General features: G+C 47.2%; 1 protein-coding gene across 1 annotated transcript; it reads right to left on the bottom strand.

The window, feature by feature from the left end:
• Nucleotides 1–33,602: 33,602 nt before the first annotated feature.
• On the bottom strand, nucleotides 33,603–112,635 carry RBM28 (RNA binding motif protein 28). The gene is made up of 19 exons (XM_029616013.1): nucleotides 112,391–112,635; nucleotides 110,140–110,289; nucleotides 100,824–100,918; nucleotides 99,973–100,048; nucleotides 98,863–98,955; nucleotides 97,812–97,883; nucleotides 88,784–88,904; nucleotides 85,238–85,365; nucleotides 84,874–84,949; nucleotides 75,762–75,871; nucleotides 63,166–63,239; nucleotides 62,673–62,808; nucleotides 62,215–62,279; nucleotides 61,583–61,741; nucleotides 59,597–59,749; nucleotides 58,927–59,001; nucleotides 42,323–42,567; nucleotides 41,137–41,245; nucleotides 33,603–35,075 (listed from the first exon to the last, which is right to left on the bottom strand). Exons 1-19 carry the CDS (start codon nucleotides 112,512–112,514, stop codon nucleotides 34,953–34,955), a joined length of 2,184 nt encoding a protein of 727 aa, XP_029471873.1. The 5' UTR covers nucleotides 112,515–112,635; the 3' UTR covers nucleotides 33,603–34,952.
• Between the last annotated feature and the right edge of the window lie 31,544 nt (nucleotides 112,636–144,179).

The following is a 144,179-nucleotide window of genomic DNA, read 5'->3' on the forward strand; positions in this document are numbered from 1 at the left end:
ATAAACACAACCAAGTAAGAATACAAAATCAACATTTCTTACTGTACAACACCTATATCTTTTACCTTCTCCTTCTCTAACTGTTTGGCTTCATTCTTTCCTACCCCAGAAAAAGTCCAGGGTCCATTAGACAATTCCACACAATTAAACCTAACAACATTACACAAAGAAGAGATTACATGCATCGTTTTGAGACAACCTTAATTGTTTTACATGTTTAATATTACACTACGAGCTCTATGGGGGAAGCAAGAATATGTAATGGCAATGATTTCCCTTTCCATTAAATCATGAAGGCGAATCCTGCACTGTATCAGAGTAGGCCCAGTAGCTGACATCCAGCATGGCAATATTTTTTCACAATTAGAAAAACTTCCCTCAGTAATTTTTGTGCCCATCAAGCAGACAAAAACCTCAAAGAGAACAATTCTGCCAAGATTACCAATGGATTTCGCTTTTCCAAAATCTCTGTATGGCAGGACAAGACCAGAAACTATAGGAAAGAGATCCACTTCTCACACGCATGCCCCAACGCCACTAGTTTTGCTTTAAAAGGCCATCTCCAGTGGACATAAATAGAAAATGTTTGTAAAGAATACAGGCAGTTGGACAGCAGGGTAGCCAGCATTGCCCCCTTTGGCGGCCATTCCACTATGAACCTGACAAGGTTACAAACTGGCTGAGTGGGAGGCGATAACATTAGCAGTTAAATGAAGCTCACTTCAAAGAGAAGGGCATTACTAGTGATGTGCGACAGGAATCGGTCCATTTCTATATTTTTGTAAGGGATATTGCAGAACAACAATTGTGAAAGGTTTGTCTTTTTATGGATGATACCAAAATGGGCAAGAGAGTAGACAGCCAGGAAGGTCTAGAACCCTCGTATTCACTCCCAGCCCCCGGGGGCCACCAAGATATCCAGTTTTCAGGATATCCCTGATGAATACGCAGGAGAAAGATTTGAAAACCTGACCTGTTGGCGGCACTCGAGGGTTGGGGGTGAATACCATTGGTCGAGAGTCTGGTAGCTTAAGATATAATGCTGAAAAATGCAGTCATTTGGGCTGCAATAAAACACAGGGGAACCTTACAACACAGGCTGAAATATGCACAGTACAAGAGTGGGATCTAAAGGTGATCACATTTAGGAGCGAAAAAGGTGACTAGGAGGACAGAAAAAAACCAGAAAAATGTTTAGGTGCATAGGGAGAGGAAAGGTCAGAAGAAAAACAGTAGGCATTAGGCAATATTACCCCAGTATAAGGCCTTGATGAGATTTCATTTGGAAAAATGCGTACAATTCTGGAGACCGTACCTTCAAAAGAATATAAATTAGATGGAGTCCATCCAGAGGGAGGCTACTAAAATGATCTGTGATCTTCATTCTAAAGCATATGGGGACGGACATATATCCTAGAGAAAAGATGACATAGGGGAGATATGATAGAGAAATTTAAATACACCCAAAGTATCAGTTGTCACATCCCAGGTCCTCCATGCTCACAGCATGGCAGTTACTACTACCCTTAACAGAAGGCTCGTGGGTCACCTGCACGGAGCAGCAGTTCAGTTACTACCCTAAAAAAAACCTTGCTGGGCAGACTAGATAGACCATTAAGGTTGTCATTTAGTAGGTTACATCTGTATCTGTAATAATATCAACATATATTATCTCTCACATACAAAGCGTATCAACCGATCAAAAGAGAGAACCCCGATACAATCTTATATATCTGTGTGATTTTTATAATAATTTATTATATAAAGCTTACAAAAATATTACAACTCGCATAAATACATGAAAAACCTGACAATCAAATGTATTCATCTCTCTTATACAAACTTCATTCTAAACACAATTGGTGCTGACCTGAAAATAATAAAAACCCTAAAATCCCATAACACTCATAATCATTCATACTATAATCACACAAACCATCCTTAAAACACCTTATCCCTAAAGGCTGATATTTCCCTATAAATACACAATATACCTTCAAGTGGCTGTTTTTTATCGTAAAAGTTTTTTACATATACATTTTATTACTCATCAGCTTCACGTAAGCTGTTGTCCTTCCTATCGGATGTATTTCTTAGAATCCCAACAAAGAATTCTTCGTTTCGCCTGTAATGTAACAGGCTTCCTCAGGGGCAATTATCTTCATGTATCTACCACCTATAAACACTATGGGGCAGATTTTAAAATCTGTGCGCGGGCGCAGATTTGTTCCCACAACCCGGTGCAAACAAATCTACGCCCATTTTTATAACATGCGCACGCTGCCTCTGTTCCCTTCGAGGCCGCTCCGATTTCGGAGCGGCCTCGGAGGGAACTTTTCTACCACTCCCCCCACCTTCCCCTCCCTTCCCCTATCTAACCCACCCCCCAGCCTGAACTAGATTCCCCCCCTACCTTTGTTTCAGAAGTTATGCCTGCCCCGGCGCGCCATCCCCTGGCACAGGCCGCTGTGCCGGAGGACTCTGGACTGCCACCATGCTCCCGGACCCGCCCCCGCCCCCGGACCACCACCAAGCCCCTGGACCTGCCCCCTTCCCGCCCCTTTTTCGAAGCCCTGGGACATACGCATGTCCCGAGGCATGCGCACGCCGCCGAGCCTATGCAAAATAGGCTCGGCGCGTGCAGGGGCAGATTTTCTCGGGTTACAGTATATCTGTATAAACAGTATATCTGTATAAACACCTAACTTATAACCCAAATATAATGGAATACTTACTTCCCACATATCTTTAATAAAGAACATCTCAACAGCTTCAAAATCTTGCAAATCTTTATTCGGTGTACAAATTCATATCCTCCTCAACATCAATCCTTCTCCAAATCAGCATTCAGTGCCTTATAATACTATAATGAAAACCACAAAAACCTAAATGTATAAATTCTTATTAAATATATCAACAGCCATTATCCCTATGGACTGCACCCAACTTATACAGACTACCCATGCCTTACCTGTTCACTTCTCCATAAACGCCTACAAATTCACCTTACGTCAACGGTCGTACATGATCTCACGTACCTCTGTCATCAGACCTTATTTAAATATCATCCACTAGGCCGAATAATTGAATCACTAAATATCATAATACGTCACTAATACCTCCCACCATTCACAAAAAAAGCTGCCCATTCAGTTTGATTATTTAACCCCTAAGGGCCGACGGTCTGCCGTGAAAAAATAAATCGTAGTTCTAATTTAGTAAGATGTTGCGAGATATCTCCTCCATATTTTAAAGTGACCTGAGTAACAAACCCCCTAGGCCCACACTGACAGCTGGAGTGTGTGTACTCTGGAACGGGACTGGTTGAGAGCTTCACTTTACTAACCCCTTCCCCACAGGCTGAGCCCTTGGGTGCTGGGGCCGGCTGGTCTTAGGTGAGCCTCTGTATAGCTGGTCCCGGAGGAAGCAGGGAGTGTCAGAGATATCAGTTTCAGTCCCGGGTCGAGGTACCCTCGAGGAGGGAGAGAGAGAGAGAGAGAGGCAGCCTCAAGGGAGGAGATGCTGTAGCAGTTCCGGAGACAGTAGGGGCAGGACCACGTGGGGCAGGCCCTGTGGGAAGGAAGTGCAGGAGCAGAGGCTTGAGTAGTGGCATGTGGAAACGGGCCCTGAGCGGGTAAATCCGCAGTGACAGGTTCTAGTGGATGTTGCGACCGTCGCTGCTCGACGTCCTCACTCCGCCCTCTTTACCTCTGTGGCGACTCCCTCCGGATCTGACGGACGGCTGGCTGCCGCGGCGTCTCCATGCCGTCTCCCTCCGGCGTCCCCGGACCGGCTCGACTTTGCAGATCCGCCATGTTGCCTGAAGACCTAGGGCGCGCGGGCGCGCTCTGATTGAAGTACCAGCAAGGGCGCGAACCTCAGGGGCGTCCCCCTGAGATGACGTCATCCGCTTCCAATATTTAAAGGTCTCTATTTTCACTATCTAACTGAGTTAGCAAGGGGATTGCTTCAGCTACACCTCCCAAGCTACTCTGCCTCCTCGGACTTACCAGAGGTACCCGCTCCTCGGGGGCCTCGCTCTTTTTCTTTATTTTCAGATTACAGATAGGAACCGGTACTCGCTCCACGAGGGCCTATGTTCCTAAAACCCTCCAAAGACTCTCTTCTATTCCAGAAGCCATCTCATACACAGATATTGTGAGTTCTTATTCCAGACTGCATATAGGAATCAGTACTTGTCTACGGCTCCTGTTCCTGAATATACTGAAGACTCTCTGTTGCATAGAAGCCATTACTAATATCTACAATTGTGAATGTATCATCTACTACTGGTTATGTATCCAGCATACCCTGTCTCTATCTACAGCTCAGCAATCCAGAGACTGCAATTCCAGTATCTGAGGGACTTCAGCCCTGCTGTGCACATCAGCTCACTACTGCCACCTCTGGTGGTTCTATTTCCTGTCTAAATAAAGAACTATCTGTGTTTGTCTGCATACTCCAGCCTAGCCGGTGGTCCCTCTCAGGATATCGTCCTGGGGGCACTGTCATCTGCCATCGGCCCAAGGATTCACCAATTTACATTAAGTGTTCGTTCCTTACACTATTAGAGCAGTATCATAACAGATTGCCACTCTGTGGGGAGCCAACCCACAACAGATTACTAACTCTATCTACAGGGTAGAGTTACATCCGACTGCTGACTACTCTCCTCGGGGGAGCAGATTCCATTACAAACTGCTACTCTTCCTCTCTGGAGGACCAGATCTACATCAGGTTGCTAACTCCTCCCCTCTGGGGAAGCAGATCCATAACAGAAGCTAATCGATATCAGATTGCTAGCTCCAGATCTACATCAGGTTGCTAACTCCTCCCCTCTACATCAGGTTGCTAACTCCTCCCCTCTGGGGAAGCAGATCCATAACAGAAGCTAATCGATATCAGATTGCTAGCTCCACCCCTCTGGGGGAGCAGATCCACAACAGTTTGCTAAGTCCTTAGCAGAGATATACAACAGATTGCTAACCCCGTACGGAGATTTATAACACTAGGATGCAGGAACAAGGCAGGAACAAGACTGGAACAGAAGGATCCTGGAACGAGACTTGGAACAAGACTGGAACAAGGTTCAGACGCAGTGACAATCTAGCAAGACACTAACCCGATTGGCAAGGAAGTACAGGCAGGGACTTCCTTATATCAGGGAATCAATCAAGGTGCGCCGCGGAGCTAGGACCCGCCCCTGGCCCTACAAGAGGTCGGGCGGTCCTTGCGCGCGTATGGGCGTCGTCAGTGCCACCGAGGACGCCGAGCTCCGGCGTGAGGCCTGGTGCGCAGTGGAAGGTCCAGCGACCGCCGCCGCGGGATGCCGAGGCCTGGAAGAGCTTGCAGCTGCCGCTAGGGAGGCCGACCCGGGACCTGCTGTGGAACCAGAGAGGTGAGCAGGCCCGTGCGCGGGCCGGGCGCGGACGGGGTGCGTAACCTCTAGAATCGTATTTTATAACAATGTCCACGCCTGTTGCATACTTTTCACCTTTGTAGCTGCACCTTTCGGTTTTTTTCTATTTTTCTCATTTTGCCAACGTTTCCCTTTTGATAGTTTATTTGGAAAATTAGTTAGGGAAGGAACTATTTACAGTTCTGATATCATAGACGCAAGGATATTTCCTGTCAAAAAATTATAGTGACAGTGGAGAGAGCTGCGCTGGATTTTGTTCTGAGAGGGAGAGTTACATTCAGATTGTCTCTGAGGCCTTCAAATAGTCACAAAAAACATTTAGAGGTGGGAAGAACACATGAGTGTAAATGTAAGAGAGAAAAATATTTTATATAACAAAATATCTAGAAAAAGTAAGAATTAAGGATAGTTAAACTATAAGCAAAACTGATCCGTAATACTATTTATCAGCCATATTAGTTCAGCTGGTATGAGAGAAACAGAGTAAGAAGAAAATTAATTTTAAAGTAAAGATTCAAACACTAAAATTAATGTTGAAATTAGAAATCTTGTGCCCCTCTGACTAGGACAGTCTCATAAAAGGAAAGTATTTGAAAAGAGCCTTTGAGCTCTCCTAAGAAGGGTGTGCCTTTATAAACAGGGCTGATTTGGAACTTCTGGCTGTTAATGTTAAAAGGATTAGCCAGGGTGAGGAATGGATACCGGCAGAGTACTCCTGACTAATTTAAAATTAATTGGAGTTGTAAAATGCAATCTTACCAAAGATTGAATTAAAGAATTTGAGAATAGGATTTTTTCAGTTTTACATAAAAGGTTGAGAAAAGGGGAGATAAAAAAAAAAGTTACTAGTAAAGCAGAAATTTGTCACTGTTTATTATTAGCTTGCAAGAAATTATTATAAAATCAGTTATTCTCTAATAGCTAAAATGTATGAAAAGGTAAAGGAGTTAAACCAATTAATTATCTGGAAGTATATCAGGACTGGACAAGTCTGATAGCACAGAGCTGATTTCTCTATAGCAGAGCTTTCCAAACTTTTCATGTTGGTGACACACTTTTTAGACAAACATAATTTCGTGACACAGTAATTCAGTCTACCAGCAAACCAGAAGTTAAAGGTTAAATGAACAAAATGTATTTCAACAATTTATGTATGTTTCCTTAAATATATACATAAATAAAATGTTTCACAACACAACCTATCTCATAATAAATATTTGCAGGCTTCCACTTCCTCCATGCTGATCTCGTACATTGTGAGATCGGCATAGAGAAAGTGCTACTCTTGCACATTCCCAAAGATTACATGTGCCAATCAGTAAAAAGTAATTTATTTCTTTTTACCTTTGCTGTCTGATCTTAGTTTTCTAATCGGTTGGTCACAGGCTTTTTTTTCCACCTTTCCTTTCTTGTTTTTTTGCCAATTCCTTTTACAGGGTCTTTTTTTCTATTTCTTTTCTCTCCATCTGTCTTCCCTCAAACACACAATCAGGTTCTCATTCTCACACGCTATCTCACACATTCTCACACACACAGGCTCTCACTCACATGCAATCTCACACATCCACAGCTCTCACTCTCACATGCCTCTCTCTCATACATACATACATACTGTCTCTCTCGTGCACATGCTGTCTCACTCTCACACACACAGGCTCTCTCACTCCTACATGCTCTCTTGCTCAAGCACAGGCTCTCACTGGCACATGCTGTCCCTCTGCACGGGTTGCCGAAGGATGGGCTCTTCAGAGGCCCTGATCTTCCCTGGCCGTGACATGGGATCTGCAGCGGCCCTGCTATCGGGTTTCCTCCTCTTCTCGGGCTGCCGCGACGTGGGATCCGCAGCGGCCCTGCTATCGGGTTTCCTCCTCTTCTCGGGCTGCCGCGACGTGGGATCCGCAGCGGCCCTGCTATCGGGTTTCCTCCTCTTCTCGGGCCGTTGCGACGTGGGATCCGCAACGGCCCATTAATGCTGCTCTTCTTCTGTACGCAGCAGATGCTCCTCCTCCTTCCTGCCCACGCGGCTCCGGCAACATTTTTCTTCCAGGGCTGCACAGGCAGGAAGGAGGAGGAGTGAACGTGACCCTTTTCTTCGGGCCGTGGTGATGTAAGCTCCACCACTGCCTGCCGATCTTCCTGCTATAGTTCCCTGCTTCCGCCGGCCCTGTGGACCGGGCGACACACCTCCACACTACAGACGACACACTAATGTGTCCCGACACACACTTTGGAAAGCTCTGCTCTATAGTGTAGCCCATCTCATCGCTTACAATGTTTCACCTCGGTGTTCTTATTCTCATATCTTCACTCAACAGGAACTCAGTGTCAGAATAAAGTAACACATTTTCCTTTTGTTTACTTAGCTGGTTGTTACGGTTCAACAGAACATTGTTGACTTTACACTGAAGGTATACAGTAGGCTGTAGAGAAGGCAATCAATCTCTTTTTGATTTTTTAAGGATAGATAGTAAGTAATTTTTATCAAGATCATGACGGTCGGATCAAGAGCTCTAGTCCATGAATGCAAGCCCCAAAACTTCCCATCTCACTGGAGGGTGCTGTCCACAAATGCAAACCATGGATACAAGCCACGCCCTCTAGCAACCCTTAATTATTGAGGACTGAGCTAAATATATTCTCATCTTCATCCATAAGTTTCTCAGACATACATAAACAAAACAAATGTAATATATAGAGGAAGAAAAGACAGAGAGAGACAGAAGATAGAAAGGAACAGAAAATACGCTTAGAGTAGTACAGAAAGAGGTAGAGACAGGTTTGCTATTACTTACCTTTCACAGGGATTCTTTCACTTTGATGTTTAAAAGTTCCTGAAAGACATGAAAAAATAAACCACAAAGAATCAGTTTTTAAGTTTAAACATCAGAATAGCAGATAAAAAAAAATATAGAACATTTAATAGATAACTTACATAATAAAGACTTTGGGATTTGCTAAGGAAACAGGCATCATGTTGACAGAAACTAGAATACAAAGAGAAAAATTGGTTTAAAATAAAATTTGCAGGTGTCTTGCTTAAAAGTTGTGTTATATTAAAAAAAACAAAACAAAACTTGTGAGAGTTTAATGTTTATGATACTAACTTAAACTCCATTCAAATTTAATGAGTTCATTAAGGATATTAAAATATAAAGAATCTAATTAAAAGTAATACCTTTTTCTGCCAGCTTACTTCTTTTTAAATACAAATTAAATTATTGGCAAATATAAGTTATTTATTACTTTGTAAATTTACCATCTATTGAACTTCATTTACCTTTATTGGAAACCCTGAAGTCTTAATCCTCAGCCATCATTGTGACAGCAAGAAGTTCATAGCTGGGGTGGTTTACATTAACAAAAAGTAGGAACAGTGAACAAAAAATGTTTAATCTGCAAACAGGAACAGGTAAAATAAGAATAAAGCAGCAAAAACATTTTCCACTATACTTGTCTAGTGCCTAGGGAGATGATGAAAAAGGCTGTCCATGAGCTGAACAGGGCCTCGGCACAGAGATCTGCTTTCTTTGTATTCCCAGCTGAGATGAAATAATTCTAACACTTTCGGGGATTGTTCTTTGTTTGAAGGGTGTATCAGTGCACAAAATACTAACAGCAGCTCTCTAACCAATGGTTTTCTGACTAGTAATAATTTTCTGGCAATGGCACTTCAGGATTTTTCAGTCTTAAAACTTCCTCAGAGATGCTGGGATATATATTTTGTTCAAGTCTCATTTAGAGTCAAGTCAGCAACCCAAGCCTCCTTTTGAATTACAGTGCACAGATCAAACACCACCTGCAGGCCAGCCAGAGGAAATGAGCTTCTTCTGGGGAGAAAACAAAAGGCCAAAGGCAAAGCAAGAAATTATAGTGGACATAAAAACCCCTGTTTCACCACATGCTAGAATTCTCTAGTTTCGGCTGGGAATAGAGAGAGCAGACCTCTTTGCTGAGGCTTGTTATGCTCAGGCTTGTGAACCCTTGGCTGACGGGAGGATGGTATACCTTGCGGAAGATCCGTAGGTTCTCTCGTCGGGTGGCGAGGCAGAGCAGAAGACGAGACCAGCTGACCCTCGGCACTGGAGACTGAGGCGACTGCGGAGGCAGATGAAGAGACGAGAAGAGGAGCTGTGTCTTCGCCACTGGAAGTCTGCGATCCCCCCAGGAGGAGCCCGTAGGGACCCAGACCGCTGGGACTTAGGTGGACCTTTGAGAGGTCAAGGTATCGGTGCAAGGGCTGACTGGAGCTTCGCCCTGGAAGCCCGCGGTCCCCCCGGGAGGAGCCTGTAGGGAACCCAGACCGCTGGGACTTAGGCGGGCCCTTGGAGACAGTAGTCCAGAAGAAGTCCAAGGTCAAGTGCCAGAGGGTCGTCGCTCACCAGTCCGAAGTCACACACCGAGGGATCACCACTTGCCAGTCCGAAGTCACACACCAGAGAATCACTGTAAGCCAATCCGAGGTCAGGAACCGGGAACACCAAGACGTAACAGGAACAAGGATCCAAAGCACAAGGAACTCACCGAAGCAAGCAGACGAGACGGTGCTGGAGAACGGTGCCAAGTCAGGGAATAAGCAGAGGAAGCCTCCCTTTATACTTCCCCTGCTCAGGCTGACCAGGATCAGGTGAAGCTGGTTAAAGGGATCAGGTCCCTTTAAATCTGTGAAGGAGGCGCATCCTCACACCTAAGGATGGCGGCGGCCATCTTTGATTTCCCCCGTGGAGGAGAAACGCTGCTGGACGCCGCGAGGGGGGGGGAGCAGGGTCGGCTCCCCCTGCAGCGAGTAGCACCGAGGCCCGTGCCATAGAGACGGGCCTGAAGTCAATGCCCTCCCCCTGGGCTCCCGCGGCAGTGAACCGCCGCGGCCAAGGTAGGGGACCACGGTCGTGGCCTGCCACGGCCACGGAACACGACAAGGCTCTGTTCAGTTCATGTGGACAGCCTTTTTCCTGATCTTCCCAGGCACTAGTTAAGTACTGTGCAAAATGTTTAGATAGGTTTTTGTTGTTTAATCCTTGTTTTACCTGTTCCTGTTTTCAGATTGTTTTTCCATTCACTGTTCCTGCTTTTTGTTAAGAAACTTATTAGTTTGTTAGCTCTGCCCGCTTTGGATTAACAATCCCAGTATTGGGTATATTGGTCCGTGGATGCATTTCTAGGATCTGTGTGATCCTTGGGTTGTCTGCAGTCCCAGTGTCCCCAGAAACCACAAGAAGATAGCTTGTGTGAGGGGTATTTGCCCAGAAGCAAGCAGGAACCCATTTAGCAGATGGGAGGTTGCCAAAATAGGAGCACATGCACAGGTGGGCTTGGGCAGTGCTTGGCAAGACCTTCCAAGGGGCCATAGGGTTAACTATAAGTAGGTGTTAGAAGCAGCACTGAGATGTTACATGTCAGTCATCTTTTGCTCATTCGAATTCTGATCTGTGTCAATAAACCCATCAAGTTAATCCAATAAAAAGGTATTACCTAATATAAATTTTGTTTTTATTTCTTAACCTTTATTTCTATGTATTGTATTACCATGCAATATTCTTTAGGAATCAAATTGCTCAAGTGTATTCAAAATCAAGAACTTTATTGACACCTAATTGTGGGTATGACACACAACTGGGATGGCGTAACAAATTAATCTAGGCCTTAAAGAAATAGTAGGTCAATTAAATGACACCAAATATTTAGCGATGTGCTGAAAAATCCCAGAGCTCTATCATAAAGTTGCATTTAACCTGATTTAAACCCCTAGGCAGGGTGGTGGGATAGGGGAATCTTCCTATTACATTTAACATTCTAACACTGCTTTAACAGATGCAACATCTTTTCCTTTCTACAAAAGCACTGCTAGACTCCCCACTGAGATTTTGATAATTAAGCCCTCCTCCCCCCTAAAAAAATCAGGTAAAACACAAACAAACACAGAACAGAGTGTAACTGAACTCCTGCTGGCCTTGTAATGTTTGTGCACCAACAACACTGCAAGGATGCACCAGTCTGGTTGACTCTGTCAGTAATATGTTGCTAATTTCAAGTCAAGGAGTTCACGCCATGCGTGCAATGCATTTTTATTCTCTTTCACAAAATAACGCCCCACCATTTCTCTCTCTCCAGATTAGAAAATAAATGGCACATAGACCATAAATAATTTAATACTGAAAATTACATTCTGAAAACCTGTACTGGATCAGCTTAGGAATTACCTAAAAATATTGTACAAAAGATTTTGAAAATTACCTAGGTCCTTCCTTCATGCGTCAGATCAGAAACATTCACATCTGAAAACGGGACCTATATTGTCTCAATAGCTCAGGTACCAATATTTTTAGATAATATTTACAAATATCCAATAAAAGTTATCACAGCCTGCCAAGAATACAATTTACCCCACGAGACAAATCTGCCATCAAAACACTCCCAGGACTCAAACAGCAACAACCCTATCCAGGGAAAGGCGGCGCTGCAATTAAACCAGGCCCTAGAAGGCCAACACACCTCCTATTGGAAAAGGACAAGTCAGACGCCTATAAAAGACTTCTACACACTAGCAGAATCCCTAACTTTGATCATCCGTGCAGAACACAGACAAACCCTCACCAAATGCAAAATAAGAAGCCACAAATTAGAAATAGAAGCAAGCACACAAAAACTAAACTGGAAAGCCCAAGAAGCCAGACTCTGCAGTGCAACAGTAGAAAATTAAACATCACCACTCCCAAACATTGCTGTCCCCTGCCCCTGCTCCTGATTCTGCATATCCTAGGCCTGGATTAAGATCAAAAGATGCCATCTCCTCTCACCCCAGAAAACCCCCCCTCCCCAGGCCTCCCCGCCACTATCCGCAACCCCATCTTACCCTACCCTCTCCCCACCATCCCTGATCCCACTCTCTCCACCCAACCTCTTCCAATGCCATCCACCTGAGCCCACCTCTCCCCATCCCCTGACTTCCCCACTCTCCAACCCCACACAGCCTCCATCCGCCTGTCATTCTCTCTCCCCCTGCACAGCAGCATCAGGAACCTCTCTAACCGAGTCCAAGACAACAATGTCTTCCAACTCCTTACCAGCGGCAGCTCTCTCCTTCAGACTGGCAGGCCTGCTGGGGGACCACGATGCCTGCTGGAGCCAGGAGAGCAAGGGGGCAGTGTTCAGCCTTCCCACCCAAGTGCAGCAAATGGAGGCAGAGGCAGTAAGGGCGGTGGTGGCAGACGAACCAGGAGGCAGACATCGCTAATTTCTTTTCTTCCCAGACGTCTTCCCTGTAAGTAGCTCTGATTCGTCCCGCCTCCTGCACAGACTCAGGAACAAAAACACGGAAAAAGCAGTGCACATCCAGAATATAAAATATCCAGAATACTGCATGTACCTCTCCCTCTCGTTCTTCTTCAGATTCTGCGCGGGAGCTGCTGGCAAATTGGAGGCAGCAGCAGGACCTGCTGCGCTGCCTGCACGGAAGATGTCAGAGAAGAAAAGAAATTAGTGGTGGTTTTTGCTGAGATTCAGGGCAAGGGCCCTGTGTGCTGGTGTTAATGATGACCCTGCAGCCTTAACTGAAACATGGGGTAATCTGCAGAGAGCGGCAGTTACTACTAGGGATGTGCGTTCATTTTCAATGAAGTAGACAATGGCAACAAAATAGTCTATTTCGTCTTGTTTCGGGAGCCCCACAAAATGAAAAAAAATGAAATTTTGGAAAAGTTAGTATTTCATGTCAGCGCACACTAACGGGACTAACTGAGTCTCGTTCGTGTGCACAAACTATAGTTTTCCTTTTTACGGTCTTAGTGTGCACTAACAGAACTTAGTGCGCGCTAACTAGTTTTCCTATTTACAGACTTAGTGCGCACTAACTGGGGGTTAATAGTGCACGCTAACTAGAAATGTTACCAATAAGATAAATAATGTCAATTTGGGAGCAGTTCATTAGCTAGAGGTATGGTTCTGCATTCCCATTGGCTGTCTCCTTAGTTACTTGTTTGTGTTGCCAAGGTTGCAAGGTGGTATTTGTGGGGGGATGGCCAGTGCCTGGTAACAAATGTAAACAAACAAGTGATAATAATACCATCAAGTTCTAATCAGAATAAGCAAAAGCATGTAATGCTTGGGGTGGTGATTGGTGAGAGAGAGGCAGCCTGTTGTGTGTGGGGTGGGACTAATCATAAGAATATAACATAAGAACATAAGAAATGCCATACTGGATCAGATCAAGAGTCCATCAAGCCCAATATTCTGTTTCCAACAGTGGCCAATCCAAGTCACATGTACCTGGCAAGTACCCAAACATTAGATAGATCACAAGCTACTATTGCTTATTAATTACCGTCATAGCCGTTTATGGATTTAATCTCTAGGAACTTATCCAAACCTATTTTAAATCCAGTAACACTGACTGCTGAAACCACATCCCCTAGCAATGAATTCCAGAGTTTAACTATGCAATGAGTGAAAAAGAATTTTCTTTGATTTGTTTTAAATGAGCTACTTGCTAACTTCATGGAGTGCCCCCTGGTCCTTCTATTATTTGAGAGAGTAAATTATCAATTTACATTAGCTTGTTCAAGTCCTTTCATGATTTTGTAGACTTCTATCATATCCTCTCCTCAGTCATCTCTTCTCCAAGCTGAACAGCCCTAAATTCTTTAGCCTTTCCTCGTAGGGCAGCTGTTCCATATCCCCTTTATCATTTTGGTCGTCCTTCTCTGCACTTTCTCCAGTGCAGCTATATCCTTTTTGAGATGCGGTGACCAAAATTGCACACAGTATTCAAGGTGCGGTCTCACCATTGTTGCGACCGACGCTGCTCGTCTCCACTCCGCCCTCCTCACCTCCTTGGCGACTTCCTCTTGCTCAAGTGGAAGGTTGGCTGCCGCGGCATCATTCTGCCGTCTTCCTCCAGCGTCTCCGGAGCAGCTCGATGCTGCAATCTGCCATGTTTCACAAGGGCCTAAGGGCGCGTGCGCGGCGCGGCCCCGACTGATGTACCAGCAATGGCGCGAACCTCAGGAGCATCCCCCTGAGATGACGTCAGCAGTACCGGATATAAAAGGTCTTAGAAATCGCTAACTATCGAGTTAGCAAAGGTTATGTTACAAGGATTCATTCTAGCTGTTCTGCCTCCTCGGACTTACCAGGGCTACCCGCTCCTCGGGGGCCTCGCTCTCTCTTTGTTTTTCAGGTCACAGTCAGGAACCGGCACTCACTCCTCGAGGGCCCATGTTCCCGGACTGGTTGCTGAATACTTATTCTGCCTGGAAGTCATCGCTGCTTACTACACCAGTGAGTTACTCTCTTTCTCTCAGCGCTTTCCCTGGAACCAGGTACTCGCTCCTCGAGGGCCTAACTCATTCCAACTCCTGGACTACTTCTAGAGACTATTGTGTGAGTGTTACCATCAAGGTTCAGTTCCTGAACTCTGCATACTCTGCCTACTCACTATCAGCCCGATCCAGTAAAGTCCGTGGGAGAGCGGACTAACGCCCGCTCTCCCGGCGCGCGCACCGGCCCCTCGCCAGTGCGAGCGATCCAGTATTTAAATTAGGCGACACGGTGCAAACGAGGAAAAGGAGGCGCTAGGGACACTAGCGCGTCCCTAGCGCCTCCTTTTGGCCTGGAGCGGCGGCTGTCAGCGGGTTTGACAGCCGACGCTCAATTTTGCCGGCGTCAGTTCTTGAGCCCGCTGACAGCCACGGGCTCGGAAACCGGACGCCGGCAAAATTGAGCGTCCGGTTTTCGGCCCGACAGCCGCGGGCCGAATTCAAAATTTTATTTTTTTTTTTTTTTACTTTTTTTTACTTTTGGGGACCTCCGACTTAATATCGCTATGATATTAAGTCGGAGGGTGCACAGAAAAGCAGTTTTTATTGCTTTTCTGTGCACTTCCCTGGCGCCGGAAGAAATTAGCGCCGACCTTTGGGCGGCGCTAATTTCTTAGAGTAAAATGTGCGGCTTGGCTGCACATTTTACTTACTGGATCGCTCGGGAATACCTAATAGGGCCATCAACATGCATTTGCATGTTGAGGGCGCTATTAGGTGCCGCGGGTGGGCCGCGTGTTTTCCTCCCCTTACTGAATAAGGGGTAAGGGAAAACACGCGTCCAGAGCAGGGTGACAGTGCGCTCCGACGGAGCACACTTTACTGGATCGACCTATATATTCAGTTTCTCTATAGCTCAGTTATCCAGGATGAGGTACTACAGCCCTACCGGACACTTCCAGCTCACTACTGCCACCTCTGGTGGTTCAATATACTGTTTAATAAAAGAACTAGTATGTGTCTGTCTCCATACTCTGAGCCTGACCGGTGGTGCCTCTTGGGATCTTCCCCCGGGGGCGTGGTCATCTGCCACCGGCCCAAGGATCCACCCACAACTATCTCAAATACCAACACCATAGAGTGATATAGAGGCATTATGCCATCCTCCGTTTTATTTTCCATTCCCTTCCTAATAATTTCTAACATTTTGTTTGCTTTTTTGATCACCACCGCACACTGGGCCTATGATTTCAATGTATTTTCCACTATGACACCTAGATCTCTTTCCTGGTTGGTAAATCCTAAGATAGAACCTAACATTGTGTAACTACAACAAGGTTATTTTTCATTATATGCATCACTTTGCCCTTGTCTGCATTAAACTTCATCTGACTTTTGGAAGCCCAATCTTCCAGTCTCACAAGGTCCTTCTGCAATTCATCACAATCTGCTTGAGATTTAACTACTCTGCATAATTGTGTGTCGTCCGCAAATTTGATCACCTCACTCATCGCACCCCTTTCAAGAGCATTTATAAATATATTAAAAAGCACCGGTCTAAGTACAGATCCCTGAGGCACTCCACTGTTTACCCTTTTCCACTGAGAAAATTGACCATTTAATCCTGCTCTCTGTTTCCTGTCTTTTAACCAATTTGCAATCCACAAAAGGACATTGTATCCTATCCCATGAGTTTTTAGTTTTCTTAGAAGCCTCTCATGCAGGACTTTGTTGAATGCCTTCTGGAAATCCAAATATACCACATCTACCGGTTCACCTTTGTCCACATGTTTATTCACCCCTTCAAAAAAATGTAGGAGATTTGTGAGGCAAGACTTCCCTTGGGTAAATCCATGCTGGCTGTATCCCATCAAACCATGTCAATCTAAATGTTTTGTGATTTTATTCTTTATAAGAGTTTACATAATTTTTCCTGGCACTGAAGTCAGGCTCACCAGTCTATAGTTTCCCGGATCACCCCTGGATCCCTTTTTAAATATAGGAGTTACATTGGTCATCTTCCAACCTTCAGGTACATTGGATGATTTTAATGATAGGTTACAAATGTTTACTAATAGTTCTGAAATTTCATTTTTTAGTTCTTCCAGAACGCTGGGGTGCATACTATCCGGTCCAGGTGTCAATCAGGCCTACCACATCTTCCAGTTTCACTGTGATTTGGTTCAGTTTATCTGAATCATCACCCATGAAAACCTTCTCTGGAACGGGTATCTCTACAACATCCTCTTCAGTAAACACTGAAGCAAAGAAATCATTTAATCTTTCCATGATGGCCTTATCTTCTCTAAGTGCCCTTTTAACTTCTTCATCATCCAACGGTCCAACCAACTCCGTTGCAGGCTTTCTGCTTCGGATATATTTTAAAAGGTTTTTGTGAGTTTTTGCCTCTATGGCCAACTTCTTTTCAAATTCTCTCTTAGCCTGTGTTATCAATGTCTTACATTTAACTTGCCAATGCTTATACTTTAACCTATTTTCTTCTGAATGATCCTTCTTCCAATTTTTGAATGAAGATCTTTTGGCTAAAATAGCTTCTTTCACCTCCCTTTTAACCATTCCAGTAATCGTTATGCCTTCCTTCCACCTTTCTTAATGTATGGAATACATCTGGTCTGTGCTTCTAGGATAGTATTTTTTAACAATGTCCATGCCTGTTGCACACTTTTTGCCTTTGTAGCTGCTCCTTTCAGTTTGTTTCTATTTGTCTCATTTTATCAAAGTTTCCCTTTTGAAAGTTTAGCACTAGAGCCGTGGATTTACTTACTGTTCCCCTTTCAGTCATTAATTCAAATTTGATCATATTATGATCACTATTGCCAAGCAGCCCCACCAGGTTACCTCTCTCACCAAATCCTGTGCTCCACTGAGAATTAGATCTAAAATTGCTCCCTCTCTCGTCGGTTCCTGAACCAATTGCTCCATAAAATTGTCTTTTATTCCATCTAAACTTTATCTCTCTAGCATGCTCTGATGTTTCACTTACCCAGTCAATATTGGAGTAATTGAAATCTCCCATTATTACTATACTACCAGTTTGGTTATCTTCCATAATTTCACTGTCCGCCTCACCATTTTGGCCAGGTGGACAGTAGTATACTCCTATCGCTACACTCTTCCCCAACACACAAGGGATTTCTACCCATAAAGATTTGTACATTTAGTCTCATGCAGGATCTTTATCCTGTTGGACTCTATGCCATCCCAGACATAAAGTGCCACTCCACCACCAAGATGCTCCTATATGTCATTGCGATATAATTTGTACCCCTGTATAGCACTATCCCATTGGTTATTTTCTTTCCACCATGTCTCTGAGATGCCAATTAAGTCTATGTCATCATTCACTGCTATACACTCTAATTCTCCCATCTTACTTCTTAGACTTCTGGCATTAGCATACAAACCTTTCAAAGTGTGTTTTCTTTTGTATTCTGCTTTTCAGTTGTCAGAGATAAATTGGAATCTTTTAACTCAGGTGAGTTTTTAATTACAGGCATTTGGACTACCTTTGTTATTAGTGGAACCTCACTATCAGGATGCCCTAACTCTGATGCTTCATTACTATCCTTTGAAGATATCTGCCTCTGAACCATGCACTGCTGAGCGACTGTCGGCTTTCCCCTTTGTTCTAGTTTAAAAGCTGCTCTATCTCCTTTTTTAAGGTTAGCGCCAGCAGTCTGGTTCCACCCTGGTTAAGCTCCCACTCCTGGGAGCTCATCCCTTTGGAAAAGACTCATCCTTCCCCAAAAGGTTCCCCAGTTCCTTTCAAAACTGAATCCCTCTTCCTTGCACCATCGTCTCATCCACGCATTGAGACTCTGGAGCTCTGCCTGCCTCTGGGGACCTGTACGTGGAACAGGGAGCATTTCAGAGAATGCTACCCTGGAGGTTCTGGATTTAAGCTTTCTTCCTAAGAGCCTAAATTTGGCTCCCAGAACCTCCCTCCACACATTTTCCTATGTCGTTGGTACCCACATGTACCACGACAACTGATTCCTCCCCAGCACTGTCTAAAATCCTATCTAGGTGACGCATGAGGTCTGCCACCTTTGCACCAGATACACATGTTACCAGACGATCCTCATGCCCACCAGCCACCCAGCTATCTACATTCCTAATAATCGAATCACCAACTATGACAGCCGACCTGACCCTTCATCCTTGGCAGAAGCCCTGGGAGCCACATCCTTGGTGCGAGAGGACAATGCATCACCTGGAGAGCAGGTCCTTGCTTCAGGATCATTTCCTACTACACCAGGTTGATGCTCTCTGATCATGAGCCCTTCCTCCTCCAAGGCAGCACCAGGGATGCCAGACTGGAGTTGGGACTTGGCTACTATGTCCCTGAAGGTCTCATCTATATACCTCTCTGTCTGCCTCAGCTCCTTCAGGTCTGCCACTCTAGCCTCCAGAGATCGGACTCGTTCTCTGAGAGACAGGAGCTCTTTGCATCGCATGCACACATACAACTTCTCACCGGTGGGTAAAAAAATCATATTTGTGACACAATGCAAAAGAGTAGGAGTCCCCCCTCTTGCTGGTGAGAGGGGAAGTGACTGGGATGACTGTCTGGGGTGACATGTGGGAGAGAGAGGCAGCCTGTGGAGGGGGTGACTGGGTTAACTGTATGGGGTGACAAGTCACCCACACACACACCAGGATGAAATCTCTCTCTCTCTAGTCACCACCCAACTAGTCTCTCTCCCACCTGTCACCCCATATATTCACCCAAATCACTTCCCCTCTCACCATACCCCCTACCCCCCACCCCCCACCCAAACACACAGACTCACACCAGGAGAATTCAAAGTATGCATATTCCAAAAATGCCATGTCCTTGTTCCTAAAATACAAACAGATTGGCAAATTGTAAATATGCAGTTGCATTACATGCTTTTGCTGACTAGAACTTGATGGTATTATTACATCACTTGTTGTTTACACTTGTTACCAGGCACTGGCCATCCCTGCACAATACCACCTTGCAACCTTGGCAACACAAACAAGTAACTAAGGAGATTGCCAATGGGAATGCAAACCATACCTCTAGCTAACAAACTGCTCCCCAATTAACACTTTTTAACTTATTGGTAACATTTCTAGTTAGTGAGCACTAAGTCCATAAATAGGAAAACGAGTTAGTGCGCACCAGCTCCAAAATTAGCAAAAATAGTTAGTGCACACTAACTCTGAAATTAGGAAAAATATTAGTGCACGCTAATGGGACTTAGTGTGCCCTAACAACTAAGTCCTGTTAGTATGCACTAACTCCGAAATTAGGGAAACCCAAAATAAGTACCTCCCAAACCATTTAAAAAACAAAATCAGATAATACCTGAAACGAAAACATGAAAAAAATCAGTGCACATCCCTTGTTACTACCATAAGAAACTTGCTGGGCAGACTGAATGGAGCAGTTGGTCTTTTCCTGCCGTCATTACTATATATAATACTCTGATCCAGTAAAGTTGGAGAAATGATGTCAATGTCCCTTGGCATAGCAGGGAAATAGCTATTTTCACAAGGATTTTGGCAAATCATTCTATTGGGATTAGGTATGTGGAGAAGTGTGGGGGTGGGCTGAAATAATAAAAAAAAAACATTGGCGATCTTATTGGCATTTCCTGCTCCAAAATTTGGTTCATAAAACCTAAGCCACGCAAGCTGTATCACAACACTGCTCTATTGAGTAGCAGGAGGTACTGTGTTCCTGTCACTTTATTGCACCATACACACAATCTGTTTCTTCTAGGGATGTGAATCGTTTTTTGACGATTTAAAATATCGTCCGATATATTTTAAATCATCAAAAATCGTTAGGGCCACGATACAATACCAATTCCCCCGATTTATCATCAAAAAATCGTAAATCGGGGGAAGGGGGAGGGCAGGAAAACCGGCACACTAAAACCCCCTAAAACCCACCCCGACCCTTTAAATTAAATCCCCCACCCCAAATGCCTTAAATTACCTGGGGATCCGTAGCGGCGGTCCGTAGCTTAAATTACCCCTGGGTCCGTAGCTAAATCGGGGGAAGGGGGAGAGCAGGAAATCCGGCACACGAAATCGTGGTGTCTTCAGCCGGCACCATTTTGCAAAATGGCCGCCGCAAAATGGCGGCGGCCATAGACCAATACAATTCGACGCAGGAGGTCGTTCCGGACCCCCGCTGGACTTTTGGCAAGTCTTGTGGGGGTCAGGAGGCCCCCCCAAGCTGGCCAAAAGTTCCTGGGGGTCCAGCGGGGGCCCTGGAGCGATCTCCTGCCGCGAATCGTTTCCGTACGGAAAATGGCGCCGGCAGGAGATCGACTGCAGGAGGTCGTTCAGCGGGGGTCTGGAACCCCCGCTGAACGACCTCCTGCAGTCGATCTCCTGCCGTACAGAAAATGGCGCCGGCAGGAGATCGACTGCAGGAGGTTGTTCAGCGGGGGTCTGGAACCCTCGCTGAACGACCTCCTGCAGGCGCCATTTTCCGTACGGAAACGATTCGCGGCAGGAGATCGCTCCAGGGCCCCCGCTGGACCCCCAGGAACTTTTGGCCAGCTTGGGGAGGCCTCCTGACCCCCACAAGACTTGCCAAAAGTCCAGCGGGGGTCCGGAACGACCTCCTGCGTCGAATCGTATTGGTCTATGGCCGCCGCCATTTTGCGGTGGCCATTTTGCAAAATGGCGCCGGCTGAAGACACCACGATTTCGTGTGCCGGATTTCCTGCTCTCCCCCTTCCCCCGATTTAGCTACGGACCCGGGGGTAATTTAAGCTACGGACCGCCACTACGGACCCCCAGGTAATTTAAGGCATTTGGGGTGGGGGATTTAATTTAAAGGGTCGGGGTGGGTTTTAGGGGGTTTTAGTGTGCCGGTTCACGATTTTAACGATTTTAACGATACTCTAAACACCCAAACGGCGACGATACGATTCCCTCCCCCTCCCAGCCGAAATCGATCGTTAAGACGATCGAGGACACGATTCATATCTCTAGTTTCTTCATACCTGCAGGTTTGTGCCTGGAGTCCAACTGAGAACTGAGTGACAGGCAGGACTGTCACAAGGGATGGGGCAAGGAGTTCAAAAGGGGACACCAAAAGCAATCCCTGCCTGGTGCACCATTTTGTCCAGGAACCGATCTGGTGATAGGTTTCAGCCTAGCACGTGCATTGCTGCACACTCACAGCGTAGCTCTCCTTAGACTCAGACTCCTTCTGGACTCAGCCAGTTCTGTGCTGCTGTGACGCTTTCTGGATGCTGGCAGCAGGGAAGGAAGTCTGGCTTCAGATTCCAACAGATAGCTCACAGATTCCAGCCTCCTGCGATTTGCTTTGATAATTTATTTTAATTCCGGTGAGGATGGGTGCTGCTGCACTTGAATGAATGAATAGCCAGTTTACCTGATGTAACCCCAGGTCAGAAACACACAGCCACAGACGCACAGGTGCTGCCTCTGATTATGATAGGGAACGCTGGGACTTCTTAACCTCAAACTCATACTATTCTCCCCTTCCCCTGCCAAAATGAGAACAGATGGCTCCTGGAAACAGAATGATGATGCAATGCTTTGGGCTCTATTAAATTCAACATAACTTGGATTTTTCCCGTTATGAGAAGTGTCTGCTGCTGGTCAGGTGTGCAGCACCAAGTCTGATACGGATTCTTTGTAGGTGATGGCAACTTTTATCAAAATCAACAGCTGAAGTAGGGACCAATGTAGATTCAAGAGGCACATCTTTGGATTATTCTTGTTTAGTTCAATAAAAGGTATCACAAATTATGTAGTCTGGACTGCCTCGACTCTGTCTGCATCTCTTCCCGGATGTAGTCTCCACAACTGGACAGAGTACTTCAGATGGAAGCCATGGTGTAAATCATTTAAGGGTTGGGTGGTTTTTTTTCGTTCATGGCAATAACACTCGGAACATGTAATTTAATCTCCAACAGCTCATCTTGGCTGAGTAGCAAGCCTGCTTGTAATGCCAAGCCAACACATTGTTCATAATAAAAGCAAAAATAAGATAACACTTGCACTGTAATTCTACAAGGCTTGCTTTGGCACTTTAGACTGAACATAGCTGGTGTTAAAAGTGCTGATTAATGTAGCAGACTCAAAATCCTCATCCCAAGAGTTCTGGTTCTTTGCTGGACTCGTTATATCTGCTACAAGGCGAGACCACATCAGCAATCTTTATTCTACTGAGAATTCCAGTGGCATCCCAAGAAAAGATGTTACAGGCTTTCTGGGGGTGAGACCACATCAGTAAAAGTGGGGCTTGGCTATTGGGTCACCCAAAAATTAGAAACATAGAAATGACGGCAGAAAAGGACCAAATTCTGCCCAGCAAGCTTCCCAAGGCAGCAACTGCCACTCCGTGCAATCATCCCCTCGCCTTATATAACCCATAAAAATTGCAGCTAGCAACATTTTTTTTTTACTGGGTTATGAGCTTTCTTGAAAATTCAGACGGTGCTGCTTGACCTGTTTTGCTTGTGAATTTGGCTGTAGTAGTCCTGCGCTTTTTCCCTTATGTCTGCATTATCAGTATCCCAGACCATAGAAGTCGTGGCCCTCTTGGGTATTGGCTGAATCCAATTCCCCTTTTACCTTGCTGCCGAAGTAGGGAGCAATGCTGCACTTAAATTAAAAATATCAAGGTTTAACGGTTAAGATTAGTAATCACCATGCCTTCTGCTCAGGGTAGTAACAGCCGCACCAGCAAGTTAACCCCATGGACGCGTTCTGCTTTTTCCCTTATCTCTGCGTATCAGTATCCCAGACCATGGAAGTTGGGGCCTTTGGTTATCATCTAAATCCAATTTCTATTTCTCCCTCTACCATCTAAGCAGGGAGCAATGTTGCAGTTGCATTACAAGCATCAAAGCATATTGGTTAAGGGTAGTAATCTCCATGCCTTCTGCTAAAGGTAGTAACCACCATACCAGCAAGTTACCCCCCCACACACACACACTTATGGGAGGGTGATAGAGGGAGACAGGAAAGGGGGTGAGTTAAAGGGAGAGTGGGAATAGCATGAAAGCAAACAGTCTAAAATTACAAAAATGTATGGTGATTGGCAGGTATCTAAAAGAAAAAAAAAATATATATATATATATATACCATGCTGTATGTATTCTAATGTTAATAGAAAGATTTAACAATAACCCACTGTGAGGTTCCAGGGCCAAGAGAAGCTCTGGAGGAGGGTCTGAGGTGAGACATGTAAACTGACTGTCCATTTGGTACATATATGTCCATCAATATTTCACATGCCACAAACATATAGACCAATTCATTGTGGATATCCTGAAAACCCGACTGGCTGGTGGGCCCCCAGGACAGGGTTGGGGACCACTGATATAGACAACTCCAATTAATGTAAAGGAGATGAGAGGTTGACAAGATGATCTCCTGTTTTGAATACCAAACCTTACGCCACAAAATCTGATACTGTATCAGGAGCAACTTTTCTCCCATCTTCTCTTCAGCCTGCTCTTGTCAGAGACATTAGGGATGTGCATTCGTTTCATATTACATGCTTGTATAGAAAACAAATGAAACGAATGCACATCCCTAAGAGACATCATGCCTGGTCTCCTGAATCTTCCCCACCAAACTTTCCTTCTCTGGTCAAACTGCTTGTTTCAATGACTCTGTAAGTAAACAGAAACTGATGCAACCTCTGCATGGTACAAAATTGCTTTTATCAGCTGTTTGTAAAGCTATTTTGTATCTCCAATTCTATATATGTCATATGAAGTGTTTTGTCTCTCCTGATGCAGCGATGTGGCGAAGAGGGAGCCACAACTTCTTGAATATTTGTGATCTGCTTCAACTGTTCTGAATAAAATAATTTGTCTTTTTTCTCAACCTGTGGGAGCTGGACATACATTTTTTGAATTTACTTCACCTCACAGTTATCTGTGAGATTATAGTCTGTGAGGATTTCTTTTTCCATGTTTTACTCTGGATACAAAATTAAACATGACATTTTTCTGCAGTCTTTAATGCAAAATGACTACTTATTTACTTATTTTAATAGACTGAAAATAACAGTAAATATTGCATGTGCAAAAAAATCTGGATACACAGTTGATTCATTACTGCTTTTTTTTAAAGTTGTTAATAAGGGCCAAAATGTTTATTGACTCAATAGGCTGTTAATTAGGCAGGTGAAGACAATTCCACAGCTGAACAAATCCTCTAATCTGTCTAACCGCTCAGGTTGTAATTGTTGTTCTGTCTAATTTCAACAATATGCTCCTCTAAGCAGCAGCTGGTTGAGCATTTGAAAATGAAGATAATTCACTCTTTCAAAGCAGGGGAAGGCTATAATATCTAAATGCTTCCAGCTAGCAAATTCAACTGTCAGAAACATTGTTAAGAAATGGAAGTTATGGTCTATGGAACTGTTGAAGTGAAGGCAAGATCTGGAAGACCAAGAAAAATGTCCAATAGAACTGCCCGAAAACTGGTCAGATCTGCAAAACAGGAACCACAAATCCCTGCAAACGACCTGCTAAAACATTTTAGTTGAGACTGGCATACTTCTCCACATCTACATGAGACAGCTGGCAGAAGGAAACATTTTCCACAACCTCATCACAAAAATGATCACATTTATTTATTTTTATTTGCGTTTTTTCTATACCTGCATTCATGTTTAGAAACCACATCATGCCGGTTTACATGCAACAAGGGGTGAGAACAAAGAACGGAACATAAACAAGTGCAAGGAGATCAAAAGTTACATTACAACAAGGGTCTTAAACTTGGAGGAGAGATAAGAATAGGAGAGCAGAACTGTAAGGATTACATTATTTACATTATATACATTATACTGTGAAGTTTTTTGTCACATGTACATAACATTTTGCTTCATTGGGTTAGATCACAGGTTTATCAGGCCCAGCATCCTGTTTCTAACAGTGGCCAATCCAGGTCACAAGTACATGGCAGGATCCCAAGGGTAGATAGATTCTGTGCTGCTTATCCCAGGGCTTTTAATGTAATGCAGCTTCACCTTAATAAATCTATGGACCCTTTCTCCAGTAACCTGTCCAAACTTTTTTAAATGCTGCTACATTAATAGATTTCACCACAACCTCTGACAAGAGTCTAGAGCTTAATTATGGATTGAGTAAAAAATTTAAAAAAATGTTCACGTATTAGTTTTAAATGTATCACTCAGTAACTTCATTGTACGTCCCCTAGTCTTTGTAATCTTTGAAAGAGTAAACAGATTTATGGTTACCTGTTGCATTCCACTCACTATTTTATAGACCTCTGAAGAGTCCTGACCCCTTTAGCCATTCCATCCTCTTTATCATTTTAGTCACCCTTTTCTGTACCTTTTCTAATTCTGCTATATCTTTTTTGAGATGTGGTGATCAGAACTGCACACAATATTTAAGATGAGGTCTCACCGTGGAGTGATTCAGAGGCATTATGATGTTCTGTTTTATTCTCCATTCCTTTTCTAATAATCCCCAGCATTCTATTTGCTTTCTTGGCTGCTGCTGCACACCGAGCAGAAGATTCAATGTATTATCAACTGTAACACCTAGATTTTTTTCCTGAATGAATATTTATTTATCTTTTCCTGAATGAATATTTATTTATCAAGTTTTATATTCCGTCGTTCGGTTTCATCATCACAACGGTTTACAAGTTTCGATCGGTGTAAGATATTTTAATATGGAACCTTGCATCATGTAGCTATAATTTGGGTACTTTTCTCTTAAGTTCATCACTTTGCACTTATCCGCATTTATTTATTTATTTATATTTTCCATTTGCAGGCCCAATCTCCCAGTTTTGCAAAGTCCTCTTGCAATTTCTCACAATCCTCTTGTGATTTAACAACTTTGAATAATTTTGTCTCTTTGACAATTTGATCATCTCACTCGTTCCCATTTCCATGTTGTTTATAAATATATTAAAAAGCAGTGGTTCCATAACAGATCCCTGGGACACGGCTCTATTCACCATTCTCCATTGCAAAGGTTTACCATTTGACCATACTCTCTCTTTTCTAGCTTTTAACCAGTTCGCAGTCCATAATAGGACACTGCCCTCACCCCATGACTTTCTAATCTCCTAAGACGTCTCTCTTGAGGGACTTTGTCAAATACTTTCTGGAAATCCAGATATATTAAATCAACTGGCTCACTTTTATCTAAGTTTATTTATGCCCAAAAAAAAAAAAAATGCAGATTTGAGGCAAGACTTCCTTTGACTAAATTCATGTTGGCTTTGTCACATTAAACTGTCTATATGTTCAGAAATTTTGTACTTTATGATAGTTTCTAACATTTTGCATGGCATAGACGTAAGTCTCACTGGTCTGTAGTTTCCTGGATCACTCTTTGATCCCTTTTTAAAAGTTGGTGTAACATTGGGAACACTCCAGCTTTTAGGAACCAGAGATGATTTGAATGATAGTTTACAAATTAATAATAGCAGGTCTGCAATTTAATTTTTCAGTTCTTTCAACACGCTGGAATGTATACCATCTGGTCCAGGTGATTTGCTATTCTTTAATTTGTCAATTTGCCTTAGTACATCTTCCAGGTACACTGAGATTTGTTTCAGTTCTGTTGAATCATCACCTTTGAATATAATTTCTGGCATGGGTATCTCTCTTACATCTTCCTCAGTAAAGACTGAAGCAAAGAATACATTTAGTTTCTCTGCTAGGGCCTTATCATTCCTAAGTACTCCTTTTACCCCAACTGACTCTCTCACTGGCTCTTTACTTTGAATGTACATAACCTTGATAAGCCTGAAACCTTTTGAAACAAAGTACTCTTGGACTGATAACATGAAAACTGTTTGGCCACAACCACATAAGATACATTTGGAGAAGAATGGGTGATTTACTTGAAGAAAAGGACACAGTGTCTACAAGAATAGGGCTGGATTTATTATGCTTTGGGGCAGTGTAGCAGCCAGTGACACAGAAAATACTGTGCAGGTGGAAGGAAGAATGCATTCAACTAAATATCAACATATCCTGGAAGTCAATGTCCCACATTTCATGAAAAAATTGAAGCAGAAAATAGGTTGGATATTTCAGCAAAAACATACCTCTAAAGCCACTGTGAAGTACTTACAGGAAAGAAAGATGAAGATTTTGAAATGACCGTCTCAGTCCCTGGACCTGAATATTATATATAAAAAAAACCAAACCTGTGGCAAGATCTCAAACATGCAGTGCATGTAAGGAGACCTAAGAAGATTTCTGAGCAGAATAGTTCTGCAAGGAAGATAGGGGAAAAAATTCCAAAAGCAATAGCCTCCTAGCTGGGTACAGAAACACTTGGAAGCAGTTATTTCTGCCAAAAGAGGTGCTAAAACGTACTGAATGTGTGTCCAAACATTTGCACATGCCATATTCTTCGGTTTTTTATTTCAATCTGTTCGAAGTCAGCAAATAAATAGAAATTACGCTTTCAATTTTGCAGAAAGATGTTGCATTTCATTTTATACTATCTCGAGGTTGCATCAGCTTCGGTTCACTCAGAGATTTATTGAAACAGTTTGATCAGGGGTGCCTAAACCTTTGCACACAACTGTACATTTCACTGCACCGTTTATTTGTGACTTAAGTGTTTTTTGTAGATTGCTGGTTGTGAAGAACTGAAGGGAAAACTCAAAAATCAATTGGGATCTAGAGTACTGCACCAGGAATGGCGCTTGGCCGATTGGAGCAGAGTTTTTAGTAAGTGGCTCAATTTATTTGTTTCAGTTTATTATTATGCATGGCATTTGCTATATAACGTTTTGTATACTTGTAACTTTAGGATGTGCATCTACTATCCACAACGTTTGATCTGTACATCGCCTCAAGCCTTAGTAATTAGATGATTAATAAATATGGTAAAATAAATAACTTGAGGATCATATTTGCCACCACACTGTCCCAAAGGCACTAAAATAAAATACAACTGCATTTAATTGCCCAAAAGCGTTAGCCAAATTCTAGCAAAAACTGGGCTGCTGGTTAAAATAAATTACACTGGGGCGATAGTGCCTGCCATTGTGCAAGTGTGACCTCCTTTCACTCAGCTTGGGGGCAGCCATGTTTGCCAAATCCTCCTCTCGTTTCCATCTGGAAAGCAGCGATCCCAGGCAGTCAAAACATCTGTGATGTTTAAAAGAAAGGAACCATGAAGCCAAACACCTTGAAGCACTTCCCTTACGGGAAAGGGAGTCACTTTGGATTGCATTACTGGCAAGCCCAGTCTCCTGCCGGGATCTGTCACCCTAGTGAGGCTGGCAAGGTTTGGCCTATGGAAGGCAGGCGTGATGGCCCAGGAGAGTGAGTCACTGTTTGACATTAATACTGTTCTGATCACCCCACCTCCCTCTCCTTCATAAGAACAGAATGTCTTCTCTTCCCCTACAATCTCCCTCACACTGCCACCCCATGTCATCATGGCGAGACACTGCAATCTGCACAGACAGGATGATGCAGGAAGTTCTGGGACGGCACCAAAACAGATCACATAAAATCTGCATCTTGCCACATTAATCTCCGGCTGCAATCACGCTTGGTTTGGTGTGACAGAGAAAATGTTAGTAACCACAAGATTCACAGCAGAAAGGCAAGCTCCACACACACACTGCCCCACCACAGGACACGTACAGCACAGGCAGCAGCAACAGGGCAAGCTTCCCTCTCACACTACCCCACCACAGAACAGGGACAGCACAGGCAGCAGCAGTGCAAGCTTTCGTCTCACACTATTCCACCACAGGACACGTACAGCACAGGCAGCAGCAGCAGTGCAAGCTTCCCTCACACACACACACTGCCCCACGACAGAACAGGTACAGCACAGGCAGCAGCAGTGCAAGCTTCCGTCTCACACACTGCCCCACCACAGAACAGGGACAGCACAGGCAGCAGCAGTGCAAGCTTCCCTCACACACACTGCTCCACCACAGAACAGGTACAGCGCAGGCAGCAGCAGTGCAAGCTTCCCTCATACACTGCCCCACCACAGAACAGGGACAGCACAGGCAACAGCAGTGCAAGCTTCTGTCTCACACTATTCCACTACAGGACATGTACAGAACAGGCGGCAGCAGCAGTGCAAGCTTCCCTCACCACACACTGCCCCACCACAGAACAGGGACAGCACAGGCAGCAGCAGTGCAAGCTTCCCTCACACACACTGCCCCACCACAGAACAGGGACAGCACAGGCAGCAGCAGTGCAAGCTTCCCTCACCACACACTGCCCCACCACAGAACAGGTACAGCACAGGCAGCAGCAGTGCAAGCTACCCTCTCACACACTGCCCCACCACAGAACAGGTACAGCACAGGCAGCAGCAGTGTAAGCTTCCTTCACACACACTACCCCACCACAGAACAGAGACAGCACAGGCAGCAGCAGTGCAAGCTTCCCTCTCACAGTGCCCCAACACAGAACAGGTACAGCACAGGCAGCAGCAATGCAAGCTTCCCTCACACACACTGCCCCCACTGCCAAACTAAAAGGAGCAATTACAAAAGCAACAAATCTGTATGTTAGAAAAGTAAACAAAAGTAAAAGAAATAAGAATCCAATCTGGTTCACAAAGGAGGTGACTGATGTAATAAAAGCAAAAAAAAAGCAGCTTTTAAGAAATATAATGAATTCTAAAAAGTGGAACACTGAGGATTATCTGGCGAAACTGAGGCAGATGAAAAAAGTAATCAAGAAAGCAAAAAGTCAGGCAGAGGAAAGGATTGCCAAGGAAATAAAGCGAGGTGACAAAACATTTTTCAGGAGAAAGGTACATAGTGGTAGAGTGAAATTGAAAGGGGATAAGGCTTAATGCGTGGAGAGAGATGAAGAAATATTAAACAAATACTTCAGTTCAGTGTTCACTAAGGAAGACCTGGAGAAGGACCGTCACTTGTTATCAAGTCTGTAGAAGGGGGTGGAATAGACGAAACTCCGTTTACGGAAGAGAATGTATGGGAAGAGCTAGGAAAGCTGAAAGTGGACAAAGCCATGGGGCCTGATGAGATTCACTCCAGAATACCGAGGGAGCTCAGAGATGTGCTGGTGGGTTTGCTGTGTGACCTGTTCAATAGATCCCTGGAAAAGGGCGAGGTGCCTAGTGACTGGAGAAGAGCGGTGGTGGTCCCGCTTCACAAGAGTGGGAGCAGAGAGGAGATTGGAAACTACGGGCCGGTTAACATCACCTCAGTGGTGGGAAAATTAATGGAGACTCTGCTGAAGGAAAGGATTGTGAACTATCTACAGACAGAAGAATTGCTGGACCAGAGGCAGCATGGATTCACCAGGGGAAGATCCTGTCAGACTAATCTGATTGATTTCTTTGATTGGGTGACTAGAGAACTGGATCAGGGAAGAGCGCTCGATGTAATTTACTTGAATTTTAGTAAAGCTTTTGATACGGTCCCACACGGAAGACTCATCAACAAGATGAGAAGCCTGGGAGTGAGCTCCAAGGTGGTGGCGTGGATTGCAAACTGTTTGACGGATAGAAGACAATCTATATATAAATCTATATTTATATTTATATAAAGTTATATGTAACTTTGCTCCACATGTCTAGCTGGTTTTTTCCCCTTGTTTGATGTAAACCAGTACGATAAGACTTGTCTTGAATATCGGTATAGTAAAAACTAGTAAATAAATAAATAAATAAATGGCACCTGCTCTGAAGAGAGAGCAGTGTTAAGCGGAGTGCTGCACAGATCGGTGTTGGGACTGGTCTTGTTCAATATTTTTGTGAGCGACATTGCGGACGGGATAGAAGGTAAAGTTTGTTTTTTGGCGGATGACACTAAGATTTGCAACAGAGTGGACACGCCGGAAGGAGTGGAGAGAATGAGGCAGGATTTAAGGAAGCTGGAGGAGTGGTCAAAGATATGGCAGCTGGGATTCACTGCCAAGAAATGCAGTTAGGCATCTGGGGTGTGGTAATCAGAAGGAACTGTACGCATTGGGGGATGAAGGGCTGATGTGCACGGAGCAGGAGAGACACCTTGGGGTGATAGTGTCTAACGATCTGAGGTTGACGAAGCAGTGTGACACGGAGATAGCCAAAGCCAGAAGAATGCTGGGCTGCATAGGGAGAGGAATATCGAGTAAGAAAAGGGAAATGATAATCCCCTTGTACAGTTCCTTAGTGAGGTCGCACCTGGAGTACTGTGCTCAGTTCTGGAGACCATATCTCAAAGGAGACAGAGACAGGATGGAGGAAGTCCAGAGAAGGGCGACCAAAAAGGTGAATAATCTACATAAAATGACTTATGAGGGAGAGGTTGAAGAACCTGAATATGTATACCCTGGAGGACAGGAAGAGCAGGGGTGATATGATACAGACCTTCAGATAATTGAAAGGTTTTAATGATCCATGGTCGTCAACAAATCTTTTCCATTGGAAACAATTTAGTAGAACCAGGGGTCACGATTTGAAATTCCAGGGAGGAAGACTTAGAACCAATGTCAGGAAATATTTCTTAACTGAGAGGGTGGTGGATGCCTGGAATGCCCTTCCGGAGGAAGTGGTGAAGACTAAAACTGTGAAGGATTTCAAAGGGGCATGGGATAAACACTGTGGATCCCTAAAAAGCTAGAGAATGAGAATAAATAAAAAAGCTTAACCAGCACACAGCAACAATTACTACCCTTAAGAGAAACATGGGGGTAACCTGCATGGAGTGGCAGTTACTACCTTGGGAAGCTTGCTGGGCAGACTAGATGGACCTTTTTGGGTTTTTTCTGCAGTCATTACTATGTTACTTTGCCCCACCACAGAACAGGGACAGCACAGGCAGCGGCAGTGCAAGTGCAAGCTTTCCTCACACACTGCCCCACCACAGAATAGGTACAGCACAGGCAGCAGCAATGCAAGCTTCCCCCATACACATTGCCCCACCACAGAACAGGGACAGCACAGGCAGCAGCAGTGCAAGCTTCCCTCTCACATATTCCACCACAGAACAGGTACAGCACAGGCAGCAGCAGTGCAAGCTTCCCTCTCACATATTCCACCACAGAACAGGTACAGCACAGGCAGCAGCGGTGCAAGCTTCCCTCACACACACTGCCCCACCACAGAACAGGGACAGCCCAGGCAGCAGCAGTGCAAGCTTCCCTCTCACATATTCCACCACAGAACAGGTACAGCACAGGCAGCAGCGGTGCAAGCTTCCCTCACACACACTGCCCCACCACAGAACAGGTACAGCACAGGCAGCAGCAGCAGTGCAAGCTTCCCCCACACACACTGTCCCACCACAGAACAGGGACAGCACAGGCAGCAGCAGTGCAAGCCTCCCTCACACACACTGCCCCACCACAGAACAGGTACAGCACAGGCAGCAGCGGTGCAAGCTTCCCTCACACACACTGCCCCACCACAGAACAGGGACAGCCCAGGCAGCAGCAGTGCAAGCTTCCCTCACACACACTGCCCCACCACAGAACAGGTACAGCACAGGCAGCAGCAGTGCAAGCTTCCCTCACACACACTGCCCCACCACAGAACAGGGACAGCACAGGCAGCAGCAGTGCAAGCTTCCCTCACACACACTGCCCCATCACAGAACAGGTACAGCACAGGCAGCAGCAGTGCAAGCTTCCCTCACACACACTGCCCCACCACAGAACAGGTACAGCCCAGGCAGGAGCAGCGCAAGCTTCCCTCACACACACTGCCCCACCACAGAACAGGGACAGCACAGGCAGCAACAGTATAAGCTTCCCTCCCTCGCTGCCTTTTATGTATTTCCATTACAACAATAATGTTGCTGCAACAATATGTTTTCCTCTGAATTTGTTTTTCTCTGAAGTCCGAGAATGCTGGGAATGCAAGACTTGGCAGGATTCTGCGGCAGAGTGATAGAAGATCTGTGTGCGCCTGAAACGCCTCACACCAATCTGAGCACAATTAAATGCTACTCTAAGAATAAGGCAGCGCCCCCTCGTAATTAATTCCATCGCAGTGAGCTTTTTTTTTTTCTCAGATCCCCTTTTCTTCCAGTGACGTTTAATAGCTAAAAATATATTTGTGTGTGACAGATTAAGAAACTCCTGAGTCAGAGCAAGCACTGGGCAGCCCATGTTCTTCTGAAACATTCACAGGTGATCTACCCTCCTTCCAAATGTACACAAAGACTTGAACGAATCTAAAATGAGGCTGGGGCGATATTAAAACGTGAAGCAACACTTTCTTCCCTGCAGTGTGCGAAAGCTGGGGGCCAGCGCCCTTCTCAGCATTCACCAGTTCACCTCTAACAGGGCTCGGCTGGATTTTACTCAGCGCTCATGAGCGGCCGGAGGCTTAGGCATGGAGGGGGGTGGGGAGAGGGATGGTAAGGAGGGAAGCCTTTGCGTTGGGGTAAGACACGGGCACGGTGTATAAAGGGAGGCTGGGAAGGGTGTATTAGGGGACACGGCTGTAACTTACTAGGGAGTGGGGGGGGATCAGTTTATTTTGTAGATAGGGGGAGCAGGAGCTGTTCTGTATTTTAAATCAAGGAAGGTCAGGAATCCAGGTTTAGGGGTGGGCAGGGGGCGGGAGAGGGGTGTTCTGTCGTCTTTTGCGGCTCAGGTGGTGTCAGGAGTGAGGGGTGCGAGTTAGGACAGGGTTCAGGGTTTTTCTTTTTGTACGGGGCGAGGGGTATGGGCTGTGCCGTTCCTTCACAGTAAAGCCACAAATAAGGGGAGCGAATGGCGTTGTCGCGCAAGACGTGCCCTGCAATGTTTCAACTCTATTTACTTTTCAGTAAAACATGCTTAAACGCCCCTATTTTAGTTCAAATAAAAGAAATAATACATCTGTACACAGACGGAAAAGGTGAACCCACAGCCACCCAGCTGATGACATCAGAGCTGCACCGATGTCACCGATGTGTGATGTCACTGCTTAGGTGATGGTTTATTTCAGGTTCAGGAACTCTGAATGGTGATGTATTTTCAATGGTTACGAAAGTTAAAATCTGATTTTACGGCTGTCTGGTCTTTAGAGACAGGTTCAGGGGGGTAACATCCCACGCAGTCTCCAGCGATAGGCACACTGGGAGTTTGTGTGTGTGTAAACCCTAATCCAGTACAGAGTTGCACTAGACCCGGCCCAGGACTGTCTCGGGGTTTTCTCCGTCACAGTGTTTAAATGTCATGGCTGGGGTGAGGAGCAGTCGCCATGGCGCTTCACGGCTGGGGACAGGTGCAGGCCTAGCCACGAACAAACGCTGCCGTCTCTGCCCCAGCGCAGCACACGCCAGCTTCTCTGCCGCCCTCAGCTCTCAAACCACTTGCTTCGTCTCATGGAGACAGCGCTGCCGGTGCTCCCCAAGATCTTGCACTTGTACTGCTCCACCATCTGGTTAAATCGCGCTTCTGATTTGTTCATCTGCTTTTTCTGGGAAGAGGGAACAGAGAAAACACAGAAGTTACTGCAAAATCAGAACTCTGCTTGTGCTTTGGCCTATACTGGAAAAGAAAATTGGTTCTTACCTGCTAATTTTCGTTCGTGGGATCAGTCCAGAGAAGTGGTTTGTGTATCCCTACCAGCAGATGGAGTCAGAAAACCAAAACTTTGGGCACTGCCATATATTCTAGAGTGCCACCTGCAGTCCCTCAGACTTGTCCTGTACCCAAGCCCATGAGAACAGAACTAAGAAGCGAGCGGTATCCGAAACCAACTGGAATACCTCATCGCTCGAGACAAAAACCAACAGAAAAAACAACTGCTCCATCAAACCATACTTCAAAAAAAGGAGCTTCGGGATAAAGAATAGGCCAACACTAGCCAACACAGTCTTTCGGAATCTGAAGGAAGAGGTGGGCCTCTGGACTGATCCTTAGTACTACTGGAATGAAAATTAGAAAGTAAGAACCAATTTTCTTTTCCCAGTACGTACAGGATCAGTCCAGAGAAGTGGGATGTACCCAAGCCACCCTACACTGGGCGGGAACCCAAAAGACCAGCTCTCAGAACACTCTCACCAAAGGACGAGTCATCAGTCGCTTTAACGTCCAATCGATAATGCTTAGTGAAAGTGTGAATAGAAGACCATACTGCCGCTCTACAGATCTCCTGAGGCGACAGGAGTTGACACTCTGCCCAGGAAGAGGCCTGGGCCCTAGTGGAATGTGCTCTAAAACCCGCAGGAACTGGCCGGCCACGGACAATATACGCCGAGCAAACTGCTTCCTTGAGCCAACGAGAAATGGTTGCCTTAGAAGCCTTATTCCCTTTTCTTTGGGCCCCCAAAGGGAATGAACAAGTGATCCGAACAACGGAAGTCATTAGTAATCTCCAGATAATGCAAGAGGGCGCGTTGTACATCCAAAAGATGAAAGTCCCTGTCCTGGGCAGAGTCCCTGGACCAATGTGGAAAGCCAGGAAGGTCAACCGTCTGGTTTACATGAAAGGTCGAAACTACCTTAGAGACGAAGGACGGAACCCGTGCGCAAAGTCACGCGATCGTCGTGAATCCGCAAAAAGGGTTCCCGACGCGACAACACCTGCAATTTGGAAATCCTACGAGCCGAGCAAATGGCCACCAGAAACACCGTTTTCAAAGTCAGATCCTTCAGAGAAGACCTGTGGATAGGTTCGAACGACGCCACAAAGCACCTGCAGAACCAAATTCAAGCTCCACTCTGGGCACACCGAACAGACTGGCGGACGTAAGTGCTGGATTCCCTTAAGAAAACGCGCAATATCTAGATGCACTGCCACCGAATGACCGTAGAACCTGCCCCGCAAGGCACCAAGCGCCGCAACCTGCACCCGAAGGGAATTGAATGCTAACCTCTTAGCGAGACCCTGCTGCAGGAAATATAGAACTCGAGGGATATCAGCCGTCAAGGGATCGCATTCTCGCTGAGCACACCATGACTCAAAAATCTTCCAGACCCTCACATAGGCCATGGACGTGGCCACACGCCGCGCCTGGAGGAGAGTGGAAATGACCTGCTCGGAATAGCCCTTCAAGCGTAAACGTCGCCGCTCAAAAGCCAGGTCGCAAGAGAGAAGTGATCCTCCCGATCCAAAAATATGGGTCCCTGATGGAGAAGACGCAGCAGATAGGCCAGCTGCAATGGGCCTTCGAGAGCCAGACGCACAAGATCTATGAACCACAGACTTGGCCATTCCGGTGCTACGAGAACCACCTATCCTGTGTGCAACTCTATTCAGCGAAGGAACCGTCATATGAGAGGCCAAGGCGGAAAGGTATACAGGAGGATTCCCGTAGGCCAGTGATACACCAGAGCGTCAATGCCCACTGAACCCTGCTCTCATCGACGACTGAAAAAGCGTTTCGTCTTCGCATTCGCCCAGGTTGCCATCAGATTCAACTGAGGAACTCCCCAACGGATGCAAATGTGGTTCCACGCCTCAGCGGATAGCTCCCACTCGCCTGGGTCGATTTGTTGTCTGCTGAGAAAATCCGTCTGTACGTTCTCCACCCCTGTGACATGAGAGGCTGCAATGCCCCCGAGATGATGCTCCGCCCAGGCGAACAGAAGTCGAGCCTCCAGCATTACCGCGGGACTTCGCGTCCCACCTTGCCGGTTGATGTACGCCACTGTTGTCGCATTGTCGGAGAATACTTGAACCATTCTGCCCCGAATCCAGGGTAAGAAGGCTTGAAGGGCCAGGCGCACCGCCCTCGTCTCGAGACAGTTGATGGACCAACAGCCTTCCGTCGCCGACCAGAGCCCTTGGGCGGACCTCTCCGCATACACCGCTCCCCAACCGAGAGGCTGGCATCGGTGGAAATTATCAGCCAATCCAGTGTGTCCAAAGTCACCCAGCGTTCCAGATTGGCGCACGAAAGCCACCATGACAGACTGGCTCTGGACTCCGGAAGCAACGGCATTGGCAGGTGGAATTGTTCCGATACCGGACTCCAAGACAAAAGCGCACGTTGTAACGGCCGCAAGTGAGCGAACACCCACGGTACCAAGTCCAAGGTGGAGGCCAAGGATCCCAGGACCTGTAGATGATGCCACACCATGGGATTGCTTCTCTGGATCAAGGACTGGACCTGGAACTGTAACTTTGTCACTCGGTCTGAAGCTAGAAACACTCTCCCCGTCAAGGTATCGAACCATGCTCCCAGATAAACCAGATCCTGGGTGGGCTCCAGATGACTCTTCCGGACATTGACCACCCACCCCAGCGTGAACATCACCAAGCGAACCGACCGTTCGCAGTCTTCCCGAAACTTTGCGCAAATCAACCAGTCGTCCAGGTACGGGTGGACCAAGATCCCCTCCTTCCGGAGGAAGGCCGCTACCACCACCATGACCTAGGTGAACATTCGAGGAGTTGTTGTCAGACCAAATGGGAGAGCTCGAAATTGGAAGTTTTGTCCCAGGACCTTGAAACACAGAAACATCTGGTGGCTCAGCCGAATAGGAATATGAAGATACGCTTCCGTGAGATCGAGGAACGCAAGGAATTCCCCGTTCAAACTGCCGCCATCACCGTCCTCAATTTCTCCATCCGAAAACGAGGAACTCGCAGGCAACGGTTGACCATCTGCAGATCGAGGATGGGACGAAATGTGCCCTCCTTTTTTGGGACCACGAAGTAAATAGAGTATCTTCCCTGGCCCTGCTGATTTTCCGGGACGGGACAATTGCTCTGAGGTCGAGAAGTCGTTGCAGAGTCACTCGGACCGCCTCGCACTTGCTGTGTGAGGCCACACGGGACTCCACAAATACCTCTTGGACCGGACATGAGAACTCCAGAGCGTAGCTGTCTCTGATAACCTCTAAGACCCACTGGTCTGAGGTAATTCTTGCCCATTCCGCGTAAAAGTTGGATAATCTGCCTCCGACAGCTTCGACGCTGGAATGGGTGCTCATGGCCTCATTGGGAGGCTTTGCTGCTGCCCGCAGCGAGATGTCCCAATTCTCTACCTGGACGGCGACCCCCACGAAAGGACTGCTGACACCCTGCAGCGGGTTTGGAAACAGGGGGAGTGGTATATCTGTTAGCTCTGAAGCGTCGGGTGTCCCGAAAATGGCTCCAAGGAGGTATCATCTTCTTAGAGGATCGCCTATCCTCAGGCAACCTATTGCCCTTGGACTCCGCAAGCAGCTTCACCAGCCAGTCCAAGTCCTCCCCGAACAGGAGCTTGCCCTGGAAGGGCAGATTGCACAGCTGAGATTTAGAGGACAAATCCGCCGCCCAATTCCTCAGCCAGAGGAGTCGTCGAGCCGACACCAGGGACACCATACTTCTCGCCGAAGTCCGTACCAAATCATACAGCACATCCGCCATATAGGCGACCCCCGCCTCCAAACGGGCGGAGTGCAATGGCCCGCTGGAAACTGTTCTGGAGCTGGCCGCTGACTCCTGGACCCAACATAGACATGCTCTCTGCATGAGGCTGGCACAGATCGCCACCCGAAGACTCAGCGCGGAGACTTCAAAGTGGCATCGCTATGCCAGCTATGTCAGCCACAATACCAAGAGAACCTCTCTATCATTTCTTTGGGATTGCATCAGGACATCCTCCCGTTTTCAGCAAAGGGACTCTGTACTGATTAATAATCTGGCTTCTGGTTCCTAATTCAGAACCGAAGTTCCAGATGCATTCGCTGATCTGCTAAACACGAGATCCACTTTAACTGGATCTCCAGCTTCCGGTCCTGCATATCCTTCTTCGTGACCACCAAGACTGCAGCGTCCATCTTAGGAATCTTCAGTAGGTCCAAAACCTCCGTGGATAGGGGCTAGAGCTGCCATGATCTTCCCACCTTTAGCCCTGCATCAGGAGCTTCCCACTCCCGTGTCACCAGCTTGTGGACTTTCTTTGGCAGAGCGAAGGAAGTAGAAGGACCTCTAACGCCATCAAGGATGGGATTAACGCCCTCATTGTCCGATTCCTCCTGCGAAACCTTGAGGCCTAGAACCTCAAGCACCTAAAGAATAAGAGGCCTTAACTCGTCTCTTTTAAAAAGCCGCACCACACTGGGATCGTCACCCTCAGCCGGGGAGACGTCGGGGTCATCCGTATCGTCGGTATCCGTATCTGCCTGCCCCTGGGTCGCCCCTACATCCGCCCCCAAGGGTGGAGCTGATCCAGACCCCGGGGCCTGGTCACGTGACCCCCGGGATCCCTCCACCCTCGGAGGAGGCTGATCCATAGGAGGCTAACTATAGTCCATACTCCGACCCCGCTTCTCAGGAGGCTCCGCCTCAACTTCCGTGGCCCTGGCTGATTTGCACCCCGAGCGCTTCCGTTGCAGGAAGGCCTTGCGCATTAAAAGAACAAGTTCTGTGGAAAATCCCTCCGGGTCCCCCTCTCTCCGGGGAGACTCGGTCAGGGCCCCATCTCTATCTCCCTGCCTGGGATTCTCCCCCACCGAAGCCAAGACCCCCACCGGAGCCAAGAGTCCAGGCCCGATGTGCCTGATTCTGCCACAAGGGAGGACGCCTCTAGGCCCGATGAGCCCTCCATGGCATTCAGCATGTGGCCGTGTGAGCCACTCACACACATCAGGATAGCGACTTGGATGGAGGAGGGGCCGGCCCAATACTAGGCAACACGCGCAGCCGCGACGCAGGAAAAACCTCCAGGCCGGCCTGAAAGAAATAATTATGCCCTGACAAAAATGGCGCGTAGACGCTGGCAGGAAATCCCAAAAGCAGCGCGATCCCGGCCCAAACCCCGGCGTGCCGCCGCGCAACAAGTAGCAAGGCAGAAAGTTAACACTCACCCCTGTCCTCCGGTCAGCCCGGAGCCCCAGGAGCCGAAGGACAATAACGCTGCCAGCCTCCCTGCACGGCCGCAGAGGACCCAATCCTCCTGTACAGAGTCCTTACCTCAAATCGAAAGCAGTCGGCAGCTCAACAAATGAAATCTTTTTTTTTTAAATAAAACTTTACTGAACCAAAAGCTCTTGAAGGGATTGAAGGAGCAGCTGCAGCAGTCTGGGTGGTGAATAGCCAGGAGCCCCTGGTTGTCACCCACCGAACCTGGACGGACGAGTCCCAGCCAGGGATATCTAATCCCCCGGAAGCCCGGCTTCCACTGAGGGATGGTCCACAAAGGTGCCTAACACCTCAGGAAGCTACCGCAACAAAAAGAAAAAATTTCTAACAAACTAACTAAAAAAACTCAACTAAAGACTGCAGATGTGTATCTCTACTATCTGCTGGAGTCAGAGAAATACTGGGGGACTGCAGGTGGCACTCTCGTATATATGTCAGTGCCCAAAGTTTTGGTTCTCTGACTCCATCTGCTGGTAGGGATACACAACCCACGTCTCTGGACTGATCCTGTACGTACTGGGAACTGCAGTTACCTGCCTGGGGGACGGGATGGGACATCCCCACTTCTCCCATCATTATGCATGTGCTTCTGCCCAGGTTGCCTCTGTACTTACCCAACCAGGGGGATGGAACAAGACGGGACGAGGCCCTGCCTTTTCCCCCACCGTGCTTGTGTATTTACCTGTTTGAGGGACACCTCCTGCTTGGGCTTCTGCCTCTGCTGGGTTTGGCTCTTTGACTGTAGTTTATTCTTCTTTGGGGTTTGCTGGCTCTTCCCCTTGTCCCGCATTCTAAAGCCAGAGAAGAACGGGTGAACTTCCTCTTTAAGACCGGCCGGGGTTACAACGCGTCGCGCTACGTCCCCTGAACGAAAACTTGTACACAGCTTATTACTGATGTCGCATTCTGTTATAGCACCGCTTCCCTCTAGAAAAGCCCGCCAAGATCCCTTCTTCTGAATTAAGGCTTTCTCCCGGCAACGCTCAATCCGTGAACCTCAGCATGGATCAGGCCAGACTACATGGCCTCCCCCAACCTAAATGCATCACCCCCACACCCCCAAGGTGCAGGGCGATGCAGTCCCAGACACCAGCCCAGAGGTATTTCTAAAGCGTCATTCTACAAAATTGTTTTTCTTTACCACCTCCCCGCTTTCCCCAGAAATCACCCGAGATGATTTGTGCTGGAATTCTATTTGGATTGAAGGAACCACAGAAACCCAAATTATTTCTAGCGAGATGGCTGCTGCCAAGATCCTAATAGTAAAGGAAAGTCCAAAGGCCTCGACGTTTAACGTTAGTTACTGCCTCATGGGATCCTGCAGCTAGGCGGGTAGCGCACTTCGCTCATCTCAACTGGATCCGCTCGTCTTTTAGATACATAGACTCATTCTTACCGAATGCCATTGTGTTAGGCAGGAAAAAGATCATTTGAAGTTTCGGAAGGGGCTGGATCTTTTCATAAGCCTTTAGTTACAAAAGTGATCTTTTTATTATGTTTTAACTATTATTTTGAACAAGACTTGCTTTTATTTTTTAATATAATGCTTTTTTTATTATTATTATATAATTATATTATATAATATTATTATTATTATATTATTATATATAATTATTATTATAATTAGTCTGATTTTCTGTTTTAGGTTGTAAATTGCTTATTTGATTTTATTTAGTTGCATTATTATATTATCGTATTATCCTATTTATTAGTTTTTGGAAACCACTGATGCTTTGACAGAACTGCCACCAATCAACTAAGCTGAACTGGATCTCATGGGCCGTTAAACAGGCTCTGCAGCAGCCTTCACCACCGAACGCGTCGTCCCTGCTCAGACTGAGCCTGCTCCCCCTTCAGCCTGTGCGCACCTGACTTTTGGCCCGCGGTGGGAGGGAAACATCAGCACCTTCCTCCTCTTCTTCCCGTCCGGCAGCTCCTCCTGCTCCACCTCGGCTTTGGTCTGAAAGCCGGACCAGAGCGCCAGCCCCGGGGCTACGACCCCGGCCACGCTTCCGGAACCCCCAGCTCCGACCGAAGCGGGCCTGGTCCGTTTCCGGGGGTCTGCCTTTGTCTCTGCTGTCCCCTCGGCCGCCTGCTTCTGCCTCAGCTTTTGCTGTGTAAAGGAAAAAAAAAGGAGGGAGATTATTTCCCTGCCCTGGAAATCTAGAACAGGACGACAGATAAAGACCAAAAGCTGCAGAAGTCTGAATGAATATTACATCAAAGATAATTATTAAATAAAAGGCACGGCGGGTCACAACACCGTTTCAACACTGTTTATACTAAAGGTCATTGTATAAAGAGCTCGCTGACGTAATCCCAGACCCCCAAACAAAAGCCCATGCAGATGCAACCAAAACAGGTTTAGAATTAAACTAAAAACATTTTCTTTGGATCAACACTCGCAGCAAAAATATATTTTCCCTCCAAACCGACAGGGGGAAGACACCGTAGTATATAAAACCTGAGCGTCTATCATGAAATAAGATGTAAGCTGTCTAAGTTCTGTGCAGTAGCTGGGAAAAACAGAGCCATACCCAGGCCGTCGTCTATGTCACCTATCCTATGATCTCACATTTTTTTTTACTTAAAATTTTACATCATCATTTATAATCTATAAGTAGATATAAATGTGACCCTGATCCCAAAACTGTGACCCATAGGTCCACTGGATGTGACCCTTAACCTTTACCCAACTAATTATTTATTCATTCGGTTCTTTTAATTTAATACAGCTCGTTATAAAAAAAAAAAATCTCTAACTGTTCACAGTAATTATAAAATCCAAAACCCATCCCAAGGATATTCTAAAACAAAAATGATCTTTTTTTTTGTATAAGCAGTAAAGACTGAAAAAGGTATGTGTGCCTTAAACCATGTCATGCATGCTTCCCTTCTATTGAATTATAGTATTTTTGGTTATGTTAAACTAATTAGGGTCTAGATTTCATTGACAACAGAACACTCTTCTCCACTACCAGGCGCACTGTGATGCACTACAAAACCCTGCCAGAAACATACTCGGAACCTTTGTAGCAAACTTCCAAACTACAACAGCAACAACCTTACTTATGAGAGGGAAACACTACAATTACTACCACAGGCCTTAGAACATCAGTACACCTCCTACTGGAAAAACAGAACAAGCTATAGATCCCTACTCAGACACTGCATGCTGACCCTTACATAATACAAAATAAGTGTCCACAAATTAGATTTGAGAATATGCAGACAAAAACAAAAATGGAAACCACAGTGCAACATGGGAGAAAGAGAAACAGAAATGCAACATATAAAGATATAAGAAATGCGCGTTCCCAAAGCTTGACACATTCCTCTCTTGTTAAACTGAAAATAAAATGTTTCATGTTCTACATTTGTGTGGGCAGTTAATTTGGTCCTGGGTCTCTTTTGGTCTTCTCCTAAGTTCTTTTCCAGGATCTCCTTTCCATGTACCATTTTTTCTCCCTCCTCCTGTCTTCTCCCTTTCTTTTCCTATATCTGTCTCTGGCACTGACTTCCCTTACATCTTTATTCTTGAGTTCTCTCTTCTCTGCCCTCTAATCTCAGACATAACTTTCAACTCTCCTCTTCCCCCTCTAATCCTCCAGGCCTCAGTCTCCCTCTTTTCATGTCACCTGCCTACTAGCTTTCTATCTCCCACTCCTTCCATTCCCTCCATCTTTCATGCTTCTCCAACCTCTTATTCCTTTTCCAATTTTCATCCATTCTTTACTTCATTTCCACTTCTGTACTCACACCCAAGCCAACCTTCATCTACCTCTCTCAGCTCCAGCAACTTTCCTTGTCACATTTTTCCTCCTTAGCCCCTTTGCTCTGTCTCTTGCCCCTACCAAGCCTTCTATTGCTCCTTTTCCACTGCCTCTCATACTCTCTCCAATATTCCAAGTCATTCACACATACGCACATCTAATACACCACCATTCCTACTCACCCAACTGCCAAGTTCCTACCATCTGCCCCAAATGACTGCTCTGTCTATGTCCCTGCTCTTGACATCTCCAAGTCGTTGATCTGCTCCCCCCCCATCTCAGGTTCCCTGCCCTCCTGAATTCCCACATAACCAGTCACTGAGTTCCTGCTCTTAGCCCCTGGTCACCAAGTCCCCATTCTTTCCCTGCTCTTCCCCAGTCTCCAAGTCCTTGTTCTTTCCCACTCTCCCCCCACCCAGTATCTAAGTCCATGTTCTTCACCTGTTCTCCCTCTCTAGTCCCCAAGTGACAACCCTATTATCCCTTGCTCTTCCACCCACCAGTTCAGTTCTCCCCTGCTCTCCCTCCCTCCCAGTCCATTCTTCCACTGACTTCTCCCACATTCCAGGGCCCCAGTCCCCAACTGAATTCTATCCTGGTCCTCAATCTTGCCCTGCTCACCCAGCCCCAGAACCCCAGCACCCACCTGATCTCTCCCCGTCCCCATTCCTACCTTTCCCACACCCCAGTGCCCCAGTCCGCACCTGATCTCTCCCCCAAACCCCATTATTCCCCTGATCTCTCACTTCCCAGTGCCCCAGTCCCCATGCGACAAAGCCCATTCTTCCCCTGCTCTCCCAGTCTCCATTCTACACCTTATCTTCCCACAAATCGCCACATCTTTTGTTTGACAGGTGCCTACTATAGATACAAGATCTCCTTCTTCTAGCCTGTTATTGAAATCTCAGCCTCGTTATTTGAACTGTGGAACTGTCTCTATGGAGCCCCATGTGGTTCAACAACTGCAGTTTGAACTACAGGGTTCAAACTGCTTCAGGGGGACTTACCACTTGCATCCCTACCAGCAGATGGAGGCAGAGATAAAAAACTTTTCAGGACTGCCACCTGTAGTCCCTCAGTATTGACCTGTACATAAGCCAAGATGTCTACTTCTCAAACCATAAAGGATTTCTTCATCTGGAGCAAACCAAGGTTCAAAGTTAGAGCTGCCAACAAATATAGACCCCCCCAGCCTCAATGGTAATGAAAACTTCCAACCCAAAACTGTTTAATCTATGTACAATCTTATCCAAATTCTGCATCACCAGCATCCCGAAGCAGGAAAAGACTTTCGAAAAATAAATGGGATGAGCTTCTGGATTGATCTGTGGTATTCCAGGAATGAATATTAGCTTGTAATAACCAATTTTCCTTTCCTGTTCATACCCCAGATCAGTCCAGACAAGTGGGATGTACCCAAGCCCCTCTTCACTGGGTGGGAACCTGAAAGACCCGCACACAGCACAATTTCTCCAAATGAGGCTTCCTCCAAAGCCTGAACATCCAAACGGTAATGCTTGGTAAAAGTGTACAAAGAAGACCAAGCCGCTGCTCAACAAATCTCCTGTGGAGAAACCAAACTGACACTCCACCCAGGTGAAGTCCTTCAAAGACGCCCTTCTCAATGGTTCAAAAAGAGGTCCACAAAGGATTCGAAGAACCAGATTAAGGTTCCATGAAGGACATATCCTACGAATCAGAGGGCACAAATTCTTTGCCCCTTTAAGAAATCGTACGATGTCCAGATGAGACACCAGTGGCCTCTCCTGAAACAGACTAAGGCTGCTTGCTACCTGCACTCGGAGAAAATTATAGGCCTATGAAGAAAGGCTGAAGAAGTTAGGGCTGTTCAGCTTGGAGAAGAGATGGCTGAGGGGGGATATGATAGAGGTCTTTAAAATCATGAGAGGTCTTGAACGAGTAGATGTGAATCAGTTATTTACACTTTCGGATAACAGAAGGACTAGGAGGCACTCCATGAAGTTAGCAAGTAGCACATTTAAGACTAATCGGAGAAAATTCTTTTTCACTCAATGCAAAATTAAGCTCTGGGATTTGTTGCCAGAGGATGTGGTTTGTGCAGTTAGTATAGCTGGTTTAAAAAAGGCTTGGATAAGGTTTTAGAGGAGAAGTCCATTAACTGCTATTAATCAAGTTTACTTAGGGAATAGCCACTGCTATTAATTGCATCAGTAGCATGGGAACTTCTTAGTGTTTGGGTACTTCCCAGGTTCTTGTGGCCTGGTTTGGCCTCTGTTAAAAACAGGATGCTGGGCTTGATGGACCCTTGGTCTGACCCAGCATGGCAATTTATGTTCTTATGACTCAAACACTCGCCATACTCCGATATATGTCAGAGAAGTAGATGACTTCCTATCCTGAAGCAGAGTAGTAATCACTGGCTCTGCGTACCTTTTCAAGCGAAAATGCCTCCTTTCAAAAGCCAGACGGAAGTGATCTTCCTATTCTGAAAAGATGGACCCTTGGCATAGTAATCCCCGCAGACGGGACAGTCTACTGCCAGCTGAACCAGATCCGCAAACCACGGATGGTATGGCCATTCCCGAGCCACTAGTATCACTCTTCCTGGATGTTTCTCGATGAGACATAACACCTGACCTATGAGCGGCCATGGGGGAAATACAAACAGCAGAAGTCTCACCAGCCACAGCTGCTCTACAACATCAATTCCTTCGAAGTCAAATTCCCTCCTACAGCTGAAAAACCTTGGCATTTCCTCAAGTTGCCATGAGATCGAACTGGGGCCTGCCCCACCTGCACCGAATGAGGGCAAAGGTCTTCACTGACAGCTCCCATTCCCCCGGATCCAGCTGCTGTCTGCTGAGATAATCTGCCTGCACACTGTCTACTCCTGCCACATGAGAAGCTGCTAGTACTGCCAGATGTTTTTCCACCTAAAGAACTTCTGAGCCACTGTTCCACCCTGACGATTGATGTTAAGCCACTGTTGTTGCATTGTCTGAGAACACTTGCAGTTCACACCCCCGAATCCGAAGAAAGGCAGGTCGCTTCTACAGGAGATCATCGACCTTGAGCTGCCAGTTCCTTACATACTGCTCCCCAATCACTAAGGCTGGCATCTGTGGTCACTACCAGTCAGTCTGGGTCCTCCAGATCCACTCCCTTCTCCAAATTGGGATGTGTCAGCCACCACAAGAGACTGGATCTGGATTCCCTCTGGAGTGGTAACGGTAGCTGAAATTCCTCCAACAATGGATTTTAACAGGACAAAAGCGCTCTCTAGAGAGGCCGCATGTGAGCAAATGCCCATGGAACCAACTTCAGCATAGACACCATAGAACCCAGCACCTGTAAATAATCCCAGACTCTGGGAACTGACAGACTCAGCAGCCGAAACACTTGAACCTGCAACTTGACCACCCTCTCCGAGGTAAGGAACACCTTGGCTAAATGGGTATCGAAACGAGCCCGAAGATATTCCAACAACTGAGAAGGCTCCAAGTGGCTTTTCGCTAGGTTTATTACCCAACCCAGGAACCTTAACAGTCCATAACGCGTTGGATCGAATAACGACACTCCATCTCTGACTTCGCCTAGATGAGCCAATCGTCCAGGTACATCAGGATCCCTTCCCTTCTGAGGGCCGCCACCACCACCACCATCACCTTTGTGAAAGTTCTTGGTGTGGTCAAAGTGGAGGAGTAGCCTAGTGGTTAGAACCAGGGAAACCAGGGTTCAAATCCCATTGTTACTCCTTGTGATCTTGGGCAAGTCACTTTACCCTCCATTGCCTCAGGTACAAAATCAGATTGTAAGCCCTCTGTGGATAGGGAAATACCTACGGTACCTGAATGCTATCTGCTTTGAAGTGCAGAAAAGCTGAATATAAAAATCTAAAATAAAAAAAATAAAATAAAAAACTGAAGGAAGCAGTTGAAACAGAAAATGCTCTCCCAGCACCGTGAAGCGCAGAACTTTTTGATGGTCTGATTGGATGGGAACGTAGAAGTAAGCCTCTGTTAGATCCAAGGATGCAAGAAACTCTCCCTTGCCCACCGCTATCACCATCTGCAGCGTCTCCATAGGAAAGCGTGGTAGCCGTAGTCCGCATCGACCTTCTGCAGATCCAGAATGGGCCGAAAGAAACCATCCTTCTTGGGAACCACGAAGTAAACCAAATATCTTCCTCATCCTTATTCCCCTAGGGGAACCGGGATGATGGCTTCCAGGCCCTGTAGCCTTTGTAGCGTGTTCTGTACCACCGTCCTCTTGGCGCAAGAAGGCCAACAGGACACCACATAGGCCTCTTTGATAGGGCACCACATAGGCCTCTTTGATAGGGCACAAAAATTCCTTTATCACTTCCAGAACCCATTGATCGGACTTGATCCAACAGAAGAAGGATCGGACTGGATCCAACAGAAGAAAATAGGATAAAGCATAAACATTGGCAAGTTAAATGTAAGACATTGATAAGACAGGCTAAGAGAGAATTTGAAAAGAAGTTGGCTGTAGAGGCAAAAACTCACAGTAAAAACTTTTTTAAATATATCCGAAGCAGAAAGCCTGTGAGGGAGTCAGTTGGACCGTTAGATGATCGAGGGGTTAAAGGTGCACTTAGAGAAGATAAGGCCATCGCGGAAAGATTAAATGATTTCTTTGCTTCGGTGTTTACTGAAGAGGATGTTGGGGAGGTACCCGTAATGGAGAAGGTTTTCATGGGTAATGATTCAGATGGACTGAATCAAATCACGGTGAACCTAGAAGATGTGGTAGGCCTGATTGACAAACTGAAGAGTAGTAAATCACCTGGACCGGATGGTATACACCCCAGAGTTCTGAAGGAACTAAAAAATGAAATTTCAGACCTATTAGTAAAAATTTGTAACTTATCATTAAAATCATCCATTGTACCTGAAGACTGGAGGATAGCAAATGTAACCCCAATATTTAAAAAGGGCTCCAGGGGCGATCCGGGAAACTACAGACCGGTTAGCCTGACTTCAGTGCCAGGAAAAATAGTGGAAAGTGTTCTAAACATCAAAATCACAGAACATATAGAAAGACATGGTTTAATGGAACAAAGTCAGCATGGCTTTACCCAGGGCAAGTCTTGCCTCACAAATCTGCTTCACTTTTTTGAAGGAGTTAATAAACATGTGGATAAAGGTGAACCGGTAGATATAGTATACTTGGATTTTCAGAAGGCGTTTGACAAAGTTCCTCATGAGAGGCTTCTAGGAAAAGTAAAAAGTCATGGGATAGGTGGCGATGTCCTTTCGTGGATTGCAAACTGGCTAAAAGACAGGAAACAGAGAGTAGGATTAAATGGGCAATTTTCTCAGTGGAAGGGAGTGGACAGTGGAGTGCCTCAGGGATCTGTATTGGGACCCTTACTGTTCAATATATTTATAAATGATCTGGAAAGAAATACGACGAGTGAGATAATCAAATTTGCAGATGACACAAAATTGTTCAGAGTAGTTAAATCACAAGCAGATTGTGATAAATTGCAGGAAGACCTTGTGAGACTGGAAAATTGGGCATCCAAATGGCAGATGAAATTTAATGTGGATAAGTGCAAGGTGATGCATATAGGGAAAAATAACCCATGCTATAATTACACGATGTTGGGTTCCATATTAGGTGCTACAACCCAAGAAAGAGATCTAGGTGTCATAGTGGATAACACATTGAAATCGTCGGTTCAGTGTGCTGCGGCAGTCAAAAAAGCAAACAGAATGTTGGGAATTATTAGAAAAGGAATGATGAATAAAACGGAAAATGTCATAATGCCTCTGTATCGCTCCATGGTGAGACCGCACCTTGAATACTGTGTACAATTCTGGTCGCCGCATCTCAAAAAAGATATAATTGCGATGGAGAAGGTACAGAGAAGGGCTACCAAAATGATAAGGGGAATGGAACAACTCCCCTATGAGGAAAGACTAAAGAGGTTAGGACTTTTCAGCTTGGAGAAGAGACGACTGAGGGGGGATATGATAGAGGTGTTTAAAATCATGAGAGGTCTAGAACGGGTAGATGTGAATCGGTTATTTACTCTTTCGGATAGTAGAAAGACTAGGGGACACTCCATGAAGTTAGCATGGGGCACATTTAAAACTAATCGGAGAAAGTTCTTTTTTACTCAACGCACAATTAAACTCTGGAATTTGTTGCCAGAGAATGTGGTTCGTGCAGTTAGTATAGCTGTGTTTAAAAAAGGATTGGATAAGTTCTTGGAGGAGAAGTCCATTACCTGCTATTAAGTTCACTTAGAGAATAGCCACTGCCATTAGCAATGGTTACATGGAATAGACTTAGTTTTTGGGTACTTGCCAGGTTCTTATGGCCTGGATTGGCCACTGTTGGAAACAGGATGCTGGGCTTGATGGACCCTTGGTCTGACCCAGTATGGCATTTTCTTATGCTCTTATGTTCATTCCTCGTAAAAAAGGGTTAAGTCTCCCCCCAACCGCTTTCAGGGAGGATTGGAACAGCCCTTCATTGGGCAGCCTTACCTCCTCCGGTGCCCTGTCTACAGCTATCTCTGGAAGGTCTACGAAACCCCGAAAGGACTGATGCCTTCCTGGATCTTGTTTCTGCATCGATTCGGAAGAACTCTTATTATTAGAAAAATGAGAATGTGGCAGAAAGGTCTTCCTGCCAGTCTTATCTTCAGGCAACTTATTCCCTTTTGATTCTCCCAAAAGCTTCACTAGCTGCTCCAGATCTTCTCCGAACAGCTTTCCTTTGAAGGAGAAATTACAAAGCTGTGCTTTCAACCACATATCTGCTGCCCAATTACCAACCACAGGAGTCTATGGGCGAGTACCGCGGACACCATATTCCTGGCCGATGTCCGCACCATATCGTACATGGCATGCGCCACATAGGCGATCCCAGCCTCCAACCAAGCCTCCTGGTTAGCTTCAGCGGAGCCCCCTGATGTCTTCTCTTGCGCCTTCTGCACCCAGCACAAACAAGCTCTCTGCATAAGGCTTGCACAGAATGCAACTCGAAGGCTCAAAGCTGAGACCTCAAACAGCCTCTTCAACAGGATTTCTAACTTCCGATCCTGGACATCCTTTAATGCCATTGACCCTGCCACAGAAATGGTTGTTTTCTTGGTTACTGCAGTTACCGCCCCCATCTACCTTTGGAAGTTTCCAAACCTCCAAGGTCTCCTCTGGAAAGGGATACAACCTGGCCAAAGCCCCGGCCACTTTCAGACCTGCCTCAGGAGAATCCCACTCCCAATCAGTTTCTTAACATTCATCAGCAAAGGGAAGGCCTTTGGTGGTCCATGCAGCCTGTCCAAAACAGGGTGCACACCCTCATTGTCCGAATCCTCCTGCATGACCTGATCCCCAGTTCTTCCACATCAAGCTCACTACCTGCTGGAGCGCTCCCAGGATCAGCGCCCATGTCATCTTGCAGGTCCTCCTGTGGAGCTGCCCCCTCCCCGACGGGCATCCCAGGCCTAGCAGCCGAAGAATGTCCCCCAACCTGGGCTGTGCCTCTGCTCTAGGCTTCTTAGCTGATCGCTGGGACTTGTGGGTGGCTGGATGCTTACTCGCCGCTTCCCTCTTAGCCAGATAGGCCTTGTGGAGCAGCAAGACAAAATCCGTTGATAATTTATTAGACCCACCGGATTCCTTCACCACGTCCTCTCCAGGTTCCCCTGCAACTTCTCTGTCTTCTACAGGCTCGTGCTGCACTGCAGACAGTGGGGAAGGGAAGTCTTTGAACTCCCTAATAACTGCAGTCCTCCTGCCATGGGGAGGCAACATAGCTGCCATCTCCTCCGACCCTCCCGGGGCCTCCTGAACGGAGCGTGACGAATGCGTGCAGCAACTGCCTGCTGCACCTTCCACGGAGGACCCTTCCCCTTCGGAGGCACAGCAGGCAAACAACAAAGCCCCACTGAAGCTCGATCATCTCACACCACTTTCCCATTCTCTGCAGGAGGCGCCATGTTTCTGCCATGGTCCACGGCAAAAATAACCTTATTAGCTGCCAGCACTGTCCCAACCCCCGGTGCTATAGTTGTGCTGCGTGTGTCCCATCTCATCCCCAAAGCAACTTACTGTACCGACACAGCCGACCAAAGCCTTACTCTCACTAAGACACCTTTTTTTTTTTTTCTAGATATACTTTCCTGCTCCTGGCTGGTCCACTCGGTGGGAAGTTGAGAAGGTCTTAGAGGGTGCGAGGGAACCAGGACCCCTGGCTTTCCCACCTCCTGGAAATCGAGGGTTGAGCCTGGCCAGGGATGACCAACCCTCCCCCCCCCTCCCGGCTCGCCCTGCTCAACCCAAGAGATGGCCCACGAAGGAACTTAACACCTCAGGGAGAACCAGTCTTCACTTCTTCTAACTTTCTTTCTTCTTCCTTTTTTTAAACTAAACTTCGGGACTGCAGGTTTGCACCTCTATCAGCTGCTGGAGACAGAGAAATACTTAGGGACTGCAGGTGGCACTCTCGGTTAAGTAGCAGTGCCTGAAAACTTTTTATTCTCTGCCTCCATCTGCTGGTAGGGATGCAAAACCCACTGATCTGGTATGAACAGGAAAAAATATTTTGTGTATGTACTGTGTGGGAATAGCTCTCTAACTGCCTGTGTAAGTTACACCAATTTTTCAAAAGGGACAGCACACACACACTTCCCCCATTTTGAAAGATATCCCAACGAAAGTGCCTGCTAAATCTGCGCGCAGAAATGTTTTGTAAAAATTTTGACGGTGCCCTTTTGAAAATGGCACAAAAGTGGGTGCGTAAATCTAAATGCCGCCCTCCACCTCGGCATGCCGCCCTCCACCTCGGCATGCCCCCCCCCCCCCCACCCTGAGTAAACGTGTGCACACATAAGGCCTATGCACAGAACTTTATCTTATTTACTATTATTTTTTATTTCATTTTTTATTTTTAATATTCCACAATTATGATCGATGTGGCTCATGTCAGCAGATTTACCATTTAAGAAACATGATACACAACTGTATATACAATAAAATATCTACAATACAGTAACACTTGTCAAATAGACATCTACCTAAAAACGCCTATGCGCTATCGAAGGCGTAATTTGATTTGCATAATGCAAAATAATCATTTTGAGTTTGTAGATCCTCTAACACATTCCGCAAACTTGAGGCCACAACTGCAAAAGCCTTCGTGTATCGGGCAAGCAGTTTTGTACCCATTCTCCATGACCCTGGAGGAAATCAACCCACTACCCGTCATTTGATAACACAGGTCTCGGTCAGAGATTTCCAACGTCACCTGCATATCCTTTTCCCCAACCAAGAGCATGTTTAGGTTTTGCTACTATCTCCCTCAACAATGACGTGTACATTTTAGAAATGGCCTTTGACAGCACAGCCAAATTGGAACAGTGGTCCTCAAAGCGTGATTTAGGCCTCCGCAACACTGTCAAAACCCACTGGGAATGAGCAAAAGAAAACAATTGCAGATATCGAAATCTCTCTCGCTCTGTCAAAGGATATCTCTGTAAAATTGCCTCAAAGCAATAAACAGAACTCCCATCCCAGACTTGATCTAATCTAACAATCCCCACCCTACTCCAAAAACAAAATAGTTGATTTCACCAACCCAGGCGGAAATAAACTACAAAGAAGAAAATAAGAACGAGGCCATAATGAAAAACCTCCCACTAAATTAGCCTTATATTTATCCCAAAGAGAGCACGTAAGGCCCTTACATGGAGAGGCCCTTTGCAAGAGCGCAGATGTATTATCATAGGACCAAATCAAATGTTGCAGTGAGTACAAACCCAGTAAATCCTACTCTATCGTAACCCACAATCTACGCTGGAGTATGGGCTTCCATGCAAAAATAGCATGAAGCTGGGCAGCAGCATAGTAATAGGCAAGGTTAGGGGACTCCCAGCCCTCCCTGACATGTGGTCCTAACAAAGCACAGCTCTGGATACCCTAGGCGGTCTTCTCCTCCATAGGAAGCAAATGTTTCTGCTGCCACCCCTTGAGGAGACTCGGTGAAATAGCTATGGGAAGCATCTGAAAAAAGTGACAACATCTTGGAAGAACATTCATCTTTATAGCATGAATCCTGCCTAACCAAGAAAGTTGTAAGCACTCCCACTTATCCAGCTCATTAAGAATGCCCCTCTACAAGGGCCCATAACTGAGAATGTTCATATTCCCAAAATCTGCACATAATCTCACTCCTAAGTATTTAAATGGAAGGGTGCGCTTCAAACGACTTCTGCTCTCATCTCCCAATGTTAAATTCAGAAGTTCCAACTCATCCTCCTTTACCTTGAACCCCGCAACCCTCCCATATTTTCCTCATGTCAACCAAAAGGACAGGTAAGGACACCTCGGGATTTGATATCGTGAATAACAAATAGGGACAGCTTAGAGGAGTGTGACCCAATATAAATGCCCCTCCCCCCACCTCAGCCAAGGATCTTCCAGAGGCAAAGGGTACAAGTGATAGCGCAAACAGCAGAGGAAAGTGGGCATCCCTGCCTAGTACCACGAGCTACGTCAAAGAAATCAGAATACCCCTCGTTCACTCTTACACTCGCTTTAGGATGGTAAATAAAGTGCTTGCACCCAGGATAAGAATGAGGACCCCAAAGCAAATCTATTGAGGACTTGAAATAAGTAAGGCCAGTGGACTCTATCAAACGCTTTTTCCACGTCAACTGACAGCAGGCAACTTCTCTTTCTTAACCCGCTACACAAGATTAAGGACCCTATGCACATTATCCGTCCCCAACCTTCCCGGAACAAACCCAGACCGGTCCCTGTGAATTATTAATGGAGCTACTCTGCTAAGTCTTCGAGATAGCACCGTAGCAAGCAGCTTTAAATCGAGGTTTATAGGAGATATGGACCTGTAAAATCCCCACCATTGCGACAAACGTGATCCCAGCCACATTGAAACCCTCTGGAAGCTGACCCCCCCCCCCCCCCCTTCCCTCACAAAAATGTAAACATGGCCATAAGGAGTCTCACCAAAGATTGCTTATATGACTTATAGAAGCGGGCTGTGTAGCCATCCAGCCCTGGGGCTTTTCCCACTTTGAAGTCCTCGATAGCAGTTAAGACCTCCTCCTCCCTAATTGGAGCATCCAGATTCACCCTCCTTTCCTCAGACAGGCATGAGAGAGATACATCTTTAAGATAAGGTGTTATGTCATCATCCTTAATGGTATTGTCGCCCACATATAGTTCCCCATAGAACTAGGCAAATCTATTAGAAATTTGGGTGATATCAAAGAGAAAATACCCCTCCCTTTGCTTACCTTTAAGAATATAATTAAGCAATTGTTTCTCCCTCAGGCTTGTAGCCAAGAATCTGCTGGCCTTATTTCCAAATCTGAAACATTTCTGCGTTGTGTGCGCTAAACTACAGGCTAATGCAAAGGTATCTAGCTTCCGCAACTCCTGTTGGACAGCTTTGAGGAGAGTCAAAGTAGATGTATCTCCACTCCTCTTATGTTGGATCCCCAGTTTCCCCAATCTTGATAAAAGCTGCACCCTAACTTTGCCTCTTTCCCTCTGCAAAAAAAAGTAGCCCTTGAGATCAGCTTACCCCTGATTACTACCTTTAGACCTTTCCAGACCACCGCAGGATTAACCTTGTCTGATCATTGAATTTTATGTAGTCCTCATTTGCCATGAGAAGCTCGGAGATGAAAGTTTTGTGCCAGAATGTTCTCTAGGTCGCTCCTTATCCACCCTCAATCCAAGAAAAATCGGAGGATGGTCAGACCATATTATATTTCCAATAAATGATTGCGTGACCATCCCTACTAAGCCTTTATCTAAGAAAAAATAGACTATTCTAGAATATGACTGGTGAGGCTTAGAGAAAAATGTGTAATCTCTCATGGTGGGGTTCCATAAACGCCAAACTCTACCAGTCCCTAGTTTGACAACAAAGCCCTCAACTTCCGTCGCGGTAGCCTAGTGTAATCATGGCCTCCCGCAGAATCATCCAAATATGGATATCTTGTTAAAGTCCCCACCTAATATATCGTGCCCTTCAGCCCAGTTAGTTAAAGTGGAAAGTGCTTCAAAATAAGGACCCTGCCCAGAATTTGGCATGTATACGTTAAGCAAAGTAAACAATTCCCCATGTAAGACAACCTTTATGAGTAAAAATCTCCCTATCCGATCCTGAAGGATTGCCTTCACATCAGCCAATAAATCATGAGAAATCAGAATACCCACGCCCCCCCTTACTTCCTCTCTTTAGAAGCAGCAGAGAAACTTCATAGAGGACATAAGGCCACTAGATTTAGTCCTGGGATGCGTCTCTTGGCAAAAGATTAAATTAGCCTTCCACATAGCGGATTCCTTAAAAAAAATAGCTTCCTCTTCCCCACTGAGTTCTGGCCCTTAATATTAATACAGACAATATGAAGCAATCCCATGATAACCTAGTAAAATCAGAACATCCCAGCCTATTGGCGCACCCATGCTCAACAAAAACAATATTGCACTCCCAACAGAACCAGAGAGTATCCTCCTTCATCCTCCAACCCCTAACCCCATCCCCCCCCCCCCAGAGGTTTCTATCCCCTACTCCTGCAGGCATCTCCCCGCAGAAGAATGACCCCATCCAGCTGTGGCAGCTTTCCTCCCAACTCCAATACACAAAACAGTCTATCTATGCAAATACACTGACGCTCTCCTCCCCCCCACCCCCCATAATACTCAACCAAGGAACCCCAGGAAAGTACCCCCCACAAAGAACAAGCATATATAAAGATATAATGCATAAAAGTCCCAAATGAAGCCTCCGCACCCACTCGCCGTTCCAGGTGACGAGGGGGTCATCTGAATGACTCTGCAACCTATGGCCAGAGCCTCGTACTCTCTGCCATCGGGCCTACTCCTCCTTCCTCCTAACCTGAAGAGACGGGCGACTAAGTCGATGAATCCTCAGCCACATTAAAATCCATCTCGCCTAGGAATGGTCCTGCTGCAGCAACCGTCTTCACCTTTGTGGAATTACATTGAACAGAGAGTTGTAATCCAAAAGGGAAATTTAATATCTGCTTTCTTCAGGCCTGAAGAACATTACGAAATCCTCTCCTCTTCCGAATAGTGATAGCAGACGTGGCTTGGAACACTTCTACTTTCTGACCTTTCCACATGATATGCCCTCGCTTTCTTACCATCTGCGCTAATTTTTCCTTGAGAGCAAAACTGTGAAAACAAGCCACAATATCACGAAGGAGATTACCTCTCGGGCTCCCCAGCGCCCTATGTGCTTGCTCCAACTTAAGCTCAGGTGCCGGGTCCTCATCACCCTCTGACTCCAAGATAGCTGTGCAGGTACTTGCCACAGTTTGGAAGCAAATCATTAAACTCTGAAAGCTCCTGCACTCCTCTAAAACGCAAGTTGACTCTTCTGGACCTGTTTTTGAGGTCCTTGAGTTTTTCCTCCACCTCCCGACCCTTCTTTTGTCGGGTCACCAGGTCCGCGGCCTGTTCATCTAGTAGCCTTATCTCAGCCCCTTCGACGCACTGGCCGAGTGCCCCGACATGTGACTGTAATTCAGGGATCAGCGTCCCCAACTCAGATCTCAGGGACACCATAATCGCTGTGCAGATCAGCAAACCACTGCCGAAATTCACCCCGGGATGGCAGGCCGGCATCGGCATCACTTTCCTCTGCGCTCTCAGGTTCACGAGACGTGCTTCCCACCATGCGGTCGGCCTCCTTCCCCTGCTTCAAGGCCCAGAGCGTGGCCTACCCTCCCGGCTTGCAAACGAAAAGTGTTTGAGGTGTGGTTTCATGGCCATCATGGAACAGTTCAGCAACATCGGGAGACAAGGGGCGCTGAAAACGGAGGGTCTGAGCACGATAGCAGCCGATTGCTGAAGTGTGATCAGAGCTCGGGACTCAAGCAGCCATTCGTACCGGATGATGTCACATCCTCGGGCGAGCAGTTTTGTAAGCAGCCATTTCTGCGTATAAAACCTTTTTTTTTTTCTTTTTAAACTTTTAGAATTCCCTTTGAAAATTACCCTCTTTAAAAGCGATTTTCAGAAGCCATAGATGGGGATGAATACCTAACAACTGCCCCTCCCTTTACCCGGCTAGCGGCACACACAGACAGCAACAATGCCTAGGCTTTTAGCTGCATTACAGGCCAGGGTTCCACTGTCTGGACTGATCCCGGTACATACAGAGGATTGCAATTTAAAAAAAAAAAGTATCCAAAGAAAAAGCAGGTGCAAATTTCAAAGGGTTACTTCTTCCCCGGAGGGGTCAATTTTCAAAAGAAAAGCCTGCACAGAGTTTCCCTCTGATAATTGATGCAAACCCTGTGGGTGGAAAGTACCTACGGACCTCACATTGTCCCAGAGGTTTTAAAAATTGCCTCCATTTATCGCAAGCTGCATAAGTTGTGAATTTTAGTGGAGCCCATTCAGAGTGAATACAAATAAGAAAAAAGAAAAAATTAAACTGAAAAAATGTCTATTTATGAGAGCCTGGATGGAGCCACATTTTGGTGCTTTGCCTCTTGCTCAAAACACAGTTTTTGCTTCTATTTGAGAGACCTCTTTGAGCCACCATCAAATACAACAACTTGCCCTTTTACCCAAGAAAGTGGAACCTGATCCCGAGGAAATCCTGCCCCTCCCCCAACAGCTATCTGTGCAGACCCAAGGAGACGTGTCACGAGCAAAGACAGACACACGTCTTACCAAGCTGTGCTCGGCTCGCATCGCCTTCATCTTTAGCTTTCTGCTGTCCTCCAGGGAGAACTCCACGATCGGCCTCTGCGCGCCAGGAAGAGGAGAGAGAACACATAGCGTTAACAAGAGCACCGCACAGTCGTGCATCGCTGGGCCCGCCCACCCCCTGCATGGAAACGAGGGCCCCTCCCCTGCAGACGTGCCAGCTCCCACCGCTTCAACCCCTGCTGCTGAACTCAGGGAGGAAAGTGAATCCACACAAACGTTAGTAGGCCACAGGCACGGACGGGAACTCCCCCCCCTCCTCCTGTAGTCTCGTTTATTCCTGCATCTTTGACACGTGCCGGCCTGCTGTACAGATGCATGCACAAGACACAGATCTCTGGGATGTGATTACAGAAAGTGGAGTTAGGAAGGATGCCCTGGAGGAGAAGGGAAGACTGCCCTCTCTTGCTGGACGTTCGTCTCCCAGGCATGAACTCTAGGAATTACAGGACCCAGCAGTGCCCTTGCCTACCTCAGAACCAGGCTGGAAAGGAGAGAGGGAGAGGATGAAGTTTGGGCCTCAGACACCGATCTTTAATTGGCAGTATCACTGGGTTATTTAGCTGTCCCGCATACAGGATTGTCAGTCTATCCTGTCTATGCTTCCTGATGGGGTAACAGATTTAGCTCTCACCTTGTGAGACCCAAAGAGGTCCGGGTTGTTGTTAATGTGGCGCAGTGCAGCCAGGGCATGTTCATGCTCCTGGAACTCCACGAAGGCATATCCTAGGGAAGGGCCGCTGCTCTTCTTTCTGGCCGTGCCTTGCAGATCCCGCATCACCCGGCACTGGGGGAGACAAAAAGGAGAGAAGATGACGACATTAAACCTGTCATACAAGTGTGGCTCCTGCAACCGGAGTAATTTGTGACCTGCAGCAGGTGCCAGGCCCTAGGAGCATCTTTGCAGTGGCACAATACACACACACACACTTGCTCGGACACAGCTCCACTCTCCAAGGCTTCTGCTCAGACTGTGTTCTCTCTGCCCTCTGTCAGATGTCATCACAGGTGGGGGATCTGAGTGAGAAGCAGCTGCACCAAGTTGCTACTCGTCTACAAAGCGTAACCAAAGGGATACAGCGCCTCCCAATACAGTCACTGAAGACCCTTGTATGAGCTGCCGGTGGTCTCGCTCTCAGCCTCCATGTTAGGCTTCATCACCTTTATGCAGACATGCAATTTTTGCCTGCTTCTGATTTAAATCCCCTCCCCCTTACAGTGACAGTAAGAACCCGCCCAAGGATCCTAGAATTCTGCAGAAGACCCCACCATGCCAGCTGAGACACCAGTCTACCAGACTGGGGTGTGGTGGAAGCCCACTCGTCAGTCCTTCCTTTCCCGTCTCCTTTAAGAAGCCCATTTTGGAGTGGGGGAGGGGTGAGGCAAAGGGGAACAAGAGGGCAGGCTGTGTCCCCCTCCCCATGCTGTTGTCATTGCTCTTGCTATCAAGAGGGCAGAAGAGAGGGAGGAAAGAGAACGAGGAAGAGGAAAAATGGTTCCTCTACAGTCGGCGGAAAGATGAAACTGCCCTACTACAGACACTCTTCCTCCTTTCAACCACGGCAGCATTTCTGTGCGGTCGGGAATTAAAACAGGATCCACTCGAATCGTGGGGGAATTGACGCAGGTCTGCCGATTTCTTGCAATGAGCCATCTTATATCGCTTTCTGCATGCCTGCGGCTTATTTTAGAGAGCAGTTCGCCAGCTTAATATGCGCTTTCTGGTAACGTGTTGGGGAGCTACAGAGTCGAGCAACCGTCCTGCCGGGATGATGTCATTTCTCTCCAAAAGACTGTTTTAACCCATTTGGAGACACTACCCCTGTAAGAAACCCAACACAGTGGGCGAGAAGAGAGGTTTCATAAAAAAAATAAAAAGAAAGGTCCCAAAGAGAGCCTTCTTCTGGAGTTCATAGAAAGTAATATGCATAGGCAACAGATCTCATTCAGTTCGCAGATTTTCTCAAAAGTGTTTAGATCAGGTCTGCAATCTGTACGTGTGGTATATAAGAACTTTTAAACAGATACCCATCATCATCACCTGGAGTATCATCAAGCTGAGCAAATCATCTGGGCCCTATCCAGGCTGGAGCCCTGAATGCAAACCATTTTCATCTCCATCTTTTGCATCTGAACTTCTTGGTCCTGCTCTTGCTGCTTTGCTTTTTGTAGATCTGCTGGATTCCAGCCAACACAGCACTGGGTCCTGCCTGTTCCACCAGGGAGAATCTGCTCTCGCACCAGGAGGGGAACTTGGGACTTGAGGGGAGAGAGGGTACTGGATGGGTGGGTATTCTGTGCAGGTAGGGGGTGGAGAAAAAGTGGATGCGGAGCACTGCAAAAAAGGGGCAAAGAGACTGGGAAGCTGTTGCTGTGTTGAGCAGAGAATGAAGGGGAGAAAGAGGACAATAATGGGGCAGGAGAAGACGACAGACCGAGGTATAGAGAGAAAAGGGATGCAGGACGTAGCAGAGGCTGTGAGGGGTAGCTGTGCAGGCTGTGGGGAGGGAGTACAAGAATGAAGGTTGGGCTAGCGTGCCCGAGACCCTTGCACCAGGGCCCTGGCTCTTCCATGTGATGGCGGCTCCACCCATCCACATGCACCAAAACTCGGTCTCACCTCTTTCATCCGCACCCCTTTGCTGCCACTAACTGCCTTTACAAACAGCTGCCTCAGCTGCTTGTCCTCCACCGACTTCGGGATGTTGTGGACACACAGACGCGTCTTGGAAACAAAAATGTTCTGGTCCTTCAACTTCTGACGCTTCAGCAACTCAAACTGGGAGAGAGACAAGGTTGAAAGAGACATTTTTTTTTACTAACAGGGAAACTGATTCCAGCTTGAAGACAGCGCGCCTCGTTAATATAGCCAAAGGGCGAGGGTAGGAGGGAGGTCTCTTAATTACAGCTCGGATAAAAGGTAAGATTTCCCCTTCACGAAGCTGGGCCTTTAGGGAGGGACACGCGAGGAGCTGAGAGTTCAAGGAGCTGCTTACAATGAACAGCAGTTAAGACCCTGCTGCTTCTCTGAGTTTTGGTTAAGATCCAAGTGCTGAGCTGGTCTACGAGCTCAGGATGGTACCTTCTTGGCCTGTTGGCCAAGATCAAGAGCCTGTACAATATGGTGGGGGGGGGATTAATGCCCTGCCACCCACACCTCACCCCATAGCAGGGACATGATGATGTTACAACCATTGTCAAAGGAGAAGGATGAAACCTGCCACACAACAAACACCCAAAGCAATCACTTACCCGCGTCCTCTTGGCAAGATCAGAAGCACTGATTCCCTCCGCTGCTTTAGTCCCCTCCCGGATCACTGCACGGAGACGGAGAGCACATAAAAGGTAACCCAACTAACAGGAATAAGTTAAAAACAACACTCAGCCCTCCTACTAAGTCACTGCTATTATGTGTGGAAAGAATGGCGTATTGCGCACTCCCGCAAGTCACATATTAGTTAAATTCCTTCTCAATCAATAGAACTGAAAAAAAATCTGCAGGATATTCTCAGACTTTGAAAATAGGTCTTGGGTCAGGCCGAAGCAGTAAACGGATGTGCATGTGACAGCACCATGCCAGCTGCGACATCGCTCTGAAATAGGACTCATACAACCCCCCTCATCACCCCAGAGGCTACCTACAGCCCTATCTGGCCAGGTACAGATCCCTCGCCCCTAGCTGCAGGTTCCTCATCTTGTTCACTACTTACTGCCTTCTCTGGCCAGGTACAGGTTCCTTGTCCCCGTTGGCTTTTTGACCTTTTTCTCTCTCAGTTTCTGAGCTTCATCACGACTGACCGCCAAGTCTATGATCAGCTTCCTCCCGTCCAACCTCAAGCCGCCCTTCTGCAATAGAAAGGAAAAAGAAGAGCATTGCTGGTATGTGCCCACCCTCCCGATACTGCCCACAACTCGCCAGGGCTGGAAACTGCTATCAGGCCCCCTTGGCCCTGGGATATCTGAAACGAGACACTGAAGACCTGGCAGATATGGAAACCCCTGGGACGCTGCTTACGACCTGCGACCTGCTTTCAGTGAATTAAAAGTATCGCTGGGACCAGGGCCATGTTTCAATCTGAGGCCGAGAGGATGTCACACCCCGCCCCCCCCCCCCCCCCACCCATCCCCTCAAGGCCTGTCACATGGTGTCTGATCAACGAGAAGTGCCGCACCCAGGGGAGTTTGCAGGAGACAGCCGTTCACCTCAGAATCTTCACACGCTGCTGCTAAACACTTCTGAGCCGAATCCTTATCCAGGAACTGGGCGAACGCGCAACCTGGAAAACACATGCACGGGGCACGATGTAAACTGGACAAGAAGCAACTCCCAACGGGCTGCTGACTCAGCAGCTACTTACTGCTCATGGGCCCAGAAGACATAACAGGGCCCTGGAACAACAGCAAGGATAACAAGGGGCTTCCAGATAATTCAACTGGTGGATACAAATCCCAAACCCATAGTAGTTACTTGATTACGCAATACCGATATGATAAATTAAAAACAAAAATTAAAAATCATTAAGCAGCATCACTTCTGCTCTGATCGTTATTCATTCCAGAACGGGATGTTGGCTCTTCCTGCTTAGTCATGTCCTCCATGATGAGCTGAGGTAAATTGGGGCTGCTGTACTGATGGCCATCAGAACTCCATGCAGGCATCAGATAGACATGCACAGTATGAATGCAACATGGACAGCCAAAGGCCATTTTTAAACCTACACCTTTTATTTCTGAGAAAGTGTGAGGATGCAATTAAGTAGGACAAGTAAGAAAGGAGCCTTAGAAATAAGAGCAAAAAGAGGAAGAAACAGGCAAGTGGATATTTGAAGGATATACCTTGCACTATTTAACAACAAAAGGTGAAATAAGTTCTTATCTGATAATTTTCTTTCCTTGAGTCCAGTCAGACCAGTCCAGACAAATGGATCATGATCACCAACCAGTAGATAGAGACAAATTTCAACAGGTTCACTGATTTCACCCCTTATATGCACCCATGCTGAATTCAGCTTGCCAGTATTATCTGTAACAAGCTAAGTGTGGACAACTTTAATTCAAAGCAATCAACAGCATACACAATTTTTCTTGATTCTTTTTTTTTTTTTAAACTACCAGTGTACTTCCAGAAAGAACATGGAAGTTGGAGAAATATCAAGTATCATAATCCAACGTGAAGCCACTCGCCTGCATAAAAGCAGAAGATCGCAGTTCTTAAATATCACTCCAAATTAACATTGAAAAGATACGCAAGTTTGGCAGCACAGGGAGGTCCCTGGACTGGTCTGACTGGATTCAAAGAAAGGAAATTATCAGATAAGAACCAATTTCATCTTCCTCTTCATCCAGACAGACCATTCTAGATGAATGGGACTTTCCTGAATAAGGTGGAACGCTAAAATAAACAAATAAATAAATAAATAAATAAATAAATAAATAAGAGAGGACACACTCCACACCTCCGAGGTATATACCACCTTCCCTCTGACACCAACATCTAAGCAGAAATGCAATAAAGATTAAATTGCAGCTTTACCAATTCCAAGGAGATATCAAGCTAAGCTCTGCCCAAGAAGAAGCTTGAGATCTTCCTGCACTCCACTACAAACCTCAAGTAGATGATCAGATCACCTACGGCAGTGGAGACCTAGAGACAGTTTATTTATGTATTTAAAATCATGTGTATATCGCTTAACAGAAAAATATCTTCCTAAGCAATTTACAGCATAAAATGAAATAATACAAATCAGGTACAAAATAAGATACAGTTTAAAGAACTTTCCCAAATCTAAGGAATCAAATAGCCTATACTCAGCCAAACCTCTGTTAGCTATAGAAGAGCAACCAAAGACCTGAAGCCAATGGAGAATAGAGACCACCCTCGACTGGAAATGAAGCAAATAGTCAAACTTCTTATATGTCCTACATAAGAACATAAGAAAATGCCATACTGGGTCAGACCAAGGGTCCATCAAGCCCAGCATCCTGTTTCCAACAGTGGCCAATCCAGGCCATAAGAACCTGGCAAGTACCCAAAAACTAAGTCTATTCCATGTAACCATTGTTAATGGCAGTGGCTATTCTCTAAGTGAACTTAATAGCAGGTAATGGACTTCTCCTCCAAGAACTTATCCAATCCTTTTTTAAACACAGCTATACTAACTGCACAAACCAAATTCTCTGGCAACAAATTCCAGAGTTTAATTGTGCGTTGAGTAAAAAAGAACTTTCTCCGATTAGTTTTAAATGTGCCCCATGCTAACTTCATGGAGTGTCCCCTAGTCCTTCTACTATCCGAAAGAGTAAATAACCGATTCACATCTACCCGTTCTAGACCTCTCATGATTTTAAACACCTCTATCATATCCCCCCTCAGTCGTCTCTTCTCCAAGCTGAAAAGTCCTAACCTCTTTAGTCTTTCCTCATAGGGGAGTTGTTCCATTCCCCTTATCATTTTGGTAGCCCTTCTCTGTACCTTCTCCATCGCAATTATATCTTTTTTGAGATGCGGCGACCAGAATTGTACACAGTATTCAAGGTGCGGTCTCACCATGGAGCGATACAGAGGCATTATGACATTTTCCGTTTTATTCATCATTCCTTTTCTAATAATTCCCAACATTCTGTTTGCTTTTTTGACTGCTGCAGCACACTGAACCGACGATTTCAATGTGTTATCCACTATGACACCTAGATCTCTTTCTTGGGTTGTAGCACCTAATATGGAACCCAACATCGTGTAATTATAGCATGGGTTATTTTTCCCTATATGCATCACCTTGCACTTATCCACATTAAATTTCATCTGCCATTTGGATGCCCAATTTTCCAGTCTCACAAGGTCTTCCTGCAATTTATCACAATCTGCTTGTGATTTAACTACTCTGCACAATTTTGTGTCATCTGCAAATTTGATTATCTCACTCGTCGTATTTCTTTCCAGATCATTTATAAATATATTGAACAGTAAGGGTCCCAATACAGATCCCTGAGGCACTCCACTGTCCACTCCCTTCCACTGAGAAAATTGCCCATTTAATCCTACTCTCTGTTTCCTGTCTTTTAGCCAGTTTGCAATCCACGAAAGGACATCACCACCTATCCCATGACTTTTTACTTTTCCTAGAAGCCTCTCATGAGGAACTTTGTCAAACGCCTTCTGAAAATCCAAGTATACTATATCTACCGGTTCACCTTTATCCACATGTTTATTAACTCCTTCAAAAAAGTGAAGCAGATTTGTGAGGCAAGACTTGCCCTGGGTAAAGCCATGCTGACTTTGTTCCATTAAACCATGTCTTTCTATATGTTCTGTGATTTTGATGTTTAGAACACTTTCCACTATTTTTCCTGGCACTGAAGTCAGGCTAACCGGTCTGTAGTTTCCCGGATCGCCCCTGGAGCCCTTTTTAAATATTGGGGTTACATTTGCTATCCTCCAGTCTTCAGGTACAATGGATGATTTTAATGATAAGTTACAAATTTTTACTAATAGGTCTGAAATTTCATTTTTTAGTTCCTTCAGAACTCTGGGGTATATACCATCCGGTCCAGGTGATTTACTACTCTTCAGTTTGTCAATCAGGCCTACCACATCTTCTAGGTTCACCGTGATTTGATTCAGTCCATCTGAATCATTACCCATGAAAACCTTCTCCATTACGGGTACCTCCCCAACATCCTCTTCAGTAAACACCGAAGCAAAGAAATCATTTAATCTTTCCGCGATGGCCTTATCTTCTCTAAGTGCCCCTTTAACCCCTCGATCATCTAACGGTCCAACTGACTCCCTCACAGGCTTTCTGCTTCGGATACATACATAATCAACATACATAACATACATCAACATACATAATCAACATACATAATCAACAAAGGAAAAAGATTCTCTGCAACAGCAACTTGCAAATCCAAAACTCCTTTAAACCAAACAAAAGCATTTGCCTTAGAGGTATAACTAAGAGCACAACCTGCTTCAAGTCCCAAGATGGAACAGTAAGCCATAGTGGGGGCCTAAAACACACAGAGATGGTCCTCCCAAAACAAAGACACCTGTGGAGGAGAGTCAAGGGACTATCCAAATTACGTCCCCCTTAGCACACCAGAGCTGCCCCGTGCACTCTCCAAGAACGAATATTCAAAACCATGAAAAGAACCTCCAGCACTGGCACCAAAATTTAGCTAGGAGTACCACCTTGCTTACTGGTACTCCAGTCCTCCAATAATTCATCAATGCACATATATGCTAATGAAATGGAAAGTTTCTAGCTATTCGAAGACTAGCCACTCAACCAGAGAACAGCTTTCCTAAAATCGTGTCCTCTCAAGAACCTAAGACAAAACAGAACTGGATCTTCGAGAAGAACCAGACCCTTCAACAGTAAAACCCTGTGGGAGAGAAGCCTCAAGGGTCTTCAGCACATCAAACGTATGTGATCTGCATACCAAGGACACCGTGGCCAATGTAGATGTACTAGAATATCATGCTCCGAGTTCTTCTGAAGTACCTTCCTTGTCATGCCCCTTGCGTGAAGGCATACAGGACTGTCCATCGGCCAGGTCTGGACCAGAATATTACTACTGGATGAGAGAATATTCAACTGGAAAAAGGCAATTTCTGTTTTCTTTTTTTAATGATCTTCACCATAAGATTCATCATCAGAATTCACCATCTAGTCATAACTCAAACGAAAGATACTTGAGACCACAATGATTCTACTGGGCTGACCATATTGGAGCTGAAACTGACAGCTTGAAAATCGTGTGCTGTGTGTGACACGGGTAAAACTTTTTAATTGATTTCCGCTCAAGCAAGAAATAACCCACCTCTGGGAGAGGACCAGATGGCTCTCCTGATTTATGCATGCTACTGCTGAGGTGTTGTCTGACAATATCCTGACAAACTGGCCCAAGAGCAGAAATGCAAATTCCCACCAGTCCATCAAATCGCTCCAGCTCCCAACTGATTGATAGACTCTCTCCTCTGCGCAACTTCACTATCCCAGAGCCAAATGACTCAGACAGCATGCTTGCCAAAGACAGCATAACGTGGAGACCGACCTGAAACAGGGGTCCGCCCTATTGAGGGGCATGCAGTCTGCCCAAAAGCCATAGGGGTGCTCAGTTCCACTTCCAGTGCTAGGATACTGCTATTTAACCGCCATAGCAAGCATATCCCTATGGATTCCAGCACAGGCAGGAACAACTCTGTTACGGAGGTTTCCATCCTGAGAGCAAACTTTTCTGAAGGCCCCATGTGCAGCCTCATCCAGGAAACCAGGGTCAACGCTACTGGCTCTGAACTGAGGAGCTGAAAATAAAACCACACAGACGGACACTTGACAAATATTAACACAAGATTGTGATGACCTGGCTTCTGAATTCTTAGTTCCGATGGATAAGCCATATTCAACTCTGTACTGAACTATGCTCCCAGACGGTCCAGCATGAGGCGTTTTGACACTTCCCTAGATCCTTCAAAAGGATCCCCGTAATAACTGCTAGAAAAACCAAAAGGCCGCACCTGAGAATGAAAAGCACCTCCCCAGAATCACAAAATGATAGACACTTTCCCGATCAGCATGAGAAGACAGTCCTCTGGCAGACTTGAAGAGAATAAGAATTTTCCCACATATTTGTGAGTGCACGGACAGTCTGAAAAATGATTCCGCGTGGCCAGGGGCTGACATCTCCTCTCAGATTCACTGAATGGCTGAATGCAAAATCACCAAAAAGTGAAAATGTGTTCTGAAATGAGAGATTGCCAAATGCACTTAAACCTGCTCCAGAACTAGAAAGGACTTGAAAAACCCTTCCTTCATGGGATCACAAGAAAAGGGAATAAGGGCCCAGACATGTTTGTCTCCTTTCGACCGTCACCACCACTTCTAATCGAAGAAGCCATCCCAGCGATACTCCTACAGCACGTCTCTCCTCCTGGTGAAATGATAGGGGAAAAACAGAAGGAGCTCGACAAAAAAGATCGAGAAACGCTAGGGCATATCCACTTCACAAAATCTCAAAGAACCACTGAATTTTGGCATTATGGGCCCATTTCTGAAGGTATATGATAGATGGTTGCCAATCTCAGGAACCAGAAATAGGGCCCCCAGATGTCTATTTGGTGCTCCAAAAGGATCACAGTCCTATGGATTCTCCCTGGGGTCTGCGAAAGAAACTTCCTAGTTGCTAGTATGGAACTAACCTCCTAGCCAACCTCTGTACCAGAGAAAACAAGCGTTCTCCGATATGCTGATCCTGGTTCTAACCAAACTGAATCATCCAGTACCTCCTCTTCCACATGCTGCACCAGACACTAGCCAGGTGCAAGCAGCAATAAGCATCATGCTAATGGCCACAAAAAGCAAGCACGAATTTCTGAGAATCTTTAGGTGACGAAGCTCCCTCCACCGGAAATGTCACTCTTTTCATGACTGGATAAATCTAAGGCACCTAAACATTATCTTGTACCCGAGGAATTAAGGGATAACTTGACCAGCAAGCAGCTGCCCTTAAAATTTGCTTCTGGGAGCACCCATTCTATGTCGTCAAATCCTTCCTGACCAAGAAGAGGGCTTGGATATTGACCATAAGACAATTGATTTATCCCCGCAATATCCTAGAAATGAGAAGGAACTGGGGAAATAAGGATCCAAGCTATCCCTAATTCTCATCCTTGTAAGCTGCCACTGAAGAGTTCTGAGTTCTACTGCCTGCCAGGGGGCCAAAGTAATGAAAACTGCCGTTCCAAGGGACAACGTCAGGGAATCTAACTGAGAACCCAGACTTCTGGTCCTCATCCTAACTGGCCCCAGCCATGAGTTCACCAAAACCCAGAAGCGCGAGGGGGGATCACGTGATGCAATGAGGGAGTAAGACGTGTGCTGCTCGCTCTGGGTGCCCCTTCTATTAAGAGCCTTTTTATTACCTGCAATAGCGGAAGTGGCAATAATTTAACATTTATATTATGATAAGACATTGTCTTGAGCATCGGTATATTAAAAAAATTTAAATAAATAAATAAATAAATAAATTGTTGAACAACTTCAAGGTGAAGGGCAGCAATTAGATGGCCTCTAAAACATAAAAAAAAAAAGAATAAGCACATGGGGAAGCAGCCTGACGAAAATGGAAGATAAAATAGATGATATGGAGAACAGAGATTGCCGGATTAATTTAAAGACTTCCAAAAGTCTAAGCTCCCTTGCATGAGGAGCCAAAGAATCCAAGTCCGGAAAGGCCAGAAGTTACACCGTCTGATTAACATGGAACCCTGATACCACCTTCGGCAGAAAGGAGAGCACCGTTTGCAAAGACACGCCCACTTCTGAAATCTGCAGAAAGGGGCCTCGGCATGCCAAGCAAATAGCCACTAGAAAAACCACCTTACAAGTTATATCCTTCAAAGTCGCTCTCTGTAACGGTTCAAAAGGAGCTGCACATAAGGCTGAAAGCGCCTGAATCAAATTCCAAGACGGACAAGACTTCCTCACCGGAGGTCACAAGTTCTTTGCCCCTCGAAGAAAATGTGGATGCATGGACAAAGAACCACCGTGCACTGCCCCCAGAGGCAAGAGAGAACCACTACCTGAACCCTCAGAGAATTAAAGGCCAAACCTTTGACCAAGCTCTCCTGCAGGAAGGACAAAACATGCGACACCATAGCCTGCAAAGCTCACACATCCCGATCCATATACCAGGACTCAAAAAATTTCCAGACTCGCAGGTAAGATAAAGACATGAATGTCTGCCTGGCTTGCAGTAAGGCTGTGATAACTGCCTCGGGGTAACCCCGTTGCCTCCTTTCAAAAGCCAAGCCACAAGACAGAAGTGAGCTGCCTGGTCTGAAAATATGGGGCCCTGAAGAAGGCTGTCCAGATGATTGAACCTTAGGGGCCAGTCTATGGTCATGTTGATAAGATCCGTGAACCAAGGATGGCACAGCCACTCCGGAGCCACTAAAATCACGTGACCCAGATACCTCTCTACTCGTTGAATAACCTTTCCCACCAGAGGCCATGGAGAGAAGACATACAACAGCACTTTGAGAGACCACGGCAGAACCAGAGTGTCAATGTCCTCCACACCGTGCTCTCTTCTTTGGCTGAAGAACTGGGGTGCCTTCGCATTGTCCTTGGTCACCAGAGAGCCATATGAGGAGAGCCCCAACATGCGTGAATCACAGATGTTGCTTCCTCAGACAATTCCCATTCTCCCGGATCCAACACCACCTGCACATTGTCCACACCGGCGATGTACATTGCCATGATCCTGTCGAAATGCTGTTCTGCCCAGAGAATCAATTCTTGCACCTCCTGAGCCACAGGCCGACTCCTAGTTCCACCCTGATAGTTGATATAAGAAACAGTTGTCACACTGTCTGACAGAATCCTCACGGACAACCTCATAAGTTTGGAAGAAAAGCAAGGAACACGAATTGCACCGCTCTCATCTCTAACCGACTGATAGACCAAGATGCCTCTTTCTTCGACCATCAGCCCTGTGCTGACTGATCCCAACACACAGCTCCCCAGCCCAAGAAGCTGGCATTGGTAGTGATAACCACCCAATCCGGAACCTCCTACGGAACGCCAAGCTCTAGATTGTCTCAAAGTAGCCACCAGGAAAGACTGTCCCAGCCTTTCCCCTCGAGCGGAAGAGGAATATGAAATTCCCCAGATAAAGGATACCACCGGGAGAAGTGAGCCCTCTGAAGAAGCCATAAATGCGCAAATGCCCAAGGACCAACTCCAAGGTCAAAGCCAAGGAGCCCAAGACCTGTAAATAGTCCCAAACCTTAGGCACCGAAATTGACAGCAGACGCCGAAACTGATCCCGAAGCTTCCAAATCCTCTCTTCCGTGAGGAACACTCTCACTTCCCAAATGTCGAACTGAGCCCCTAAATACTCCGGGGACTGAGAGGCAACTAGCTGGCTCTTTAAAAAATTCACTAACCAGCCTAGCGATTGCAACCAGCACAGCACCCGTTTTACGCCCACCAACAGACATCCTCCAGCTTTGCCCCGATGAGCCAATCGTCCAGGTACGGATGCACTAGTACTCCTTCCCTTCGCAAAGCCTCTGCTACCACAACCATCACTTTGGTGAATGTCCGCATCGCCGTTGCTAGTCCAAAAGGAAATGCTCGAAACTGGAGGTGCTCCCCGAGAATCATAAACCTCAGAAACCTTTGGTGGTCTGACCTTTGGGCGCCCTGCGGCACTTCTCCATCGCCATGGGAACAGAAGAGAAGAAAAAAATATCACCTGAAACTGAAAAAGGGAAAAACACAGAACCGCAATGTGAGGGAGAGACCCGATCGGAAGGCCCCTCCCGAAGTCACCAGGGGCAGCTCCGATTGTTGAAAGGCGCCCTGCCACCAGGCACTGCGCGCCGAAGGGGCACGACAAAGGGGCCCTCCCCTTTGTGCACCCCTTAGTGCAACCTGTAGTGCAATTGCCAGTTAATATCTCTGCAATTGAATCTCTCTCCTTTGTTTAATATACTTCCTGTTATCCCTTTTTGCTCAATTGTTAAAAATCCTGCATTTTGAGCTTTTGTAAACAGTTGTGATGGTTTTACTGAATGACGGTATATAAAACTCATTAAATAAATAAATATGTGCAGATAAGCCTCTGTCAGGTCCAGAGACGCCAATAACTCTTCGTGAACTGCTGTGATAACCGACCTCAAAGTTTCCATGCGAAACCGTGAAACCCTGAGGACCACATTTACTCTTTTTAAATCCAGGATGGGCCGAAACGATCCTTCCTTCTTTGGTACCACGAAATAAATGGAATACTGTCCCGTTCTCTGTTCCTCCACCAGAACTGGTACTACGGCCCCCCCAGAAGCTTTAACCGATCCACCATACTTCGGACCGCTGTTTTGACAATGGATGGCAAGGGGAAACAACAAAGGAGTCCCTGATGGGACGAGCAAATTCTAAAGCGTAACCATCTCTTACCACCTCAAGGACCCACTGGTCCATGGTAATTTTGGCCCACTCCTCAAGAAAAAGCGATAAATGCCCTCAGACAACCAGAACTGAAGAGTGGACCGGCTTCGCATCATTGCGAAAGCTTAGTACTTCCTGAGACGATACCAGAATTGTCCCTAGAGGAACTTTCCCCCCTTCCCCCCCAAAAGGACTGTCCTCAGGATGAAGCCCTGACCGAAACCTGTCGCTGCAGCCCCCCAGCGCTCTTGGATGAGCAAAAATTCCTATTAACCCGAAACCTAGGCTGCGCGGTGGCACCATTTTTGCCCCTGGGCTTGTCCTCCAGTAATTTGTGCACCTTAGTTTCCCCCAGATGTTTAATTATTTGCTCCAAGTCTTCACCAAACAGCTTTCCTTTAACAGGAAGAGCCCAAGCTGTGACTTAGACCAATCATCTGCTGACCAATTCCTCAACCAAAGCGGAATATAAAAATCTAAATAAATAAAATAAATAGCAGGCGCCTGGCAGACACTTCTGACATCATAAGTTGAGAAGTCCTGACAAGATTATAGGCGGCATCAGCCTCATAAGTCACCGCTGCCTCCAAGCGGTCATCAGCTGAGCCGCACCTGCCCCGGCAGCCTGCGACTCCTGTAACTGCTGAACCCAGCGGAGACACGCTCTCTGCACCAGACTGCTGCACACCTCAGCTCTTATGGCCAAAGCAGAAACCTCAAAAATTCTTTTGAGTTGAAGCTCCAACTTCCAATCTTGGACATCTCTCAATGCGGCAGAGCTCGCAACCGGGATGGTAGTCTTCTTGGTGGCAGCCAACACCCACTGCATCCACCTTGGAAAGAGCCCAACAACTCCAAGGTGTCTTCCGGCAAAGGAAAGGGCTTTGCCATCACAGACTCTCAGGGCTGATTCAGGAGTATCCCACTCCCTGACCACCAGCTTTTTAACTGACTTATGAAAGGGGAACACCTTATTAGGCCCTCTCAGGCCACCGAGTACAGGATCTGCTCCTTCCAGGTCCGACTCTTTCTGTGCTACCTTGAGCACACAAGCCCTCCGGAACCGAATGACTGCAAGTAATGTAAGTGAAACCAATCACCTCTTTTAATCAGAGGAGGACCGAGCAGCCTCTGAACCTGAGAGGCCTGACTGAGCCTGGAGCTATGCTGCCTGGGGACCCCTGAGAAACTATCCACAGAGCGGACCGGGAAAACCTAGCCCTGCAATCTGCTTGCTGCCTTGCCATGTAGGCATCATGCTGCAGCAGAACAAAATCAATAGAGAAAGGCCTCACCAAGTCTGCCCCCTCCCAGCAGGGGGCCGGGAACCGGCAGCCTAGGGCTCTCTTCCTCCTCCCGTACCCCCCCCCCCCCCCGAGTGAGTCCGGAGATGGAACAGGCCAGAGACAAGCACGGGGGAACGTCCCCCTCCCATCCGCGGCGCAGGAACTGCCGATGGAGAAAACAAAATGGCCGCCGTTCCCACACTAAACAAGGGAGGCGCACAATCCTGGCCAGAGCTTTGCTGTGAGAGCGACCCGACCACGGGTGAGCCCTGACGCCGGCGGTCCCTCCGACAAAGCACAAAGGCCCTGCCGACCCAGCCGCAGGCACGACATGCCGACCCACGGGCCAATCAAGCAGTGAGGGAAGCTGTCTAAAATTAAGAAGAGAGCAAGAAAAAGACCTACCTGTGTCCTGAAACCAGCCCCCCCCCCCAACCGATTTGAAAACGAGGAGGAAGCCGCCCGCACAGCAAGTTCCCTGCTCTTATATTTTTTATTTCTTTTAATATAACTTTATTGGTGAGGCACCAGTCGAAACCTAAAAAAAAAAAAAAAGAATAGACTGCCTCAGGAAAAAAAAAAGACTACCAGAGCAGCCTTGTGAAGGGGAGGGATCTGGACCACCAGATTTACACCCCATGGGTGCACAGGTCGAGCACACAAAAAGGTCACAGACTCCCAGCTCGCCTGCCTCGACTGGACAGGGAAAAACTCCGAAGGATTCCAAAAAAGACCTCCGGGAGGAAGGCTCAAAAATAAGAATTGCCCAGACTACAGAACTGCAGGTTCAGCACCATCTACCATCTGCTGGAGACAGAGAAATACTGAGGAATTGCAGGTGGCAACTAAGGTTTATGAACCAGTGTCAGTAAAAGCTTCTCTATATCTGTCTGTCTGTCTCCATCTGCTGGCAGGTATGCATAAACCCAGAAGTCTGGACCAATCCGGCTGATACTAGTGATACCTGTTGATCTCTGTCTCCATCTGCTGGTCGGTGAGCATAACACATTTGTTTGGAGTGTGACTCATGAAGAGGAATAACCAATATCCACCAGCCCTGCCAGTCCATTTATTTATATATGTTATTTGTACTATGCTTTTCGGCACTTCAGAAAAGACTGCATTCAGGTTCCGTAGGTATTTCCCTATCCCCAGTGGGCTCACAATCTTAAGGACCTGATTCACTAAGGGTTTTTTCCCATAGACAAAAAATGGGAGCAAAGCCTTAAAGAATCTGACCTTAAGTTTGTACCTGAGGCAACAGAGGGTAAAGTGACTTGCCCAAGGTCACAAGAAACAGCAGTGATATCTGAACCCTGGTTTCCCTGGTTCGTAGCCCGCTGCTGCTCCTCCACTCCCAGTGCAAGGGAAGCTGACACCAAGCAAGTCCCTGTCACCTTAAGAGGGCCCAAGCAACGAGCCCCTGACAACATCAGAGGGACCATGGGTGTCAAGCCCCCCCAAGAGCTACCCCTGCTGGTCTGCCCCAGGCAGCAAAACTCTACTGGCATGAGGCAGTCTCTGGGCAGCTTGCCCCAGCGGGCGGAGCAGGCTTTACCTTTGGAGTGCTCTGTATCTGGGTGCAGTACGATGCGGACGTATTTCAGATGCCCAAAACGCTCCAGCAGCTCTCCCAGACTGTCCTCCTCCGTATCGAAGGACAAGTTCCTGCGGAGGAGACAGGCATAGGGTAAGAGGGCATGGCACCGTCCCGCAGGGAAAGGAAAAGACCCTCCGGGCAGGGCTCCTCCCAGCAACACAAACAAAATCCGTCCTCCCTCGCCCGACCACCCGAATTCCAGGCACACAGCCACCGACCGCAAACAGTGCATCGGGGGGAGGTAATGCAGTCCACTATAAACTCCCGGGGGGATAAGAAGCTAATCAGATCGCTGCACGTTAGGGAACCCGGATCGCGCTGTTCTGAGGAGAGGGAGGGGAGAACAGATTTCCCCATTCGCTTTGGAGGAAACCCAAGATACGTGAGCAGGCCCCGCTGGCTACTTTCCTTCTCTGGTGCAGAAATGTGCATGTTGTCATGACTAGTAACCCAATGGTAGAGAAGCTTCCAAAATGCTCAGCTGAGATTTCAGCTGAACTGTACTGGGCTATGTCCCCATGGGAAACACAAAGAGAACAGGGATTCAAACAGTCAGGTGTGCCAAGGACAGGAAGTGTGCGCCAGGGGTGATGGAGAGCTCTATTACCTGTGGCAGAGATTTGCGGCCCAATAAACACTCCACAACTTTCAACGCATGAAAAAAAATGTGGAACTCAAATTAATATAAACTCGGTATTGTTTACGGACCTCCTCCGTGCCGCCTCCGCCTCCCTCCCCCCGTATAAGAGTTACCATGTGAAAAGTGTGGCCAGACCTGCAACTCCTGCAATAAAACCTTTGGCTACAGAGGTCTTGGTGGATTTCTTCCCCATATCTGAGACGCCCAAATATTCCTCTGCCTGGGCCTAACAGACCCGCTTGCCTGGGTTTTCAGGAGCAAAAAAAGGGCACAGGCCACATCGGGGTGATGTGATCAACAAACAGGCAGTGCTAACCTCCTCAGACCCGTTTTATAATTACTAGAGATGTGCAGCGGTTTTTTCATTTCAAGTTAGTATGCATTTCCAATTATGCGCACCGTTTCAATTTAATGTGCATTTCTTCTTGGAAATCAGTGCACATTAAAAATTAACAAAAAAAAAGAAAGACTTAAAAAAATGACAAAATGACAGAATGAACATTTTTTGGCTGCACAGCCCTAAGAACATAAGAAATCGCCATGCTGGGTCAGACCAAAGGTCCATCATGCCCAGTATGTTTTCAACAGAGGCCAAACCAGGCCACAAGAACCTGGCAATTATCCAAACACCAAGAAGATCCCATGCTACTGATGCAATTAATGGCAGTTGCTAATCCCCAAGTAAACTTGATTAATAGCTGTAATGGACTTCTCCTCTAAGAACTTATCCAAACCTTTTTTGAACCCAGCTACACCTACTGCACTAACCACATCCTCTGGCAACAGATTCCAGAGCTTAATTGTGCGATGAGTGAAAATAATTTTCTCCAATTAGTCTTAAATGTGCTACTTGCTAACTTTATGGAATGCCCCCTAGTCCTTCCATTATTCGAAAGTGTAAATAACCGAGTCACATCAACTCGTTCAAGACCTCTCATGATCTTAAAGACCTCTATCATATCCCCCCTCAGCCGTCTCTTCTCCAAGCTGAACAGCCCTAACCTCTTCAGCCTTTCCTCATAAGGAAGCTGCTCCATCCCCTTTATCATTTTGGTTGCCCTTCTCTGTACCTTCTCCATCGCAATTATATCTTTTTTGAGATGTGGCGACCAGAATTGTACACAGTATTCAAGGTGTGGTCTCACCATGGAGCGATATAGAGACATTATGACATTTTCCGTTTTATTAACCATTCCCTTCCTAATAATTCCTAACATTCTGTTTGCTTTTTTGACTGCTGCAGCACACTGAGCCGACGATTTTAAAGTATTATCCACTATGATGCTTAAATCTTTTTCCTGGGTGGTAGTTCCTAATATAGAACCTAACATCGTGTAACTACAGTAAGGGTTATTTTTCCCTATATGCAACACCTTGCACTTGTCCACATTAAATTTCATCTGCCATTTGGTCCTCCTGTAATGTATCACAATCCGCTTGTGATTTAACTACTCTGAATAATTTTGTATCATCCGCAAATTAGATAACCTCACTCTTATTCCTTTCCAGATCATATTCATATATATATATATATTTTTTTTTTTTTTTTTTAAAAGCACCGGTCCAAGTACAGATCCCTGAGGCACTCCACTGTTTACCCTTTTCCACTGAGAAAATTGACCATTTAATCCTACTCTCTGTTTCCTGTCTTTTAATCAGTCAGTAATCCACGAAAGGACATCACCTCCTATCCCATGACTTTTTACTTTTCCTAGAAGCCTCTCATGAGGGACTTTGTCAAACGCCTTCTGAAAATCCAAATGCACTACATCTACCGGTTCACCTTTATCCACATGTTTATTAAGCCCTTCAATAAAATGAAGTAGATTTGTGAGGCAAGACTTGCCCTGGGTAAATCCATGTTGACTGTGTCCCATTAAATCATGTCTTTCTATATGCTCTACGATTTTGATCTTGAGAATAGTTTCCACTATTTTTCCCGGCACTGAAGTCAGGCTCACTGTTCTATAGTTACCCGGATCACCCCTGGAGCCCTTTTTAAATATTGGGGTTACATTGGCCACCCTCCAGTCTCCAGGTACAATGGATGATTTTAATGATAGGTTACAAATTTTAACTAATAGATCTGAAATTTCATTTTTTAGTTCCTTCAGAACCCTAGGATGCATACCATCTGGTCCAGGTGATTTGCTACTCTTTAGTTTGTCAATCTGGCCTACTACATGTTCCCGGTTCACAGTGATTTGGTTTAGTTCGTCTGACTCATCACCCTTGAAAACCATCTCTGGAACTGGTATCTCCCCAACATCCTCATTAGTAAACACGGAAGCAAAGAATAAATTTAGTCTTTCTGCAATGGCCTTATCTTCTCTAAGAGCCCCTTTAACCCCTCGGTCATCTAATGGTCCAACCGACTCCCTCACAGGTTTCTTGCTTCGGATAAATTTAAAAACGTTTTAACCTGTACGTACCAGGATCAGTCCAGACCGCTGGGTTGTGTCTCCCTTCCAGCAGATGGAGTCAGAGAAAAAACTGAAAAGGCACTCCCTCTTAACCTGGTGTGCCACCTGCGATCCTTCAGTATTTTCTCTCTCAGCAGAGGAGTTCAACAGAACCTGCGGTCCTGATCCTGGTTTAAATTTCCTTAAATTTCTTACTTTTTCTCCAGAGTTTTAAGGCTCTGGTTTCTTTTGTTCACAGTCTTTGGCTACATCAAGCTAAGTGACACAAAAAAAAAAAAAAGGTACTATTTTTATTTTTCCAGGGTTTCTCACGGCAGCGGCGGTAGAGGTAAAGCTGGGGCTGGTAGCTCTGTAAGCCTTGTTCCTGGAGGAAAGCGCGTCTCTGAAGGGAGATTATCCGGTGGGCCGGTCCCTCCCCTGAGCGCCCTGAAACGATCTTTTCCTCGGGGGCTCCTGGTGCCCAGAGCTCCGGAAGGCCGCGAATCGGCACGGTTATTCAAACCTTTTTACTTTTTCATACCAACTGCGTGGTCCAGAGGCCCCCCCCAGGATGCCAAGAGGGCTTTCATGCTCCGCATGTGGGGAGGCGGGGCTGCGCCTCTCCCGGGACGGGGTTTGCGCCTGCTGCCTACCCGGAGGGGAGGGCTCGTCGGGGGGGGGGGGGGGGGGGAGGATTCCAGCACGATTTTAGCGGGCGCCATGGAATGGCGCCCGCGATCGCATTCGGCCCCGTCGCCGGCGCCCGCGGGAACAGCGGCCATTTTATCAGCTCCTTATCTGCCGGATGGGGGAGAGGATTCTCCTCCCTCTCCTCCCAGTTTGAGTCCGGTTCGTCCACGCGATCCCGGACTCGCCCCCTCCTCGAACTCGGCCCCCCCTCCCCCAACAGAGCCCTTAAAGGCATAGTCGATTTTTTCGTCTAAATTTATTTTACTGATGCACAAAGCCTTTTTGGAGGCTGAAGCTAATCAGCAGGAGGAAGAACCCCCTCCCGCAAAGGTCGCGAGACGGGCCGTGACCCTAAATGCTCCTCCAGTCCCGATGTACCTTCAGGGCCTGCTCCTTTGGGGCATTTCTGGATCCTCTCCTCCAAAATTTAGATGGGGGTGTTGATGAGTCCATCCCAGTAGAGGAGGACGACCCCCAGTTTTCTCACTTGTTTCATCGGGAGGAGTTGGATCCTTTGATCCCTCATGTCCTGGAGGAGCTGGAGGTGGAAGCTCCAATTCCCACCTCAGAGCCGGTTAAGGGGAAACCAGTGCTTTCTGGCCTGCAGGCCCTGCCCCAAACCTTTCCCTTCCACCCAATGCTTAAGCAGCTGGTCACGCGGGAGTGGGAATCTCCGGACACGACCCTACGGGTGGGAAGGGCGATGGACAAGCTCTATCCTTTACCTGAAAAGGACTTTGATATCCTCAGGATTCCCAAGGTTGACGCGTCCGTTACCACAGTCACGAAGCGGACCACCATTCCGGTCACAGGAGCAACTGCTCTTAAAGACTTGCAGGACAGGTGTCTAGAGGTCCTCCTCAAGCGCATCTTTGAAGTATCAGCGCTGTGTGTTCGGGCAGCGGTCTGCAGTAGCCTCATGCAGTGGGCGACACTCGGGTGGGTGCAACAAATGCTCACCTCACAAGAATTACCTCCAGAGGAAGCGGACCAGGCGAATAGGATGGAGTCCGCGGTGGCTTACACGGCGGATGCATTATATGATCTGTTACGAGCTTCTTCGCGCAACATGGCCACTGCAGTCTCGGCGAGGCGGCTTCTTTGGCTCCGGAACTGGTCCGCAGATGTTTCTTCCAAAACTCAGTTGGGCAATCTTCCTTTTAAAGGAAAATTGTTGTTTGGGGAGGAGCTGGACACCCTTATTAAGTCTCTAGGGGAGAATAAGGTGTATAAGTTGCCTGAGGACAAGCCCAAGGCTTCCAGGCCCTTTGGGGCGGCACATTACCATTTCCGGGGACAACGTAGGTTTCGGCAGTCTCGGCCACCCGCCTTTCTGGTCCGACAACAGACTCCAAGATCTCAGTCGTGGCCTACTTCCTTTCATGGTCGAAGGCTATTTCGGGATGGAGGCTCTCAAGGAACCGCCGGTGGAAAGCCGGCCCAATGAAGGTGTTCCGACCCTCTCCCCGGTGCAAGTGATGGGGGGGTCACCTCTCCCTGTTTTTCGAGAAGTGGTCAGGATCACATCGGACCAGTGGGTCCTCAATATCATTGCAAATGGTTACGAGTTGGATTTTGCCTGCCCGTTAAGGGATCTCTTTCTGATTTCTCCTGTCAGTCCTCGGACCAAGCAAGAAGTCGGTTGAAAGCCCTGGGGGCCATTGTTCCGGTTCCTCCAGAGGAGCGCAGGTCCGGCAGGTACTCCATCTATTTTGTAGTCCCGAAGAAGGAGGGGTCCTTCCGTCCGATATTGGATCTCAAGACAGTCAACTGAGCCCTTCGAGTTCCCCGCTTTCGCATGGATACTCTTCGCGCGGTCATTGCAGCCGTCCACTCAGGAGAATTTTTGGCCTCTTTGGACCTGACCGAGGCCTATCTTCACATCAGAATCTGCGAGCATCACCAGCGTTTTCTCCAATTCATGGACCTGGGGGAGCATTATCAGTTCCAAGCACTCCCGTTCGGGTTAGCAACAGCGCCTCGGGTCTTCACCAAAGTAATGGTGGTCGTAGCAGCGGCATTGCGACGGGAGGGGATCTTAGTTCACCCTTACCTAGACGATTGGCTCATCCGAGCAAAATCGGAGGGCCTCTGTCAGGTAGCGGTGAGCAGGGTCCTACTCCAGTTTCAGTCTCTTGGCTGGGTGGTCAACTTCTTGGGAGCACGCTTCGACACCTTGGTCGGCAAGGTCTTCCTCACTCAGGAGAGGAGGCTCAAGTTAGAAGCACAAATCCGTCGCCTCCTGCCCTTGCCCCTCCCCATAGGATGGGATTATTTACAGGTACTTGGTTCCATGGCTTCTACCCTGGAAGTGGTTCCTTGGGCATGGGCGCATATGAGACCATTACAACGCGTGTTGCTTTCTTGGTGGGATCTGAAATCGGAGGAGTTCAGCCTGCCGTTGCCACTGTTGGAGCCAGCCAGGTCCAGTCTCGCTTGGTGATTGATTCCAGCCCACTTGTTGCAGGGGATGGACCTGGAGGAGCCGCAGTGGGTAATAGTCACGACGGACGCCAGCCTCACTGGTTTGGGGGCAGTCAGTCGCAATCCGCTCAGGGTCGTTGGACAAGTCTTCAGGCGACATGGTCCATCAAGCGATTGGAGACCAGGGCGGTCCGCCTGGCGTTATGTGCATTTCTCCCTTGTCAGACAACGCGATGACTGTGGCCTACATCAACTGCAAGGGGGGAACCAGAAGCCGGCTGGTGGCCTGGGAGGCCGAACGGCTCATGTCTTGGGCAGAGCGACATCTGGTCCGGCTCGCAGCCTCACACATAGCCGAGGTGGACAATGTACAGGTAGACTCTCTCAGCCGCCAGCGTCTGGACCCAGGCGAGTGGGAATTGTCCAACGCAGCCTTCCGGTTTCTCACTCGTCGCTGGGGGGTTCCGCACCTCGATCTGATGGCAACTCGGACAAACGCAAAAGCACCCCGGTTCTTCAGTCGGCGGTGGGATCACGGGTCGGAAAGAATGGATGCTCTCATTCTCCTGTGGCCTCCCAACGTGCTGCTGTACGTGTTCCCGCCTTGGCCACTAGTGGCCAAGGTCGTGCGTCGGATAGAAAACCACGTGGGGTCAGTCATCCTTGTAGCTCCGGAATGGCCCCGAAGGCCATGGTTTGCGGATCTGATCACCTCAGTGATCGACGGTCCGGTGCATCTCAACCATTTTCCGAATCTCCTTCGTCAAAGTCCAGTATTTTTCGATCGGACGGATCGCTTTTGTCTAGCGGCCTGGCTTATGAGAGGAGGCAATTGAGGAAGAGAGGATATTCGGATTCGGTTATTTCTACTCTTTTGCATGCACGGAAATCATTCACGTAATTGGCCTATATTAGAGTTTGGAGAGTTTTCGATTCTTGGTGCCGGGGATTGGGATTACTCCCCTGTCTGGCTTCGGTAGCCCAAATCCTATCCTTTCTGTAGGAGGGATTGAAGAAGGGTCTGGCTTGCAGTTCTCTCCGGGTGCAGATCGCGGCCCTGGGTTGTCTGCGGGGCAAGATTGATGGGGTTTCCCTGGCAGCTCATCCAGACGTGAACCGTTTTTTGAAGGGGGCCAAGCATTTGCGCCCTCTGATATGACAGATTTGTCCTGCGTGGAGCTTGAATTTAGTTCTCCGGGGCTTATGTGGGCTTCCATTTGAGCCCCTCCGGCGGGCCACGTTGAAGGACTTGACTCTCAAGACTGTTTTCTTGGTAGCCATTACCTCCGCATGGCGGATTTCTGAGCTTCAAGCTTTGTCGTGTCAGGATCCGTATCTCCATATTTCGGATTCCGGGGTTTCGCTACGGACCGTCCCATTTTTCCTGCCCAAAGTGGTATCAGGTTTTCATGTGAATCAGACGATAGAGTTACCAGCCTTCCCGAATTTGCATCCGGCCTCTTCGGCAGATAAGGATCTGCATAAGCTGGATGTGCGGCAAGTTCTCCTTCGCTATCTAGAGGTGACCAATGCCTTTCGATTATCGGCTCATTTGTTTGTCTTATTGAGTAGCCCTAAAAAGGGGCACAAGGCATCCAAGGCTATGGTTGCTAGGTGGTTGAAGGAGGCCATTTCCTCTACTTATCTTTGCGCTGGGCGCACAATTCTGGACAGCTTGAAAGCCTACTCTACCAGATCTCAAGCGACATCTTGGGCGGAGAGCCAGTCTGTCTCGCCGCAGGAGATTTGTAGAGCAGCCACTTGGAAATCGTTGCATACTTTTGCGAAGCATTACCTTGTGGATGTCCGTGATCCGGAGGTCGACTGCTTTGGCAGCAGTGTTCTTCGCACAGGGCTCTCCAGATCCCACCCCAATTAGGGCAGCTCGGGTACATCCCAGCGGTCTGGACTGATCCTGGTACGTACAGGGAAAGGAAAATTGGTTCTTATCTGCTAATTTTCATTCTTGTAGTACCAAGGATCAGTCCAGACGCCCGCCCTTGGTTTTTGGAGAATCCGTTTTCTGTATGTTTTCTTCCTTCCCGCGGCAGAGGTTTTTACAGGTATAGGAAGGAATCTTCTTTATTAATAAGTTATGCAGTGGTACGGTTTGTTGTTTTCACCGCGCGTATTGTTGTAGCCACTGGCTGTTATGTTTGGGGATTGTTTTCTCTTTTCATTGATTATTCTGCTTTGATATCATATATACTGAAGGATCGCAGGTGGCACACCAGGTTAAGAGGGAGTGCCTTTTCAGTTTTTTCTCTGACTCCATCTGCTGCAAGGGAGACACAACCCAGTGGTCTGGACTGATCCTTGGTACTACAGGAACAAAAATTAGCAGGTAAGAACCAATTTTCCTTTATTATGAGTTTTTGCCTCTATGGCCAACTTCAATTCAAATTCTCTCTTTGCCTGTCTTATCAATGTTTTACACTTAGCTTGACAATGCTTACGTTTTATCCTATTTTCTTCAGATGGATCCTTCTTCTAATTTTTGAAGGATTTTTTTTGGCTAAAATAGCCTCTTTTACCTCACCTTTTAACCATGACGGTAATCGTTTTGCCTGCTGGACAGGAGGCTCAACCCACAGTCTGGACTCATCTGGGTACGTACAGGGAACTGCACCTTTCAGTTTTCTTCTATTTTCCTCATTTTATCAAAGTTTCCCTTTTGAAAGTTTAGTGTTAGGAGCTAATAATTACTATACAAGACAAAGTTCTTCCAGAGAGAAAGCCCTATTATTTAGGCTACTTGTGACGAAGATCTGACCCAAAGGCCTGGAATAATCAATTCTTAGGGATTCCTAGATGTCACATTTTCATCCCTCATAGCTTTTTATTTTTACATGTTTCATAGAATGAACAGACTCATATGAAGACAGAAGGACAGACATTTCCATGATCGACTCACCTGATAAAGACCGTTCGGCCCTCACCGACATCTGATGGTAAAGCTTTCTTCTGCATCTTGGCTTTATTTTTCTTAACTAAGATGGAAAATAAATGATCCAGTATATATCACAGCTGTGTCCCACATGCATAAAATCAAAAGAAAAAATCAAGGAACAAAACTCTCCACCAATCGAGCTCTGTCTGTCATTCAAACCCAAATCAGAGGCGGAGCTGGCATCCCCGGCTCAGAGGGACATTTCCCCCTCCCCCACCAGGCAAAGCCTGCACCTACTGACCCACGTTTCTCCCTCCTCTCAGGCAGGGCCTCTGTCCCAGGCAGGAACACCATTTCCCCCTGGCCTGATCCCTCAGAAAGAACCCACCATCCTCTTCCTCTTCAAGGTCGCTTCCATCTGACTCCTGAGAGTCTTCTCTTTCATCTTCCTCCGAGTCCATCTCCTCTTCCTCCTCGCTGCTCTCTGACTTGGCAACAGGCGTTTTCTTTACAGGTCTGTAATGTAAATTATTATTATCATCTCTCAACTGTTGTCAGATCTGCTTCCTCAGGGTCACTGGCTTCCTACTGAACGCAGACACAAATTTAAGGGACTTTTGTCAGCCTTTAAAAAAAAAAAAAACATTGCATGCTCAAGCATCCAATTAATCGATGGACCGGGGCCACCGACACTGCCCTCCCAGACTGTTAGGTTCACTGGATGAAATTTTACTTTGTATACCCTCAGCTACAGCTACAAAACGAATATCTGCTAGGAATGGAGCTTTTCCTTGTGTGGCCCCAAAACTGTGGAATTCTTCGGGCCAGTCGGTTAGGGACACGCGTGAAGAACGTCTTTTTCAGAAATCAGTAAAGACCGCTCTGCTCACCCATGCATTTTTGGTAAATGCTAAGCTCCGATCAGGCTAGATACTTAATCTTTAGAGAGCAAGAAGACTGTTAAATTAGTTATTATTGAAGAATTTATCATTTTAATCTACATTTTTATTACTATTATTACTGATTCGTTTAACTATTATCTGACTATATTACATATATAGGAAAACTGATTCTTACCTGCTAATTTTTGCTCCTGGAATACCACAGATCAGTCCAGACAAGTGGGTTCTGCAACCCTATTACCAGATGGAGGCAGAGAATAAAACGTTTCAGGCACTGCTATATAACAGAGAGTGCCACCTGCAGTCTCCTCAGTATTGACCTGTACCCAAGCCAAGATAGTGAAAACACACAAAACTCAAATCAATTTCACCCCCTCCAGGGCGAATAGAGTAACAACAACTGAAGACCTTCAGTCCGAAAGGCAAAGACATATATACACATAGTAAGTTCTGCATCATAAACAAGCAAAGCAACCACGGTCTCTCGCAACCAAGGGGACAGGCTTCTGGGCTGATCTGTGGTATTCCCGGAACAAAAATTAGCAGGTAAGAACATAGGCAAGAGAAGTGGATAACCTCCTAACCTAAGGCAAGGTAGCAATAACCCTTTCAATTGTAAGTACCTCCTCTCAAAAGCCAAACCGTGAGACAAAGGCAATCCAAAGACGATCTGCTCGCTCCGAGAAGATGGGCCCTTGCCAAAGTAATTCCTGCAGATGAGCCAATATCACAGAACCATCTACTACAAGACGAATCAGAACCACAAACCACGGATGAAGTGGCCACTCCAGTACTACCAGAACCATCCTTCTTGGGTGACTCTCCATGCGTTGCAACAAGTGGCCGACGAGGGCATGAGGGAAACACATTAAGCAGGATCTCCGTTGGTCAAGGAAGAATCAGAGCGCCAATCCCCTCGGATCCAACCATTCAAATGCAACTGAAGAACCGAGCCGCCTTGGCATTGCCTCACGATGCCATCAGATCCAGCTGGGGGCTGCCCCACCTGGCTTGAAGGAGGTCTAAGGCCTCTACAGACAATTCTCATTCCTCCGGGTCATACTGCTGCTTGCTGAGATAATCTGCCTGCACATTGTCCACGCCGGCCACATGCAACACCGCTACCCCAGCCAGATACTGCTCTGCCCAGACAAACAGTTCCTGGGCCTCCGGAGCCACAAAGCGACTTTTCGCCCTACCCTGATGATTTATATATGCTACCATCATTGCATTGTCCGAGAAATTATCACTGTCCTACCTCGGACCTGTGGAAGGAAGGAAAGCAACGCCCTGTGCACAGCCCTCGTTTCCAAATGCTTGATAGACCAGGACGCTTCTACCACCGATCATAGACCTTGAGCCATCTGCCCTTGGCAAAAACCTCCCCAACATTTGAGGCTGGCAACCGTGGTCACCACCACCCAGTCTGGAACCCCCAGATCCACTCCACTCTCCAAACTGGGGCGAAACAGCCACCACGAGAGACTGGGTCTGGGGCCCTCCTGAAGTGGTAAAGGGAGGAGAAACTCCTCCGATAGCAGCTTCCAATGGGACAAAAAACGTCCCTGGCACCAAGTCCAGAACCCAGAACCTGCCAATAATCCCAGACTCTGGGCACCGAAAGTCAGAATAGTCGAAGCACCTGAGACTGCAACTCCACCATGCACTCCAAGGCAATTCCTCCTGTTATTTTTTTTTTTTTAACCCACGAAGGAAAGATTCAGAACTGCAGGTTTTGCACCACCTCCATCTGCTGGAAACAAAGAAATACTGAACAAGCGCATGTGGCACACCAGGTTAAGAGGGGTGCCCTCAAAATTTTACTCTGTCTCCATCTGCTGGGAGAGAGGCAAAACCCAGCAGTCTGGACTGATCCGGGTACATACAGGGAAGGTCAGTTTTCACAGTGGAAAAAGGTAAACAGTGGAGTGCCTCAGGGATCTGTATTTGGTCTGGTGCTTTTTAATATATTTATATATGATCTGGAAAGGGGTATAACGAGTGAGGTGATCAAATATGCAGATGATACAAAATTATTCGGAGCAGTTAAATCACAAGCAGATTGTGATAAATTGCAGGAGGACCTTCTGAGACTGGAAGATTGGGCATCCAAATGGCAGATGAAATTTAATGTGGACAAGTGCAAGGAGATGCATATAGGGAAAAATAACCCTTGCTGTAGTTACACGACGTTAGGTTCTATCTTAGGAACTACCACCTAGGAAAGAGATCTAGGCATCATAGTGGATAATATATTGAAATAGTCAGTTCAGTGTGCACCTTGAGTACTGTGTGCAATTCTGGTCGCTGCATCTCAAAAAAGATATAGTTGTTATGGAGAAGGTACAGAGAAGGGTAACCAAAACGATAAAGGGGATGGAACAGCTCCCCTATGAGGAAATGCTAAAGAGGTTAGGACTTTTCAGCTTGGAGAAGAGACGGCTGGGGGGGGGGGGAATATGATAGAGGTCTTTAAAATCATGAAAGGGCTTGAACAAGTTAATGTAAATCGGTTATTTACTCTCTCATATAATAGAAGGACTAGGGGGCAGCCCATGAAGTTAGCAAGTAGCTCATTAAAACAAAAATCGGAGAAAATTCTTTTTCACAACACATAATTAAGCTCTGGAATTCATAAATTCATTGCCAGAGGATGTGGTTGCAGCAGTTAGTGTAACTGGATTTAAAAAAGGTTTGGATAAGTTCCTAGATGAAAAATCCATAAACTGCTATTAATAAATAATAGTATTGTGAGATCTATTTAATGTTTGGGTACTTGCCAGGTACTTGTGACTTGGATTGGCCACTGTTGGAAACGGGATACTGGGGGCTTGATGGACCCTTGGTCGGACCCAGTATGGCATGTCTTATGTTCTTATAGGAAGTGGTGGATCTGGCATCTGCAAAAAGACAACTCACAGTCCATGCAGATCTACGCTACACTGCCACCATCAGGAACCATACAGCAACTACATGAGAGAACCCAGGCTGCCTCCCCAAAACTGCTACACACCCCTCCACCAATTGCTCACCGTTTCTGAGGCTTTGAGGCCAACTCCTCGTCCTCCTCTGCAGAGGCATCTTCCTCACCGCTGGGTTCATCCGAAGCTGGAACCTGCACGTCGGGTTCAGTGCTCACCTCCTCCTGACATCCTGCAGAGGGTGGAAGAGGGGACAGGGAGCGTTGCAGAGACCAGTAACATAATTAAAAAGTTATTTGGATCCACACATAGCACCTTGCTGCCAAACCGGCCCATGCTCCGATTTACAATGGAAGCCCTTCAAGGGCTTCCATTGTAAATCGGAGCTACCCAGAGGCCTCTCCTTGGCCTCTGGGTAGCAGTTCTATGTCCTTGGCCTTTCCTCTCACCACTCCTCGCTCCATCCTTCTTCCCTGCTGCCAAGAGCTGCTGCTTGGGTTCTCCTTCTCCCTGTCCCCGAGAGCTGGCTGCTGAAGCCCTCCCTCCGCCCTGTCCGCTGGGATTTAGATACGTTTTCCTTATTTGAATCTTTTCCCCAGTGTTCGTGCAGACAGAGGAAACTTTGTCTTGATTAATAGAATAAAACGGTAACAAGTTGTTGCTTCCAAATTCTTAAAATATTTTTTCAAAACATTCCCATCAATATTCCTGAAAAGGCCTTTAAAATCCATAGACCGGATTTCTCCACGAATTTATCTGAGCCTACAAACTGCAAGAGTAAGTCCAGAACTCTTGGAAGGAAGGAAAGGTTTAGAATTAGTGCTTATAGATGAATAGTTTAGCAGCGATTCCATGGTAACAACAAATTATTTAGAAAGTTCATTAGTTGCTCATTTCTAAAGTGTATCAAATTCTCAAAAATAGGAAACTTGGTTCTTACCTGTTAATTTTCGTTCCTGTAGTACCACGGGTCAGTCCAGGACAGCTGGGTTTCGCCTCCCCCTCCAGCAGATGGAGACAGAAGAAGACTTCGCGGACTCCGTTCTATACCCCTGAGGTGCCACCTAGCGTCTGCCAATATCCCCAAGCAGAAATTAGAAAAATCATAACGGCAACCAGAAAACCACTTCCCCCTGAAGAGCAGAGGAGATGAAAACAACCTGAAACTTCGTGAATGAACGAATCATGCCCAAGGCCTTTCCCTAAGAAAGGGGGGCAGTCAGTAAAAAACTTGCAGAAAAATTGATCAGCTACCGGCCGAGCGGACTCTCCATTTCCCCCCTGGGCGGGCGTCTGGACTGATCCGTGGTACTACAGCAATGAAAATTAGCAGGTAAGAACCAATTTTCCTTTCACTGTACGTACCCGGATCAGTCCAGGATAGCTGGGATGTAACAAAGCTTTCCTAACCAGGGTGGGACTGAGAGAGTCCTACTCGGAGTACACTGGCTCCAAATGAACCGGGCTCTGGGGCCCAGATATCCAGTTGATAATGACTCACAAAAGTATGCGGAGACTTCCAGGTAGCCGGCCTACAAATTTCCTGTGGCGACACCTGCTTTCAGCCCAAGAAGCCGCCAGTGACCGAGTAAAGTGAGCCTTAAGACCAGACGGAATCGGACGACCCTGAACCAGGTAAGCCGACACTATAGCTTCCTTCAACCAGCGTGCGATCGTGGCCCTGGAAGCCTTCTGCCCCTTTCTGGGTCCACAGCACAAAAAAAATGATCCGAGAGTCGGAACTGTTCGTCACCTCCAAGTAACGCAACAACACTCTCTTCACGTCCAACTTCCGCAAATCTCTAGACTCTGGAGATGAAGATTTTAAACCGGCGAAGGAAGGGAGTTCCACGGACTGGTTCAAATGAAAACAGGAAACAACCTTTGGAAGAAAGGAGGGAACTGTTCTCAAGGAAACTCCTGCCTCAGAAATCCTCAAGAAAGGTTCCCTGCAGGTTAAGGCCTGTGCTTGGACACCCGCCTCGCGGAAGAAATAGCCACCAGAAAAACAATCTTCAAAGTCAGATCCTTCATGGTCGCTCTCTTCAATGGCTCAAAAGGGACATTACAAAGTGCCCACAGCACCAAATTCAACTTTCACGAGGGACAAAGGCTCTGGACCAGAGGACGTAGATGCTTAGCTCCTCTTAAGAAACGGGCCACGTCCGGATGAGAGGCTAGCGCAACCCCCTGCACCTTTCCTCGAAAACAGCCAAGGGCCGCCACCTGCACCCGCAGAGAATTGAAGGTCAACCCCTTGCCTAAGCCTGCCTGTAAAAAATCCAGGACCTCCGGAATTGACGGCTGTACGTGGTGGTCTATGCACCAGGACTCAAACACTCCCCAAACTCTAACATACACCATAGAGGTAGATATTTTACGGGAACGTAAGAGTGTGGTCACCAACACATTCGAGTAACCCTTACTCCTCAACCTACGCCTTTCATAAGCCATGCCGCTAGACAAAAGCGATCTGCCCCTGCGAAATAAACGGGGCCCTGACGCAATAGTCAGAGACAGACGAAACCTCAGTGGACCGTCTACCGCCAGATTCAAGAGGTCTGCAAACCACAGGCGCCTCGGCCACTCCGAAGCCACAAGAATCACCCTGCCTGCGTGCCCCTCGATGCGGCGTAGAACCTTTCTGACCAACGGCCATGGTGGGAAAGCATACAACAGTATGTCCTTTGGCCAGGGGAGGACCAGCACATCTACCCCTTCTGCCCCCAGTTCCCGCCGCCTGCTGAAGAACTAGGGAGCCTTGGAATTATCGTACGTCACCATCAGGTCCATGGCCGGTCTGGACCACCAGTCGCACAGAAGATGAAAGGCGTCGGAGAGTTCCCACTCCCCTGGATCCAACTGGTGACGGCTGAGAAAATCCGCCTGGACATCATCCACTCCAGCATGTGAGAGGCAGCTAACCAGTAAGATTTATTTATTTTATTTATTTAAAGTCTTTTTATACCGGTATTCGTCGAAACATTATAATCGGTTTACATGTAATGTGTAACAGCAAGGAAATACATTAAACAGGGTGAGTGCTGAACTTGGAAGGGTATATAGAGGATAGTTAACAAAAGTTGTTAGAGTCAAACATTGCATATTTTAAAACGAGAAAAAAAGCTATAACATTGCATTTAGTATTTACAATTAGTTAGTTAACGAGTAGTTAAAAAGCTGTGTTGGAGAATAAACATTGCATATCTCAAATAAGGAATAAGCCATGACATTGGAGTTAGTTTTTACCAATAGATTGGGCAGATAAGAGTGATGGGAAAGGGGGGAGGATGCTGCTCTGCCCAGTGTATCAAGAGCTGAGCCTCTGTCGGCACTGGACGGCTCCTGGTTCCACCCTGACGATTGATGTAGGCCACTGTTGTCGTATTGTCGGAGAGAACCCTCACCGACCTGCCCTCCACCATCATAAGGAGGGCCTGGAGCGCCAACCGCACTGCTTTGGTTTCCAAGCGATTGATCGACCAGGAGGCCTCTGTACTGGTCCATTGGCCCTGGACCGCCGTATCTCGACAAACCGCTCCCCACCCGGAGAGACTGGCATCGGTGGTCACCACGACCCAACAGGGAATCTCCAAATCCATCCCCTGGCACAAATTGTGCTGCGAAAGCCACCACAGAAGACTAGAACATGCCACATCCGTCAGGGGCAAGACAAGATGGAAACGCTGCGAGAGGGGATTCCATCGGGAGAGCAAGGCTGATTGAAGAGGACGCATATGCGCAAAGGTCCATGGTACCAGATTGATCGTTGAAGCCAATGAGTCCAGGACCTGCAAGTAATCCCAGACCCTGGGTCGAGTTAGAGAGCGCATGGACTCCACCAGTGCGTGAGCATGGAAATTCTCTCTACTGTCAAAAAAACCTTTCCCAAGGCCATGTCGAAGCGAGCCCTCAGAAACTCCAAAGCCTGGGAGGGGATCAGATGACTCTTCTCGGGGTTGACCACCCATTCCAACGAGTCCAACATCCAGAGCACCCACGCCATCGCGGCTCTGCATAGGCTTTCTGACTTTGCTCGAATTAGCCAATCATCCAGATGGGAAGGGATACTGGTTCATCCCTATCGCAAGGCGGCCGCAACCACAACCATCACCTTGGTGAAAACCCGGGGCGCCATCACGAGCCCGAACGAAAGAGCACAGAATTGAAAATGGCGCCTGACGATCGCAAACCGCAGATATTTCTGATGGACCGAACGTATTGAGATGTGCAGGTACGCTTCTGTCAGGTCCATCGACGCCAAGAACTCTCCCTTGTGCACCGACGCTATGACGGAGCGAATAGTTTCCATCTGATAGGGGTACCTTCAGGGCGCGATTCACCCGCTTCAAATCGAGGATGGGACGGAAGGTACTCTCCTTCTTTGGTACCACGAATTAGATGGAGTAGCGCCCACGCCTTAGCTGCCCTTCAGGCACTGGAACTATGGCACCCAGATCTTGCAAGCGCTGAAGAGTGTCTCGCACCGCCATGCACTTTAGGTGGTACGTGCAAGGGGACACTATGTAATGCTCCTTGATCGGCCAGGCAAACTTTAAGGCGTAGCCATGTTCTATGATGCTTAGGACCCATTGGTCGGAGGTCAATTTGGTCCTCGCCTCCCGGAAAAGGGTTAACCTTCCCCCAATCCTTGGGACGGAAGGGTAGACCGGCCTCACTTCATTATGCTGTCTTGGAGCCCCCATGGGACTGCGGAGCACCATCTCTGGCAGGTCGGCGGCCCCGAAAGGACTGGTTCCAAGAGGCCTGGTGGCCGGTGCACTGGCAAAATGATGAACCGGAGGACCGGAAACACGATTTCCCTGAAATCTCGCCCGCTGAGGAAAGGAACCTCTGGATCTAAGCCTATCCTCTGGCAACCTGTGGACCTTGTTCTCTCCCAGAGACTTTATCATGTCCTCCAGCTGTTGCCCAAAGAGGAGCTTCCCCTTGAATAGTAAAGAACTCAGTTGCGCTTTAGAGGACCCATCAGCGACCAGTTTCTGAGCCAGAGGAGCCTGCGAGTGGAAACTGTGGCAACCACTGTCCTGCCCGAAGTCCGCAGAAGATCATACAGGGCATCCTCGCTATACGCCACCATCGCCTTCAGACGGCTAGCACACAGTGCTGCCACGTCTGAGAGGGAAACCTCCTCCTGCCAATCCTGAACCCAGCGGAGACAAGCCCTCTGCGCAAAACTGCTGCACATAGCCACCCAGACCCCAAGGGCCGAAACCTCAAATATTTTCTTTTGCTGCAAGCTCCGGCTTACGGTCCTGTAAGTCTTTCAACGCAGTGGCTCCTGTGACGGGAATGGTGGTCTTCTTTGAGACCGCTGAAACCGCGGCATCCACCTTGGGAATCCTGAGCAGATCCAAAGCCTCCTCTGGAAGCGGGTACAATTTGTCCATAGCACGTCCCACCTTCAAGCCAAGGTCTGGAGTGTCCCACTCCTTAAACAAAAGATCTATGACAAACATATGAAAAGGAAAGGATCAAGCTGGACCCCGGAGGACCTCCATGACCGGATCCATAGCTCTGAACCTGGAAACCTCAGGTGGAACTTCAATACCGAGCTCCTCCAGAATGACTGGTATCAGCGGCCCCAATTCATCCCTCCAGAACAGCCGCACCACCTTGGATCATCGCCCTCCACCACCGGAACACCATCCGGTTTGGGCGGCTGAAGGTGAAGATCCGTATCCGCATCCTGTCCGTCACCCGGAGCTGGTGGAGGAGACTGATCCTCATCTGACGTGTCCGTCTGAGAAGTCTCCGGACGGGACCGAGACCGGAAAGGACGCTTTGCCTTGGGATCATCTCTGCCATCGGATGACCTGGAGCGTTTGCGTGAAGAGGACCCTCTCCCCGCTCCCGTGGTCGTAGAGGGTGTCTGGGGCAACTTAGTACGCAATCTCTTCTCTGCCTTGTGGGCCTTGAAGAACTTTTGCAGCATTCTGAAAAATTCGGAGGAGAACGAGGAGAGGGCCGGCTGCCCCCCCCCCAAGGGGCAGCCGGCCTCGGGGAAAGCAGTGGTGGAGAGGGCCCCTCTCCCAGAGCCGCCAGCGCTGCTCGCTCCTGATCCCTCATGGTTTGCATCAAAGCCTCCGACCCTGCACTAAGCAGGAAGGGATCCAAGCCCTGCCGCAGCTGATCAGGCCTGTCAGGCTCCCGATGCAGCCTGGTGCTGTCCCTGTCAGCTTTGTGCTGAATCCTCTGCGATGGGCCTTCCCCGCCTGACAGACAGGCTGTGCAAACCCCAGCGCGGGAAAGCCGCACGCGCACTGCCACACACAGAGCAGGCCGCACCACGAGGCATATCCCCGGACTTGATTTAATCGGTACCCGAAAAAAGAACCGCGGCAACTGTAGTGATTTCCTGGTCAAAAAACAGGCCAGGAAAGCAGCGAAAACCAGCAAAAACGGAGCGGATGCTAGGCTGGAGCACCCAAGGCAAAAAAAGAGACAACTTTTAACTTTTTTTTTTTTTTACATGGTCGCAATCGATGAATCAGGAGCTGCACTGGTACCCAAGATGTCCGCTGTTCCCGCGGTTTCCCGTGTCGGGAACTGCCTGGCCACGCAACAAGACGACCTCCCCCGGGTTGCTGGCTGACTCGGCGCCATGGAGGGACCCTCCCCACCCGGTAGGCACCCAGAACAAAGCCCTTCGCGGGAGAGCCGTGAGGCAGGCTCCCCGCAGGCTAAACAGAGGTGAGATCGCAGCATGACTGAAGAAAAAAATCACCGCGAGGCAGGGGAAATCAGCTGAGCAGTGCTGCCCTGAAGGAGCGAGTGCAGGAGAAAGAACCCTGCACGCTCCCTTCTCTGACTCAGAGGTAAAAAGCTGCCGATTATTTATGCAATGTCTCTGGTACTTTTATTTTTTTTAATTACAGGGGAATGAAACCTCCCTGTTAGTATAACCAGGGAATTAAACGTCCCAGGGCGCAAGGCAGCTGTATAGGGGGGAGCGACTGGACCACCAGTATCGCCCCAAATCCTAAGGTCACCGGGAAGAGAGCCTAGGCTGATAACTCAAGGGGCAAGGCTCCCCAAGAGCGAGGAGACAGCGCTGACTCCTGAACTGACAGAGTAACTTCAAAACTTTTTTTTTTTTAAACAAATAAAAAAAATAATACTTGCTTGATCTTAGTCAAATAGAGAAAGAAAGACCCACACAGAGTAGGGTAAACTAATAAGGTAAGGGAACCGCAGGGTGAGCTGCCTGCATCTGCTGGATACAGACGAATGCTGAAGGGCTGCAGGGTAGGCTCTGTCCTGATATAGGATACCCTTTCAGTTTTGGTCTGTCTCCATCTGCTGGACAGGAGGCTCAACTCACGGTCAGAAGGGGTGGGGCAAGTCCGGTCCTCGAGGGCTGCAAACCAGTCGGGTTTTCAGGATACCCCTAATGAATATGCATGAAATAGATTTGCATACAACTGAGGCAGTGTGTATGCAGGTCTCTCTCATGCATATTTATGGTTCACAGTTACATTTAATTGAGTTTATGAAAGTTCTCTTTTAATAGTTTTCCTGTATACTTGTGTTAATGTATTCTGCCTTGAGGCGACTGTTTTAATGTATTTCCGCCCTGGAGGCGACTGTTCAGTTCCTTGTAAACCGGTGCGATATGTATTCTTTACAGGAACATCGGTATATAAAAATTATAAATAAATAAATAAATAAATAAATGCATATTCATTAAGGATAGCCTGAAAACCCGACTGGTTTGCAGCCCTAGAGGACCGGAATTGCCCACCCCTTACTGATCCAGGTATGTGCAGGGAATTTTTTTTTACCTGGTCGCAATTGATCCCGCTGAGGGAGAGTGAGCCGGGACCCCCTGTATCACCCTCAGCCGTTCCAGGGTTCCCAACCCTCTGCTCTCCAGCCTCAAGTACCAGGGGGGAAGGTCCCACCAGGACCTGCCGACCCCTGGGAGGCTAAATTCAATTATCCCTGTTAACCTTTTTTTTTTTTATAACAAATTTAAATATAAAGGGACAGTAACCTAAACTTTCCTCTGAAAAATAACCTGTGCCAACAAACCAAAATCAGACAAATTCAAACCTAACCGCAGACACTAGGCTTTGCACCTCCACCATCTGCTGGAGACAAAAAAATACTGGCAGACACTAGGTGGCACCTCAGGGGTGTAGGACAGAGTCCGCAAAGTCTTTCTCTGTCTCCATCTGCTGGAGGGGAGGCAAAACCCAGCTGTCCTGGACTGGTCCGGGTACGTACAGGGAACCTGTATTTAGGCACAGGTATATGGCAAACTGGGAGAAGAGATTTTCATTATAATTTCACTGAGGAGGAATGGAAGGATAACCCTAGCAAAACATTGGCAAGCCTGTACTTCAGCTGACCTCATGGAGAATAGTTGGAAAGCTCCTTTTTGATGGTATCTTACGTCGGAAGTGAGATTTTTCCAGGCAGTAAGGGAACATGCCGGCGGCCATGCAGGAGAGTGGACAAACCTGCTTCGTGTTAGGCGGGGGATGTCCTAACGAGGTGCTATGCTGGGAAATGGTTTGCAAGTTGTTAAAACGCCATTAATCGATGTTCAGGTGCCTTGGGAACAGGCGGTTTTATTTAGTACGTGCTTCTTTGCCGGATCTGTCAGATGAAGAGTTTAAATTTATCTCCCAGCGTGTTCTAGCGTCATTAGCTGTGCCGCTGAATATCCCATGTATCTTAGCTGGGTAAGTTACATTCAGCTAAGTTACAAAGCCGTTCAGCTTTGAATATTGAGGCCTACAGGTTCACCTTGTTTCTCCATAATGAGACGAAGCAATTAAAAAAGAAAGACGTGGAGGCTGCTCTTTGAAGGATCAGGGGACACCGGATCTAGAATCTTCTGGGCAGGGAGGGAGGGAAGGTTTTTTTGGTTTTTTTTTTGAGAGACTTTCCCCTACCGACCTGTCACCGCTGAGATGCCCCCCGGCCATGAAGCTCACGCTGAGCTTCTGAGAGGCGCAAGACATGGAGCACGGTAAGCGAGCGCGTAGTGATACGACTGTGACTGAGAGCAACCCCAGGTCTCCTCTTCACCCAGTGATCTTCATCGCTGAAGAGACCCCACAAAGAGAGAGTCACACGTACACACACACACACACAAGGAGTTACATACCTGAGCTGGAGGCTGCCCGCGTGGCTTCATATTTGTCCTTTGCCACAGCCCAGTCCACAGCCACCGTCCGACCTTAAAACAGACAAAAATCTGTAAGCGACATTCCGGCACCGGGACGCAAAAAAAAAGCTGTATAAGAACGACATAAGGAAATCATCTTTGTTGTGGAGCAGTCTGCTGCTTCTTCCTCCCCCCCCCCCCCCCCAACTCTGGGAGCAGGGGGGACACAGCCCATTGAGACACCCCCCCCCCCCCCCCCCACCAATCCTGGTGAAGTGGAACACTCTGCTCCTCCCCTCACCTTTAGGGGCAAAGGAACAGTCCATCCATTCCCCAGCTGGTTGCAGGGTCCGATTCCCTTCCAACGATGTGTGGTGATCCAGCAGCCACCCAGAAGCTCTGGGGACCCTCCTGCCGCCACAGCTGCGGCACGGAAAGCTGGAACCCTGACCCCGACGTGGCGCGCTGGCAATGCCAGGCAGCGGCCCGCCCCCTTCTGACGGCGCTGCTTCCGCAGCAGCTCCAGCTTTGGCCGACCCAGGTAGGAGGAGAAGACCCGAGACACGGACTGAACCCAGGTTTCTCCACATGGCCTTTGCCCAGCACAGCTGGCACGAGAGGGAATGTTCCAGGGCAGGCTGGGAAAGCGAGCCGGGCTCCTGGGATTCCATGCGCTGCCAAGTTTCGCTGCCCCCAACTTAAGTCACGAAACTCAGAAGCCCGGACCTCTGCACCATTATCCCAGCACAAATGACCTTCTGTGATAACCTCCACACGATTATGTCAGATGCAGAGGGGCTCTTTACTGAGGAACCCAACTTCTACTCCACCGGATACTAAACGGCCTGTTGGAGGCGCTCACCTGGCTACGAGCGATCTTAATTTTCAACCTTCTGCAAGCGAGAACTGCAGAGTCTAACTGTGGCGTACACTCAAAGGCAGCGAGCGAGAACAACTCTTATAATCATAACAGGGCCCGTCACGGCACCATTCAGGTCCTGCTCTATCGAGCAGCTTCCTTTCCCGTCTCCAGGCCTGAACAGCACCTCACCTTTTATCTCCTTCATATTCATTCCCTTCAAGGCCTTTCCTGCCTCCAGGATGTTTTTAAACTGGACAAAGGCAAAGCCACGCATCTTCCCATCTGTAAGAGAACGGCAGAGAGGCGCAGGTCAGAGAAAGTTAACGTCCCCCTCGCGCCACGGTAAAGGGAACGTGCGACGTGGCGTCACGCCTCCGCAGGGACGAGCAGCTCAGAGAAAAGCATCCCTCACGCCACAGCACAGGGAGCACGTGATGTGGTGTTACACCTCGACGTGGAGGGCGGGGCGAGGCATCCTGCGCACCTCCCCCCCTCCACAGCACGGGGAACCACTTGACACAGTGATAAAGCACAGCAAGGGAAGGGCAGCTCGGAGAGAGGACAGCAGCCTAATTACGCCATCATTCGAAGACGTCCGTTGCCCTCTTCCTACGGAATCCAGCATCTATGGTGAGGGGCAACGCGCGTCCCAGACCCGCAACCCATTAAAAACCCTGTCCCACGTCAGTGAAAGAGGCAGCGCTTACGGAACACAAAGGAAGCAGTGAACCCTGAAAGAACAGCCAAGCTCTGCTACTCCCACGAGATTGTTCGGATGTGGAGCGGAATTCATCACGATTCTCTCTCTCTCCATTTGCTAGGCCGCACTAGGACAGCAAAAAGCTCTAGCAGCTGGATGGGGCCGTTTTATTGCTTGCGCCTTCCACTGCCCACGGGCGGAAGGCACAGGATTATAACCTGTGCTCACCGTGCCTCTCCCAGGGGTTTGTTACTTTCCACAGACATTAATCCTGCAGCTAGGAGCTCCCAGTCCTCCCGCCGCGCGCAGTTACCTGCTCGTGCAGGCTGAGGGCCCTGAATGCACGGAAGCAGCGCACGATCTCCATGTCACGCCCTGCGGTCAAAGCCTTTTCCTAAAAGACACTGCCGAAGAGTGCAGATGGGTCCCAGGCTCACCTCAGCCAGCTCCTCTTTTCCCCTTACCCCTCAAGCCCCCTGAGGCTGCCTTTCTCAAGCAAGCAACGGGACCCATCCCCTGCTTTCTCCTTCTGAAGCATTTCAAATGGGAAATTCAGCCCCTCAGCCTGAACCTGAAAGAGGTCTGGAGTCTCTCTGTACCTGCTTTTCTAGGAATGTTCACCTCCAGCACAGCTCCGAAGCTGGAGAAGGATTCCTTCAGGTCGTCTTCAGAGCACTGCGGAAGAAGGAAGAAAGAAAAAAAAAAAAAAAAGAGAGACACAGACTAAAGCCAAGGGAAAGCTGCAGCCTTCCAGGAATCCCAAAAGAGGAAGAGAGCAAAACAGACTGTGTCCCCCACACACAGGACAGCTCTCCCCTCTCAGGACCTCCCAGCCCCACACACAGCGGCAGGATCCCCTCTGCGCTCCTCTCTTGCAGGCAAGTCGCCCTCCCCCTATCCTACAAACACACATACTCAGAAACCCCTCCCCCCACACAGAGTCAGGATCCCCCCCTCCTCTCTCTCACCCCACCCTCCACCCACACGCAAAGCCAGGACCCTCCTCTCACACAGACTCCAGAGAGAGCACAACGGCTGCCCGGCGTTCATCTGCCGTCATAAGCCGGCAGTCACTGGAGCTCTTACAGCGGGTCTCTGCACGACAACACGTGGGTCAGTTCCTCCGCACCCACTAAAGAGGGTCAACAACCCTGATAAAGGGGCCATGGGGGCTTCTGTGTGCTGATGGACAGTGCACCCTGGGGCAACTGATGTCACAGAAAAGCAGCTAAGCGTGCGGGAGGGGATTTGCTTACACAGTCAAAACGTATAAATAAAAATACCAGTGAACTCACAGGGGATCCTCAGCTGGCACGGCCCAGGAAGCAGACGCTCCTGAGCATCTAATTCCCAGGATCTCCTGACAAAGCTGACGCTCCACTGGCACTGCCAAGGCTTCTCCTAGCCAGAAGCTGCTCAGCGGGCACTGCCCAAGCTTTCTATACATTACCTTAAAGCTCAGGTTACGGATTATCAGCCTCGCCTTCCTGTACAGACTTTTCCCAGCTTTCTGCTTTGGTCCCTTTCCAGCAGTTTCTTGAGACTCTGGGAATAAAAAAACAAACAAACAACATTTTGCTTGTATTTATAGAGTTTATCATATTCTCCGTGCTGCTGTTACTTGTATTTTGCTGTTGACATTTCCAAATGTTGAGGCGGTCTCTTCTCCCTTACTCCATATCTGTCTCTCAGCCTTTCCTCTCTACATCCCAACCCGTCTCTCATTTCACTCTCCCCTTTCAACTCTCTCTCACGTGGGTAGTCTGTCCAAATGGGTCTGTTTTGGCACACGCCTTCACATGAATGAACCTTGTAAGCCAGGCTATGTTGGACAGGATTTCACTTGCGTTGTACCTCTAGTTGCTTGGCGAACCGCAGGCATGCTAACCAAACCACTCATGCCTCTAGACTGTTGATGTTCCACTGTTGCCTGCTGCATTCCGATGCTCCTGACAGTGAGCCCCCCTAGTTCCAGAGGCTCGCATCTGTCATGAGTACCAACCAATTCGGCATCAGGGAAATTCCCTTCCTGAGATGATCTGCCTGTAGCCATCAATCCAATTGGGATCTCACCTCTAAACAGGAGGAGCAGCCTAACCACACAGTTCTGCAACTGTGGCCTTCATCATGAGAGCAATGTGCACTGAAGAGGGCTCTCACTTCCAACATAACAGCCATCAACCCCAGGACCTGTAGATGAGATCACATGTTCAGGTGAACAGAGTTCCGCAGGGATTGAACTCGCAGCATCAACGTGTGGATCCAAGACTCTGGAAGAAACACTCTGCCCTATCTTGTATTGAATCGAACCCTGAGATACTCCAGGGCTTGAGACGGCTGCAAATTTCTCTTAGCCAGATTCATCACCCAGCCTAGATCCTGTAGCAAGGAAACCACCCTGCAGGAAGTGGAAAGACACTCTTCCACGTTCTTGGCTCGAATCAACCAGTCGTCCAGATAGGGGTGAACTAGAATGCCCTCCTTGGGGAGGGGCTGCCGTTACCATCACCATGATCTTGGAAAAGGTCCTGGGCACCATAGCTTGCCCGAAACGCAAGGCCTGAAATTGGTAATGACGACAATCCAAGATAGCAAATCAGAGGAACTGCTGATGTTCACGACAGTTGGAATATGCAGATACGCCTCCATCAGATCCAGAAACGTGAGGTACTTCCCTGCTTGTACTGCCATTGTGACAAAACATACTGTTTCCATCCTGAAATGCATGACTCATAAATGACGGTTGATACCCTTGAGATCCAGTATGGGACAAAACGACCCTTCCTTCTAGGGCACGACAAAATAAATGGAATAATGGCCCAAATTTCACCGCGATTGGGGAACAGGAATCACCGCTTTCAGGTTCAAGAGCCATTGTATTGTCACCTCCACTTTTACCCTCCTCTAAGAGGAGTTCCATGGAAAGATCACAATCGTATCCGGAAGAATGCGAAGAAATTCTAGAGCATACCTGTCCTGAACCACTTCGAGAACTCATTGATCCAAAGTAAGCTGGACCCACCTGTGATAAAAACGTGATAGGCGACTACCTATTTCCTGCACCAAAAAGTGAACCCGTAAACCTTCACTGGGAAGACCAAAGGGCTCCACCTTTCGATGCCTTTGGGGGCAAATGTACTGAGACCTGCAGAAGGGATGGAACTTCTGGGGAGAACCTCCCTTATAAGGCCGAAAATGCCGATAGTCTCAAGAACAACCACTCATCCGAAAAGACCAGGCAACAGGTTTCTTGTCCTCTGGCAATCGAGGGACCTGGGTCTCTCCCTATTTACTTGCCATTTTTTCCAATTCACTGCCAAACAAAAGCAAGCCCTTCAAGGGCAGCTTGGCAAGATTGGACTTTGAAATGGTATCCGCCGACCAGTTGAGCAGCCATGGCTGCCTTCTGACCACAATAACCGAAGTAGCTCCTCTGGCAACTGTGCGAAACAAGTCACAGCTGGCATCAGCTAAGAAGGCATCCCCTGGTTCTACCAAGATCAGACCCAGCGCTATCAGATTCTTGACAAAGATGCAAGGCAGCCCGAGCTACATAGGTACAACAAGAGGCAATTTGAAAGTTCATCATCACTGCCTTAAAGGCTCGCTTTAGAATAGCTTCAATCCTTCTGTCTTGAGCATCCTTCAATGCTGCACCTTCCTCTACTGGGATAGTGGTACATTTCGTGACAGAACACACCAAAACACCCACCTTAGATAATCTTAACTGCTCTTTGGCCTGCGGAACCAAGGAATATAAACCCGACAAGACGCATCCTCCTCCAAAGGACGCCTCTGGCACATTCCAATCCAGATCAATCAATTCCTGGACTGCATCCAGGAGGGGAAAGAAACAAGAAATCTTGGGTAGGGTGACAAAAATGGGATCCTTCTTTTGCATCCCCAAGGAGTCAGTCCCAGCCACTCCAAGGATCTTAGAGGTATGAGAGATCAAATCCAGCAACTCATCTCTACAAAAGAAACTGAGAAGAGTTCTATATGGCTCCAAATCTGAGGTAATGTCCCCTTCCTTACCAAGAAAGTCACCACCATCATCATCGGTATCATCTTGATCCACTTGCATTTGAGCTTTGTCAGACCACACTGTGCCACAGTGCTTGATCATGGAGACAGGTGGAGGAGCACTCAGAGCACACAGAACTACCTTAGTAGGTACTGCCAATTCAGAAAATCGGCCCTGTAGAAATGTCTGCAATCCCTGGAAAAGTTCTACCCAGGAAAAGGAGGATGAGTCCATTCCAGGCCCCCATAAGCCCGAACCTGACATCCCGAGAGCTAGGGTCCCCTGACGACTCGGTCCGTAGATCAATCAAGGGAGGGGGCATCCCTGTTGTATCTCCTTCGGTCCCACTCCCCTCAGACCGAGGAAATGGACCATTGCTGGCAAAATCAAGAGGTAAATCTCCAAGCATCTAGGCAGCACTGATACAGGCTTAAAGAAAGCTCCAGCTGAATTGCCCTGATGTGGCATACAACACAAACAGATAAATACTTAGACTTCTTTGCCATGGGCGCCATGGTTGTAAGCATGAAGACCGGTAAAGGCTTGTACCTAGATTATTCACGCATATACCCCGCACACAAAAAATGTGCATTCAAGTACAAGTGCCTAGGCCATTTATCCAACTGGACGCCCAGTATCGACACTAAGGAAGAGGCTTAAGCTAGATGTACAAGATGTGCGTCCAGAAGGAAGAACACCCAAACTGGACACACAAGTGAGAACAGATGCACAAAAGGACATGCAGACGTGCACCAACAAAACGTGTGAAATTACCTCACAGCCTACCATTTGCCAACATGGGAGAAGCTTGGGAGCGGGGCCTAGCCAAACAGCTGCACAACCCGCCATGCCTGCACTACCTTCTCACCTCACAGAACTCCCCAGAGAACTGAGCAGGTCAGCCGAATGCCAAGGAAACAGACCCTTCTCCTGCTTTCTTCCTCCTTTTCACCATTTTATTTTATTTTTTCTTTAAGTAAAGGAAAATTAGTTTCTTACCTGATAATTTTCATTCCTGTAGTACCACAGATCAGTCCAGACTACTGGGTTTTGCCTCCCCTCTAGCAGATAGAGACAGAGATGTTTTAGAAACAAAGCTCCGCCTTATATAGGAGAGTGCCACCTACAGTCCGCCAGTATTTCGTAATGATAAAGCAAGATGGTTCCCTTAAGATACCATAACTATATACACTAACTCCTGTACCAGAAAAGAAACACTGAACACCGGGTCACTGAACCCAAGAAGATCTGAACCTATAGAACCATACGAAAAGTAAGGAACAAGGAAATTCAAAATTCTGCAGAAAAAATGGAAAAGCGAGCGGACTCTCCCCCACTTGAATCATGCTGACAGGGCGGGCTTCTGGACTGATCCATGCTACTACAGGAACGAAAATTATCAGGTAAGAAACTAATTTTCCTTTCCCTGTACGTACCCGGATCAGTCCAGACTGCTGGGATGTACCAGAGCTGTACTTATCTGGGGTGGGATCCAGAGAGGCCCGCTCGTAGCACACCTTCTCCAAATCCTCCCAAATCTGCAGCTTGCACATCCAATCTGTAATGTCGCGTGAAAGTATGTAGAGACTTCCAAGTTGCTGCCCTACAGATCTCCTGTGGAGAAATGAATTGAGACTCCACCCAGGACGCGGCTTGCGACCTAGTAGAATGAGCCCGAAGGCCGACTGGAAGAAGTCGGCCCCGTAGCAAATAAGTGGAGCTGATAGCCTCCTTCATCCAACGGGCAATGGTAGCTTTTGAAGCCATGTGACCCCGTTGAGGACCTTACCAGAGCACAGAGATGGTCCGACATGCGAAACTCATTTGTGACCTCCAAATAACGCAGTAGTGCCCTACGAACATCCAGCTTCCGCAAATCACGGGACAGAGGATCCGAACGATCCAGATCCCCAAAGGCTGGAAGCTCCACCGATTGATTGATATGAAAAGAAGATACCACCTTCGGCAGAAAAGAAGGAACCATCCGGATGGAAACTCCCGAATCGGAGATCCTCAAAAAAGGTTCCCGGCAAGAAAGAGCTTGGAGTTCTGACACTCATCGAGATGAAGTGATAGCGACGAGAAAAATCTTCAAATTAAGATCCTTCGGTATTGTCCTTTTTAAGGGCTCAAAAGGCGCAGCACACAAAGCCGTAAGCACCAAATTCAGATTCTAAGAAGGACAAGGATGTTGAAGTGGAGGATGTAAATGTTTGGCTACGTCTGGATGTGCCGCCAAGGTTCCGCCCTGCACCATCCCATGCAAACAACTAAGGGCTGCTACCTGAACATGTAAGGAACTACACGATAATCCCATGGACAGCCCCTTTTGAAGAAAGCACAGAATATCGGATACTGAAGCTCTATATAGACATCTCATCTTTCCGATATCTCCTTTCCAACTTCTTTCTTCTTTTCTTTTTTTTTTACTCACAGGCTATCCCCTGAAGGAAAATACATGTCCACCATCTGTTGGAGACGGAGAATAATGGCAGGCTAATGTTGGGGCAGGACTATACGGCCATGACATCAGCTTTTGCTCTGTCTCCATCTGCTGGTAGAGGTGCATAACCCACTCGGGGGGGGTGGGGGTGGACGACTGATTTACCCGAACACTGAGGAAATGAAATTTCAGATATATTATTAAAAATTTGTAACCTATCAATAAAATCATTCATTGTACCTGAAAACTGGAGGGTGGCCAATGTAATCCCAATATTTAAAAAGGACTCCAGGGGTGATTCAGGAAACTATAAACCGGTAAGAATGACTTTGGTGCAGGGAAAAATAGTTGAAACTATTCTAAAGAACAAAATCACAGAGCATGTAGAAAGACATGGCTTAATGGGACACAGCCAGCATGGATTTATCCAATGCAAGTCTTGCCTCACAAATCAGCTTCACCTTTTTTGAAGGGGTTAATAAACGTGAACTGGTAGATGTAGTGTATTTAGATTTTCAGAAGGCGTTTGACAAAGTCCCTCATGAGAAGCTTCTAAGAAAACTAAAAAGTCATGGGATAGGAGGTGATGTCGTTTTGTGGATTACAAACTGGTTAAAAGACAGGAAACAGAGAGTAGGATTAAATGGACAATTTTCTCAGTGGAAAAAGTAAATAGTAGAGTGCCTCAGGGATCTGCACTTGGACCGGTGCTTTTCAATATATTTATAAATGATCTGGAAAGGGATACAACAAGTGAGGTGATCAAATCTGCAGATGACACAAAATTACTCAGAGTAGTTAAATCACAAGAGGATTCTGATAAATTGCAGGAGGACCTTGGATTGAGCATCCAAATGACAGATGAAATTTAATGTGGACAAGTGCAGGGTGATGCATATTGGGACAAATAATCCATACTGTAGTTATACGATGTTAGGTTCCATATTAGGAGCTACCACCCAGGATAAAAGATCTAGGCATCATAGTGGATAATACTTTAAAATCGTCGGCTCAGTGTGCTGCAGCGGTCAAAAAAGCAAACAGAATGTTAGGAATTATTAGGAAGGGAACAGTGAATAAAATGGAGAATGTCAAAATGCATCTGTATCGTTCCATGTGAGATAGAATCTTGAGTGCTGTGTACTGGTTGTTGCATCTCAAAAAAGATATAGTTGCGATGGAGAAGGTAGAGAGAAGGGTGACCAAAATGATAAAGGGGATGGAACAGCTCCCCTATGAGGAAAGGCTAAAGAGGTTAGGACTCTTCAGCTTGGAGAAGAGATGGCTGAGAAGGGGATACAATAGAGATCTACAAAATCATGAATCGGTTATTTGCTCTTTCAGAAAATAGAAGGACTAGGGGGCACTCCATGAAGTTAACAAGTAATACTTTTAAAACAAGTCAGAGAAAATTCTTTCACTCAACGCATAATTAAACTCTGGAATACATTGCTGGAGGATGTGGTTAGTGCAGTTAGTGCAGCTGGGTTTAAAATAGATTTGGATAAGTTCTTGGAGGAGAAGTCCATCAACTGTTATTAATCAAGTTTACTTAGGGAATAGCCACTGCTAATACTGGCATCAATAGCATGGGATCTACTTAGTGGTACTTGCCAGGTACTTGTAACCTAGATTGGCCACTGTTAGAAACAGGATGCCGGATAGGTGCTGGAAAGGCTGTGGGGAGAGGGGCTCATTTTTCCATTTGTGGTGGGAGTGTATCACTGTATCCCAGCTGTGGAAGAGCCTGGAGGGTTGGCTTACAGATATCCTACATATGTCTATAATACTTACACCAGCTGTAGCTTTATTGAATTCGGGTTACGACCACGGTGATAGATCAATTCAACGATTTATTAAATTGGTGGCCACTTCTGCTAGATGTGCGATTGCGCTCCACTGGAAAGCTAAGGAGGTACCCACAATGGCTATGGTGCAATCGAGGGTGGCCAAACTTTTTACTCTTTGTAAGATCACAGCACATAGACGGAAACAACTTGGAGTTTTCAATCGTATTTGGAACCCATACCTAAGATGGCGACAGCAGCAGGTGCTGGCTTGACATCCTTTTACACTATAATATAGGTGAACTCCCTCAAACTTACCTTATAGCGTCAGGGAAGATTCCACTTTTTGACAACCTTTTTCTTTCTCTTTTATTCATTTAGGCATGATCCCATGGGTTTTGGGGGGGAGGGATGGGGGGGGATTAAATGAGAAACGAAAAGACTGTATGTTTATCAGTAGGTTTATTGTACAGTTTACAGTTGATTGTACCTTTCTCCTGAGTGATGCTGATTTTGTACGTTTTGCATTATATTTCTCTAATAAAACTTAAATTTCAAAAAAAAAAAAAGGAACAGGATGCCGGGCTTGATGGAGTCTTGGTGTGACCCAGTATGGCAACTTATGTTTTTAATTATCACTCTCTCATCTTTAGGTTTAAGTTCACCTCTCCTTAGCCATTCCTGTGTCAGACTTTGATTCACGTGGGGTTGCAGAAGGACATTTCTGTATTTCCCTCTATATTTATGCTTTAATCAATTGTTTTCTTGTTTACTGGTCTGATTCTTTAAAGAACCTTTTCTCTTGTTTTGCAAATTCTATTACATCTTTTCTCCTCTTGTGCTGATAGATTCTCACTCAGACCTTCTACCTGATGATTCAATGCTTAAGGATAGAGACCAATTCTGGCCTTTCACTTCCGTACTTCAACGCATCCAAATACTCAAAAGTGCTGATGCCACTAGGTATGCTTGAAGGCCTATAATAGCAGCTCTGCATGCATAATCTGTTTCTACAAAGCCCTGAGCTCTAGGAAGGTACAATCTTGGCACACGCCGATTCTTAGATATTACCTGATGGGCATGGAGTTTTCTTGCCCTTACACCCATTTGTCTGAGATTTTAATTAGGCTCTAGGGATTGCAAGTTGATTGATAGCTTGTACCTTCATCCATGCTGTTAAGGTGCTTTTCGATATTCATTTCAGTGTCCTATAATATTCTTTGCTGATCTTTTTCCTCAGCAGCCTATGCTGTACTGTTGCACCTTCCTGCTGAAGTTCTTTTGCATTACATTCCTCAGTCAGAGACATGTTTTCAGTCTTAGTTACATTTTCCCTTAAGGAAGGTTGCCTTGGCACATTTATCCAGGCCTAATATCGTCCTGATATTGTCTGAGAAACTCTTCATAATTCGGAGCTGTTCCATTAAATGAGGATGACTGGAGATGTACAGCTTCAAATCATCTACGAATAATAGATGTAATGTTATCTGTGGATTGTCAGTGTCTTTTAGAATTAAAGCTAAATACATAGTCCAAGGAGTTAACAAGAGTACACGGTGGATTTAATACCAGACGAAACAGGAACCTTCTTAAAATATTCCTTGCTAGATCTTGATTTTAGGAATACTGCCTGTCATCCTAACTGAGACAGAGTGCAGTCAGCCACAATTTCATTGTAACCTTAGTGTACGCAATCAATCCAGGGTTCAAGGCAATTTACTATCCAAGAGTGTGGGATACTATCAAAAGCTTTTTTTTTTATAGACAGTCCAAGCTATACCGAGTTTCAACCTCTCTTACAACGGCCATATTTTTATTCAGCATCAACCGGTCTTCAGCTCCCTACGTTCCACAATGTTGCCTACGTCTCTATGATCTTTCAGCCTAGTTTGCTTCTCTTCCTCTTCTCCAAAGAAGTCTCACATTTTCTCTCACCCTGTCTCCCTGCCTCGCTCCCCTCCATAACTCCAGTCTACCTCTTTTACAAAGCCGTCTCCTACTAAAGAGTCTCTCTCCCTCCAAAAGGCAAGGCTGTATTCTCTGCCCCTCCCAAACTAGTTTGTCATTCCTGCAGCCAGTTTGTCATTCTTACCATCTTCCCCCCACCTCTTACAGCAGCTTGTCTCCCTCCCACTCTTTCTCCCCTCACAGTGACCTCCCCCCCCCCCCCCATGTTTCTCTCCCACATCCCTCCCCCTTCAACCCCTGCAATGGCCATCTCTCTTTCCTCGACCCCCCCAAATGTGCCAGCTAATAGTCTGGGAAGTGATGTACTAGGCTTTGTGGTTATGGATCCCCCTCTTCCCCAATTCAAATTGCTCCCCAGAATCTCCCACTATAAGACATATGGAAGGTGATGAATAAACCTTATGGATTTCTCATGAGAGGATTGGGAGCTCTGGCCCTGCCCTGAACCCTCCATGCAAGTGACAGCAGGGAAGGGAATTACAGGTGCCGTCATCCCTGAGAATCAGCTGCTCAGTGCTTAAAGTGAGTTGTCTTCAATACTCACTCTCTCGTCTCTTCTTCTCTCGCAGCTTCTTCTTCGCAAATGACACATCAATCTTGCAGCCGTCAAACTCCTGCACTTCCTTCTGTGCTCTCTGTGCATCTTCCAGGAGGGAGAAGGTGACATAGCCAAATCCGCGACATTTCTCATTACCTGTAGAGAGGGGAATGGACATCTCAGGAAGTGGGGTCATGGCTTTGGAAAGCAGTGGAGACAGGGGAGGGTAGACTGGGGGATCAAAGATGTGTTGTGCAGTGGCCATCCTGGTACAAAGCACTTGGCCACTGTACATCACTTACTGCTGTGCCAAGTCTGAGGTTAGCAGAAAGAGGTGCCACTGTATTCTGTGATTGCAGGAGGTGCTGGGAAGCCCACATCTAGAATGGGGAAGTGCTAAACATTTGGAAGCAGCAAGCTGGAGAGCACCATCATCAGTGAGAAATCATTCATTCTCAGGTGGGAATTGTCCTGATTAGAAGGTGGACACAAGATCACCATCTCTGCCCTATCTTAAGAGGGACGCAACGCAGCAGGCAAAAGTGCAAGGTTCATTAGAGTCTGGATCATTTACCACAAGAGGAAAGACAAACTAGTAATGTTTCTCATGGACATTAATAGATTGAGAGGTAATGTGATTTTCATCACTGTACTCCAAGCCCTGATTTTCTCCAAACTCGACTACTGTAACTCTATCCTCAAGCCCCTCCAACTACTTCAAAATGCAGCAGCCAGATCTCTCACAAACAGCAAGCGCTCCACACACAATCACCCCCATACTAAAAGACCTCCACTGGCTCCCCATAACCCACAGAATTCAATACAAAGCCCTTACCCTAATGCACAAATCCCTCAACAACGAAAAGACAGACTGGCTAAAGGACACCCTTCATCCACACACCACGCAAAGAAACCTACGATCCAGTAACTCCGGATTACTTTCCATTCCCTCCAACAAACAGGCCCAACGCATCTCAACACGTGAACGAGCAATTTCAATAGCGGGAACCGCACTATGGAACAAACTACCAGCAAATCTCAGAACAGAACCCTCATCACAGATATTCAAGAAATCACTAAAAACATGGCTATTCCAAAAAGCCTACCCAGCCAACCGATATCTCCACGTCATCCCCAACGACCACTAACAAACAGATCTCCAACCCCGCACATATCCAACAATGAGAACACTTAATAGTCAAATCAAATGTTAGCTATTATACTGTCACGAAAATAAGCCATTTTGTTGTTACAATGTTATAATTCTATCCTTTACAAAATTGTACTTCGCTGTAGTTTTACAATGTCTCAATGTAAAGATAGTGTGATTACAGGTCACACTATCTCACTAGATATTATGTAAACCAATGTGATATACTCTTGGGTGAATATCGGTATATAAAAACAAACAAACAAACAAATAAATAAACAAACTACTTTTTTTTGGCCCATCCACTTCCTCCTGCACCTTTGGGCTTCCAAAATCATGAGCTTTCATTCACAGCTAGCCAGAAGCGAGTGAGGGAGGAGGCCAATAGAAATAATCTCATTGTTAACCCTCTTCCCTCTAACGGTTCTAACCCATCCATGGCAGTGTCAATCCCTAAAGCCACACACCACAGTTCACATGCACTCTGAAATCTGACCACTAGATGTCTCTCTTGTGCAATGGTTGCGCCTCTCTCTCAGGAAACAGCATAGTATGTCATTGGCCAGCGATCAGCAGTCAGGTTCAGGAAAGGAACTTGGATCTCCTAAACAGAAGAGTAAAGCACTCAAGACAGTCTCTGGACGCAACTGTGCCCATTGCTTTTGGTGGGTCTTTCCTTTTTGGGCTTGCGTCCTCACAGACATCTAAAGGGCAGTGTGATGCGACCAGGGCGATCACCTTACTTTCTCAGAATTCGAGACGGCTCTTAGTAGCAATATCACGGAGCATCCCATGATCCAGAAGAGCCCTAGTTTCGAGTTCCAGTTCGCTTCATCACATGGGACAAGGAAAACTGCACTAAGTGCACGCACAGTTGCTGGGGAAGGAGTTACAGATATCGCACAACAGTGGCGCTCAGGTCCACCATCCCTAAGGAGGGTGAACTGGGAGGACTGTCCCAAGCCCCACGCTTTGAGGGGAAGGGGCTCTGTCAGCAAATGGGGTGCGGCTCGCCCGCAATACATGTAGCACGATGAGATGTATATATTTGACGGAGTACATATAGAATATGATGGCGTGTTTATAATCATGTTATGTATCACGCACCTTTCTCCGTCACCACGAAGCATTGCTTCACAGGCCCGATGTCGCTGAAGATCTCCTGCAGCCTCTCACTGCGGGCGGTGCCGGGCAGGCGGCGCACGAAGAGCGTGAGACCGGCAGCAGTCATGGCTTCCCCGGCACCGAGCCACGCTGGCTGACCTGAGGGTGAGAGAGGAGGCCGCTCACCCTCTCACTGCGGATGCGCACGCTTCTCAATGGGCGCCGCCATCTTGGAAAAACCGGAAGTTCACTAGCAAAAAAAAATAAAAATCGTCCGGCGTGGAAACATGTGCAGAGACCCTTCGTTCCGCCGGCTACCCTGGGTTATTAGGGTGAAGAATAGAAGTGGGAGCCGGCGGCGTTATTTTGCACACTCCGGGCCAGTTGCATTTATTGGTGAAGTTGCTGAGTTAAGTACAGGTGGCCCAAATTTGACCGTCCTAGAGATGTCAAGAGATATGCGTGAGAATGCTACGGTTTTTCTACCGGGTCGCTTCCTGGAATCTTTCTGAACACTGTTAATTTGCTTCCTTTTCCAGTGGAACGGGCCTAACCCACCAAACTGGGCGCCCGTTTTTTCAACGTGCACACATCCACCTCTCCTGGGCCCAGGATGCAATATTCTAATGAGCTGCTGTGCTAAAAAAAGGATACCCTAAGGATAAATTGTGCGTCCCTAATGCTGAAAAGCATCAGGCGCCTAGGAGACGTGGCTGAGCGCAGGTTAGGAAAGGTCCGTTTTATCCCTCCCGCAGAAAATTTACCAGCATAATATACACAACAATATACAGCCTGGAATGTGTATATTATGTTCCCAAATTTTTTTTTTCATCAAGCCTTTCATTTTTTAATAATTTTTAGTCATCATAAGGCGATCTTAGTATGTCAATGGTACTAAGTAGGAGGAACCACAGAAAAGCAGTATTTTTTTAGTTGAGCTCTTGACACACGGCAAGCCTTTATGCCGGCTCTGGGACTGGTGTTAAATTTGTCGGCTTAAAAAGTGCATGTCGGGTGCACAGCAATTTTTTGCATTGGGTAAAATAGGTAATAGCCTCATCTACATTCCCTGTACCTACCGGATCAGTCCAGACTCCTGGGTTTTGCCTCCGCACTAGCAGATGGAGACAGAGCAAGATTTGACTGACTCTGCCATGTATAGCAGGGTGCCACCCACAGTCAGCCAGTATTACTCTGTCTCCAGCAGATGGTCGGGTGCACCACTCACAGTCTGAGCTGATACTTAAAAAAAAAAAAGGAAGGGTAGATTAAAATTAGTGATTTTGATTAGCTGGATTAAGTTTTGTTTAAAAAAAAAAAAAAAACCCCAAAAATTAATAAGAGAAGCCTTTCTAGCAGGTCGATACAGTAAAGTGTGCTCCGTCGGAGCGCACTGTCAGCCTGCTCTGGACGCGTGTTTTCCCTTACCCCTTATTCAGTAAGGGGAGGAAAACACGCGGCCCACCCGCGGCACCTAATAGGGCCATCAACATGCAAATGCATGTTGATGGCCCTATTAGGTATGCGCGCGGGATCCAGTAAGTAAAATGTGCAGCTAAGCTGCACATTTTACTCTAAGAAATTAGCGCCGACCCAAAGGTCGGCGCTAATTTCTTCCGGCGCCAGGAAAGTGCACAGAAAAGCAGTAAAAACTGCTTTTCTGTGCACCCTCCGACTTAATATCATAGCGATATTAAGTCGGACTTAATATCATAGCGACTTAATATCATAGCGATATTAAGTCGGAGGTCCCCAAAAGTACAAAAAAGTAAAAAAAAAAAAAAAAAATTTGAATTCGGCCCGCGGCTGTCGGGCCGAAAACCGGATGCTCAATTTTGCCGGCGTCCGGTTTCCGAGCCCGTGGCTGTCAGCGGGCTCGAGAACCGACGCCGGCAAAATTGAGCGTCGGCTGTCAAACCCGCTGACAGCCGCCGCTCCAGGCCAAAAGGAGGCGCTAGGGACGCGCTAGTGTCCCTAGCGCCTCCTTTTCCCCGTTTTTCCCGCGTCACCTCATTTAAATACTGAATCGCCCGCACCGGCGAAGGGCCAGTGCGCGCGCCGGGAGAGCGGGCGTTCGTCCGCTCTCCCGCGGTCTTACAGTATCGACCTGTAGGGAAGGTGAGCGACCAGCTGCAGGTCTTAGCCTCCCAGGGGGTTGGCAGGTCCTGAGGGGACCATCCCCCCTGGTTCTGCAAGCTGCTGTGCCACGCAGTCCAGCTCGCGGTGCTTGTGGGGCAGAACGCGCACGCCTCTCGCGGGAGGGCCTATGTTCGGCCTGCATCCCAGGAGGTGAAGGGACATCATTGGGGTATATCACATCGGTTTACATTATAACTAGTGGAATAGTAAGACAAAGGTGTCTTATTATTGATACATTGTAACACTGAGGCATTATAACTTAAGACTAAGGTGTCTAATTATTATTACTACATTGTAACATTGAAACATTATAACTTGATAATTTTAACAGGTATATAAACAGTTTTAACTGGAATATAATAACATTAGGCCTAATATAATTATTGATGGGACATGGAATTGCCTTGTGATGAGCACTATTAGCTACGCATGTGGACAAAACATGCATCCAGCGCGGGTTAACTTGTGTGCTAGGCTGAGCACACTTTACCTTTATTGCATCGGCCTGTAACTTTTTTTTATTATAAAATCACCACTGCCTGGGAACATCTGAGTTCTGGTCACCCTGAGATTGGTGGTGGCGGGGAATGGGTTGGCAACCTCACCCAGCACCTCCCCCCCCCCTCCCCGATTGATGTGGCTTAGTAGGGATGAGGAGCAGGATACAAACTTTCTCTACACCCCAGATTGTCAGGCCAATGCAATAACGTGCACCCAGCCTAGCACACAGGTTTACCCTCGGACGTGCGTTTTGGACACACTAAATGGCGCGTCTAAAATGCGCGTCCAAGCAAGCACGTAGCTAGTAGCACAGATCACATGTAAATTCCATGTTTTATAATGGATACATTTCATTAATTCTTTAGTTGATAGTAATGGTTCATATTGAGCGCCCATACATCATATACAAAACTATCAACCAACACACGCAACTTGACCTACAAATACCACTTAAAAAATTCACCTCCGCCAGGCCTATCAGGGAACACTACAAAGAGTCACTCCAAATTCCAAAGGCCAAAACCTACCAACATAAATCCTTGAGTCTCAGAGCCTTCTCATCAGCAGGTCCAGCTCTCTGGAACTCGATCCCACCTGATTTGAGACAAGAGCCATGCTCTTTAACATTTAGGAAAAGACTAAAAACTTGGCTTTTCAAAAAAGCATTTCCAAGCCTTGAATAAAACCTCCTCTCACTAGCACTAACTCGTATGCAATAATGGAATGTAAACACGAATCAACCAACCTCAAACCCTCTCTCACTAATTCCTGCTGAATATTTATCATACTATTACCATTCACAACTGTCATATTTATTCATTTGATTACCTATGTACCGTTTCATAGTCTTATTTTTTCACTTGCTATTCTAATGTATCAATAGGCTGAAATGTAAATATTGTGCTGTTCAATTTCTCCCCTTCCATCCCAAGTTTATTTTCCTTGTTTTTTGTAACTTTCCCTCTCCCTTTTTCTGATTCACTGTATTTAAAGTTCAAGGTTCTTATTGAAAATATTGTTTTTTTACGTTACGTTATGCTTTACACTCCTTGTTATTTGTAAACCGGGTTGATGTGATGCCTATCATGAAACTCGGTATAAGAAAAAACAATAAATAAATAAAATAAATAAATAAATAAGCACACAGCCACCTCTCCTGGGCGCTAGGGACGCACAATTTCTCCCTAGCGCATGTCTTTTAAATATAGCATCGGGCACCCAGGAGAGGTGGCTGTGCGCGCATTAAAAGAACGGGCATCAGGTTTGGACGCACGTTTTTCTACGTGCATCTTATTGCATCAGCCCATCAGATTGGTGGAGTAGAAACTTTCTATCCTTGCACCCCCCTCTCAACTTGGAAGGGGTAGGGAAAACCTGCCCTCCCCCCCCCCCCCCCCCCCCCTCTAATATTGGCTGGACGTCAAACTGCCTGACTGGCTCAAACACACCACACTCTCTCTCTCGCCCTCTTTTAACCTCTAGGAGGGAAGCCACCAACCTCATCTTTCCCATCTGTTCAGTTTGGCTAGCATGATATAATCCAAACACAACTGCCTTCTTCCGGCCCATATGGGCAGGGCCGTTGCTTCCATTAGACAAACTAGGCGGTTGCCCAGAACGCCAAAAGTTTGGAGGGGGCGGCGGCGGCAAAATCTCATCGGCATGAGCTCCAGAGGGAGAAAACCAGTACAGCCAAAGAAGGGAGCGCTGTGCTGGAGCCGATGGCAAGGAGGTAAGTTGGGGTGGGTGTGCCTGACTGAAGATCCGCCTTGCATATGAGCTAACGCGGCGCTGCCTCCATCATCTTCTGATTTGTGCGGGTCCGTTCAGCGGGCACCAGCAACTCATTTGGAATTCCAGAATCTCGGGGTAAATCCCAAAGACTTCTGAGATGTGCTGAGGGAGGCAATCCCAAAGCAGGACTGAAAGCCAAGGAACGAGATTTTTGATCTGGTGTGTCCAGGCTATAAATCTGGAAATCCGAGTGTTTTATTGATTTATACATGAAAGGAACAACACAAAATTATATTTAACATTCTTTAGTTTATTGAATTTGTAACATTTAATGTCATATGGGGAAAAAAAGGATAAAAAAAACAAAGAAAAACTTGTCATTCGGTACACAGGCCTTGGAGAATATCGGTTTTAGCACTGAGTGTATCATGATGTATAGATCTTTTAACTGTACCCTGCTCTGAATGGTGGATAGAGCGGGAACAAATCTTTTAAAATAAATACATTTTAAGATGGAACATCATAGCTACTAATATGGGTCAAGATGGAGAGCATTCCCCCAACTTTCTTACGGGCCGATACAGTGAAGGCCCGCTCTCCCGGCACGCGCACAGGCTACTCTTCTGTGCGCGCGATTCACTAAATTAATTTATTTAAATTGGGGCCCGCAGCAAAAAGACATGCTACGGACACTAGCGCGTCCCTAGTGCCTCTTTTTGGACAGGGGCGGCGGCTGTCAGCGGGTTTGACAGCCGACGCTCAACTTTGCCGGCGTCGGTTCTCGAGCCCGCTGACAGCCATGGGTTCGGAAACCGGACGCCGGCAAAATTGAGCGTACGGTTTTCGAGCTACCGGCGCTATTTTCCATACGGAAAAACGATTCGCGGCAGGAGATCGCTCCCGGACCCCCGCTGGACCCCCAGGGACTTTTGGCCAGCTTGGGGGGGCCTCCTGACCCCCACAAGACTTGCCAAAAGTCCAGCGGGGGTCCGGAACGACCTCCTGCAGTCGAATCGTGTTGTCTACAGCCGGCGCCATTTTGCGCCGCACAAAATGGCGCCGGCTGTAGACAACACGATTTGACTGCAGGAGGTCGTTCCGGACCCCCGCTGGACTTTTGGCAAGTCTTGTGGGGGTCAGGAGGCCCCCCCAAGCTGGCCAAAAGTCCCTGGGGGTCCAGCGGGGGTCCGAGAGCGATCTCCTGCCGCGAATCGTTTTTCCATACGGAAAAACGATTCGCATGCAGGAAGTCGTTCCCGGACCCCCACTGGACTTTTGGCAAGTCTTGTGGGGGTCAGGAGGCCCCCCCAAGCTGGCCAAAAGTCCCTGGGGGTCCAGCGGGGGTCCGGGAGCGATCTCCTATGCTGCTGACCTCGGGGGACAAAAACAAAATGGTGCCGGCGCTACCTTTGGCCTGTCATATGACAAGGCAAAGGTAGCGCCGGCGCCATTTCTACAAGCACCGGAGGTCCGAGAGTAAAAGATCACACTGGGACCCTTCCTCTGGACCCCAGGTAATTTAAGGCATTTTGGGGGGGGTTCGGGAGGTTGGGGGATTTATTTTAAAGGGTCGGGGTGGGTTTTAGGGTTGTTTTAGTGTGCCGGTTTTCCCGCCTTCCCCTCCCCCTCCCCCTTCCCCCGATTTACGATTTTTTAACGATAAATCGGGGGGATTGTTATTGTATCGCGGCTCTAACGATTTTTGATGATTTAAAATATATCGGACAATATTTTAAATCGTCAAAAAACGATTCACATCCCTAATAATCATTGCTTTGCTGCATTGCAAGAGCAGCGTTTCCTACTGCCTCTTCTCTAATGTTTTGTGTTGCAGATAAATCCTGCAGCCTGGGGCTCTGCATCATGTTCCTCACATCATGGCTGATAGCTTTAGATCGTGTTTTCAATCTTTATACACTGACCCGGGCGATGCTGATGAAGCCTCCATTAACAGCTTCCTGGATTTGGTGGCTTATCCTGCATATCTGAAGAAAGGAAATATTATCTCCCATTAAAGAGATGAAAATTTTGCAGGCTGTTCGAGAACTAGCGCTGGGTAAGAGTCCGGGACCCAGTGACTTCACTCTTGAGTTTCATAAGACATTTCAGGGGGAATACTTATCCTTACTGAACTATTTTGTTTAATTGCCCCTCACAACCCTGACTCAGGATCTCTATTAGATGCATTAATCACTTTAATATAGAAAGCAGGGACAGACCCTCTGGAAAGCACAGTTCCTGTAGTGTAGACCAACCTCCCTACTCACCACTGATGTTAAGATCTTTGCTAAGGTCCTTCAAAAGCATCTTAAAAACACAATGCCGATTACTAATGCATAATGATCAGACTGAAATTATAAAAACTAGAGTGCCAGTGCCTAGTACGAGATGGTTATTTAATGTTTTGCATTTAGCTAAGAAATATAGGATCCCAAGTCTGTTACTTTCATTAGAGGCTGACATTAGAGTTTTTGATAGGATCGCCGGGGACTGTATGTTCGCAGTGTTGTTTCGTGCGGGGTTTCCTAAGTTTTTCAGGCATGGATACATTTCTTGTATTCTAATCCTACTGCTAGAGTGGTGGTGGTCAATAGTTGGATGTCCCATATTTTCTCAAATCATAGGAGGACACGACAGGGGTATCCTTTCTCCTTTATTATTTAATCTTTCTCTAGGACCTCTGGTTCAGTTTATTGGGGATATGAAGGACATTCATGATTTTCAGTATCGTGATGTAACAGAAAAAATAGCTCTGTATGAGGATGATGTCCTCTTTCTTTACCCAGACAGTCATCTGCTCCCATATTATTGGACCCACTGGATAAATATAATAAAGTTTCTGGTTATGCAATAAATTATTCAAAATTGATCATGATTAAAATTGGGCAGATGCGAGAAATGCCACACTGTTTGGTTATGCAACCTGACAGTGGCTGATTCTTGATTTAAACATCTAGGTCTTCAGGTGCCAGTCAATGTGAACGATTTTTATGACTTCAGTTACCCAGAAGCTATTAGGAAGCTAAGAGCAGATCTTTTAGAATGGAAGCTTCTTCTGATTTCTTTCTTGGCTCGGTGCTATATGATTAAAATGTTGGTCCTTCCCCGGATGTTATATTGGTTCATGCATCTCCCATGCATGGTCCCTCGCAGACCCTTAGGGGAGACATTATTTCTTTTATTTGGGGAAGCTGCACACCTTGTGTAAAGTTTTCCCCCTTCAATAATCCATAAATAGAGGTGGGGCACCTGGATCTTTTTAATTACTCTTTGGCAGCTAGGATGGGAGGTGTGCAGGAGCAGGTGTTACAGGACACACTTCGGTTTCCTTGGTTGAAATTAGAAAGTTCTGTTTCAGGGGCATCAGCTAGCTGCATCAATGGGTTACCCTTCAGACTCTAACCAAGATTTTCATCTGGCAAATAGTTAATAGTTGCATAAGACACCACATCCCTTTCACCAGTGGCCCTGCTTTCAGGTAACTTTAACTTTATCCCGTGCCAAAATATCTGTTGATATGGGTACCTGGAGAGAAAAAGGTCTTTTCATTTTGGGGACAGATTTGGCAAGGTACAATATTTAAGTCCTTTATTGAACTAAGACAAGAATTCAATATACCATCTCACACTCATTATCTTTATTTACAGTTACATAGAGACATTTCTAAATTAAGAATGCATTTTGAGTCCTTGAGAGGACTCTGGACAGGCTTGAAAATCTTCTAACCCACATACACTCTAAAAATCTTATCTTGCACCTGTGTATGTATATATATTGCAGAAGAAACGCTGCCTGAAGACAGTGACGGTTCTTTGATTGCTAAATGGAATGCAGATTATTCTTTACAGCTTGATGAGAATGAGTGGAGCGGTACTTGGCATACCATTTTTAAACTTTCCATCTGTAATAAGCGTAGAGAATTAATGTTTAAGCTGTCAGACCGTACTTATTTTCCTGTGGCTTTTGGTACATTTAGCACTTCCGAGGTGTAAAACGCAGCAGCTTATTTACACCTGTGGTCTGAATGTAGAATGGTATCAGCCTTTGGGTCAGATGTTCAAGTTATGTATTCATTGCTATTACACATTCTTGGGTACAACTTTCAGCATAAATTTGCTTATTGAAGTTTCACAGATTCAACTCTTATTACCCATATGTTGCATTCAGCTCGTTTGACCATAGCGTATGTCTGGAAATGTACACCAAACTTGGATCATTGTAAGCATACAATGGCAGAGGTTGTTACGAGCGCGCGCGGGCGCGGTAGTCTCGAGCTGGTGGTGAGCCCTTGGGCCACGGCAGGACTCAAGGAGGAGCCCCAAGCCACACCGTGGTAGGTGAGCTGGGCAGGCATGGTGAGCCAGGCGGGTACAGAAGCAGGCACAGAGTCCGACCCTCAGCCGGACCTGCACGCCCATGGTAGCCAACACTGGGAAGTTGACTGATGAACGGTCCTCCGACTGTTCCCGGCCCTTTCGGACCTGCCGCAGGGAACGGCAATGGGCAGCAGGCCGGACAGAGGCGAGGGCAGACAGAGTCCTTTACACTGAAGACGTCAGACGGGGGCTGAAGCAGACATCTAAGACAAGCTGAAGCAAGACGTTGAAGAGGAGGGCTGGAAGGAAACATGGCACTGTCCATCAGGGCGCCCTACTCAGCCCACCCACGGGACTGAGTCGCGGACCACCCCGTCCCAGACGCGCCCTACACAGCCCAGGAAGGCTGGTCGCGGACCACGCTGAGGAAAGGAGGGTGCAGGGAAGACAAAGCGGAAGATCCAGGCGAACAGGAACTCCGATGCTGGGATACTGACATCCGAAGCCCTTTCGGCTGGCAGGCAGGGAAGCTCAAGAGCCCGTGGGACGAATCCCTCCTGTTGGCCACTCCAGGGCCCAACAGGACAGAAGGCTCAGGAACCAGACAGGACGTAGGGCAGAAGCGAGCGGAACTGGATCAGGACATCAGGAACACATCAGGTAGTGGACATCAAAACAGGACATCAAGGCAGAGACACTGGACAGGGACCCATCAAGGCATAGGCGAACACAGGGGACCTGGATCGGCAAGGTTACAGACGACTGTAGGGCCCGATCCGAAGGCCCGTTGCAAAAGAAAAGGAAGTCCTTATATACTGGAGGTAGAAGGCAACTCCCTGGGAGGAGCTTGCCAGGACCACCCACCGCTGGCCCTATAAATAAGGAGGAGAGCTGCGGGCCGGCCCCTAGGAGAAGGGCGTCGCCAGACAGGAAGTCCAAACGCTGGCCTGCAAGCCACAGGCACAGCTAGGCCTCTCAGGCCCTGGAGCAAGTCCCGGGTGGAACACAGGCGAGGCCCTGGCTTCGGAGCGGCCTCCGGAGGAAGGTGAGAGACCACCTGTAGCGCAGCAACAGGGGGGATTGTAACAGAGGTAGCCACCATGGAACGGCTGGACCTTTCTCCTGAAGAACAAAATTGCTCTTTATGGCAAGATTTGCGCCCCCCCTATTGAACCTGGAGGCGGTCTATCCTATGAGCCTAGACTGTTGGTGCCTATTTGGTGGTTGGACAGCCTATCTTGCACTAATTTGTATTATTTTTTGATCTTTGAGTCATTTCTTGTTTTCCTTGGTTATTTTCTTTTCATTGATGTGTACCAGTTCATTGTGTGTTTTTAAAAATTGATTTAGTTACAAAATAAATCAATCCTGCAGCCTCACAATGAAGTGGTTCTCAGTCTCAACCAGTGCCTTTTGTGGCTCCAAGTAGCAGTGGGTCAGCATTAAACTGGCTACAGTTGTTATGCCGGCTCTCAGCTGAGGCCATGCACCCAGTATTCCCATTCCTTGGGAATACTGGGCCCTCAATATAGACACTAGGTGTCACCATTGTGCAATGACTATGACCCTCTTCCCCCTAGGAGCAGCAAATATTTGCCTCTGCAGCATCCCTAGCCCACCCGAGAAGCAAAGGAGCACAGCTGGGAATCAAATTCAGAGCCTACATACTGCCATTGAGCCATCTGGCTGGCCACCCAGGTGCCATTTCTAAAAGAAAAATTGTGTGTGTGTGATGTGAGAACACGCAGGCATTATGGATAAGCAACTAATTGGAAAAGAAAAGTGTCCCCGTTTCCATTTTTTACCAGGTGCTGATTTGGATAGAAATTTCTGCCTCCCCCCCCCCCCCCCCCCCCAAAAAAAAAAAACCAGTAAAAATCTATATTATAGTATAAATTTAAAATATTTATGGCTAAGGCCCATCTGAAAGATACAATCCTATTTGGTTTATTATTTATTTGATTTGATCTATAAAACTATTAAAGGACTTGATTAAATCCCATGTGCCTTTTCCTACCCAACTTATTTTGGGAAAATTTTAAGACTATGCAATTTAAAAAAAAAGTGTTCTGTCTCTTGTTTCTTCCTTTCTACAATCTCTTAAAATTGGTAAAACATGTTCAAAATTGTCTTCCTTGTTCATAGCGCTGAATATAAAAAAAAATAAGACCGCGAGATAACCCATAAGCAGCGGTGGCGAGACGACCCGATACCGGGCCGTGCTCTGAAGATCGGGGAGATCCTTCTTCGTCAGGGGCTCCAGCTTTTAAATCGCCAATCGTAACGTCTCCGTGACGCTAGTGAATGTTAAACGCTTCCCATTGGCTGAGTAAACCTTGCCGGGGCTGTCGGCGTCTGACGTCACTACCCTCCGTCACGTTTCTATAGCGCTACTCGACAGACGCAGCCCTGCACGGGCGCACCAAAGACAGGCAGCTCCTACCCTGCGGCGCTTGGTCAAGACGCGCAGACAAGGCTGGAGAGGGTTCAGGATATCCTCCTTTCACTCCCTGCCCAGTCACCCCCCCCCCCCCCCCCCGGTTACCAGGCAAGAGAGGGGGCTGCTCGCCTACATCAGCTTAGCTGCTGTATTGCAAGAAGCATGCGCACTCCCTGGGCTCGTGCCTAAGCTTAGTGATGTGCCAGTTCCAGGGCGATAATGGCACGCTGCCTGGTAACTTCAGCAACTGGTTAAGAAAGGGGCTCTAAGTGGTGTAAGGCCGCGAGCAACTGAGTCTGAGGCAAAAGCCGGATTCTTGACAAGAAAGCAGTTCAAGGATGCTTTCAACCAAAGCTATAACACAACATGTCTGACACCAGGGGGCGGTGTTACTCCACAATAGAATAAAGATCTATTTATTTATTTATTTAGTGGTATATTCCCCTTTTCAGGCAGTTCAAAGCGGATTCAGGTACTGTAGGTATATATATATGTACATGTGTGTGTGTATATATTTGAGCCTGAAAGCACATGTACATCATCTTTGTACAGTTGACTTTTGGCCAAGAATAGGTAATACAATAGGCAAAAAAACCAACTTTCCCCAGCTACATTTTTCAACACCGGGAATTTAACTCCAGTTCTAGTTCCAGTGTTTGTAAAGCTAACTCGCAGTCAAGGGCTCTTGAGAAACATTCCAAAATATGAACCTCTATGTTCCGATAAATGTGTCCTCCTTAGTATCATTCCGGTTCTTGAATTTACTGCTTGCAGTGGTGAAAAATAAATGTATACTGATTTTCTCAAAAAGAAACCCACTTTTCTTATGAGCAAACAATTTAAACGCCCGTAGCAAGGGGCACCTGATACAATAAACTGCAGCACTGAAATCAGCACCCCTGCAAAATAGCCAAAAGAAGTGCAATCAAAACAGATGTTCCTATTGAGTGCCCATTGCACTTGAGGGTGCCCGATGCTCTTTTGAGCATCAGAGACACACATTCTCCCCTAGCGTACCCTTTTTTATATTGCCTCTCACATATTGCATCGAGGTGTATAGGAGTGGGTCCGCTTGTGCGTTAGGAAAAATGGGCGCTAGAAACGAGCGCCTGTTTTCAGCACACATCTTATTGCATTGACCTGATACTGTTCTATCCATGGGAGAAAAACTTGCCTCAGAATTATAATACTTCACAACGCAGAGAACCAGAGAAGTCAGAGGACACATGTAATTTTTGAGCACATGCTGCCCTGCCTGGGAGACTGACCAGTTTACCTGAGTTCTGCATCAGCTAAGCTTAAAAATATAAATTATTCTAACTTTCTTCTACAATTTTCCAAGATATATTGCTGTTGAACATGTACTTGAGTGGGCTGGATTGGTGTTTTTTTTTAAATAGAGATTGTGGTTGGTTGCTGTGTTGAAATCTATGTCTGGTTGTTTGAATTAAGTTTTTCAAAAAAGTCTCTTTTTTTTTCTGCTGTTGTTCGTATTAGGTGTTGCTGGTGAATGTAAACTTGCTATCTAGGGAGAAATTTAATTGCTAATTATTATTTAAAAATCCAAATCCTGTTATTTCCGTGAGGTACTCAGAGAACTATACACAAGATATTTGGGGGAAGACTTTGTAACTATTGTGAGGAGAGGAGGTGCAGGGGAGACATGATACAGACCTACAGATACCTCGAAAGTTTTAATGATGCACAATCAACCACAAACTTTTTCCGTTGCAAAGAAATCAGTAGAACTAGGGGTCACAAAATGAAATTCTAGGGAGGACGATTCAGAATCAATGTCAGGAATCAATGTCAGGGTGGTGGGTGCCTGGAATGCCCTTCCAGAGGAAGCAGTGAAGACAAAAACAGTAAAAGGTTTCAAAGGGGCATGGGACAAACGCTGTGGATCCCTCAGGGCTAAAGGATGAGAATGAAGAAAAGAGTGCATGGGGGTAACTTGCTGGTGTGGCGGATAGTACCCTTAACCATCAAGCCTTCATAGTGTTGATGCAACTTCATCATTGCTCTCTGCTTCAACAGCAGGGGGAAAAGAGAAAAAGGGGAATTAGATTCAGACAGCAACCAATTCGGACATTGAATTTTACAGTCTGGGAAAACAAATAAGCATGGGGGGGTAACTTGCTGATGCGGCTGTTACTACCCTTAACCAATAAGCCTGATACTTGTGTTGTAACTCCAACATTGCTCTCTGCTTCAATGGCAAGTGGTAATGGAATTGGACTCGGACAGCAACCAACAAGGACCCTGACTGACAGTCTGGGAAACTGATAAGTATAGGGGTGACTTGTATGGCGCGGCAAATACTACCATAAGCTTGCTGGCAGACTGGATGGACCGTTTGGTCCTTTTCTGCCATCATTTCTATGTTTCTATATGTTTCTATCAAATATCAGTCAGAACTCCAGTTAGAACTGCAGGGGAATAAATCATATACAAAACAATCTAGTCTTTAAAAGCAAAAATTCCAAACCTATAAATAGACCGAAAATATTGAAAGAGAAGAAGTGCATGTAAAACTTCACATTTAAAAAACAAAACAGAGGCAAAACACTTATCTCCTAACTGGAGATACCCTCTGGCTTTTGGAATAGAATATGAAACATAAAATACAATAATTACAGACCAAATACAAGGACTGAGTTGGATAGAATGACAGCAGGTTCAATCCTCCTGCTTTGGCAATGGTCATAACGTCGTCATGCCCCTAATGGCGTTGGGTGGCATGCCCGTACTGTACAGGTTCTCAGTCTCAGCTAAAGGCTATCAAACCGATACAGAAAAACGTGTGGGAGAGCCGGCGAGCACCCGCTCTCCTGACGCGCGCATAGGCCACTCTCCTGGGCGCACAATTCAGGAGGGTGGCCTATGCAAATTAGGACCCGCGGTAAAAGGAGCGGTGGCTGTCAGTGTGTTTGACAGCCGACGCTCAATTTTTCCGGCATTGGTTCTTGAACCAGCTGACAGCTATGGGTTCGGAAAACGGATGCCGGCATAATTAAGCGTCCATCTTCCGGGCCGTGGGCAGATTTCTAATTTTTTTTTTTTTTACTTTTTACGGTTTTTTTTTTACTTTTGGGGCCTCCAACTTAATATCGCCATGATATTGTTGTAACTCCGGCGGCGTTTGATTGTTGTGAGCTCCGGCAGCAGTTGAAAAGCGCCTCACCATCAGGCGCCGCGCGCCGAAGGGGCGCGACAAAGGGGCTCTCCCCTTTGTGCACCCCTTCGTGCAACTCTTTTTGCTTCATTTAATATTTTTTCTTTTACGTTTTCTGTTAAGTAACCTTATTTTCAAGTTCCTACCCTTATGCCTTTGTTAACAATTTTATTATAAATGTTCTCTGTATTTGACTATGGAAATATTTTTTCCTGCTTTTTCTGTTTTATGTAAACCGGTATGATTTGCATTTTAATGTAAGAATGTCGGTATAGAAAAATTATAAATAAATAAATAAATAAATAAATAAATATTAAGTCGGAGGGTGCACTTTCCTGGTGCCGGCAGAAATTAACGCCTACCTTGCATGTTGCGAGCGCTATTAGTTTCAGGGGGATTGGCCGCGCGTTTTTGACGCGCTATTCCCCCTTACTGAATAAGGGGTAGAGCTAGCGCGTCGAAAACACGCGTCCAAACCCGGGCTAACAGTGTATCGGCCTGTATGAAGGGACCTCCTGAGCTCGTAGCTCAGACTCTGCGCTTGGATCTTAGCTTGAAAGTGAGGTCTCCGTGCTCCATGTGCCAGGGACTCCCGCACACTGCAGAATACAAAGACGGAAGGTGCAGGAGGCCTGAAACATGCACATTTTGTTTTCCCTTGTGGTGGCAGCATCCCGTTTACCAATCTGATGTAGAATACTTTGAGAAGTTTCCTTTAGTTACCCTTATCCCAGGGGACTTAAGCAGTTCCCTTTCGCTTCTGAGCTTTCCTGTTAAAAGCGCCCTCCTTGGCCCTCCCAACCAAAGAAGCCTGAGCTGCTTCTGGCATGAGCGGTTGCAAATATACCATGTTAAGGCAGCGGCTCCTCAATGCAGCATTCCTTAACCCAAACTTGGATAATTATGGGTGTGCAATGAGCTGGGAGGAGGCAAATCTTCCTTCCTTCCCACAAATAATTTTTTTTTCTGTACCAAGAAATAGGAGGGTAACAAAGCCCCGAGTCAGTGACTGTTAACCAACACCTAATCAAACCTGAACAGCCTGCAATGACATTAAACTCCAGGAACTTGCCCAGCTTCATATTAAAGCAGTACCGTAGTCTGCAGAAAATCACTGGACCTCTTTCTTTAGTCTATTGTATCATTTTTTATTTTATTCCTAAGTCTTCTTTCTTTTTTTGTCCAGATATTCCCCTGGGGTTTTTTTTGTGTTTTTTAACCTCCTTCCCCCGCGTGCCCTCTCCAGTTGGTCAGACTCTGCATGTATGTCCGAGGGTTCTGATGAGGATCAGCACAGCAGCACCCTCATTTTACTTCCATTCATAATGGTGGAAGCAAGCTTTGAAAACATTTAAACACCAATATTTCCTCAGAAGTGGCAGAAAAGTACAGAAATTGTCCCAAGGGTATTGGGTGCCATTGGCCTGATTAAAAAGTAATTCCAGGCGCAGCCAGACACGTTGCCTGTGCCTATTATATCCTATGAACTCCAGAAGGAGGCGCTCTTTGGCACAATGCAAATATTAAGAAGGCCATTCGCAGTGAAATTCAGAGACTGAGATCAGACTCATCATACCTTGGCTTACGAGTAAGGTTCATTCCTATCAAGGTATGTGCAAAATTAACCCATTTGGAGATGTTACCACCCCCGCACCCCCACTTGAGTAAAATGTAAAATTAGATTTAAAAAAAGGAATCCTAATGATTTTATCTGTTAACTTATTTATCTGAATAAATGTTTGCTAGTGCTTTAGAAATGTTTCTAGACATAGCTAGGATTGTGCGGTTGAGCCGTAATTATAGCAAATGAAGCAATATGGCAAGATCCAGAGAGGAGCACCAGAAAAAAGAGGTGCCAGAACAACCAAGGAGCACCTGAAGAGAAGTGAACATAAGAAAATGCCATACTGGGTCAGACCAAGGGTCCATCAAGCCCAGCATCCTGTTTCCAACAGTGGCCAATCCAGGCCATAAGAACCTGGCAAGTACCCAAAAACTAAGTCTATTCCATGTAACCATTGCTAATGGCAGTGGCTATTCTCTAAGTGAACTTAATAGCAGGTAATGGACTTCTCCTCCAAGAACTTATCCAATCCTTTTTTAAACACAGCTATACTAACTGCACGAACCACATTCTCTGGCAACAAATTCCAGAGTTTAATTGTGCGTTGAGTAAAAAAGAACTTTCTCCGATTAGTTTTAAATGTGCCACATGCTAACTTCATGGAGTGCCCCCTAGTCTTTCTACTATCCGAAAGAGTAAATAACCGATTCACATCTACCCGTTCTAGACCTCTCATGATTTTAAACACCTCTATCATATCCCCCCTCAGTCGTCTCTTCTCCAAGCTGAAAAGTCCTAACCTCTTTAGTCTTTCCTCATAGGGGAGTTGTTCCATTCCCTTTATCATTTTGGTAGCCCTTCTCTGTACCTTCTCCATCGCAATTATATCTTTTTTGAGATGCGGCGACCAGAATTGTACACAGTATTCAAGGTGCGGTCTCACCATGGAGCGATACAGAGGCATTATGAAATTTTCCGTTTTATTCATCATTCCTTTTCTAATAATTCCCAACATTCTGTTTGCTTTTTTGAGGTGCCAGAACAGCCAAGGATCACCAGAAGAGAGGTGCCAGAAGAGCCAAGGAGCACCAGAAGAAAAGTGCCAGAACAGGCAAGGAGCACCAGAAGAAAAGTGCCAGAACAGCCAAGGAGCACCTGAAGAGAGGTGCCAGAACAGCCAAGGAGCACCAGAAGAGCCAAGGAGCAGCAGAAGAGAGGTGCCAGAACAGGTAAGGAGCACCTCAAGAGAGGTGCCAGAACAGCCAAGGAGCACCAGAAGAGCTGTGCCAGAACATCCAAGGAGCACCTGAAGAGAAGTGCCAGAAGAGCCAAGGAGCAGCAGAAGAGAGGTGCCAGAACAGGTAAGGAGCACCTCAAGAGAGGTGCCAGAACAGGTAAGGAGCACTTCAAGAGAGGTACCAGAACAGCCAAGGAGCACCTGAAGAGAGGTGCCAGAATACCCAAGGAGCACCAGAAGAGAGGAGCCAGAACAACCAAGGATCACCAGAAGAGAGGAGCCAGAACAACCAAGGATCACCAGAAGAGAGGTGTCAGGACAACCAAGGATCACCAGAAGAGAGGTGCCAGAAGAGCCAAGGAGCACCAGAAGAGAGGTGCTAGAACAGGTAAGGATCACCAGAAGAGAGGTGCCAGAAGAGCCAAGGAGCACCTGAACAGAGGTGCCAGAACAGCCAAGGAGCACCAGAAGAGAATTGCCAGAACAGGCAAGGAGCACCAGAAGAGCGGTGCCAGAACAGCCAAGGATCACCAGAAGAGAGGTGCCAGAAGAGCCAAGGAGCACCTGAAGAGAGGTGCCAGAACAAGCAAGGAGCACCAGAAGAAAAGTGCCAGAACAGGCAAGGAGCACCAGAAGAGAGGTGCCAGAACAGCCAAGGAGCACCTGAAGAGAGGTGCCAGAACAGCCAAGGAGCACCAGAAGAGAAGTGCCAGAAGAGCCAAGGAGCAGCAGAAGAGAGGAGCCAGAACAGCCAAGGATCACCAGAAGAGAGGAGCCAGAACAACCAAGGATCACCAGAAGAGAGGTGTCAGGACAACCAAGGATCACCAGAAGAGAGGTGCCAGAACAGCCAAGGAGCAGCAGAAGAGAAGTGCCAGAAGAGCCAAGGAGCACCAAAAGAGAGGTCCCAGAACAGGGAAGGAGCACCAGAAGAGAGGTGCCAGAACAGCCAAGGAGCACCTGAAGAGAGGTGCCAGAACAGCCAAGGAGCACCAGAAGAGCCAAGGAGCAGCAGAAGAGAGGTGCCAGAACAGGTAAGGAGCACCTCAAGAGAGGTGCCAGAACAGCCAAGGAGCACCAGAAGAGCTGTGCCAGAACATCCAAAGAGCACCTGAAGAGAAGTGCCAGAAGAGCCAAGGAGCACCTGAAGAGAATTGCCAGAAGAGCCAAGGAGCAGCAGAAGAGAGGTGCCAGAACAGGTAAGGAGCACCTCAAGAGAGGTGCCAGAACAGGTAAGGAGCACCTCAAGAGAGGTGCCAGAACAGGTAAGGAGCACTTCAAGAGAGGTGCCAGAACAGCCAAGGAGCACCAGAAGAGAGGAGCCAGAACAACCAAGGAGCACCAGAAGAGAGGAGCCAGAACAACCAAGGATCACCAGAAGAGAGGTGTCAGGACAACCAAGGATCACCAGAAGAGAGGTGCCAGAAGAGCCAAGGAGCACCAGAAGAGAGGTGCTAGAACAGGTAAGGATCACCAGAAGAGAGGTGCCAGAAGAGCCAAGGAGCACCTGAACAGAGGTGCCAGAACAGCCAAGGAGCACCAGAAGAGAATTGCCAGAACAGGCAAGGAGCACCAGAAGAGAGGTGCCAGAACAGCCAAGGATCACCAGAAGAGAGGTGCCAGAAGAGCCAAGGAGCACCTGAAGAGAGGTGCCAGAACAAGCAAGGAGCACCAGAAGAAAAGTGCCAGAACAGCCAAGGAGCACCTGAAGAGAGGTGCCAGAACAGCCAAGGAGCACCAGAAGAGAAGTGCCAGAACAGCCAAGGCGCAGCAGAAGAGAAGTGCCAGAAGAGCCAAGGAGCACCAAAAGAGAGGTCCCAGAACAGGCAAGGAGCACTAGAACAGAGGTGCCAGAACAAGCAAGGAGCACCTGAAGAGAGGTGTAACAACCAAGCAACAGCAGAAGAGAGGTGACATAACAGCCAAGGAGCACAAGAAGAGAGGTGTCAGAACAGCCAAGGAACACCAGAAGAAAAGTTCCAAAACAGCCAAGGAGCACCAGAAGAGAAGTGCCAGAACAGCCAAAGAGCACCTGAAGAGGTGTCAGAACAGCCAAGGAACACCAGAAGAAAAGTTCCAAAACAGCCAAGGAGCACCAGAAGAGAAGTGCCAGAACAGCCAAAGAGCACCTGAAGAGATGCCAGAATAGCCAAGGATCACCAGAGGAGAGGTGCTAGAAGAGCCAAGGATCACCAGAAGAGAGGTGCCAGAACAGGCAAGGAGCACCAGAGGAGAGGTGTAACAACCAAGGAACACCAGAAGAGAGGTGTCAGAACAGCCAAGGAGCACCAGAAGAAAAGTTCCAAAACAGCCAAGGAGCACCAGAAGAGAGGTGCCAGAACAGGCAAGGAGCACCAGGTACCAGAACAGGCAAGGAGCACCAGGTACCAGAACAGGCAAGGAGCACCAGAGGAGAGGTGTAACAACCAAGGAACACCAGAAGAGAGGTGTCAGAACAGCCAAGGAGCACCAGAAGAAAAGTTCCAAAACAGCCAAGGAGCACCAGAAGAGAGGTGCCAGAACAGGCAAGGAGCACCAGGTACCAGAACAGGCAAGGAGCACCAGGTACCAGAACAGCCAAGGAGCACCAGAAGAGAATTGCCAGAAGAGCCAAGGAGCAGCAGAAGAGAGGTGCCAGAACAGGTAAGGAGCACCTCAAGAGAGGTGCCAGAACAGGTAAGGAGCACCTCAAGAGAGGTGCCAGAACAGGTAAGGAGCACTTCAAGAGAGGTGCCAGAACAGCCAAGGAGCACCAGAAGAGAGGAGCCAGAACAACCAAGGAGCACCAGAAGAGAGGAGCCAGAACAACCAAGGATCACCAGAAGAGAGGTGTCAGGACAACCAAGGATCACCAGAAGAGAGGTGTCAGGACAACCAAGGATCACCAGAAGAGAGGTGCCAGAAGAGCCAAGGAGCACCAGAAGAGAGGTGCTAGGTGGCGCTGTTTGGCGGCTGATGGGAGCAGACGCATAACTCGAGAGCTCCGTCCCCCGCAGGACTTTTCACCATCTATTACCGCTTATTAATACCGGCAATTATTATAGAAATAGCACGGGGGAGCTATAAACTTGGATATCCACTTATTTATGGCATCTAAACGGAAAACCGCGGATTTAAAGCAGTTTGCCTACAACCGCGTGGCGCCGGAGGACGGGCCTGCAGCGGCAGACCCCATAAACACAGCTCCTGAAGCCATGGAACCGGCTCCAGATCTCCCCCAAGGGGATAATTCAACTGCGGGCACCTCCGGAGTAGAAACGGACCTCCGAAATGAAATCAGATCGTGGTTTGTCGAATTCAGGGCTGACCTGCGACAGCATAAATCAGAGCTCATAGCAGCCATGGCCGACCTGAAAGAGGATTTCAACGCCCTTGGCAACAGAGTCGACGAGCTGGATGTGCGGGCTGACCAGCAAGGAGAAGCCATCAACCACATGCTCACTCAACAGGTCGAGACGCAATCTGAGCTCCATCAGCTGATTGATAAGGTCGAGGACCTTGAAAACCGCAATCGCAGAAGTAACTTGCGTATCAGAGGGGTCCCTGACACGGCAGAGTTCGAAAATGCTGAGGACAAACTGCCGGACTTAGTAGAGATCCTACTGCTACTCCCTCTAACTCCATTCGCTTGGATAGGGCACATCGCTCTTTGGGGCCACGCAGGGATTCCAGACCGCGTGATCTAGTGGTCTGCTTCCATGATTTTGGCCAGAAAATGCAAATTTATGAAGCAGCCAGAAAACTCAAAACTTTGACCTGGAATAACCACCTGTTGGAGATCTACCAGGACTTGTCGCCGCTCACCCTGAAAAGAAGATACGAGCTTCGTGAGGTCACGGCCGGCTTGCGGGACAGCGCGATCCGATATAAGTGGACTTTCCCGTTCAGCCTCCAATTTCAGGTGAAGGGAGTCACCTACCGAGTTCGCAGTCTAGAAGAAGCGACAGATGCATTCAAGCAAGCACAGTTACCGGCTCGTTTTCAGGCCCCCAAGATGGCGGCGGAGGCTCCTAAATCAACTGCTTACCCGCGCTGGCAGAGAGCTGGTAAAGGCGGGAAGCGTCTGCGTAGGCAACCGTCCGCTTCTGCCGCTGTGGTGCCGGAACAAGGCTGAGGATCTATAGTTTTTTCTACCTCTGCTGGGGACCAGATGTTAGTCTGCTGTCTGCGCGCTTGGGCATGCCTTGTCGGAGCGGGCTGGAGGACACGTCCGTGTCTAATGGTTTACATTAAGCGGGGAGCTTAAGGATTTGTATGCTCTTCTAAGATGGTTATTTTGTTATAGTTATTGCTATAATATAACTGCGTTATTCTTGTTTTTTTTTGTTTATGTGCTCACAGTTTAAATATGCTTTTGTATAACTTTTGTGTGCCTGCGGGGGGGGGGGGGGGGGGATTGCGGGGTCTGCTTCAGTCGGGGCGGATTAGCTTCCTCTGGTGCTGCCAACCTTCGTGTTGAGCACGGGTTGGCTGCTACAATATGGGATCGCAACATGAGGTTTTCACTTTCCTTATTCTCTATGTTGGACTATTTGTGGTATTTGGTAGGCTATTTAGTTCACTACTGAGCGACATGGGTTATAGTACAGCTTGGGTACAGGTTATTGCACTGGGATATAGTTGGCAGGGAATGTCTGTGTATTTAGCAGATATGTACACCATCTCCATTTTCAGATGGCTACCCGCATAATATCTTTAAATGTTAAGGGGTTAAACACCCCAAGAAAGCGGTCCCTCTTGCAAAGAGAGCTCCAATCCCTCCACGCCGACATCGTTTACTTGCAGGAAACCCATATCAGAAAGTGCCATGAGCGCCTTCTTACCTTTCCACAATACCCGGGAACGTACTGGGCAGCTAGCTCCAAAGAAGCTAAGTATACGGGCGTGGGCATCATGCTTGCACGGACTCTTATCCATGAAGTCCTTGTCAAACATATTGATCCGCATGGGAGATTTATTTTGCTCAAAATTAAGGTGGGGAACCAGATTCTCACACTTCTCAATGTATACTTTCCGCGAGGCAATCAGATACCATTTTTTAGGATTTTGGGTCGTTTACTTCAACAATATGCTGAGGGAGAAATCCTGCTGGGTGGAGATTTTAATGCCACTAGTGCGCCTCATTTAGATGCATCCACGGGCGGCTCCACATCCAAGGGTATGAGAAAAGCATGGCGAGACTTTCTAGACACCTGGAGTTTGACAGACATTTGGCGACAGAGATACCCACGATCCCGTTCATATACCTTTTACTCCAAACTGCACAACACATATTCCCGCATTGATTATTTTTTTGTCTCACACACATTTCAGAATGCCATTGGTAGGGTGGGTATCGATAACATCACCTGGTCTGACCATGCCCCTATCTGGATTGAAGCCGTGTGGCAGGATGCAGATCCAGGTCTCAGAACGTGGAGGCTTAATGACGCCCTGCTTCGTGACACAGCCTTTGTCCAAACCTTAACTAAACATATGCAAGAGTATTTTGATTTCAATAACACAGAGGATATCAAGCCTACCACTTTGTGGGACTGCTCTAAAGCAGTCGCGCGAGGCTTCCTTATTGCCCGTGCCGCATACTGTAATACTGAGAGGAACAGCCGTAGGCAGGCGCTATTGCAGGAATTAGACCAGCTAACTAAGCGCCATACAGTCACGCTGTCCCAAAAGACATACCAGCAGATAGTGCGGGTGCGAGATTCCTTAAGTGCCCTTGATGATGCCGCAATCAGCCATAATCTCTCTATGGTAAAACAGAAATATTTCGAGGGCGGAAATAAGGCGGGCAGACTCTTAGCTCAGAAATTAAAGGCGGCTAGAGCATTAACCCTGGTGGCCAAAATTCAGACTCAGCAAGGGACTACTGCAACATCCTCGACAGACATCAGGAAAGCTTTTACTGACTTTTATGCCCACCTTTACACGGCAGTGAAAGATATTCCTGACGATGCCATACAGCAATACTTGGATTCTGTCACTTTGCCGACCCTACCTCCTGCACATCTTGAAATGCTAGAGAAACCTATTACCACTCTAGAGGTTATGGCAGCAATCAAAATGTTAAAAGTAGGAAAAGCACCAGGAATAGATGGGTTCACTGCTACATACTATAAAAAACTATCCAACATCCTAGCAACCCCTCTCACGGATATGTTCAACTCACTCAGAACCCTTGGCAACTTTGCTACAGATGCTAACACAGCGGGCATCTCTGTCATCGCCAAACCAGGCCGTGACCCTGGTGTTTGTGGCTCTTACAGGCCAATCTCACTGATTAATCTAGATCTAAAACTCCTAGCTCGTATACTTGCGGCTCGATTAAATAGCGTTTTACCAGAGCTTGTCCATACTGATCAAGTGGGCTTTGTCCCGGGTCGTCTAGCTGCCGACAACGTACGTAGAATAGTCGATCTTGTAGACTATGTGCGTAACGCCCATGTGCCCACAGTGCTCCTTTCACTCGACGCTGAAAAGGCCTTTGATCTTGTTCACTGGCCCTTCCTTTTTGCAACGATGAGGCGTATGGGATTCGGTGATTATTTTACACAATGGTTAAACAAGCTTTATGACCACCCGGCTGCAAGGGTTAAAATAAATGGCAAATATGGAGACGCTTTCCCAATTGGCCGAGGCACTAGACAGGGTTGTCCGCTGTCCCCATTAATGTTTGCTCTCTTTTTAGAACCTTTCACGACGCGAGTTCGAGCGGCTACCAATATCAGTGGCGTCCTTAGGGGTAATCATCATTTTAAAATCTCGTTGTTTGCGGACGACATTATGTTAACTTTGACCAATCCGCTCGCCTCCTTGCAAGGGATTACATCTGAACTACAGGCCTTCGGTGGGGTTTCTGGGCTCAAGGTAAATTATGACAAGTCAGAAATACTTAATATCAATTTACCAGAGGATGCGGCCGCTACACTTAGGGCACTCTTTCCTTTTAAATGGGCACCCAAGGCGCTGAAGTATTTAGGCATTCGTATCGGCAGGCAGGCTGACCAGCTCTTTGATCTCAACTACAAGCCACTAATACAGACCATTCAGGGGGATTTGGGGAAATGGGCGAAGGGCACATTCTCATGGATGGGGCGTATAGCCATTATTAAAATGAATGTGCTACCGAGGCTCCTTTACTTTTTCACGACCATCCCCATCTATCTCCCTCCATCTATCCTTAAAAAAGTGGCAAGCCATTATTTTTGGTTTTATCTGGCGGAAACGTCCGCCCAGGGTAGCACGTGGCACATTGTATCTTCCAAAAATCAGAGGGGGACTCAGCGTTCCGAACTTAGAATGGTATTATTGTGCGGCCCAGTTAAGGGCTCTTGTTATATTGCATTGTACCATAATGCTTCCACAATGGACTTTATTCGAGCGCACTTTTTCAGGAGCACAACCCCTTTCGGCCCTACCTTGGCAGCCAAAACCTACGTGGCAAGGGGTCTCATACTTACCTTACGCCCTAACCACCACATTTAGAGTATGGGCGAGATGGAAGCCGGCACTGGTGGGTCCAGAACAATATAATTTATTGACCCATCTTTTCAGTAACGCGCTGCTTCCCAGGCCTCACGTTCCAGAGGTCGCGTATAAATGGATGCAGGTGGGCATTTCCCAGCTAGACCATTTGCACAGACAGGGAGTTCTTATGTCTCCTGAGGAATTGCGCTCCCAATATGCCTTGGATCATGTGGACTTTTTGTTGTATGCCAAATTGTACCATATAACTAAACGAGCACTTAGGGCAGGTGATCTGCGAATAACAGGTTCTCTTTTTGTAAATTATTGTAAGCAAGCCAACACTATACGTGGGCTTATATCTAAAGTATACCAGTTTTTGGCTGGCCGGGAGGCACCTCCTTTTCGGCAGCAGACCCTATGGGGTGAGGACTTTTTGCAGGATCTATCTATCACAGAATGGGACCTCATATTCCTTTCCGCACATAAGTGTTCCATCTCAGCACGGCTACAGGAGAATTGCTACAAAATGCTATATCGCTGGCATTATGCACCTGATAGGCTTCATAAAATGAATCCGGCTATATCAGACCGTTGCTGGAGGAAATGCGGGGCAGTAGGAACATATTATCATATTTGGTGGCAATGTCCAGCGGTTACTACCTATTGGCAGATGATTTTTTCCTGGGCTTCTTCTATTCTGAATGTGTCATTGCCAGTCCAGCCCTGGCATGTTCTTTTAAGTTTGCCTTTGGAAACTGTCCACAAGGCTGCCCAGCGCTTTTTACAACAAGTTTTCATTACAGCCCGACTGGCCTTGGCGACTCATTGGAAGAACTGCTTAGTGCCTAGTCTACCGGAGGTCCAAGCCAAATTACACCACACTTATCAATTGGCTAGGCTTACAGCGGTCCATCACGATAGACTACCTGCATTCATCAAAATTTGGGGGCCTTATCAGTCTTGGATGGCAACGCAGCGCTGATACTCAGACCGACGGAGATAGGATTCCAAACTCGGGCCGTGCTCCCTGCCGGCCTTATGGACACTGGTTTTTTTGCGCAATCTGTACCTTTTGGAAATGAATAGATATCCATTTTTATTCTCATGCACGCTTTAGCCACTGCCACCACATTTTGAATTCCAGGACTGTGATTCTACCCATGTTGTTGGGGGGGAGGGAGGGGTGAGTGGGTTTCCTTTGGTACCAAACACTTTAAGTGGAGCAGTGGGGCACTGACGTTTTATGCTCTTTATATCACAATGTAGAAGCACATATTTGTTTGTATCAATAGTTCATACTGTTTATTTTTCATGCTTCTTCTGCTTTACTAATAAAACTGATTAAAATAAAAAAAAAAAGAAGAGAGGTGCTAGAACAGGTAAGGATCACCAGAAGAGAGGTGCCAGAAGAGCCAAGGAGCACCTGAACAGAGGTGCCAGAACAGCCAAGGAGCACCAGAAGAGAATTGCCAGAACAGGCAAGGAGCACCAGAAGAGAGGTGTCAGAACAGCCAAGGAGCACCAGAAGAGAAGTGCCAGAAGAGCCAAGGAGCAGCAGAAGAGAGGAGCCAGAACAGCCAAGGATCACCAGAAGAGAGGTGTCAGGACAACCAAGGATCACCAGAAGAGAGGTGCCAGAACAGCCAAGGCGCAGCAGAAGAGAAGTGCCAGAAGAGCCAAGGAGCAGCAGAAGAGAGGAGCCAGAACAGCCAAGGAGCACCAGAAGAGAAGTGCCAGAAGAGCCAAGGAGCACCAGAAGAGAGGTGTCAGAACAGCCAAGGAGCACCAGAAGAGAAGTGCCAGAAGAGCCAAGGAGCAGCAGAAGAGAAGTGCCAGAAGAGCCAAGGAGCACCAGAAGAGAAGTGCCAGAAGAGCCAAGGAGCACCAGAAGAGAAGTGCCAGAAGAGCCAAGGATCACCAGAAGAGAGGTGTCAGGACAACCAAGGATCACCAGAAGAGAGGTGCCAGAACAGCCAAGGCGCAGCAGAAGAGAAGTGCCAGAAGAGCCAAGGAGCAGCAGAAGAGAGGTGCCAGAACAGCCAAGGCGCAGCAGAAGAGAAGTGCCAGAAGAGCCAAGGAGCACCAGAAGAGAGGTGTCAGAACAGCCAAGGAGCACCAGAAGAGAAGTGCCAGAAGAGCCAAGGAGCAGCAGAAGAGAGGAGCCAGAACAGCCAAGGATCACCAGAAGAGAGGTGTCAGGACAACCAAGGATCACCAGAAGAGAAGTGCCAGAAGAGCCAAGGAGCACCAAAAGAGAGGTCCCAGAACAGGCAAGGAGCACTAGAACAGAGGTGCCAGAACAAGCAAGGAGCACCTGAAGAGAGGTGTAACAACCAAGCAACAGCAGAAGAGAGGTGACATAACAGCCAAGGAGCACAAGAAGAGAGGTGTCAGAACAGCCAAGGAACACCAGAAGAAAAGTTCCAAAACAGCCAAGGAGCACCAGAAGAGAAGTGCCAGAACAGCCAAAGAGCACCTGAAGAGGTGTCAGAACAGCCAAGGAACACCAGAAGAAAAGTTCCAAAACAGCCAAGGAGCACCAGAAGAGAAGTGCCAGAACAGCCAAAGAGCACCTGAAGAGATGCCAGAATAGCCAAGGATCACCAGAGGAGAGGTGCTAGAAGAGCCAAGGATCACCAGAAGAGAGGTGCCAGAACAGGCAAGGAGCACCAGAGGAGAGGTGTAACAACCAAGGAACACCAGAAGAGAGGTGTCAGAACAGCCAAGGAGCACCAGAAGAAAAGTTCCAAAACAGCCAAGGAGCACCAGAAGAGAGGTGCCAGAACAGGCAAGGAGCACCAGGTACCAGAACAGGCAAGGAGCACCAGGTACCAGAACAGGCAAGGAGCACCAGAAGAGAGGTGCCAGAACAGCCAAGTAGCACCGGAAGAGAGGTGCCAGAACAGCCAAGGAGCACCAGAAGAGAAGTGCCAGAACAGGCAAGGAGCACCAGAAGAGAAGTGCCAGAAGAGCCAAGGAGCAGCAGAAGAGAAGTGCCAGAAGAGCCAAGGAGCAGCAGAAGAGAGGAGCCAGAACAGGCAAGGAGCACCAGAAGAGAGGTGTTAGAACAGCCAAGGAGCGCCAGAACAGCCAAGGAGCACCAGAAAAAAAAGACTTCAAAATGACCAGAGCAATCAGAAGAGCTAACAGATAAGATGCCAGAAAAAGATAAGGATGAAATGCAGGACAATGAGAGCAATGAAATAGCCAAGAAACAGAATAAAGAGGAAATACAGGAGAGAGACCAGGAGCTGGTGATTGGGCTCCTGGATTATGTGGAGGCAGAGATGAATGCTGAGGTCCAGGAGAGGGAAGACTACCCAAGGTAAACATCACACCCAAAGTAAAAAGCATCTGCAAGATGAACAAGGCCATAATCTGCATTAAGGGATCATTATCATTTGTTAGATTTGATATATCACATGCAAAAGCAAATTAGCCAAGTGGTTTACAATAAAAGATAAACATAAAGCAAACGCTCACAAAATACAATCAAAGTGCAGTGCATAATAAGCATAACCATCTACTGATGATTTCACAGAAACAAAAAGGGTACAAGATTATGCACCAAAATTAATTATCACTGACAAGAGTCCCTCCAACAAGGACAGAAGTAAAGAAAAAAAATAACTCCTCTTTGGGGAACAAAAAAACAGAAAAGGAAAAAAATCAAAGCAGAGTTGTGCAGAGCGGTCACTTCTAGATGAGAATATCAAAGCATGAAGGACACCGAATATAAGAAAAACACCAACCCTCAATCTGAAACACATGCTGCACTATCAGAAGAAGAACTTACATTCATATATTCCAATAATCAAGTCAAAGAAACAGCAGACACAAAAGCTGTGGATATACGAAGAAAACTGAAATAAAACCTGCCGAAATAAAACATTTAAAGAGATAACCCAAAGCAGCTCTGTAGGGAATTGTGGAAGAACGACAGGACTCTTAAAATACCACTAACCAAAGCCAAAACAGAAAAAGTCCTGGAGAAATCTGTACGAGGATCCCTTCCCACGGAGCACAAGAGAAAAGCAGAATGGCAACCCCCAGCGTACAGGAGGACAGGGAAAAAGCAGACAGCAAAGCTATGGCACGGTCTGAAGTAAGGACAGCTGGGAAAAGAGCGCCTCAGACATGTAACGTCTCTTCATCAAGACCTGGCAAACTGCAAAAATCAGCCGATCAGACCCCACGATGGCTCATAACAGGAAGACCCCGTCTCCTTTCAAAAGGGGACCCAAGGAAAAGCCACCAATCAATAACTTGCCTACCTGCAATCTCCAAGCTGTTCGCTGCAGCAGATGAAGACAGAATATACGGTCGTACAGACGCTAACGACATCGTGACCAGAGAACAGAAGGGCGACAAAAGAACAGCTGCGCTGCTAGCATTTTTGCTGGCCTCTCCCCCCGCCCCCCCTTTTTTGTTTTTTGTTTTTTTTTAAACACAAAAATTTTTTGTTGTTTTCCCCAATAACCAACACCCAGTGCACCTGACAAAGTGAACTTGAAAGCTCAGGCTTTGATAAATAGATTAGTCTGTAAGGTGCCACCCGACTCCTGTCATTTCAGCACCCAGCAGAAACTGTCAGTCTCACGCTCTGTCCCAATCCCCCTTCCGCTGCCAAAAAAAAAAAAGCCCTGCTCCCTCTGGCACTCAAAGGTATGAAAGTTAACACGCTCCTCCAAACCTACTGTTACGCTTGGGCTCCGGTCAGGAGTCGTGAACACCACCCAGCAGGGTGGCTCCAGGTGGAGAGAGACAGGAAGCTAGAAACAGTGTCAGGTTCCAGGCTGGGTCAGGGCAGGCAGCAAGTATCAGAGTCTGGGTTCAGGCTGGGTTAGGGCAGGCGGCAAGTAGCCGTGTCTAAGTACAGGCTGGGTCAGGGCAGGCGGCAGTCAGCAGTGTCTGGGTCCAGGCTGGGTCAGGGCACAGTAAGCAGGGCAAGGCAGGTCAGAAGGCCCGTAGGCCACACACACACACACACAGAAGGCCCGTAGGCCACACACCAATAGCGGGGCAAGGCAGGTCAGAAGGCCCATAGGCCACACACACACAGAAGGCCCGTAGGCCACACACCATTAGCGGGGCAAGGCAGGTCAGAAGGCCCGTAGGCCACACACATACACACAGAAGGCCCGTAGGCCACACACCATAAGCGGGGCAAGGCAGGTCAGAAGGCCCGTAGGCCACACACATACACACAGAAGGCCCGTAGGCCACACACCATAAGCGGGGCAAGGCAGGTCAGAAGGCCCGTAGGCCACACACACACAGACAGAAGGCCCGTAGGCCACACACCGTAAGCAGAGCAGGCAGGTCAGAAGGCCCGTAGGCCACACATACACAGAAGGCCCGTAGGCCACACACCGTAGTCAGGGCAAGCAGGTCAGAAGGCCCGTAGGCCACACATACACAGAAGGCCCGTAGGCCACACACCGTAAGCAGAGCAGGCAGGTCAGAAGGCCCGTAGGCCAGGTAAGAAAAGCGAGGAAGAAGGCCCGAAGGCCGCGCAAGGCAAGGAAAGGCCCGAAGGCCGCGCAAGGCTAGAGCAGGGAGCCCAGGTGAGCTCGATGCCGAAGCACCGAGGGAACTGTCAGGCAGGGTTATAAGAGCCAACCCAGAACATAGAGTGGACAGGGGAGATGGCCTGGGCCTGTCAGGAGAGCCAGCACTAGAGGGACCCCTGGTGGTGAGGCGGTTGCACTGCAGCCAAAACTGTAACACCTATTTTACCCCATCCACAGGTCCAAGCTTTCTAAATTGTGAAGGAATGATCCCCAGGTGCTCCTTCCCCACCTACGGGTACATAAAATTAGTGCCGGCTGGACCCTGTTGCCAGCACCAGTTTGTTGTACAGAAAAACATGCACTGCTGTGGCGCCAACCAGAAAACCCTGCAAAAAAAGACACTTGGAACCCATATAGTACTAAGCCTATAGTAATGCAGTATAGGTGTGGGTTTGGCCCTTGGACAGCCAACAATATAGCAAAAGCCCCATACCAAAACAGTATTAATTGCAAGCACTCAAACAGGATCAACCCTATCTATGAAAAGGCAAATATTACAGCAGACCCTAACACCTCCTATTAAGAAAGCAGAACAAACCAGTCTACTCTAAGAACATAAGATATGCCATACTGGGTCAGTCCAAGGGTCCATCAAGCCCAGCATTCTGTTTCCAACAGTGGCCAATCCAAGTCATAAGGACCTGGAAAGTACCCAAACATTAAATAAATCTCAAGCTTCTATTGCTTATTAATTAATAGCAATTTATGGATTTATCCTCTAGGAACTTAACCAAACATTTTTTAAACCCAGTTACACTAACTGCTGTAACCGCATCCTCTGGCAATGAATTCCAGAGCTTAACTATGCAGTGTGAAAAAGAATTTTCTTCGATTTGTTTTAAATGAGCTACTTGCTAACTTTATGGAGTGTCCCCTAGTCCTTCTATTGTCTGAGAGAGTAAATAACCGGCTTACATTAACTTGTTCAAGTCCTTTCATGATTTTGTAGACCTCTATCATATCCCCCCTCAGTCGTCTCTTCCCCAAACTGAACAACCCTAACTTCCTTAGCCTTTCCTCATAGGGGAGCTGTTCCATCCCCTTTATCATTCTGGTTGCCCTTCTCTGCACTTTCTCCAGTGCAGCTATATCCTTTTTGAAATGCGGTGACCAGAATTGTACACAGTATTCAAGATGCGGTCTCACCATGGAGTGATACAAAGGTATTATGACATCCATCATTTCATTTGCCATTCCCTTCCTAATAATTCCCAACATTCTGTTTGCTTTTTTGACCAACACAGCACACTGGGCTGACAATTTCAATATATTATCCACTATGACTGTTGTGCTGGCGAAAACCCGGATGTGGATCCTTGGGCCGACCGGACCGAGGGAACAGTCGGTAGGCAGAACTCCCACTGGGCAAGAGGATCTTCACCTGGAAACCCGAGACTCCTCCAGAGGAGCTGTGGGAGCCCGGGTTGCTAGGACTTAGGAGACTTCGCCCTGGAAGTCCGAGATCCCCCCAGGAGAAGCCCGTAGGGACCCGGACCGCTGGGACTTAGGTGAGAGCGAAGAAACCCAGGAGTGGAGTCCGGTCTGGAGTCTGGGCAGGCAGCGAGCAAGCAGAGGACGGGAACACGGACCGAGGTCAAGGCAGGCTGAAGACAAGCAGGTCGAACCTAACGAACCGGAGTCAAGGCAGG

The sequence above is a fragment of the Rhinatrema bivittatum genome, chromosome 9, assembly GCF_901001135.1.
Source record: "Rhinatrema bivittatum chromosome 9, aRhiBiv1.1, whole genome shotgun sequence".
Classification (NCBI taxonomy): Eukaryota; Metazoa; Chordata; class Amphibia; order Gymnophiona; family Rhinatrematidae; genus Rhinatrema; species Rhinatrema bivittatum.

Coding starts and splice junctions, on each gene's coding strand:
- RBM28 (XM_029616013.1), bottom strand. CDS start 112,514: ATGACTGCTGCCGGTCTCACGCTCTTCGTGCGCCGCCTGCCCGGCACC. Junction 85,366..88,783: donor GCCTCAAAGCCTCAGAAACG/GTGAGCAATTGG, acceptor TTTACATTACAG/ACCTGTAAAGAAAACGCCTG. Junction 62,280..62,672: donor GTACCTGGCCAGAGAAGGCA/GTAAGTAGTGAA, acceptor GTCTCCGTGCAG/TGATCCGGGAGGGGACTAAA.